At 47.2% G+C, this 114,198-nt stretch overlaps 2 protein-coding genes across 2 annotated transcripts; both read right to left on the bottom strand.

Moving 5' to 3' along the window:
- Positions 1 to 33,352: 33,352 nt before the first annotated feature.
- Positions 33,353 to 98,476, bottom strand: KIN (Kin17 DNA and RNA binding protein). Its single transcript, XM_073589032.1, has 13 exons — positions 98,255 to 98,476; positions 91,711 to 91,805; positions 90,055 to 90,098; positions 74,657 to 74,779; positions 53,770 to 53,951; positions 47,415 to 47,463; positions 44,564 to 44,621; positions 44,348 to 44,471; positions 43,936 to 43,986; positions 41,898 to 41,966; positions 41,648 to 41,747; positions 41,274 to 41,374; positions 33,353 to 33,628 (listed from the first exon to the last, which is right to left on the bottom strand). The coding sequence occupies exons 1-13, from the start codon at positions 98,366 to 98,368 to the stop codon at positions 33,566 to 33,568; spliced, it is 1,173 nt and encodes a 390-aa protein (XP_073445133.1). The 5' UTR covers positions 98,369 to 98,476; the 3' UTR covers positions 33,353 to 33,565.
- An 8,474-nt stretch (positions 98,477 to 106,950) lies between these two features.
- On the bottom strand, positions 106,951 to 107,517 carry LOC141100517 (ADP-ribosylation factor-like). The gene has a single exon (XM_073589084.1). The coding sequence runs from the start codon at positions 107,515 to 107,517 to the stop codon at positions 106,951 to 106,953; it is 567 nt and encodes a 188-aa protein (XP_073445185.1).
- Between the last annotated feature and the right edge of the window lie 6,681 nt (positions 107,518 to 114,198).

Raw genomic sequence — 114,198 nt, 5'->3', positions numbered from 1 at the left:
GCACGTGATTGCACAAAAGGTTAGAAAGGGTACCGTTTCCCCGGATAACATGTATGGATAGCGTACACATTCAAAATATATGTCTATACATCAGGAGGCAGGCTCAGACGGTGTTAGGCCCAGTATGGATTGCACGTGATTGCACAAAAGTTAGAAAGGGAGAAAGGGTACCGTATCCCCGGATAACATGTATGGATAGCGTACACATTCAAAATATATGTCTCAGGAGGCAGGCTCAGACGGTGTTAGGCCCAGTATGGATTGCACGTGATTGCACAAAGGTTAGAAAGGGTACCGTATCCCCGGATAACATGTATGGATAGCGTACACATTCAAAATATATGTCTATACATCAGGAGGCAGGCTCAGATGGTGTTAGGCCCAGTATGGATTGCACGTGATTGCACAAAGGTTAGAAAGGGTACCGTTTCCCCGGATAACATGTATGGATAGCGTACACATTCAAAATATATGTCTATACATCAGGAGGCAGGCTCAGACGGTGTCAGGCACAGTATGGATTTGACGGCCCAGATTACACAGCGGAGGAGCAGGGAGAGGTAAAGATTGCAAATGCTGGGGCCCTGCCCAAGCAAGGGGGGCCCACTCGTGGGCGTCGGTACTGGCACTGGGCCCCTCATAGTACAGCGGTGTGTCTGACGGCGGGTGTGCACCACCACCGTCAGAGACACTTGATTGCACTATGAGGGACCCTGTGCCAGTGCCCACGCCCAAGAGTCGGCCTACCCACCTGTCCAGGGCAACGGCACTCGCATGGTGTCGTGCGCTAGGTGGTGACCCCGGCCATGGGGGGGGAGGCAGCACAGTTGGGGAGTTTTAGAAAGTGGCATATGTTGATGTTGGACATTCAGCTGATGCAAAAGGCGAAATAGGTGAAGTCCCAGGAAGAGGTGGACCAAAGCAAGCCATTTTTCTGTCACCCTATGTGTCATCAGGGGAAGGTGGGACAAAATCCTTGGAAACCCATGCATGGTTCATTTTAATGAAGGTTAGATCATCCACATTTTGGGTTGACAGACAGGTCCTTTTTTCTGTCAGGATTGATCCAGCTGCACTGAAGACTCTTTCCGATAGCACACTTGCAGCTGGGCAAGCGAGCTCCTGTAAGGCATATTGGGCCAGTTCAGGCCAGGTGTCCAGTTTAGCGGCCCAATAGTCAAAGGGGAATGACCTGTGTGGGAGAACATCGATATGGGAGGAAAAGTAGTTTGTAACCATAGTTGACAACTGCTGTCTCCTGTCACTTTCCATCGATGCAGTATTACCAGTTGTGTGAGCGGTATTTGAAAAATCAGTCCACAACATTGTCATGAAACCCCTGTCTCCAACGCCACTTCTGCTGTGTGCACCACGAACACCTCTGCCAAGCTGCCCCCGGCCCGTACGGCTCGTGTGAGAACCATCACCGCTGCTGTGTGCTGGGAATGCCTCAAGCAACCGATTTACCAGAGTTGCTTGTTTATTAGCCAATATTAGGTCAAGGTTTTCCTGTGGCATGATGTTTTGTAATTTGCCTTTATAGCGTGGATCCAGGATGCTGGCCAACCAGTAGTCATCATCGTTCATCATTTTGGCAATGCGGGGGTCCCTTTTTAGGATCTGCAAGGCATAATCTGACATGTGGGCCAATGTTCCCGGTGTCAATGATGCACTGCGAGTGCTGGGTGGAGGAGCACTTTCTGGCAAATCCACATCCCTCCAGTCACGCACAAACCCTGTACCAGACCTTGCCACGCCAACATTTTCACTTGCCCCACGAGATGCATCCTCCTCCCCTAAGTAATCATCCCCATCATCATCGTCCTCCTCCTCTTCTTCCTCCACCTCGTCCAGGAGAGGTCCCTGAGCAGACAATGGCTGAATGTCATCAAGGATTCCCTCCTCCTCTTCCTCCTCATCAACATTGGCTGCAGACGCCTGCTCCTTAAGGTGCATCAAAGTTTGCATGAGCAGACGCATAAGTGGGATGCTCATGCTTAGGATGGCGTCGTCTGCGCTTACCAGCCGTGTGCATTCCTCGAAACACTGAAGGACTTTACAGAGGTCTTTCAGCTTCGACCACTGCACACCTGTCAACTCCATGTCTGCTCTCAAAGTGCCTGGCCGTGTATCCTCCCACAAATGCATTATGGCCTGCCTCTGCTCGCACAGCCGCTCCACCATGTGCAGGGTGGAGTTCCACCTTGTTGCAATGCTGATAATGAGGCGGTGGTTGGGAAGGTGGAGCAATCGCTGCAGCTTCTGCATACGAACGGAGTGTACAGGCGACCGGCGGATGTGCGCGCACAGTCTTCGCACCTTCTGGAGCAGGGCTGTTAACTCCGGATAATTTTTGAGGAAGCACTGCACCACCAGGTTCAAGGTGTGAGCCAAGCAAGGTATATGGCTGAGTTTTGAAAGGGCTATGGCTGCCACAAAATTACGGCCGTTATCACTAACTACCTTGCCTGCCTCAAGATGTACACTGCCCAGCCATGACTCAGTTTGTCGCTTCAAGTACTCGGCCAGCACCTCGGCGGTGTGTCTGTCGCCCAAACACATCATCTGCAACACAGCCTGCTGACGCTTTCCACTAGCTGCTCGATAGGGGGACACCTCGTGTGCAACAGTGGCAGCTGCAGATGGAGTGCTCGTACGACTGCGCTCTGTGGATGAGCTTTCGCTTCTGGAGGAGGAGGAGGAGGAGGAGGGTCGAACGCCTACAGCCAACTGTTTCCTATACCGTGGGCTAGGCAGCACTGTCCCACCACCGCTGTCCCCTGTGGACCCTGCATCCACCACATTAACCCAGTGCGCAGTGATGGACACGTAACGGCCCTGGCCATGCCGACTGGACCATGCATCAGTTGTGAGGTGCACCTTTCCGCTCACTGACTGCTTGAGTGCATGGACAATGCGGTCTTTCACATGATGGTGGAGGGCTGGGATGGCTTTGCGAGAGAAGAAGTGGCGACTGGGTAGGTCATAGCGTGGTACTGCATAGGCCATGAGTTCGCGGAAAGCTGTGCTTTCCACCAACCGAAAGGGCATCATCTCAAACGAGATTAGTTTGGCAATGCGGGCGTTCAAACCCAGTGTACGCGGATGAGAGACTGAGTACTTTCTTGACCTACTCATAGTGTCTGGGAGGGTGAGCTGGACTTGATAGCTGCATATGGTGGAAGTAGCGGTGGACAGGGCGGACTGAGAGAGGGTTGATGATGGTGATGGAGTTGGTGTTCTTTCTGATGGCCTAGAATCAGTCTTTCGTTGATATAACAGTGGGATTCCCTGACTGCTGTGGACTTGCAACGACACCTCAATATTTGCTGCTGTGCTAACCGGTGGGCTTACATTGGGGGAAACAATGTAGCGTTGCTGACTACCTTCGTTGTGATCAGTTGCACATGTGGCACTTGAGGTTTGGTGTTGTGTCCACGCTTGCAAGTGCATGCTGGTTAAATGTCTAAGCATGCAACTGGTATTCAAATTTTTCAGATTTTTCCCTCTGCTAAAGGTCTTTGCGCACTTCTTACAGAGAACCTTGGCCTGATCATGAGGATTTTGTTCAAAAAAGTGCCACACTGCACTCTTCCTACTTTGGCAGACATTTTGCGGCCTAGCACGCTGTGATCTTTTGACCCTCTGGACAAGCTGTCCAGCAACTCTTTTGATGTTTGGAACCTGTCTTTGGAGTGCTCCGGGCCTGCCAGATAACAGCTGTTGCGATGTCGATGTCTGCTGTGGATGCTCCTCATCTGAGCTATTGGAAGCAGCACCCTCTTCCCCCAATGGATGCCAATCTGGGTCAACAACTGGGTCATCCATCACCTCCTCTTCTATGTCATGTGCACCTTCCTCTGTGTCACCGTGTATGGTGGTATAGTGTGCGGGAAGGGGCACCTGAGTCTCATCAGGGTCAGAATCTGGCTCTGTACACTGCGAGGACAATGTAGTGCTCTGAGTGAATGTACCAGCAGAATCATCCATCAGCGGCTGTGCATCAGTGCACTCCATGTCAGATTCATCATGGCCTGGGTAATTCACCATTTCACTTGATAATCCAGGCATGGTATGTGAAAACAGCTCCATGGAGTAATCAGTAGTATGGCCTGCGTCATCCTTCAATCTTGGTTGGGGTGAAGGACACAAGGAAAGGTGTGGTTCATGAACATGAGCCTCCAATGACGACTCAGTGCTTTTACTTTTTACAACTGAAGAAGAGGAGGCGATAGAGCTGGAGGCTGAGTCAGCAATGTAAGACAAAACTTTTTCCTGGCTTTAAAAGCGGTTTGCCAACTCCTAGAAAACTAAGCGTTCGAGGCCTTATGTAGCCAGACGATGACGCAGGCTCAACACCTCCTGCATTCGGTCCTATTTTGCTCTTGCCACTACCATCAGATCCACCACCAACACCATCATTACCAGCTGCCAACCCCCGCCCAATTCCATGGCCTCTTCCACCAGCCTTCCTCATTTTTGGTAGAAATGTAGACAAAATCCAACAAACTATATAGTAATGTAAAACAAGGTACAAGGTGTCTATAGGACAGGGGAGATTTTGAATTTCTGCAGACACTTGTGGACACTGGACACTTTTGGATTGTGTGAGGCCCACTGATATCTGAGCGCTATGTCACAGGCTCGATGGCACAGCTGTGACCAAAGTGACTAGAGGATAAGGGAGATTTTGAATCTCTGCACACACTTTTGGACACTGGACACTTTTGGATTGTGTGAGGCCCACTGATATCTGAGCGCTATGTGACAGGCTCGATGGCACAGCTGTGACCAAAGTGACTAGAGGATAAGGGAGATTTTGAATCTCTGCACACACTTTTGGACACTGGACACTTTTGGATTGTGTGAGGCCCAATGAATATCTGAGCGCTATGTGACAGGCTCGATGGCACAGCTGTGACCAAAGTGACTAGAGGATAAGGGAGATTTTGAATCTCTGCACACACTTTTGGACACTGGACACTTTTGGATTGTGTGAGGCCCTAATAATATCTGAGCGCTATGTGACAGGCTCGATGGCACAGCTGTGACAAAAGTGACTAGAGGATAAGGGAGATTGGATTGCTTTTAAAAAAGCAGTTTGCGGAGCAGTGGGTAAACAGCAATGCCAGCCTGTCAGGAAGCCTTAAAAGGCAGCCCAACAACCAACACCACTGATACACCACAATATAGCCTCCCCTTGCACTGCACACACAGTGACTGGTGTGTTGTGCAGGCCAAATTGCTAGCAGCAGAAGCAGTTTTTTTTTCTCCTCAGCAGGACAAAAAAAAAAAATTGGGATTGCTTTTAAAAAAGCAGTTTGCGGAGCAGTGGGTAAACAGCAATGCAGGAATGTTAGGAAGCCTTAGAAGGCAGCCCAACAACCAACACCACTGATACACCACTATATAGCCTCCCCTTGCACTGCACACACAGTGACTGGTGTGTTGTGCAGGCCAAATCGCTAGCAGCAGAAGCAGTTTTTTTGTCTTCTTCCCTGCCTAACGCTCTCCCTACAGAATCAGCAGCAACCTCTCCCTATACTGAGATTGGCAGAAGTAAGATGGCGGTCGGCGTGCACGCCCTTTTATACCCCCTGTGACGCCCACCAAAGCAAGCCAATCACTTGCATGCCCTTCTGAAAGATGGTGGTGACCCCTGCCTATGTCATCACGTTGCCCACAGTGTCCGTGGATCCTGATTGGCTGAAAAAGAGCGCAAAACAAACTTTTGAAACGCGACTTTGGCGCGTAAGTCGCCGACCTCGTGGCCGACCTCATCCTAGGGTCGGGTTTCGTTTCATGAAACCCGACTTTGCCAAAAGTCGACGACTTTTGAAATTTTTCGACCCGTTTCGCTCAACTCTACTCGTCACCATTGTCTTGTGAAGCCTTAAAGGGAATGTATCACCTATATTATTTAATAATTAAAACCAGATACTGACAAACTTTCTCAGTCTTCTCTATGTTCTGTACACTATGGGGATGCCTATCTTTCCTGAGCTGCTGTAGAATATTTAGAGATGTTACAGATGCCACATGAGCCGCAGAAAACAAGATCTTCATTGATTTCCATAGCAGAGATGCTTTTTCATGTTCTGGGATCTGTGTAGATGCTATTGTGAAAGGAGGTGGAGGAGGTGAGCTGTGACCACCAAATGTTAGTGGATCCTGTGATATCTAAAGGTAATACCTTTCATTTTAATCTTGCCTATGAAGATAATAAAATGACTACAAAAAAATCTCTACATACTTCCTAAAAGTATTGGTCTAATATTAGGATAAGTGGGCAGTGTGTAAACTACAATACTTTAGTGATTGATATAAATGTTTTTATATAGTGACATTGGGGGGAAAAGCACCAAAAATCATTACAAAATATGTTCCATGTAAAAGTTTGCTATAACCATAGGTCATGTCTGAATGCGCATTGCCTTAAATGGGTTATCCGGGACATTGGCATTTTCTCTTATGGGGCTAGGAACCTACCAGCAGGCGAGACCGTAATTGTTCTGAGCAGGTGTCGGCAGAAAATGCAGTTAACTTTCAACTACATGCTTGTAAGTTCTGAGCCCCACAAGAAAAAGAATACAAAAGACCCTTTAAAAAGGAACCCATCATTCAATTCATGCTGCCCATATTACAGTTTGAAGTCAGGTACCTTCTTCTTTGAAACGATTCAGCATTTCAGATAAAACAATTTGAAGATCTGGTCAGAAGACAAGGAGTAAAATGCAATCCTCAGAGATCCTCCCTTCCTTACACTAGATAATTAACAGGTCTCTCCACTGTGTGCACCTAGGGAAAGTCTTGTCAATCACATGGGTTGGGGAGCAGCCACGTGCCACATCAGACTCATCTCATCTCTTCAAACCTAAATCTTCTCTAAAATGCTGCAGCATTTTCAGAGAAGATACCAGGATGCAATTGAGCCAGGCTCGGATTCATGCCGCCTGTGGCTTGGGCAGCATGAATCGAGTGACAGCTTTCATTTAAGAGGAATCCATGCTATCATTTGTGGAAGCCTGTATTCTACCTATGTAGTAGGAAAGATATCCTAGTATTTAATTACTTTCAATCTTGATTGGCTGCAGCAGTCACATGATACCTGTGTTTGATGCTGATACCAGCAGACCGGCCAGGGCATCCAGTATTGAGTATGGAGGAGAGATAAGCTTTAGTGATGAGCAAGATCCACAATGCTCGAGTCTCGAATCGAACCGGTTGGACACTTGGACCCTCTCAACTCGAGTATTGAGTATAATGGAAGTCAATGGGAAACTCTAGCATTAAATCAATCTCTCTCCCATGCACTCCCAACGGGGGAATACCTAGCTGAAGTGCGACTTCTTACAGGGACACGAGTGCGATTCTCGGCACTGCCCGATGTGCAATTGAGTATTGATCAGAGCCGAACATGCTCTCCCGTGACAAATGAGCAGCTTTTTTTTTTTTTTTCACCAACTTGGGCCCATTTAAAATGGACTGTCCATAAGTGAACACCCTCTGTGACACAACACAACAAGTTTAATCTGGTTCAGTGTATTCAGGTGATAAGATATTTATGGCATATATGGAGGTCCAGTAACTGAAGAAGTTAGGATAGATTTTGGCTACTGCAGAATTGTTACAGATTTTGCAAAGCATATAATCTAATCCATTTCTCTAAATTCTGTTACTTACATCATGATTTACTGTGCACTTTCACAGGGTTCGATTGCAAACGCAGAACCCCAAACTTCTTTTTTTTTTTTTCTTTTCTGCCCCCTTGATGTACCACGCTTTCTAAATTAAAGTTTAACCCCTTAACCCCTGAGGGTGGTTTGCACATTAATGACCAGACCAATTTTTACAATTCTGACCACTGTCATTTAATGGAGGTTATAACTCTGGAACGCTTCAATGGATCTCGGGGATTCTGAGTGTTTTTTCGCAACATATTGTACTTCATGATAGTGGTAAAATTTCTTCTATATGACTTGCATTTGTGAAAAAAAACCGAAATTTGGCAAAAATTGGAAAATTTCGCAATTTTCAAACTTTGAATTTTCATGCCCTTAAATCACAGAGCTATGGCACACAAAATAGTTAATAAATAACATTTCCCACATGTCTACTTTACATCAGCACAATTTTGGAACCAACAATTTTTTTTGTTAGGAAGTTACAAGGGTTAAAAGTTGACCAGTGATTTCTCATTTTTCCAACCAAATTTACACCACCATTTTTTTTTAGGGACCACATCACATTTGAAGTCACTTTGAGGGGTCTATATGAAAGAAGATACCCAAAAGTGACACCATTCTAAAAACTGCACCCCTCAAGGTGCTGAAAGCCACATTCAAGAAGTTTATTAACCCTTCAGGTGCTTCACAGGAATTTAAAAAAAATTAACATTTAACTTTTTTTCACAAAAAATTGACTTCAGATGCATTTTTTCTTTAATTTTTACAAAGGTAACGGGAAAAAATGGACCCCAAAATGTGTTGAGTAATTTCTCCTGAGCATGCCAATATCCCATATGAGGGAAAAATCCACTGTTTTGGGTACACGGCAGAGCTCAGAAGGGTAAGAATGCCATTTGACTTGAATGCAAAATTTGCTGGAACAAATGGCAGGCGCCTTGTCACGAAGAGCCCCTGATGTGCCTAAACAGTGAAAATCCCAGACAATTGACACCATTTTGGAAACTAGAAACCTCAGGGAACTTATCTAGATGTGTGGTGAGCATATTGAACCCTCAAATGCTTCACAGATGTTTATAACACTGAGCCGTAAAAATAAAAAAACAATTCCCCACAAATGTTTTCAGCACAAAATATTGCATTTTCATAAGGGCAACAGGAAAAATTGCACCATACAATTTGTTGTGCAATTTTTCCTGAGTACACTGATGCCCCATATGTGGGAGAATACTACTTTTGAGGCACAGTGCAAAGCTCAGAAGGGAAGAGGCGCCATATTGGAGTTCAGATTTTGCTGGAATGGTTTGAGGGGCCATGTCACATTGGCACAGCCCCTGAGGTGCCAGAACAACAGAAACCCCCATATGTGAACTCATTTTGCAAACTTCACTCCCCAATGAATTCATGTAGCGGTGCAGTGATCATATTGACACCACATGTGCTTCACAGAATTTTATACCACTGAGTGGTGAAGAAAGAATAAATTACATTTTACCATTAAAATGTTGTTTTAGCCCCAAGTTTTTAATTTTTCTAAGGGCTAATAGGAATTTTTTTTTTTTACAACAAACAGATCTATTTTTTCCTGAGTGCGCCAATACCCTACATGTATAATTGGCAAATATTTTTCAGGCATAGTGCAAAGCTCAGAAGGCAAGGAGCGCCGGATTTTACTATTATGGTTTTCGGGTGCCATGACCCACTGGGAGAGCCCAGGAAGGGCCAGAAGAGCAGAACTCCTATAAGTGACCCCATTTTACAAACCATACCTCTCAATGAATTCATCTAGGGGTGCAGTTATCATATTGACACCATGGGTGTGTCACAGAATTTTATACCATTGGGCAGTGAAGACAAAATAACTACATTTTTACCAACAAAATTTTGTTTTAGCCCCAGATTTTACATATTCACACAAGAAGTGGGTAAAAATGACACCAAAATTTGTCCAATTTCTACTGAACGTGGCAATACCCCATATGTGGCTGTACAGTACTACTTAGTCATACGGAGCGACTCGGGAGGAAGAAAGCACTCTTTGCCTCCTGGAGAGCAGATTTTCCTAGAACAGTTTGCAGACTCCATACGCAGAAATCCTAATTGCTAGAAGAGCAGAATCCCCCCTGAAGTGACCCTATTTAGGAAACTATAATGAATGTTGCCAAGTGAAAATTGCATAGGGCCGTTGTAGTGACCAGTACGCTGCAGTCACCAGTACGTTATGCCCAACACATGCTTCTGGAGGCATGCACCCGTTAAGTTAGGCAGGCTCTCATCACTTCAGAATGCCAAACGTGGATGCATTATGTGATTTAGGTACACAGTGGGGCTCAGAAGGGAGGGGGCATTTGGATTTGGGAGCGGAGAATTTGCTGAATTTCTTTTGGTGGGTGAGGAGCCGTTTCGCTTTTCCAGAGCCTTTGTATTACCAGTAACGTGGAAGCCCCCTATATTTCCGTTAACAGATGATGGACCTGATCCAGGGCTTGCTTTTTTTGGTGGATTGATTTGAAGCTTTTATTGGGAACATTTTACGTAACGTTTGGGATCATATTTATCCGGCGCTCTACGTTGACCACTTACTTTGGGGTTTCCATCTAAATCTCCGAGTAACGTGATTCAGATGAAACCCTCCAGGGATCCATTCACTATAATGAGGCAGCAGAGTTACTCTGGACTCCGTCTGGCCTCTGTTCAGCGGTGTCCTCCTTTTCAGAAGTGCACAAAACTGTGGCTGACAGCACTTTTATGCAATCCTAAAAAAGATGGATACCACAGGATCACAGGTCGGACGGCGTCTACAGTGCCTCCAACTGCCTCATTATAGGGAATCTTCCTCCAGAGGTTCTGCCTGCATCACGCATTTCAGAGATTTACACGGAAAACCCGGTGTAAGCAGTCAGCGCAGGATAAAAGTGTGCAAGCCTTTGGGAGGCAGAATGAAAAAAATCAACAGCATGTGAAGAATTTGTTTTATCTTTTGCGCCGCTCCTCATGCGGTATAAGTAATTAGGTGACTTTATTCTTCGGGTCGGTGCGATTACAGCGATACCAGATTTATATCAGGTTTTCATGTTTGGCAGCTGCCACACACTAAAATAAGTTTTTTTTATTGCAAAAATAGTTTTTGCATCACCATATTTTGAGAGCTATAATTCTTCCATATTTTGGCCCACAGAGGCATGAGAGGGCTGTTTTTTACAGGACGAATTTACATTTTTTAATGGTATCAGTTTTATTCTTCGGGTCAGTACGATTACAGCGATACCTCATTTATTTTTTTTATGTTTTGGCATTTTTATAGCTCTCTTTATTAAGCGATGCAAAAATAATTATTTTTATCTATAAAACATGGATTTTTGTGATAACTCACCGTAAAATCCTCTTCTCCGAGACGCTCGTTGGGGGACACAGGTACTGTGGGGGTATGCTACTGCCGCCTGGAGGCTGACACTAAGTGAAAAAAGAGGTTAGCTCCTCCTCTGCCGTATACACCCTCGCCTCGATTGCAGGCGGAAACCAGTTTGGTGCAAAAGCAGTAGGAGATCAAACAAAAATCAGACAACATCAACCTTAATGCAGGTAACAAACTGTCTCGAAAAAAACCACCCTAATATCATACAGAGCATATTAATTAAACAAACAGAAGCCAACTTGGCTATCAGGGTGGGTGCTGTGTCCCCCATTGAGCGTCTCGGAGAAAAGGATTTTACGGTGAGTTATCACAAAAATCCATGTTTCTCCTTCACCTCATTGGGGGACACAGGTACTGTGGGACATCTTAAAGCAGTCCCTGGGTGGGAAGTTGACTCACCAATCCAAGCTACATGCACCTCCTGTCTAAAGGGGCGCCACCGCTGCTTGGAGAATCCTTCTACCCAGGCTCGCATCCGCTGAAGCCTGAGTATGGATATTGTAATGTTTAGTAAACGTGTGCAGGCTGGACCAGGTTGCTGTCTTGCAAACCTGTTCCGTCGAAGCCTCATGCCGAAGCGCCCAAGAGGCGCCCACTGCCCGAGTAGAGTGTGCTTTGATCCCTGCTGGAATCGGCGCACCTCTGATGCGGTAGGACTCCTGAATAACCAAACGAATCCATCTGGTTATGGTCGATTTTGAGGCAGTGAATCCCTTCCTGCGACCTTTAGGGAGCACGAACAGCGCGTCTGACTGACGAAAGGGTGCCGTCCGCAACATGTACCTCCTGAGTGCTCTAACCAGGTCTAACGTATGCAGGGCCTTTTCCACAAGGTGTACCGGTGCTGGACAAAAAGAGGGCAAGACAATATCCTCATTAATGTGAAACAAGGAAATGACTTTTGGCAAAAAGGGAGGCGCTGGTCTAAGAACCACCTTGTCTTTGTGAAAGGTCAGAAACGGGGCTCGACAAGATGGCGCTGCCAGCTCAGAGACCCGCCTGATTGATGTTATAGCTACCAGGAACACCATCTTCCAGGAAAGGTATGACAAAGAGACATCCTGTAGCGGCTGAAATGGAGCTTCCTGCAGAACACTTAGGACCAGGTTAAGGTCCCAGGCATCCTTAGGTACCTTATAGGGAGGTACCAATTGGGAGACTCTCTGGATGAAAGTCTTTACCTGCAAGTTGGTAGCAATCCTGTGCTGAAAAAGGACGGATAAAGCCGATATCTGTCTCCTGAGAGAACTGGGGGCCAAGCCTGAGTCTAGGCCAGACTGGAGAAAAGCCAAGATATTAGGGATGGAGAATCTCAGTGGAGAACAACTGTGACCTCGACACCATGCAAAGAAAAACCTTCCAGGTGTGGTGGTAAATTCGTGCTGAGGCAGGCTTCCGGGCGCTAACCATCGTAGCAACCACTTTGCGCCCAAACCCCGCCTGCGTCAGAATCCAAGATTCAACGGCCAAGCCGTCAAACACAGGGCCCCTGAGTTCGGGTGGCAGATCGGCCCCTAAGAAAGTAGATCTGGGTGCTCTGGCAGTCGCCATGGCACGGCGACGACCAGCTGCACTAGATCTGCGTACCACGCCCGACGAGGCCAGTCTGGGGCCAGCACAATTACTGCCACCCCTTCTGCCTTGAACATCTTGATGACCCTCGGAAGTAGTGGCAGCGGGGGAAATAGGTATGGGAGGCAAAACTGATTCCATGGCAGAACCAGCGCATCCACGGCGATCGCCTGCGGGTCCCAGGACCAAGCGACAAATACGGACACCTTGGCAGTCACCCTGGAGGCCATCAGATCCACATCCGGTGTTCCCCACCATTGGCAAATCTGTTGAAAGACCTCTGGGTGTAGTGACCATTCCCCGGACGCAGGCCCCTGCCGGCTGAGTCAGTCTGCCGCCCAGTTCTCTACCCCCAGGATGTGGACCGCCGATATCACCGTGCGGTTCCTCTCGGCCCAGCAAGCACGTGCCCTACCTCGCACATGGTTGCCCTGTTGCGGGTGCCCCCATGGTGATTTATATAAGCCACCGCCGTGGCGTTGTCCGACTGAATCTGGACGGGCGGCCTGCTAAAAGGTGATGAAACCATTGCAGTCAGCCGGATCGTCCGTATCTCCAACAAGTTGATCGGGAGGCGTGCCTCCTGCGGTGACCACCATCCCTAGGTCATGTGATGGTGGAAAAAATGCTCCCCAGCCGAGGAGGCTGGCGTCGGTTGTGACCACCAGCCATTGGTCTGGGGGAAAAGGTTTCCCCTGAAGAAGGGAGGAGCTGATTGTCCACCACTCGAGTGACTGCCTGACATGAGAGGACTACCGGCATCGGTGATCGAGCGTGAACGGGTTCTTGTCCCAGGATGACAAGAGGGCATGCTGCAGGGGGCACAGATGGAACTGGGCGAACGGGATCGCTTCCATTTTTCCTAGAATCCTCATGCAGAAACGGATGGTGTGAGGGACAGGTTGGCGCAGAATCCACACTCCCTAACGGAGGGCTAGGGCCTTGTCTCGAGGGAGAATTACCAACCCTCAGAAAGTGTCGAAGATCATCCCTAAAAAGGAAATCCTCTGAGCTGGCACAAGGGATGACTTCTTTACATTGACCAACCACCCTAAGTGGGCAAGAGTATCTAGCTGACACTTTCCTCGCATGCCCGCCTTGAAGGACCCTTGATCAAGAGGTTGTCTAAGTAGGAAAATATGACTATGCCCCGGGAGTGCAGGATGGCCATGAGGACTGCCATGACCGTTGTGAACACTCTGGGGGCAGTGGCTAGACCGATGGGCAGCACTGTAAACTGAAAATGTAGACCGTTGATGGCGAAGCGTAGAAACCTTTGATGCGGAGGAGATATATATATATATATATATATATATTGATATGTAGATAGGCATCCTGGATATCGATAGAGGCCAAGTACTCTCCCTGCCCCATTGCCGATATGACTGAACGGAGAGACTCCATCCGGAAATGTCTGATCCTGATAAATTTGTTCAGGAGCTTTAGGTCCAAAACGGGCCTGACAGTCCCGTCCTTTCTCTGTAAACAGGTTGGAATAGAAGCCCTGAGTCTTCTCGTTTTCCGGTACTGGAATGACTCCGTTGTGGATGAGCGAATCGATGGCTCCTAGTAGAGCTTTTGCCCGGGTATCCACTTTGGGAAGACGGGAAAGAAAAAATCATCTTGGGGGTACCTGACAAATTCTATCTTGTACCCTGTGGAGTCAAGCTCTCTCACCCATGTGTCGTGTGTGACATTGAGCCAGACGTGGTGAATCCAGAGTAGGCGGTCGCCTACCTTGTTGGTGTCGCCTGGCAGATGCCCCGAGTCATTTGGCTGCAGATCTTTGGGACCTGGATCCTCTCGACCTGGACTGGTTAGCCCACATCTTGCCCAATGGGTTGGCTCTACATGAGACCTGTCGGTCCCTATTCTGGTTGGGGCGCCCTGAAGCGGCGGAATTAGTCGCTGTCGTCCACTCGGGGTTGCGAAAGGCCCAAAAATGTGCCTGAAACTGGTGACAAAACAGCAGTTTGACCTTTTGTTGAGGAAGAAAACCGCTCTTGCCTCCTGTGGAGACAGAGATGAGCTAATCTAACTTCTCTCCGAACAGGCGGCCACACTAGTATGGTATCGTAGCACTGTCAAGGACTTTTTTGAGGCTGAATCGGCCCGCCATGTCCTTAACTATAGAGCTCTCCTAATGGAGATTGCATTTGCGGCCGTAAGTGCCACGCAGTTGGCCGCATCTAAAGATGCATTGATTAAGTAGTTCCCCACCATAGCTATCTGATTTGCGATTTCTGATACTTCAGCTGGTAGGTCTATGTCTTGCAAGGCTCTATTCAATGATTCTGACCAAGAAATCATGGCTTTGGCTACCCACGTTGCTGCGAAGGAGGGAGAGAGTGCTGATCCCGATGCCTCAAACACTGAGTGAGCCAAGTTCTCTATGAGACGATCAGTGGGATCCTTAATAGAAGAACCAATAGGTACGGATAGTAGAGTTTTTGTTGCCAAGCGCAACACAGGTGGATCCACCGTTGGGGATTCCGTCCACTTTTTACGGAGATCGGGAGCAAAAGGATACCTCGCCTCGAGTGCCTTCTGGCCCGAGAAACGCCTGTCCGGCCGTTCTCTGTGTCGTTGCACTATGTCCTCAAATTCAGGGTGAGTGCAAAATTCTCTATGGGGACGCTTGACTCACTTAAATGACACCTTACGGCCCAAAGCCAGGGTGGAATCATCCTCAATCCCCAGAGTCTGGTTGACGGCTTCTATGAGACTGTCAACTGTTTCATGACCACCCGGCGTATCCAGGTCAAGGGGTTCGTCCGAGTCGTAGTCCGAGCCTTGCTTGCTATCGACTGCTGGTGATGGGGAGCGAGAAGCAGAGCTCATGGATGCCGAGGCACCGGATGGAACGGGAGACGCCGTGTGGGTTAGTTTCCCCCCGGGTCTGCCTGGAGTGAGAGTGGCCCCTGCAGGCCGAAGGCTCCTGTGAGGTAGAGGACCCCTCTAAGACAAGCGAGCCACTGTCCCTGACCCTATCTGGGGCGCGAAGGGACTCGATTGCTCTCGTAAGTGACGCCATGGATTGCGACAGCGATATCGCGCATTCCGGGGGACTTGGTACACTGGGCTCGGTCACAGGTGACGGCTCCTGGGCGCGTTCGGACTCGCAGGCTTCGCATACTCGCTTGGTCTGCGCCTGCGGAAAAGCGGACTGACAGGAGATGCATGCAGCTATAAAAACATATGAGTCTTAGGTTTTCCTTGACATGCTGTACCTATCAGGCATCCGTGCTGAAAAAACTGCCGGGGGAGGGCGCTCTTCATTTCTCCTAGTGTGGCCTCTCTGTGGGGCTAGGGGGCAGCACTTACCCTAGTCCTGTGTCCCCTGTGTCCTAGCGTGCGGGGCGTTACTTCATTCTGCGCGCCACAACTGCGGCAGGCCCCCGGAAGAAAAAAGGGATCCTGGAGGCAGTACTTCCGTGTGCGGCCTAGCTTCGGCCTGAAGCTGGGGCCTAAATTTCTTCAGCATCCGCCCAGGCCACGGGGGGCGGGGCCACCGTGATGCGACGCCGGGGGCGGGGACTTCCGACCGCGGACTAGCGACGGCCTCTATTTTTACCATCCACCCGGGGAGGCGGGTGGAACCGCCGGACCCCAGAACCAAGGCCGGAGACCGGATCCGCCGCTGCCAGACATGCCCATCTCTGCTGCCACCCAGGAGAAGCTAAAGGCTCCAGCCCTGCGCCACTGCAAGAGCCCTCCCCGGCCATCCAGCTCAGGTAGAGGGGAGGGGGACAATCTGAAAAAGGACGGTGCAGGCACCCTAACTCCATCTAACCCCTTGCAGAGGTGAGAGGGACCGTCCACCGTCTTGCCGCACCACAGTCTTCGCATTGGTGGGGCAGTGGGGGCTGCACGGACTACACAAGTGCCTCTGTGCAGCCTAGGGTTTCAATACCCTAGGGTGGACAGGGCTAAGTCCGGCATCATGTCACACGGTTCGGGAGAGGATATGTGGAGGGACACTCGCACGTGCTCGCCCTTTGTCGGTTTGGAGAGATCGGACCCTTCCAATAGGGTCCGTCGCCCGTATCTCACCTTCGTGGTCTGTCAATATGCCACGCTGCGGGAGAGGTTACGTGGAGGGACACTCGCACGTGCTCGCCCGTTGTTGGTTTGGGGAGATCGGACCCTTTCAATAGGATCCATCACCCCTATCTCATCTTCATGCAAAAACGTCCGGAAAAAATCCCCGTTGCGGGAGAGGATACGTGGAGGGATACTCGCACGTGGTCGCCCGTTGTTGGTTTGGGGAGATCGGACCCTTTCAATACAGTCCGTCGCCCCCATCTTCATGGGGAAAAAAAATAAAAAAATCAGTCTGGAAACAGACAGACGTGTGCCTCCAACAGACACTAAGCAAAAACTTGTTTCTGCCCGCAATCGGGGCGAGGGTGTATATGGCGGAGGAGGAGCTAACCTCTTTTTTTACTTAGTGTCAGCCTCCAGGTGGCAGTAGCATACACCCACAGTACCTGAGTCCCCCAATGAGGCGAAGGAGAAATAGTTTTTACTGTATAACTTATTTTTCCGCTGATGTAGCTGTATGATGGGTTATTATTATTATTTATATAGCACCATTAATTCCATGGTGCTGTACATGAGAAGGGGGTTACATACAAAATTATAGATATAGTTAACAGCAAACAAATTTATAATGACAGACTGGTGCAGAGGAGAGAGGACCCTGTCCTTGCGGACTTACATTCTACGGGATAGTGGCGAAGATACAGAAGGTCAGGGGTGCAGTAGCTCTGATGGTGATAAGGCGGCAGCTGGGGCGGTGGTGAGGCGGCAGAATGGTTATTGCAGGCTGTAAGAGCTTTCCTGAAAAGATGGGTTTTCAGGTTCCGTTTGAAGGATTCGAGGGTGGTAGATAACTGGAACTCCATGCCTCAAAACGTCCAGAGGATGGGGGAAATTCGGGAGAAATCTTGGAGGCGGTTGTGTGAGGAACGAATAGATATGGAGGAGAGTAGGAGGTCTTGGGAGGATCGAAGATTAAGTGAGGGAAGATATTGGGAGATTAGTTCAGAGATATAGGGAGGGGACAGGTTGTGGACGGCTTAGTAGGTCAGTGTTAGCAGTTTGAACTGGATTCGTTGGGGAATTGGGAGCCAGTGGAGGAATTTGCAGGCAGGCCACAGAGGAGAGTGTTGCAGTAGTCAAGGCAGGAGATGATGAGGGCATGTACAAGAGTTTTAGTAGATTGAGGGCTGAGGAAGGGACGAATTCTGGAAATATTTTTGAGTTGGAGGCGACAGGAGGTGGCAAGAGTTTGTTTGGACGTGTGGTTTGAAGGACAGGGCAGAGTTGAGAGTTACTCCAAGGCAGCGGATTTCAGGTGCAGGAGAGAGCGTGATGCCGTTTACTATAATGGATAGAATGGGTAGGGAAGATACACGAGATGGAGGAAAGATAATGAGTTCAGTTTTGTCTACATTGAGTTTTAGAAAGCGAGAGGTGAAAAAGGAGGATATGGCTGATAGACACTCTGGGTGTCACGCCGCCGTCAGACACAGGGACTGCTGTTCCTGCCTCGGCCACTGGGAGGCGCCGGACTGTCACGTCGCCGTCAGATACAGGGACTGCTGTTCCTGCCTCGGCCACTGGGAGGCGCCGGACTGTCATGTCGCCGTCAAACAGGGACTGCTTTTCCGGTCTCAACCACTGGGAGGTGCCGGGCGGTCACGTCACCGTCAGACTCTGGGACGGCTGTTCCTGCCTCGGCCACTAGGAGGCGCTGTGGTTTCCCCGTGGGTGGTGGTGACAGAGAAGGGGCTCCTGCGCAGGCATCTGGTGGGCGCAGGCTCCGCTCCTCTGTCAGTCATGAAAGGGTTGGTGCATCCCCATCTGGCCTGGTCCTGGGGACGGTCCAAATTACATCATCAGACTGTGAACCTGTGAGGGATAGCCTGATCCTTCAAATACCTTGGGGCCTGACTTGCAGGCCGCCAGATATAGTCTTGGTTTCCCCAGTGTGCTAGTTTGTTATTTGCTATCTTTGATTCTGACCTTTGCCTGGATTTCTGACTCTGCTCCTGCCTGACGATTTTGTACCTCTGCCGCCCTCCTGGTTTACGACTCTGACCTTGGCCTGGTTTTTGATGCTGTGACTGTCTGCCGTTTTTGTACCTCTGCTGCCCGCCTGGTTTAGACTTGGATTCCTGACTACGCTTTTGGTCTCGTTTTTTAACCCCTTTCTGGCGACCGTCCTGCTCTGGTCCTCTGCTCTTATTCAGACAGCTACCTCCTGGGCTCTGCTGTAAATCCAGATCCCTGTATAGGGGTAAAGGGTATCGGGGTGCTGTCTTACTGCAGCCCAGACTCGCAGACGGACGTCACATTATATCTGGCCCAAAAAAATCGTTTTTTATATATATCACATACACTCACTGGCCACTTTATTAGGTACACCTGTCCAACTGTGTGTTAAGACTTAATTTCTAATCAGCCAATCACATGGCGGCAACTCAGTGCATTTAGGCATGTAGACATGGTCAAGACAATCTCCTGCAGTTCAAACCGAGCATCAGTATGGGGAAGAAAGGTGATTTGAGTGCCTTTGAACGTGGCATGATTGTTGGTGCCAGAAGGGCTGGTCTGAGTATTTCAGAAACTGCTGATCTACTGGGATTTTCACGCACAACCATCTCTAGGGTTTACAGAGAATGGTCCGAAAAAGAAAAAAAATCCAGTGAGCGGCAGTTCTGTGGCCGGAAATGCCTTGTTGATGCCAGAGGTCTGAGGAGAATGGGCAGACTGGTTCGAGCTGATAGAAAGGCAACAGTGACTCAAATTGCCACCCGTTACAACCAAGGTAGGCAGAAGAGCATCTCTGAACGCACAGTGCGTCGAACTTTGAGGCAGATGGGCTACAGCAGCAGAAGACCACACCGGGTACCACTCCTCTCAGCTAAGAACAGGAAACTGAGGCTACAATTTGCACAAGCTCATCGAAATTGGACAGTAGAAGATTGGAAAAACGTTGCCTGGTCTGATGAGTCTCGATTTCTGCTGCGACATTCGGATGGTAGGGTCAGAATTTGGCGTAAACAACATGAAAGCATGGATCCATCCTGCCTTGTATCAACGGTTCAGGCTGGTGGTGGTGGTGTCATGGTGTGGGGAATTTTTTCTTGGCACTCTTTGGGCCCCTTGGTACCAATTGAGCATCGTTGCAACGCCACAGCCTACCTGAGTATTGTTGCTGACCATGTCCATCCCTTTATGACCACAATGTACCCAACATCTGATGGCTACTTTCAGCAGGATAATGCGCCATGTCATAAAGCTCGAATCATCTCAGATTGGTTTCTTGAACATGACAATGAGTTCACTGTACTCAAATGGCCTCCTCAGTCACCAGATCTCAATCCAATAGAGCATCTTTGGGATGTAGTGGAACGGGAGATTCGCATCAGGGATGTGCAGCCGACAAATCTGCGCCAACTGTGTGATGCCATCATGTCAATATGGTCCAAAATCTCTGAGGAATGCTTCCAGCACCTTGTTGAATCTCTGCCACGAAGAATTGAGGCAGTTCTGAAGGCAAAAGGGGGTCCAACCCGTTACTAGCATGGTGTACCTAATAAAGTGGCCAGTGAGTGTATATATAAAAGCATTATCCCTGAACTTTTTTTTTCCCCTCTCCTGCCTGAGCTGATTATTTGGCTAAAAGCACCTGTTACCTGCTTCACTGCACAGCCTGGAGGAACACTCCCATTTTCCTACACAAGCATGCTGCAGTCTGGAAACTTCAAGGAAAACGCTGGACGTCAGAAGTCTTCTCCCGGGACGTCAGCCCCTGGGCAGCTTGGTCATGCCTGCCCAGGGGCCCAGGTACTGCCCGCAGATGCGGCTAAAGTTTTTTTACCCATCTCTCTGTCATACCTTAAAATGTCTCTGTTTGGAGGCTTATGTGGATAGTGGTTCTGAGGGAAACTTCATGGATTTCTTGGTGGCAATGAAGCTTGGTGTACCACTGCTAAGGCTTAATGCCCCTATTAAAACCACTGCGATTAATGGCACATCTATTGTCCAGGGTGAAATGGAGTTTGTTACTGCAGAAATTGCAATGTCAGTGGGAACATTACATACTGAACATGTGTCATTTTTTGTGATTGATAATTTATCAGCTGCAGTTATTTTGGGTATGACATGGTTGCATACACATAATCCGGTCATAGACTGGCACCTTGGTGATAGTGTACGCTGGAGCCCACAGTGTCAGGACAACTGTATATCGCTATCGGTGAACCAAGTTAGAATCAAACCTCCCTTTGTACCGTATGCATTTAGAGATTAAGAGAATGTTTTTTCCATAGTGGAATCAGAGAAATTACCCCCTCACAGAGAGTACGATTGCCCCATAGACTTGATACCAGATTCTCGCCTCCCAAAGGGGAGAATATTTAATCTCTCTGGTCCAGAGCATCAGGCCATGAAAGACTACATAGCAGACAGTTTACATAAGGGGTTTATTAGACCATCCACCTCACCTGTTGGAGCTAGGATCTTTTTTGTGGAAAAGAAAGATGGTGGTCTCAGACCTTGCATTGACTACAGTGAGTTAAACGCAATCACTGTAAAAAAAAACAGTATCCGCTTCCACTCATCCCTGATCTTTTTAATCAGCTGTTGGGAGCCCGTTGGTTTACTAAGCTTGACCTCCGTGGAGCATATAATCTTGTCCGTATAAGAAAGGGAGATGAGTGGAAAACCGCGTTTAACACACCCCTTGGCCACTTTGAGTACCTCGTAATGCCATTCGGGCTCAGTAACGCACCTGCCATGTTTCAAAATTTTGTTAACGATATCTTCAGAGATATCTGTGGAGTATATGTAGTCATTTATTTGGATGACATCCTGACCTACTCTGCTGCTTTTATGACGCACGTCCAACATGTCTGTTCTGTTCTCCAGAGGCTTAGAGAACATTCTCTATTCACCAGATTAGAGAAATGCGTTTTTATGGCTGAGGAGGTACAGTTTCTAGGATACATTGTCTCAGCTAAAGGGTTTTGCATGGATCCTGCCAAGTCTCTTAAAGCGCTGCAGTGATTCTTAGGTTTCTCGCGAACTATTATCGCAAATTTATCAAAGGTTTTTCGGAGATCGCTAAACCACTCACGGATTTGACCCGAAAAGGGGCCGATGTGGTTAATTGGAAGCCTGACGCATTTCAGGCATTTTCTGTTTTAAAAGAATGTTTTGCGTCTAACCCAGTATTGATTCAGCCTGATCTAGACCACCCCTTTGTTGTAGAGGTTGATGCCTCTGAGGTTGGAGTAGGAGCAGTGCTATCACAAGGCACGGCATCCCTCACTCAACTTCGTCCATGTGCCTTCTTTTCCCGAAAATTCTCTTCCACTGAGAGGAATTAGGATATAGGGAATTGGGAACTTTTGGCAATAAAATGGGCCTTCGAGGAATGGCGCCACTTCCTCGAAGGTGCGAAGCATAAGATCACCGTGATCACGGATCACAAGAACCTGACCTACTTGGAATCAGCAAAAAGACTGAATCCTAGACAGGTAAGGTGGGCCCTGTTCTTCTCGAGATTTGATTTTGTGATCACTTTTCGATCAGGTACTAAAAATGTAAGGACTGATGCCCTCTCTCGAAGTTTTTGCCCCTCACAGGCCGAGGACTCTGAACCAGCTCCAATATTGGCCAACGGGATTGTTGTTTCGGCTGTGTCCTTGGATCTTCTGGAGGAGATCCGTAGATCCCCAGAACAAGCCCCTGACACTACGCCTCCCCAAAAATTGTTAGTTCCAGCCACATTCCGCCTGCAAGTTCTGAAAGAATCGCATTATTCCGTCCTTGCAGGGCATCCAGGAATAAATAATACCATCAGACTGGTGACCAGGAATTTTTGGTGGCCAACTGTAATAAAGGATTGTAAGGACTATGTACTGGCTTGTGAAATCTGTGCTCGCGCTAAGTCTCCCCATAATCGCCCTGCCGGCTGGCTCCAGTCCTTGCCTACCCCTGAGGGTCCATGGACCCACATCTCCATGGACTTTATTACTGACCTCCCGCCCTCAGAAGGAAAGACATGTATCTGGGTGGTGGTGGATAGGTTCAGTAAGCAGTGTCATTTCATTCCTCTGTCTGGACTACCTAATTCCGAAACCCTAAGTAAACTGTTCATCATTCATGTTGTACAACTGCATGGCGCTCCTGTGAATATTGTGTCCGACAGGGGTACCCAGTTCGTTTAGAAATTTTGGAGGGCATTCTGCTAATGCATTGGCATTGAATTGTCCTTCTCCTCTGCCTACCACCTTGAAACCAATGGTCAAACCGAGCGCGCCAACCAAGCTCTGGAACAATATCTCCGTTGTTATGTGTCTGAGCATCAGTCCAATTGGGTGGAACATCTGCCATTACCAGAGTTCGCCCTGAATAATCAGTACCAGGAGTCCATCAAGACTACCCCTTTCTTCTGCAATCTTGGGCTGCACCCACGCTTTGGCTCATTCTCTGCTAACATATCAGAGCTCCCTGGGGTAGAAAGATCTATACATCAGTTAAAGACGATTTGGGCAGAAGTGAACACAAACTTGAAAGGGGCTCAGGTTAGACAAGCTTCGGCTGCTAACAGACGGCGATCCAAAGGGACGCACCTGGGAGTTGGAGACAAAGTCTGGCTTTCTACCAGGAATATTAGACTTAAAGTGCCATCTGCCAAACTGGGTCCCAGGTTCATTGGTCCGTACGAAATTATTGAGGTGGTTAACCCAGTAGCTTTTCGTCTAAAACTCCTTCAGTCATTCAAACTGCCAAATGTTTTCCACAAGTCTCTCTTCAAATTGTACCGCTCTCCAATTCGTCCTGTCCGGTCCCCTCCTCCTCCAGTTTTGGTCGGGGGTGCCTTGGAATACGAAGTCCAGGGTATCCTTGACTCTCGCTTAGTGAGAGGGTCTGTGCAGTATCTGGTGCAATGGAAGGGCTACGGTCCGGAGGAGAGGTCCTGGGTCCATGCTGGCGACATTCATGCCAAGGGGTTGATCAGGAAATTTCACCTCCTTCACCCTAACAAACCAGGTATTGGAGGCCCCTCTTAGAAGGGGGGGTACTGTCACATCGCCATCAGACACAGGGACTGCTATTCCTGCCTTGGCCACTGGGAGGCGCCGGACTGTCACATCGCCGTAAGATACAGGGACTGCTGTTCCTGCCTCGGCCACTGGGAGGCGCCGGGCGGTCACGTCACCGTCACACTCGGGGACAGCTGTTCCTGCCTCGGCCACTAGGAGGCGCCGTGGTTTCCCCGTGGGTGGTGGTGACAGAGAAGGGGCTCCTGCGCAGGCATCTGGTGGGCGCAGGCTCCGCTCCTCTGTCAGTCATGAAAGGGTTGGTGCATCCCCATCTGGCCTGGTCCTGGGGACGGTCCAAATTACATCATCAGACTGTGAACCTGTGAGGGATAGCCTGATCCTTCAAATACCTTGGGGCCTGTCTTGCAGGCTGCCAGATATAGTCTTGGTTTCCCCAGTGTGCTAGTTGGTCATTTGCCATCTTTGATTCTGACCTTTGCCTGGATTTCTGACTCTGCTCCTGCCTGACGATTTTGTACCTCTGCTGCCCTCCTGGTTTACGACTCTGACCTTGGCCTGGTTTTTGATGCTGCGACTGCCTAACGATTTTGTACCTCTGCCTCCTTCCCGGTTTATGACTCTGACCTTGGCCTGGATTTGACTCTGCTACTGTCTGCCGTTTTTGTACCTCTGCTGCCCGCCTGGTTTAGACTTGGATTCCTGACTACGCTTTTGGTCCCATTTTTTAACCCTTTCTGGCGACCGTCATGCTGTGGTCCGCTGCTCTTATTCAAACAGCTACCTCCTGGGCTCTGCTGTAAATCCAGATAGTAAATCAAAAATTCCAGCTCACCAGAGAAGGCATCTTGAACATCGGAGCACAAAGCCGCAGTGTCAGGGCGCTTGAACTGCAGAAATGAAGGGATTGTCCAGCTCCACGATGTAGTGAAAATAAACTATTCTTTTATTCACTTTGATCATATGATACAGACGAGGTAAAATGCCAGCATAGTACAATGGTTGCTTGCGTTATCAACGCGTTTCTGGGGACTGCGCACCCTTAGTCATGATGTCATGATGTCAGAGAGGTAGATCTGAGTGTCGTCCGCACACAGGTGGTACTGGAATCCATGGGACTTTATGAGTTGTCCTAGGCCAAGGGTATAGATGGAAAAAAGGGCCCCAGGACAGAGCCTTAGGGGACTCCAACAGAGAGAGGGCGGGATGAGGAGGTAGTGTGGGAGTAGGAAACGCTAATGGGTTGTTTTCTTGTGGGACAAAATTACATTTCTAAGCGGTACCACGTTTATTTACATCCGTTTTTTTATCACGTTTTATTCTACTTTTTGTTCAGCGCCATGATAAAGCATTGTTTTTTTTAAATTCGTTTATTGAACCATAAACAAGTGTACTGCATACATACTGGTATATAATGTTAAGCATAATATAAAATACACATATTTCACACTACATTAAAATGTACAGCAAAATGTAAATACCAGTTGCATACAAATAAAGCAAAACATAATATGCATTAAATCACAGTGGCCTTGTGTTATTATTCCAGTGATGAGCTCTACCTGACTACTAAATCATACCTACATCTACAAGAACAAAAAACTATTCCGCAGCCTACTTCCACACAATCAGCTGTTTATTATGTGACATCTACACTCTACAAAGTAAGGTGAGAGGAATTCCACCTCTCCCATATCTTGTCGAATTATCCTGGGCACCCTCTATTCTGATATAACGTGCGCTCATGGAATAATCGAGTTTACAAGGCTGATCCAGGACCCGAGAGAGGGAGACGAACTCCCCATTAACCACAATGCCAATACCTTTCGTGCCATAAACAGTGTCTCTCTTAGGAATATCCCAACATATTGACCCCATGTCTCCTCATCCCATACTCCAAATAGACAGACCAGCGGCTCAAGGGGAACAGGAATTTGTACCAGAGACGTCAATAGTGATGTCACTTCTCTCCAATATTGTGCAACAACATAACACCAAATCATATGAACAAAGTCTGCATCTATTGAATGACATCTCAAACATTCCGATGATTGGTATCGGCCCATCTTAAAGAGCCGAGCTGGAGTCAAAAATGATTGATATATAATATATAACTGTATCATCCTGTTGTTAACAGACGGAGATACCTTGATCGATGACTCTAGAATTTCTTCCCACTCCTCTCCCTGTGTATCTGGGATGAGCCTTTCCCACTTCTTCTTAACGGAGTCTATGGTGGATTCTGTCCCTATTGACAACAGATGTGTATATAGAGAAGAGATGAGACCCTGGGGGCCCAGTGATTTAAGGATCCCTATCAAGGGTAGAGATGAAATAGCATTATCTATACCTATACATCTCATATGTGATTGAAACGCTGATCTTAGCTGTAAATAACGAAAGAACTGAGACCTCGGGACACTGCGATTAATTTGTAATTGTTCAAAAGAGATCAAAGTTCCATGGTCATACAGATCGCCTATCGTAGAGACACTATATTGAGCCCAAAACTCGGCAGATGGATGTTCAAGTAACGCCGGAAGGTAACCATTATTCCATAGGGGCATCTCAGCCACAATATTCTCAAATCCAACCATCCTCTTGATCTGTTTCCATATTGATCGTGCCAGACGAAGCAGGGGCAGCAGTCGTGAGACATTTGTTTTCCTCAATTCCAAAAATCCCAACGGGCAACTAGTTTGTGCGGCATGAAGTAGATGGTTTTCAGAATTAGGTAGGTGACCGCTGGGCATCCACGTGCTTATGGCTTTGGCCTGCCCAGACAAATACAGAAAGAAATCAGGTAACGCCGTCCCCCCTCCCTTCTTGGGCCTCTGCAAAGTGGCTAGCTTAAGTTTGGGCCTAGTTTTCCCCCATATAAAAGATGTGATTTGGGAATTCAAATTAGCGAAAAGGATCTGGGCACCACTACAGCACTATGTTGAAGAAAGTAGCTAAGTTTGGGGAGTAATATTTTAATTAAATTAATACGTCCGGCCACAGACAGTGGAAGTTTACCCCAGATCGCAAATTTGACTTTAACCATCTCCTGTAGCGGATCTATATTAAGGTGCAAATCAAGTTTACTGTCTTTAGAAATATGGACACCCAGGTATTTAAAACTGGTTACAATGGGTAACAAGGAGAGAGTCTCAAGTCGTGGCATGGGAAAGAGGCATCAAAGTAGATTTCCCCCAATTTATATATAGGCCAGAAAATTTACCAAATTTATTTATAATAGTGATCACTCTTGTCAGGGTTTCCTCCGCTTTGTCCAGAAATATCACCATGTCGTCAGCATATAGGCCTATGGTGTCTGTCCGACCTGCTATTTCTATACCAGCAACATTATGGGAAGATCTTACACGAATTGCCAGTGCCTCAATAGCAAGAGCAGAAAGGGCCGGGGAAAGGGAACACCCCAGACGAGTTCCCCTATGCAGTGAAAATGGCTCAGATATGGAATTATTTACAATGACCTGGGCCTTAGGCTTCATGTACAAAATACTGACCCATTTTTGAAATCTGTCACTGAATCCATACCTCTGCAAACATGCACGAAGAAAAGGCCATTCAAGAGTCAAAGGCCTTGGCCGCATCCAGCGATGCCAATGCCCACTCATCCTGCACCAGGGAGCTATATTGGACCACTGACTGGACTCGTCTAATATTGATGGAGGTGCTCTTACCAGGCATAAAGCCAGTATGGTCAGAGTGTACAAGATCTAATATGACTGAAAGAGATAAAAAATAGAAGTCGCGGACGGCACCGCTATTACCATATATCAGCTGATGGTATGCGTCTGGCAGCAAGCTGTCATCCAATGCTCCTGGGTGCTTGACCTCGCAGTGATCAAATAATTGAATCCATATGAAGAAAAAGGTCGCACTCGACAGGATGAAATATAGCTCCTTTATTGACACGTAGTTACATGTCAGGTCAGAGTAGAGCTTGTGAACACTCTTGCCACTCTACTCTGACCTGACATGTAACTACGTGTCAATAAAGGAGCTATATTTCATCCTGTCGAGTGTGACCTTTTTCTTCATATGGATTCTAATATGACTGAATTCAACCTCTTGGCCAAAATTTTTGTAAAAATCTTATAATCCACGCTTACCAATGATATGGGCCGATAAGATCCACAATCTAAAGGGTCTTTCCCCTCCTTTTTAAGAACTATTATATTGGCCTCATAGAAGGATTCCGGCATCCATCCCCCCTCCCAAATCCCCCGAAACACCGTCAACAGAAGAGGCGCCAGTATCTCCCGGTATTTCCTATACAGTTCAACAGGGAATCCATCCGGCCCAGGGGCCTTCCTAGAGGCCATATCCTTTATGGCATCCTCCACCTCCTCCAGAGTAAATTCAGCATCTATAAAGGCCTGTTGGGAAGGACTCAGCGTAGGAAACTCTATATCTAAGTAATTTAGACACCCCGTGCCATCCATATCAGTTTTAGAATTATACAATGAACTATAATAATCAGAAAAACATTTCAGAATTTCCTCCGTTGAAGAAACCAGAGTACTATCCAAGCTGCGAATCTGTAGAATTGTGTTAGTTGTATTATGCTGTCGCACCAAATAAGCCAAGAATTTACTAGCATGATTCCCCATTTCAAAATAAGATTGTCTAGTAAAAAATAGTTTACGTTTAGTTTTAGTATCAATATATTGAGTATGTAACCTTTGAGCAGTCAACCACTCTACCCTATTACTATTAGTTTGAAAGATTCAGAGGCAGCCTATATATGACGTCGCTCCATCTCGCCATCCTCCTGCGATGTCACCCATTTAATATAAGAGATCGTAGAGGATAAACAACCCCTCAGATAAGCTTTAAGAGTGTCCCAAAATATATTAACATTTCGGGGTTCAGGGTGGGACGAGACGAAGCGACGTAACTGATCTATCGTTCTATCAGGAGATTTTACCAACTTCAGCCAAAAGGGGTTGAATTTCCATGTTATCCTGTTGGTCGATGGGCCAAATTTAAGTTTAAGAACAACTGGGATATGGTCTGAAATCCCCCTACTGCCATGTTCAATATCATCTACCCACGTCGCCAGGCCGCTGGATCCAAAAATGTAGTCTATACGAGATAGGGAGCGTTTAGTGGAGGAATGGCAAGTATACTCCCTTGTCTCAGGATGGCGCATTCTCCATAGATCAATCCACCCGCTACCCGCCATGAATTTTGACAGCTGGGATGTAACCGGGGGGGATGTCCTGTTCCGCACTCCATCACCCAGTCTCAGTTTATCTAGATGATTATTCATCACCAAATTAAAATCTCCCATACAAATAACGTGAGCATCTGGGTAATTCAGGGCGAAACTCAATGCCTTCTGGATAATGGACATACTCGCTGGGGGAGGGTTGTAAATGCATAGAATTAATTAATTAGCGCATGTACAAACACAAATCGTCCCTCAGGGTCTTTCCGGGCCTCCCCGGTCTCCCACCGAACATCTTTATGTGTTAATAGTGAAACTCCCCTGGAATAGCTGGTGTGAAAAGCATGTATAAACCACTGTACCAATGGTTTTTGCACCCACCGAACCGTATCCCTGGTCAGGTGCGTCTCAACCAAAGCCACAATATAAGGGCGATATTGTCTAATTCGTGAGAACACCTTAATTTTCTTTCGAGGGGTTTTCATGTCCCTTACATTCCAGGTCATACAAACCAGCTCAGAACCCATTCCTGCCTCGCCGAATATGTTGCGTAATGCTACCCAAACAGAGTGCAGAAATATCACATAGAGAACAAAGTTGGCATCGGCTGCGGGATTTACCTAACTATAAAAACTAAAACCTTGAAAAAAGAAAAAACAAAACAAGAACTTAGTGATATTGGAGCACAGTCTCACGCCCCTATCGAAAAATAAAGAAGGGGATACCATCACTGAACACAGCGTCCGGTATTGTTGGTGACTGGAAACTCGCCGAAAAAGCTCCAATTAGACCTGAAAGGATCCAAATTAACAGCCGTCACATTAGGATTCTTTCGCAGGGGATCCCCCATGGGACCGCAGCCACTCAGCTGCCTCCGCCGGATCTGTGAAAAATACGGAAATACCTCCGTGAATAACCCGGAGCCGGGCCGGGTATATCATCGAGTACACAATGTTTCTGTCCCTGAGCCGTTTCTTTACCTCGATGAATTGTGCGCGCTGCTTCTGCAGTTCCATGGAAAAGTCCGGAAAGATGGAAATCACAGCATTATTGAACTTGATGGGACTTTTTAATCGTGCAAGACGCAGAATGGTGTCTCTGTCCTTACAATTGAGCAGGCGTGCCAGGAAAGGCCGAGGCGGGGCCCCCGGAGGCAGGGGTTTTCTAGGGACCCTATGGGCTCTTTCAATAGTGGACATTGAGGAGAATTCATCTCCCAGGGATGTCTTAAGCCAATCCTCCAGAAACTGCTCAGGATGCTGACCTTCCGAGCGCTCAGGCAGACCAATAATGCGGATATTATTCCTACGCATTCTATTTTCCAAGTCGTCCGCTTTTTGCTTCCAAGCATTCATGGAGCCCGCCACCTTCGTCAATTTGGCCTCCATTGGTGCAACGGTGTCCTCCACCCTGGACACCCTCGTCTCCACCTCCGTAATGCATCCCTTCATGGCCTGTATATCATGACGGAGTCTCCCCACCTCTGTGTAGACATCCTCAATTTTCTCCGTCAGGGATGTCCTGGTCAGAGAGAGAGCCTGCATCAACTGCTCAGACGCCTGTTTAAGGGTCAACTCCTCCTGCTCCGTCTCCTCCTCACCCCCGGAAGGGCGATTTTTGCGTTGAACTTGAGGAGGTATTTCTAAGGATTCGTGCACTTTCGGAGGGATCGGGTCTTACAAACTCGGTAAGTTTTTCTGCCGCTCCTGGCCCCTTAAATTGACTCATGACTGATTGCAATAGGATCCAGTGGGACAGCCAGAAATGTGTGCCTCGGACAATTCCCACCGCAAGGGCAATCACAGCATGGTTATTAATAGACAATTATAGTTCCAGCACAGGCCACAGATAGGCTACATACAATTGTGAGCACTATTCAGGAGAGTACCTCGCGGCCAGGGGAGGGAGAGGAAACCCCACAAAGACAGCAGCAGTGGGGGAGGGTGCTCAGAGCCTCCCTCAGTGATGGCACTAGTCGGTGCAGGGAGGGGTTAACGGAGGGGGAAACACGCAGGGCCCAATTTTTCAGGGCACTCACCGCGCGTCCCCTCTATCGGTCTGCCAGTATCTTCACTGCCTGCGGTGCAGCGATGTGGATCGGCGCCGCAGCACACAGCAGCAGAGCCGCGCCCAAGATGGCCGCCGCCTCGTGGAGGAGCAGGATCAGCCGCCCGCTCCGGTCTCCTCAGCCACCCGCCCGCAGAAACCACCTCACGTCCTCCTGCTGGGCACCAGGGGGGTCCCAACGTCCAGAGGGTCCAGATCGCCGCCGGTAAATTTCTTAAAAAAGGGGTCCAGATGCCAGGATTTTTCCAGGATTCTGAGGAGCTCTCACAGCAGCGTCCTCTCTGCTCGCTACATAGTCACGCCCCAAAGAATTGCTTTTTTATGATGTTCACTAAAGGGGTTAACTAGTGGGACAGTTTTATAGGTCGGGTGTACTTTCGTTTTTTGTTCCTTAAAATATTTATTTGGAGATACAATATCTTTTGATTTTTTTTTTTTTAAATTTTTATTTAAAAAAAAAATAATTTTTTAATTTTTTTCTAACTTTTCTTTACTTTGTCCCAATATGGGAGAATCATTTTTTGCATGATGATAGATTCCGCATCATGGAGTTGAAGCACCATCCCCATGCTGCAGAAACTGTCAGCTCTGCACTGACAGACAAACTTGCTCATCATGCACTGGGCATGACAGCAAGTCTGCTAGGTCTGGTGACCCCGGATGTCATCATGACGTCATCGGGTCACCATGGCAACTATTGGAACCCCACGTCACGCCGCTGGGTCTCCGATCCAAAGGCACAGGGGCTGTCATCCTTCTGCTGGCTTCCGAAATGCTGAGATCGTGTCAGAATCAGCTGACACCCGGCGGTGATCACCCGCACACCCCCATGTGCGCAGGCGATCGTGATGACGTAATATTCTGCCCCTGGTCAAATAGGCCCAGGGACGGAATATTACGTCTGATGTCAGAAAAGGGTTAAAGAAAGTTTGTCAACCCAAACTGATGTTATAAGCTAAGCACATAGCCTTGTAGGGGATATAATCCCCTATTAATATTAAAAAAATTAAAATCACACCTTTTGTATTCTAGTTGCTGACTCCGTTCAGCAGAACCTGAAGTTTGATAAAAAGTGCTAATTAGGGTGTTGGGTGCTCACTCGATGTGGCCAAGAGTCTCAGTGCACCATTCTACCCACTGGTTTTGCATGCCTCACCTCCCTCACTGGTGTTTGACAGCACTGGATTACTATAGCTTTCTTTTGAGACAGTCTATCCAAGCATGCAATGTTATTATTGAGTCACCGTAGGAGGCAGACACAAAAATAGAAGCTACGTCCAGAAAACCAGAGAAGTTGGCAACTATCAGATTGCAGACCCCTGAACCTATCAACACAACTAGCAGTAGCCGTGGGGGGTTCCTACGATGCCCTAGACCCCTCGATCACAGCCGGAGAGCTAAATAGCCTAAAGACAGAAAAGGAAATCTATACTGCCCCAGAGCAGACCCCAAAGTAAAAGGCAGCCCCCAACATATAATGACGGTGAAGCAAGATGAAAAAACACTCACACAGATAGAAAGATAGGCTGAGTATACGATGGGGCCCAAGCTAACTAAACAGAACAGGAAAGGAAGGTTGCTGTCTGCAATCTGCCAAAACCCTATCAAAGACATAAGCCAACAAGCTGATATGGAAAAAGACCCTGAAGCAGCTAGGCTTCAAAAACTAAATCAGCACTCAGGTATTTTCAGAAGACAGAGCTAAAGGAATTCAGCACACCCCAGCAGGGAATGGCAGAAATCCAGAAAAACAAAGCAAAACAAAGTCAAAGCACAAATGCAAAAAGCCGAGCAGAAAACTTAGCTTCAGAAGAGCAGGAATTCAGACTGGTCTCCAAGGATCCCACAGAGAAATCACCCGCAGGGCAGAAGGGTGTCGGCAGCCTTATATCCAGTCAGTAACTCCACTCAGCCAGTCATCATCATCAGTCTCAGGTGTTTGATAATCAGGCTTACTACCTTTCTTTACCAGAAGAGGGAGTTCCTAGGGCCTCAGTAGTGAAGGGGAAAATGTACTCACAATAATGCAAGTACTGTCAATCACCAGTGAGGGAGGTGAGGCATGCAAAACCAGTGAATGGAATGATGCACCGAGCATCTTGGCCACACCAAGGGTGAACCCAGCACCCTAATTAACATATTTCATTAAGTTTTGATTTCTTTATTACAGAGGCAGCGATTAGAATACAAACGGGTGCGATTTTTTAGAGGGTTTTATATCCCATACAAGGCTATGAGCTTAATTTATACTGTCAGTTTGGGATGGAAGACTTCCTTTAAAAAGTCCAGCCAAAGTAATAAAATCCAAAAAAGAAATGTTGGGTAAAATGAAACAAATACATATTATAGCTCTTGTAAAAATAATTTTATTTTCGGATATTCCAGCATCGAAAAAGCTTTTCCAAGTGTGAAGAATATTCCGCGAGATAAAGACACAGAACCCAGGAAGACTGAAGCTGCAGCTAGCAGACCATCCTCCTCGACACATTCTCTATACACATGTACAATCTAGGAAAACCCTGACACAGTAGAGTTTTGCATTTTTCTGGCAGCATCGCATAAATCATGCCACCTTGGAAAAATCCTCATATGGGAGGCTGTCCACCTTTCGGCCTTTGAGAGGGCCCTGTAATAGAAAATGTCACAAATCCTTGTTAAATCCTCTGTACAAAATCAACAGTCTTCATCTAACAAGATTTCATAAGAAAACAAGATAGCTGACAGCACAATCTTTACATTACTCATACATTACTAGAGACCTTGTCAACAAATTATACATTAATTGCAAAATAATATATCACAGACATTTTGGGACTCTATCTAGGGCAAATAATAAGCTTACTTATCAGAGATCCTCTACTATAGGTGGAGGCTGCTGGGCTGAAAGATTATCTGTTAGTAACCTGCCATCTAACCTCAATAGATGGCAGAAAAACAGCCATGAAGGGAGAGTCCAGACACCCCCATACAGCTGAGATGGATGGTCAGAAGAAATAAGCGATTGGGGGAGCAGAGACTCAAATTTGCCTTAATTTTTGAGTTATTCGATTTCACTGCCATTTTGCTAGATTATGGAGTGAAAAAGTAAAAAAAAAAAACAAAAAACAAAAAAAAAACAACAGGATTTTTGGTTGCTTACCGTAAAATCTGTTTCTCGGAGCCTTCATTGGGGGACACAGGAACCATGGGTGTATGCTGCTGCCACTAGGAGGCTGATACTATGCACAGAAAAAGGTTAGCTCCTCCTCTGCAGTATACACCCCACTGACCGGCACTAATTTCGTCAGTTAGTGAGAAAGCAGTAGGAGAAGTAACAAAAGAGTGAAACAGAACAGAAAACTCAACTGTAACCAACAAACAACATAACAACAGGAGTTGCAGAACATGGGTGGGTGCTGTGTCCCCCTCCCCCAATGAAGGCTCAGAGAAACAGATTTTATGGTAAGCAACCAAAAATCCTGTTTTCTCTATCGCTTCATTGGGGGACACAGGAACCATGGGACGTCCCAAAGCAGTCCCTGGGGAGGGAGAAGCAAACTACCATTAGGTCTGAGAACTCACCACCGCCACCTGCAAGATTCTTCTGCCTAGGCTGGTGTCCACCGAAGCGTAGGTGTGGACCTTGTAAAATTTGGCAAACGTGTGGATCGAAGACCAAGTTGCAGCTTTGCAAAGCTGCAGCGCGGAAGCTGTGTGGCGCACCGCCCAGGAGGCACCCAATGCCCGGGTAGAGTGAGCTCTAATTCCAGGAGGGGGGTACTCGATGCTTGACCCGGTAGGCTTCCAAAATTGCCGATCTGATCCAGTGAGCAAAAGTAGCCTTGGAGGCCGGCTGACCTTTCCGCGCACCATCTGGAATGAGGAAGAGTGAGTCTGTCTTCCGCAAGGGAGCCGTCCTAGCCAGGTAGACCTTCATCGCCCTGACCAGGTCTAGCTTGTTCAAAGGTGCGCTCAAGAGGGTGGCTTGGACCCAGACAAAAGGACAGAAGAACAATGTCCTCATTTAGGTGGAAAGTGGACACCACCTTAGGAAGGAAGGCAGGGGCCGCAGGACCACCTCATCCTGGTGGAGCACCAAGAAAGGGGGGCGACAAGAAAGGGCCGCCAATTCCGACATGCGCCGGATGGAGGTGATGGCCACAAGAAAGGCTACTTTCCAGGAGAGAAGGGATAGGGAAACTTCCCTGAGAGGTTCAAAGGGTGAACCTTGTAGAGCCTCCAGGACCAGATTGAGATCCCATGGATCCACGGGAGCGTGGTACGGAGGTGCCGCATGAGCCACCCCCTGAAGAAAAGTCTTGACCTGCGGTCGGGAGGATAACGTCTTCTGGAAAAGAATGGAAAGCGCCCAGACTTGACCCTGTAAAGAGCTGAGGGCAAGGCCCGCGTCTAGGCCTGCCTGGAGGAACGCCAGGATAGAAGGGAGTGAAAAGGACATGGGCGGAACGTCATTGGCCTTGCAGCAAGTGAAATAGGCCTTCCACGTACGATAATAAATTCTGGAAGACAATGGCTTTCTAGCCCGGATCATGGTGTGAATAACCAGATCCGAAAAACCTTACCATTTCAGAACCGCGGTTTCAACAGCCACGCCGTTAAATTGAGCGGCCGAGAATTGGGATGGCAGATTGGACCCTGAGACAGCAGATCTGCTCTGTCTGGAAGCTTCCAGGGGGCATCCGCGAGAAGGTTGACAATGTCCGCGAACCAACACCTTCTGGGCCAATCCGGAGTGATGAGAATGACTGGTACCCTTCCGCCTTGATTTTCTTTAACAGCTTGGGAAGAAGAGGAAGGGGAGGGAGGAAACAGATAGGGGAGCTTCAACTGAGACCAGGGAATGGTTATAGCATTGGCACCCACTGCGAGAGGATCTCGGGCCCTGGAGACGAATTGTGGGACCTTCCTGTTCAGACGAGACGCCAGCAGATCTACGTCCGGAGTCCCCCAACGACGGCAAAGCTGATGGAAGACGTGCGGATGTAAGGACCACTCTCCCGCCGCGAGGCCCTCGCGGCTGAGAAAATCGGCGGCCCAGTTGTCCATGCCGGGAATGTGCACCGTGGATATCGCTGGGACTGATACCTCTGCCCAGTGGAGAATCTTGGACACTTCCGCCAGTGCCGAGGGACTCTTTGTCCCCCTTGGTGGTTGACGTATGCCACCGCTGTGGCATTGTCTGTCTGAATCCGGATCGGCAGACCCCTGAGGAGCCTTTCCCAGTAAATGAGACAGATAAATCGCCCGTATCTCAAGGACGTTGATCGGCAGAGTTGTCTCTTGTGTCGACCACCGACCCTGAACAGTCCGATTGCTAAACACCGCACCCCAGCCGAGAAGGCTGGCGTCCGTTGTCACAATCTGCCAGTGAATCGGAAGGAATGACCGGCCTAGGGAAATGAGAGGTGACGTCAGCCACTAATTGAGGGACTGTTTGACCCGGGACGAGAGGCGAATTAGACGATCCAGGGAAAAGACAGACCTGTTCCACCGAGACAGGATGGCCTGTTGTAGCAGTCTCGAGTGAAATTGAGCAAAGGGAATCGCTTTGGCCGTCGCCACCATCTTTCCTAAGACTCTCATGGCTGACCGGAAAGATGGAAGCTGGGGGCTCTGCAGCGATCATACATCCCGTCGAAGAGAGATCATCTTCTCTTCGGGCAGAAAGACCCTCGATCGACGGGTGCCAAACAATAAGCCTAGAAACACAAGACGTTGTGTCGGAACAAGGCAGAAATTCCTTTTGTTGACGAGCCACCCGAATCTGGACAGGGTGTCGAGAACGATGCTTAGACTTTCGAGAGCCTGGGGAAAAGATGGAGCTTTGATTAGAATGTCGTCGAGGTAGGGAAAGAGGACAAGACCTCTGATCCTCAACAGGGCCATCAACGCCGCCAAATGGCAGGGCGACAAACTGGAAGTGGTCCTGATGAATTGTGAAACGCAGGAATTTCTGATGCCCGGGAAAGATGGGGACATGCAGATAGGCATCTTGAATGTCTATTGAGCACATGAATTCCTGCGCCTCCATGGAAGCGATTACTGAACGAAGGGACTCCATCCTGAAATGTCGCAGGCGGACCCTTTTGTTCAGTAATTTGAGATCCAGAATGGGCCGAACCGCGCCGCCTTTTTTCGGCACTACAAACAGGTTTGAGTAAAACCCTGTGAATCGTTCTGTTTCGGGAACGGGCACAATCACCCCGGAACTGAGAAAAGAGGCGATGGATGCAAAGAAACCCGGAACTAAGGCGGGGTCTTTTGGAGGTCGGGACTCGAAGAAGCGATCCCGGGGCTGAGAAAAGAACTCTATCTTGTATCCTGAGGATACAACTTCCCTAACCCAAGCGTCTTCCACCGAGGCAAGCCAGACGTTTCTGAAAAAAAGGAGTCGGCCGCCCAGTTGGGAAGGCGCCTCGGGACTTTGTTGATAGTCATGCCGATGTGGACCGTCCAGGTCTGGACCTGGAGGATCTGCCTTGGGAGGAGTGAGATCGCCAGGAGGGAGTGGGCCTAAAGGAGACCTTCTTCCTATCCTGGCGGGCTTGCGACCTTTGTTGGTTGGAAAAAGGTTCTGTCGTTGCGACGCGGCGGAAAGACCGAAAAGGCCGAAACTGACGCCTTGGAGGGGGTATACGAGGTTTGGACTGAGGGAGAAGAGAGCTTGTGCCCCCAGTGGCGTCTTTATAATCTGGTCCAGCTGGGATCCGAAGAGACGCGCTCCCTGAAAAGGCAGATTGGTAAGGGACTTTTTTGATGACAAATCCGCCTGCCAAGCCTTAAGCCAAATTGTACGCCGGATTGCAACTACGTTGCTGGACGCTTGAGCTGCGCAAGATGCGGCATCTAAGGAGGCAGAGACCAAATATTCACCTGCATGGGAGATCTGGTTGGCTAGCTCAGCCAGCCGCTCCGGCTGGGCTCCATCAAGAATGCCTTGGCGGAGATCCTCCGCCCAAGTAGCTATGGCCTTTGGTACCCAAGTGGAAGCAAAAACCGGACTTAGCACCGTCGCACCCGCTTCGAATGCTGACTTTGCTAAAGATTCTATGATCCTGTCGTTAGAATCCCTCAGAGATGCCACACCTGAGATCGGAAGGACCGTGTTGTTAGATAGCCTGGAAACAGGAGCGTCTACAGAGGGGGAAGCCGACCAGTTGTCGGTGAGCTCTTGAGAAAATGGATACAGCATGCCGAGACGCTTCCCTCTTTGAAAGCACCTGGTCGGATTTTCTCTTTCCCTGGTAAGGAGCTTGTCAAACTCAGAGTGAGAAGCGAAGACTTTGGAAGGTGCTTCTGCCCGTCTGAACGAAACCTCCTGATCTGAGGGTTTTGCAGGGGAGTCTGTGATCTCGAAAGTGTGGTTGCTCGCTGCAATGAGGTTCTGTACCGTAACCTTCATGTCCGCGATATGGTCCGAATCCAGCTCTAAAATCCCTTCGGATGGCGCATCCGAGAACGCTTCGCCTGACTCGGGGAGGAGGCACGGGAAGGAGACTGCTGGGAAGGACTATGTGGTGAGATGGGGCGAGGAGAGGATTCCGGCCAGAGATCCTGCCTGGGGTTTTTGCTGGCTGGCTCAGATGGAGCCTCTTGTGACCTGCTGGATCCTGCAGAAGTGTCCAGGGGCAACTTATCAAGAACGGCCACTAGGGACTGAGCCACCCTGGTGAGATCCGCCACTGATTGTGATAGAGAAGCCCACCCAGGAATGGGGGATTTACTCTCACGTGGAGCAATAGGGGGCTCCTGGCGGCGGGCTCAATGGGATTGCTGCAGTCGAGGCAGAGGGGAGTGGACTGACCTGAGGGAAGTTTGCGTTTGCAAGATGAACATGCAAAGTAATTGACTAAAGTGCAAGTGGAGGAAGCAGAACGACAAGCACGATCAGGCTTAGAGTTAGACATAATGAAAGAAAGTCACTGAAGCGGTGCCGGAAAGTTGGGGACAGGAGACAGAGGAGGGTGTCAGTCTGCAGTGCAGAGCTACTCACGGTCAGGTACCCTGTAGATACTTCCAGCAAGCGATGCTGCACAGCTCGTCTGGACCTGCAGGGCCACAGGCAGAGGAGACGGAGTCCGGCTGACAGGCTGAGAAAATGGAGGCAGCCTGAGAGGAGCAGGGTAGAAAAGCGCGCGCTTTCCTGATGAGACCGAGGAAGAGGGATGGGCGGAGCTAACCACAGTTAGGAGGCCGAAGTTGGAGCCGTCCGCAGACAATAGGCAGGCTAGGAGTGGGTGGTCGAGCGCCGCCTCAGGGGAGCATAACACGGAGGGAGAGAGCGGTGGATGGGCCTAAAACGGGCAGGAGAGAAGCCCGCCTAAGGATGAAGGCGGGGGGCGTGGCCGCGACGCAGAGCAAGGCCCAAATTGAAGCCAGGGCCTGGAGTAAATGCGGCGGCCGCCGGGAAACGCGGGGCGGCGCAGAGACATCGCTGCACTGCCGCGGCGACCGCTCCCGACTAGATCCCTGTCTGAAGCACGGCTGAAGATGGAATAAGATAAGTGCAGCCGGAGGGGGGGGTGGGCAGGGAGAGGAAAGAGGCTGTTACGGGGGGCAAATGCTGAGAGGAGCAGTGATTCCTCGGGAGACATGCCACTCAGGGGCCCCATACTTACCCTCTACCTGTTCCGTCTTCTGAGGAGGAAAAACCTGGGGAAAGAAGAGGTACCTTCATCATCCAGGTGGCATCCATGAATCCTGTAGAAGGATGTCCACGCCTTTTCCAAACCGACAGGCTCTGGTGGGCGAGTGGGTGGGAGACGGGGGACGAGGACCAGTCGGGATCGCCTGACACGCATCCGTGTTAAGGGCTCTTGGTCCTGCTGTGGAGAGCTATGAGGATATGGGGTGGCAGTACACGCCGTACTCATAGTCTCTTTGTGGGACTACAGATGTGACCAATCACTCTGTATCCCTCCGGAAACCTGAAAAGAAACGACGCACACTAAGGTAGATATGGGTCTAATGAAATACCCGTGTCCACCTCCTACTGACACTAAGCCAAACTGACGAAATTAGTGCCGGTCGGTGGGGTGTATACTGCGGAGGAGGAGCTAACCTTTTTCTGTGCATAGTGTCAGCCTCCTAGTGGCAGCAGCATACACCCATGGTTCCTGTGTGCTCCAATGAAGCGATAGAGAAATAAAGTTTTATTCTCAACGCTTCTTGGCCCTTTCAGACCTGTCCCGCCCATGGGTCCTCCAACCAGCTCGTTCTTCCATCTTAATCACTAGACAGGACTCCCATTCACTAGGCCTGCCCCACGCCATAACAGCGCCAAGTACATGGAAGACCCAGCCAGAAAGAAGATAGAAGAAGGAAGGTAAAAACACACACAAAAAAAAAGGCTGACTTTTTAGATTATATATATATATATATATACACACACACATACACTTTAATTAACTTCTGTTTCCTAAAAAACTGTAATGGTTTTCAACTTTATAATTTTCTTTCACAATCTATTTGTAGCCCCACTAGGAGGCTTGAAGCGGACATTTCTTGATCATGATATTCACGTTTTGGAATACATGTTGCTCCAAGCATTATGGTCTTTTAGTGATACAGATGAACAGTCTTATAGGCTTTTTTACGGCAGACCTGGGGGGTAGGAACCTTTCTAAGGCCCCTGGCAGCATTGGCAACCCATTAGCAATCAGCGATTGTGCATAATAAGCTGACAGAGGGAGTCCTCTCCCCATGTCAAACACCTTCAATGTGTATACGTTATAATGACGGCTATACGTGTTATGTGGCCTTTGGCCAAAAGATACTTTGGCCATTCTGACAGTCGCTCCCATACACAGGAACAGTTGCTCAGCCGAGCTCTCATGTATTGCCCATGAAAAAGCCTCCGAGAGACATTCCTATGGGTGGCTTATTTAAGGGAGAACGGAGCATTCTGCAGTCGACATGCCAGATCAATCAGTTGGTCGGTGCCCGCCGACATTAGCCTAATGTGAATAGGTGGCCTTAAACCACAGCATCTAAAGAGAAATGGTTGGGAATAGAGTTTCCATAATCCCGACATTCAAAGTGGATTTCCAGTGGTCAATTACATAGCTGCCTGCATGAGCATCAGGATGTTTGGTCATATCATATTGATTAAAAGCCTCCTATTTGGACAGAATAGTACGTTGAAATGTGTGGATGGGGTTGATCATAGATACATTTACAAGTTCAGTAACATCTTATTACTTTTACTCACTTATATAGCTCCATTAATTTCACAGCGCTTTACAGACATTATGCCATCCATGCACACTTACCGAGTCAATGAGTAATGTAGCAGAAAATCTTTTTTCATTTATACTTTCCAGGATGCCAAAGTTTCCTTTGTATCCCCCATTGAGGATTAGAACTTGCTTCCCTATTCCATAAAGACAAGGAACAATAATTACCATTTATCTAAGCCATGTAAGAAACCTCCACAATAACCAGGTTGCCTGGCGGATCGTAATTTAACTTTCACTTGGGCATGTGGCCATGTTCTTGTTTCACCATCTCTATACATCAATTGTACAATTTTTATTTTAATGAATTATTAATGTTTCCACATTCTGATTAAAAAGACGCCAACTAAGCCAGAGTTTGCATAGCTGGATCTCCCAGAAGTGACATCAGCAAGGTAGCGCACGCTTACCTGGAGCAGGGATGACCGTTTCTAGATGTGTCTGATCCAGCTTCAATTTGTCTCCGGAATCAATAAGCTTCACTACAGCCGTGTACCGATCAATCACCTCCTAAAGAAGAAATACATATGTGGACATGTCACGTTCTCTAGAAGCAAGCTTCAGCCATTTATTACAGTGTGATGTGCCTTATGATTACAACTGGAGACAAATTGATGAGAGGCCCAAACTAACCAACCAAACCTGGAACAACCGCCTTACCTTCACTACAGATTTTTTCTTGTAATATTTCTCCCCCAACTTCTTCGTTACAATTTTCACCACAATTTCCTAAAAGAAGTAAATTAAAAACAAATAGTGAATAAAAGAAGTACAGTAGAGTTACAGGCCATGTTAAACACCGTAAAATCCCTTTTCAGTTTTTACTCACACTGTGCGGATCCTGATCGAGTGGCCATCGCTGCTCTGGTTGTCTTTTATTGTCTGCAGTGCTGACGTCACCTTGATGACCAATATCTGAGCTCAGGGGCACATGCCGCTGAGTTCAGAGATTGGCTGCAGCGCTGCTGGCGTAATGTCAGCATTGCAAACAATAACTGATGCCAGAAGCAGAGACAGAGACTCTGTGCTGGACCAGGGGAGGGTAAGTACAACTCACTTTTAAAATTGTATTTGTTTTTTAAACAAACTGTAGTCAGGTGACAAGTGCTATCCGGAACCAGAAAACACTCTTAGTATGGAAATCATAGGGGACATTTAGAGACACTCAATGCCTCTACATAGAATTGAGCACACATACATCCACTAATTATACTGAAACTGTAAGCATTCACCAAATACATATCAGGCAAACAGATAAAATGAAGCGTACTTCTCAATGAATAATCTACCATCAGTTGGAATAACAAGTTATACAGAACACACTACAAGAGCAATATAACCCTTTTGTTATAGGAAGGTAACACTTGATATTCACAAATTAACCAAGTTAGAAAATAAAAATGTAAAAAAAAAAAAATTATACTGCTATATCTAAACATTTTCTGGAAGTAGGCAGCTTATAAATTATATAAGTGCCACTCATGACTTTAAATGCAATTCTGCCTTAAAGCGTGATGCACTGTTTAAATTGTATAAAATTGAATGTTTGTCTCAGAGCCAAGGAGAAGCTTAGCTTCATAAATCCTACTAAAATAACAGTTCATTGTATGCAATGTTTTTATATGTCATGTCTAAGTCTCATCATATCTTGAAGTAGTTACCAGAATTCAACAGATCATAAACCTAAGATGTTAATAAACAGCACTACGATGACAAAGATCCCCTTATATGTGACAGGGAGCATATCCCCTCTTATTGGTAAGTAGGGTGACAACGAAAAGAAAAGTTCATGAATATTTGCCCTCTCCCTTCTCCCCACCCGCTTACTGTCATCACTTGATGCCTTCTTCCTTCCCTTAAAGGGAATCTATCAGCAGGTTTTTTCTTATCTGAGAGCAGCATGATGTAGGCAAAGAGACCCTGAATCCAACGATGTATCACTTAGTTTACTGGGTGCACCCATTCTAGCACAATCAGAGCATTTAGATTTAGCAAAACAGCAGAGCTAAGAAAGCTAACCCTGCCCACACCAGGCTTGGTATATACACACAATACCAATAGACAGTGAGCTGCCAATCACAGGAGGGGGCGTGTCGCACTAGCAAGCACATGCCGCTGTGTCCAGCAATGATAAGCTTGTGGTGCTAAAACAATCATTGCAAACAAACATACCACGGAGCTTGATAAGAGAGAAATCCCTGAAATCTGTCTTTTACCCCTATTGCATGCTGTTTTCAGATTACATAACAAAAAACTGCTGACAGATTCCCTCTAAAAAAAAAAAAGAAGAAAAAAAAAGCAGGAAATCAGGATATAAAACTTTCTGTACTGCTTCCTGACATCAGAAGAGCTACCCTAAATCTTGTACCTACACTTTTGAGCCAGTTATCATTTGAAAGGTAAGATTCTGGGTTTTAAATAGTACCTCCAGGACCCAGGACTTGGGTTTAAATCACCGCTTCTAAATAATACACTGTAATAATACAAGGATTTGGATAAAGGATTTTACAAGTCCTTCACCGTAATCATTCTTGGTTTAAGCTGTGAAACCGGCCATACACTTTAATAGGATACCAAAATCTAAGCTCTAGTCTTTAGATTGGAATCACAGCAAGTGTTCAAAGCCGTATCCTAATCCCTTGACATTGTAAAGATCATACATATACATGAATTACAGGAGACTGAATGAGCTGCTTACCGGCTGCAACCAGTAGTCTGTTCTCTCAGTTTTCTTTTTCTTCTCTTCCATCTATATATACAAAACATACATATATATTAGTGGAAAAGACCAGGAGTCAGAGGAGAGACAGTCAACCCATTCCTACATGTCATAATAAAGGTCATGTCCTTTCTGTGCCTGGCTAGGAGTCCATGGCCCATTTGCCATGAAATATGGAGCTGGATGAGGCCAGTGATTGCCCCAGCTCAATTAATTCAGTACCAGGTAAAATGATCCAGATGCTGAACATGGCAACAGCAGGGATCGCAGCGATCATGCAGATGCTACATAGAGTGAAGTTAGCGCTAACTTCAATAAATCATTCATAATCAAAGAGCCAATGTATGTTTCTCTGCACTGTCAGAAAGGTAATACACCAAGTAAAACTTACCTCAATTATTTCATCAAGGGCAGATTTCTTTTTCTTCTCTTTGGTCTGGCTCGGTGTTGCATCTTTTCTTTTTACAGGCCCAGGCACTGTAGCGGATTTCAATGCATTGGCCGCGAGCGAACTGCTGCAGGAGAATCAGATTGGGAGGTAAGCCCCAGATGACATGCAGCTTGCAAAAATCCACTTCTAAAAAAATAGTCATTACAAAAATCTTACCTGGACTTCGAAGACGACTGTCCTGATGTACTTGCTCCTTTGCCCAAATTGAATACCACTTGAGGAGTAAAAAGAAAAAAATTAAACAATGAGCCACAGGCCCAACATACAAGAAAGAGAAAAATCTTTTAAAAAAAAAACACCCATAATTATTAGAGATAGTTCCGGCCATCCTGCAAGTTTCATCAGGAACTTCTTCAATCAGGACATTTGAAAAGAGAGGAGGAATATATACCATTACAGTAATAGATCTGAATTCTAAGGGAAAAGAAACTCCAAGCAAATGTGGCACAAATCACCATGGGATTTTTTTAATACATCCACTTCCAGTGAAAATCTATTACTAAAAGTTTAATTTATTTTCTTTAAAAAAATATTTTTAAAATACAGTACAACATGTTTTGGTTGCTATTTTGACAGTGCAGCCTTCATCAGGTAGAAAAAAAAAAACCAAACATACAAAATATTAGGAATAAATTATTAAACCGTAAGGGTATGTGCACACGCTGCGGAATGCTCTGTGGATTTGGCCGTGCGGATTTTGTAAAATCCGCAGGTAAATCTGCAGGTCAAAAGACCTGCGGTTTTACCTGTGTATTGCTCTGCGGTTTTGCCCTGCGGTTTTTCATCTCCACAATGGAGGAGATGGCAAACCGCAGTGGAATCCGCAGAAAGAATTGACATGTCAATTCTTTCTGCAGTTTTGAAACCGCAGCAAATCTGCGCGGGAAAATTCCGCAGCGTCTGCACAGCAGTTTTTTTTTTCCATAGGTAAGAATGCTGGGATAATATATATATATAATAACAAAAGTTTGAAAAATGTTTTCAAAAAGGTTTTTTTTGCTTGCTTTTTAATGGGATGAATTGATTCATGTAGAGATGATAGTAGTATTTTTGATAAAGTATTAGAGTGAATTATATTTATAATTATATTTACACTTTCAAATATTTTTATGTTTGTTCACAACAATGTAACACCATGTATTTAAAAGCCCTACACTGTTATATTATTTCATACATAAGAAAATGGAGTCTCTTTAGATGCTACCATGTAGATATTTGTCAAGGAGGAGAACCCGAGTGAGATTTCGGGTCCCACCCTGCTAATCCCTTCTAGGAACCTTCATAAATAAGAAAGCTTTGAGGTTGTAACATCACTATATATAGTGCTTTTGTATGCTACTTGTTTTTTTTTTAACCTGATGAAGGCTGCACTGTAAAAATAGCAGCCGAAACGAGTTGTACTGTATTTTAAAAATGTTTAAAAATTTTTTTTTCTTTTTTTGAGAAAATAATTTAACTTTGAGTAATAGATTTTCACTGGAAGTGGATGTATTAAAAAATCCTATGGTGATTAGCGCCACAATCGCTTTGAGTTTCTTTTCCCTTAGAATTCACCACCTATGTAGAGCCGAAGTAGGATCAACACATAGTTCTTCAAAGTGAGCTGCACACCTTATTGGATTATGGAAGACTCGGAGGAGAGGTGCGTGAGGAACTGATTCCTTGAGAATCTCAACCTGCATTTCTTACTGACTGAAGGTGAGCATAACCACAACTAAAATTTTTTTTTTTCTACTGGTAAAAAAGTATTACGCTCAGAGGAAGCTCCACACTTTTTTTTACCTCTCTCCCTAAACCAGGGTATTTCTAAAAAAAATAAGTAATACATCTGAAGCATGCCAGCCTACAGCGCACCCCCACAAATCATCCCTCCTCATATTTAAAAAGGTCAATACCTAGAAAGAGGATTTTTCTGTGAATTAGAAAGCTAACCCCCCTTGTGTAACTAGAGAAAACGAAGTCAAGTGCAAACCCAAGCCATGCTCTACTCACCAAACTAAGGGACTCGGGCACTATGTGCGTTTCCTTCAGACCTGCAATCATTACACCCGATTTCCTAATATATTTGAAAATGGCTTGTCTTTCTGAATTGTCTCTCATGCCTTGGATATTCTGTGAGGTCTTGTAGGGACTCTGTGAACCCTCTCCATTGCAAACAACGAGGAGAGAGACTTTACCGAGAATCTCCAGGCACTTTTCGAAAAACCAGTCAGGATCCCTTCCCTCCACTTTCTCCAGGACGCCGACAAGCCGGACAATGACAGAGTATGAGCCAAGTGTCATAATTGGCCCAATTCTCTCATGCATATACGGCAGTATGAGCGAGCCCTAACTGCCATCTGCAGGTTCCTCTGCTTCAGCTTTCATCTCACAAGCAGACAGTGTTGCAGTACAGCAGAGCTGTAAGGACGGCAGAAAATGTGCAAGAAGAAACAGCTCAGTTCTACTGGTCTGTGTTAGTTACTGTCTCACACTGGTAACTCCCTCTTTCATGTACAGTAATCTCTGGAGGCAGATTCTCATGCAGGTCAGTGTCCGGACCATAATCCTGAACAGTTCATTTATATGCAAGAAAAAAAAAGGACTTCCCTGGAATAAGACATCTTATTGCAGATATCAAGGCATCATTACAATCAGCTTCATATGCTCCATGTGCCCATATAGACAGCTTAGAAAGGGTGATCCTATTGACAGATTCCCTCTAAATATTTAATTACAGCATGTCTATAGAATAGGCCATTTATTACAAGTCCAAACATTTTTGATCCACTTTCCTCAAGGCAAAGCCCAACTGCATCCATTTACAAAATGAACGGAGAGCTTTCAGCACAAGAGCACGGCTCTCTCCACATACATATTGTACACATTGGAGGAAGAGTTCTTTGCTCCTGTGGTTATGTCATAAATGGGAAAACTTTTAATTGGTCTGAGATTATTCTGATCACTTAAAAAAAAAAAGAAAAAAAAAAACAAAAAAAACCCTAGGTCAAAAGTAATGGAAACATACCTTTCTCTTCCTCGTTTTCTCTATTTAATTCTGTGTAGACAGGGGTCTCCTGTAAATGCAAAGATTCAAATTTACAGCATGCCAGAAACCAAACTCTTCATTATCCGCTGCTGCTCTGGACTGTATATATTGTGACTATATATCAGATGTCGCACTAATGACATTACATCACAAGGATTCTACGGCGGAAAGGATGTCAACAACTTGTGTCAGACATAACTGAAATCATTAAGTAGCCCCAAATATCCTAATTACTACCACATATTTTCAAGATATTCCAAGACTAAATACGTTTTTTGGAATTGTTGCTGCCAATGGGGCAAATAAAATCATGGGATGCATTAAAAGAGGCATAAATGCTCATGACGAGAACATAGAGTACTATGTACAACTATGGTCTCCGGTGTATAAGAAAGATAAAGCTGAACTAGAGCGGGTGCAGAGAACAGCAATAAAATTTATTAACCCTTCACGAAATGACGCATGTTGCCTTTTATGCAGGCTCAACCGCTGAGTCTGCAACTGACTTAATCAGTCACCATGTGCCTTTAACAACCACAGGAGCGGTGCTCCGCCTGCGGCTGTTAACCTGTTAAAAATCCTGCTGTTAATCACTGACAGTGGGATTTAACACGAGTCAGCTGGAGATCATGATTTCTGCAATGCATAGCCGAGCTAAAGCCCTATAAAAAAAAAAAATACACATTTGATATTAGAAGTGTCTGATCTATCAAAATATAATATAAATAAATCGGTAACCAATGAAAAAACAAATCCTGCAGAATTACAGGTTCTTTGGCCACCACCGCAACATTGTAATAAAAGGAGATCAAAACATATCTATCCTAAAATGATATCAGCAAAAAGATCAACTTAGAGTGCAAAAAATGAGCCCTCATCCAGCTCCATATCCCAAAAAATGAAAACATTATGGGTCTCGGAAAATGGCGAGATAAGGAAAAAAAAAAATTTTCCAAGCAAACTTCTACATTTTTTCACCACTTACATATAAAAACAAAATAAATTAAAAAATACTACACATGTTTGGTATCTGGAAATTTGTACTGACCTGGAGAATTATGGCGCCTGGTCAGTTATAACATATTGTAAACATTGTAAACAGGGGTGGATTAAGGGTAGCCAGGGCCCGGGGCAGTTCAGACTCTGTGGGCCCCCCTTGTCACGTGACGGGGGTCACGAATCGTAGAGCCACACTCTACATAGAGAATAATGGGGCCTCCAGCACCGACCTCCACCTGCAGAGCCACACTCTACATAGAGAATAATGGGGCCTCCAGCACCGACCTCCACCCGCAGAGCTGCACTCCACATAGAGAATAACGGAGCCTCCAGCACTGACCTCCACCCGCAGAGCCGCACTCCACAGAGAATAATGGAGCCTCCAGCACCGACCTCCACCCGCACTCAACATAGAGAATAATGGGGCCTCCAGCACCGACCTCCACCCGCAGAGCCACACTCCACATAGAGAATAATGGAGCCTCCAGCACCGACCTCCACCCGCAGAGCCGCATTCCACATAGAGAATAATGGAGCCTCCAGCACCTACCTCCACCTGCAGAGCCACACTCCACATCGAGAATAATGGAGCCTCCCGCACCGACCTCCACCCGCAGAGCCACACTCCACATAGAGAATAATGGAGCCTCCAGCACCGACCTCCACCCGCAGAGCCGCACTCCACATAGAGAATAACGGAGCCTCCAGCACCGACCTCCACCCACAGAGCCACACTCCACATAGAGAATAATGGAGCCTCCAGCACCGACCTCCACCCGCAGAGCCGCACTCCACATAGAGAATAATGGCGCCTCCGGCACCTATCTCCACCCGCAGAGCCGCACTCCACATAGAGAATAACGGAGCCTCCAGCACTGACCTCCACCCGCAGAGCCGCACTCCACATAGAGAATAATGGAGCCTCCACCACCGACCTCCACCCGCAGAGCTGCACTCCACATAGAGAATAATGGAGCCTCCAGCACCGACCTCCACCCGCACTCCACATAGAGAATAATGGGGCCTCCAGCACCGACCTCCACCCGCAGAGCCACACTCCACATAGAGAATAATGGAGCCTCCAGCACCTACCTCCACCCGCAGAGCCACACTCCACATAGAGAATAATGGAGCCTCCAGCACCTACCTCCACCTGCAGAGCCACACTCCACATCGAGAATAATGGAGCCTCCCGCACCGACCTCCACCCGCAGAGCCACACTCCACATAGAGAATAATGGAGCCTCCAGCACCGACCTCCACCCGCAGAGCCGCACTCCACATAGAGAATAATGGAGCCTCCAGCACTGACCTCCACCTGCAGAGCCGCACTCCACATAGAGAATAATGGAGCCTCCGGCACTGACCTCCACCCGCAGAGCCGCACTCCACATAGAGAATAATGGAGCCTCCAGCACCGACCTCCACCCGCAGAGCCGCACTCCACAAAGAGAATAACGGAGCCTCCAGCACCGACCTCCACCCACAGAGCCACACTCCACATAGAGAATAATGGAGCCTCCAGCACCGACCTCCACCCGCAGAGCCGCACTCCACATAGAGAATAATGGCGCCTCCAGCACTGACCTCCACCCGCAGAGCCGCACTCCACATAGAGAATAATGGAGCCTCCACCACCGACCTCCACCCGCAGAGCTGCACTCCACATAGAGAATAATGGAGCCTCCAGCACCGACCTCCACCCGCAGAGCCGCACTCCACATAGAGAATAATGGAGCCTCCACCACCGACCTCCACCCGCAGAGCCGCACTCCACATAGAGAATAATGGAGCCTCCAGCACCGACCTCCACCCGCAGAGCCGCACTCCACATAGAGAATAATGGAGCCTCCACCACCGACCTCCACCCGCTGAGCTGCACTCCACATAGAGAATAACGGAGCCTCCAGCACTGACCTCCACCCGCAGAGCCGCACTCCACATAGAGAATAATGGAGCCTCCAGCACCGACCTCCACCCGCACTCCACATAGAGAATAATGGGGCCTCCAGCACCGACCTCCACCCGCAGAGCCACACTCCACATAGAGAATAATGGGGCCTCCAGCACCGACCTCCACCCGCAGAGCCGCACTCCACATAGAGAATAATGGAGCCTCCAGCACCGACCTCCACCCGCACTCCACATAGAGAATAATGGGGCCTCCAGCACCGACCTCCACCCGCAGAGCCGCACTCCACATAGAGAATAATGGGGCCTCCAGCACCGACCTCCACCTGCAGAGCCACACTCCACATCGAGAATAATGGAGCCTCCCGCACCGACCTCCACCCGCAGAGCCGCACTCCACATAGAGAATAATGGAGCCTCCCGCACCGACCTCCACCCGCAGAGCCGCACTCCACATAGAGAATAATGGAGCCTCCAGCACCGACCTCCACCCGCAGAGCCACACTCCACAGAGAATAATGGAGCCTCCACCACCGACCTCCACCCGCAGAGCCGCACTCCACATAGAGAATAATGGAGCCTCCAGCACCGACCTCCACCCGCAGAGCTGCACTCCACATAGAGAATAACGGAGCCTCCAGCACTGACCTCCACCCGCAGAGCCGCACTCCACATAGAGAATAATGGAGCCTCCACCACCGACCTCCACCCGCAGAGCCGCACTCCACATAGAGAATAATGGAGCCTCCGGCACCTATCCCCACCCGCAGAGCCGCACTCCACATAGAGAATAACGGAGCCTCCAGCACCGACCTCCACCCGCAGAGCCACACTCCACATAGAGAATAATGCAGCCTCCAGCACCTACCTCCACCCGCAGAGCCGCACTCCACATAGAGAATAATGGAGCCTCCAGCACCGACCTCCACCCGCAGAGCTGCACTCCACATAGAGAATAACGGAGCCTCCAGCACTGACCTCCACCCGCAGAGCCGCACTCCACATAGAGAATAACGGAGCCTCCACCACCGACCTCCACCCGCAGAGCCGCACTCCACATAGAGAATAATGGAGCCTCCGGCACCTATCTCCACCCGCAGAGCCGCACTCCACATAGAGAATAACGGAGCCTCCAGCACCGACCTCCACCCGCAGAGCCACACTCCACATAGAGAATAATGGAGCCTCCACCACCGACCTCCACCCGCAGAGCTGCACTCCACATAGAGAATAATGGAGCCTCCAGCACCAACCTCCACCCGCAGAGCCGCACTCCACATAGAGAATAATGGAGCCTCCGGCACCGACCTCCACCCGCAGAGCCGCACTCCACATAGAGAATAATGGAGCCTCCAGCACCGACCTCCACCCGCAGAGCCGCACTCCACATAGAGAATAATGCAGCCTCCAGCACCTACCTCCACCCGCAGAGCCGCACTCCACATAGAGAATAATGGAGCCTCCAGCACCAACCTCCACCCGCAGAGCCGCACTCTACATACATGGCTGCTCTCAGTGCTCGGTGCTGTGCGCACAGGACCTGTGATGAGGTCACAGGAGGGGAGGAGACAGGGGTCACATGATCGGGGGCCCTGACACCTTCCCTCCTGTGATCTCATCACAAGCCTTTGCACGCTACCAGCAGCATCAGCGTTCACGCTACTAGTAGATGCTGCTGGTAGCAGAGCACATAATGCCGCCCCCACGGTCACTCACTTTTAGGTGGGGAGAAGATGGAGTGCTATTGCAGCAGCCAGCAGGAATGTGGTGGGGGCCCCCTTAGAAGCTCTTGTGGTGGGGGCCCCGGGGCTGAAGCCCCGCCTGCCCTGCCTTTAATCCGGCCCTGCGCGGTGGTGGATTATAATGGGGCAATTTACTGGCCTGGGCTGTGGGCCCCTTAACCCCACTGGGCCCGGGGCAACTGCCCAAATTGACCTCATTATAATCCGCCACTGATTGTAAATAAAAAAACAATTGTGGAATTGAACTTTTTTTTTGCAATTTCACCGCACTTCAATTTTTTTTTTTTTTTAACATTTTCCAGTACATTATATGGTAAAATCAATGGTGTAATTCAAAAAGTACAACTCATCCAACAAAAAACAAAGCCCTCATATAGCTATACTGATGGAAAAATAAAAGTTATGGTTCTTGGAAGACAGGGAAAAAAAAACAAACGGAAAATGGCCCCGGTGTGAAGGGAATGGGTGGACTGGAGTACCAAGATAGGTTATGAAACTTATTTAGTTTGGAAAAAGAAAGGCATAGGCGCGATCTTATTACAATGTATAAATAGATGAGGAGACCGTATAGAGATCTTTCTCATGATCTTTGGACACCTAGGCCTGCGATGTGGACAATGGGGCATTCTCTGCGTCTACAGGAAAGAAGGTAGACACACATACTTTGCTCTTAGAGCAGTGAGGCCATGGAGCTCTCTGCCACATGATGTAATGGTTGATCCACTCTAAAAGTTCAAAGAGGCCTGGATGCCTTTCTTGAAAAATATAATAGTCATGTGTGGAGCTGGAAAGAATTCCCCCTCCCCCTATTAGCATCTGCCTCATGGCGTTTTGGCACTTGATCTAGATCAACATCTTAGAATTTTTACATGGACTTGTGTCATTTTTTGGAGCCTTATGAAATATGCCATCTTATTCTGTTATTAATCAGAAGTAGTAATGAGCGAACGTGCTCGGATAAGATGTTATCTGAGCATGCTCGTGTACCGAGTGTCTTCGGTGTGCTCGAAAATTATGTTCGAGTCCCTGCGGCTCCATGTCTTGCGGCTGTTAGTAATTCCCTGCTTGTGTTGCAGTTCTCAAATAGCTGCGAGACATGCAGTCATGAGGGACATGAACATATTTTTCCAGCACACTGAAGACACACAGTTAGTAGCCGAGCATGCTCAGATAAAACCTAATCGTAGCACGCTCAATCAGCACTAATCATAGGCATTTGGAATTACACAGACACCATTCCATGCAATGCTCCTCTGCCTGTGTAAGGCAGGACGGGATAAGAGTCATATAATCTTTGTCACTGCTCTCCACTCTGACAAAAATATGAGGATCCTGGACAAAGTCACAAGTCCCTAATAGCGTAACAAACTGGATAACCCCTTGACAGCCATTTCTAGGATAGTATACCCTTTATATGTGCAATGACTAAAGGATGAAGGTCTGGTCAATCTTTAGATCATTGGACCTCTGACCCCCACATCTAAACCTGGGCTGTATTGGTTAATGGAGAGAGTCCCAAGTGCTCTGCCATCTCTCCTGTCACAGCACCAATCTGCAGGGAGGATCAGGTGACTTGTGGATAAAATGTTTGTCCTGAGACCACCCCATTAAGATTCTTATCACAACCATGAGTACTATGAGCTTTCATAGACTACATGCAGAAGTTCTGGGTGGAAATATACCTCCTCTTTTTCGTTCTTGCCCCTTTTAACTTGATCTTCGATAAATTTAGCCGTCCTCTCCGCATCATCAAGATCTTGTTTCTTCTTTTTCTCTAGCTCTTGCTGTCTCTTGATGGTTTCTGGATCCCGGTCTATGTATTGAATGTACCAACCCTTTGGCGTTTCATCCACTTTACATAAACCTAGGAAGACATATGAAGCAACAAAGAAGATTAGACTGACCTAGCTATTAAGTTTAAACAAATGATGATGATCAGCTGGAAAAACGGATTATAAAAAGAGATGGCATATTGCAAGAATATGAAATTGTTTTATGATCGGTGGGTGTTCAACATGTGAACCCAATGAACTGCATCATTTCTAAGTTTTCCCTGCACAGTGCTGCTTCCAGCTACTTGCTTGAGTGAGGAACAAAATTTAGTCATAATACTACAAAAATCATACTAGGGATTATATTCAGGGTAGGTCTTACTTTCAGGGAAACACCGGGGTATATACATGTACATATATAATAATAATACATTTTATTTCTATAGCGCCGACATATTCCGCAGCACTTTACATTTCAGAGGGGACATGTACAGACAATAGACATTACAGCATAACAATAATCACATAGATCATAACAGATACCAAGAGAAATGAGGGCCCTGCTCGCAAGCTTACAATCTATGAGGAAAAAGGTAGACACGAAAGGTGGGTGGTAACAGTTGCCTTCATTGTTCGGACCAGCCATAATGTTAAGTGTGTAACAGTACAGACACAGAGGGCTAATGGATGCATAAAGCATGTGGAAACATCTACTAAATAATCGTCTAAATCTGTCTGTAACGGAAATCCCGCATCGCTGATTGGTCGCTCCCGGCGGGGTGCGACCAATCAGCGACAGGCGCAGTTCGGCTGCGAATTGGCGCGGATTTCGAACAACGCACGCCACCGCTACCGTCGGGGAATCGAAGGCGCTAGCCGCTGATCTCCCGACTGTTGCCGCGTGTCATCTCCTGCCGCACGGAGGTCAATGTGCGGATGGTACCCAGGGTTGGGAGGAGAGGAGACTCTCCTCCAAGCCCTGGGTATCATAAACCTGTAAAAAATAGAATTAAAATAAAAAAATAGTGATATACTCACCTTCCGACGGCCCCCGGACTCTTTCCCTCCTCTCACCACGTTCCCGGCATCTTCCGGTCCCAGTAATGCTTTGCACGAAAGACCGCTGTTGACATCACACTCTCGCGAGAGTGACGTCATCTCCGGTCCTTTGCTAAGCATTACTGGGACCGGAAGATGCCAGGAGCGTGGAGAAGAAATCGGGGGCCATCGGAAGGTGAGAATAACCTTTTTTTTATTCTAGAAAACCCGATGCGTTAAAATCGGGCCACCATCTAATGTATATATAATATACAAATATACACTATTTGAAAGGTCAAATTACCTGCAGGTGGCAGCTCACTACTCCAAAGCACACTACCACAAAGCAGCTTACAGACATCACAAACAAATCCAAACATTTGCCTTGGGGTCTTTGCAGCTTGCTCAAGTGCTTGCCCAGCCTATTTCAGGCACATTGGAGGATAGCACACTTCACTTCAGGTGAATCACATATGCAAACACATTTGTAAACATGCACTGCTTTTTTGCTGATTACTTCACCCCATACACACACACACAAATGATACACCATTTCAAAGGTAAACTTGCTCCCTTCAGCAAGAAAAGAATGAAACAAACCACACAGCCACGATTTTTTCACTAAAAACAGTTTAAACATTCATTTTCATAAACGTGCGGAAAGACACAATGACCTGCAGGTGGTACTTCAACCAGAAAACATTTTTTGGCCTCTACTTATCAAACCAATTTATTGTATTACCAATCTAAATATATAAATACCTGTCTGTATTCATCATCTCATGAAACACATTTACGTTTGACCAACTTGCTTTTTCTGAAATTGCCTGCGCCCCCGATGACCAATGTGCAAACGTTTTGCACGGGCCAAGCTATATATACATACATACATACACACGCATACACACACATCATCATGTAGCTCATTGAAAAACAACCCAATCTGTACCTTTGTTTATAAAATCTGCTGCTCCATAACCAAAAAAATAGTCACATGCAAATAAGGATGAAGTGCTTTTGGCATGTTCAGAGCACTTCCCAAGCCTCTGCGTTCTCTGGTCTATTCCCTACCTAGAATCAACGTCTGTTTGACAGCTGACTGACTACACTACAAAACCAAGTGAGCTCTCAGTCAAGCAGAAGAAGAAAAGAAGGTGATCCTAATTAGAGAGACAGAGGTAGTGAATGTGTTCTGAGGTAGTGGAAGTGTTCTGATCAAGCAAAAAGCACTTCAGTCTCCTTTCCATACAAATTACAATGTGGATGCTTTTTATGGAGCAGCAGATATTATAAATAAAGGTATAGACTGGTTTACCTGAACAAGGTATATGACAATACAGGCGGCTTAGATGAGTTAGGTTGGCATGACATTCGCTTTAAATGGAGTCTGACAGCTGATGCATGTCACCCGACCAAGGGACATCATGAATCAGAGAGTGTCTGCTATCGCATCCATGCATGTTTTACTCTGCAATGCTGCAGTGTTTCAGAAGAAACACAATTTTAAAAGCTGGCAGGAGACAAAAAAGGCAAGTCTCTGGCGGCGTCTAGCTGCACAATCCTAGACTGACAGTTCTCGCACTATGTATGTGACAATAGTCACATCGTCCCCAGACGGCTCTTAAAAGTACGGTATGTTGCCTCTGAAACACTGCAGCATTACAGAGTAGGATACACCTATTTAACCCCTTCCTGGCATAAGGTAGTTAACACAAAGGAGGACAGTTTGCAACTACAGACAGATTTGAGTAAATTGGAGAACTGGGCTGAAAAATGGCAAATGAGGTTTAACACAGATAAGTGTAAGGTTATGCACATGGGAAGGAGAAACAGATGCTATAATTACTTACTAAATGGGAAACTGCTGGGGAAATCAGACATGGAAAAAGACTTAGGCATCTTAGTCAATAAGAAGCTAAATTGGAGTGCCCAATGTCAGGCAGCTGCCACCAAAGCAAATAAGGTCATGGGTAGTGTTGAGCATTCCGATACCGCAAGTATCGGGTATCGGCCGATACTTGCTGTATCGGAATTCCGATACCGACTTCCGATATTTTTTTAATATCGGAATTCGGCATCGGAATCGGAAGTTGAGTTGATTGACGGCCTGACGTCATCATGATGCGCGGTGTGTGCGCATCATGATGCGCCGTCATTTCGGGCCTTCCGGGGGTCTCTGCCGGCCTGCCGGGGGGCTGTGCCGGCCTGCCGGGGGGCTGTGTGGACTGCCCGGGGTCTGTACCGGCCTGCCGGGGGGCTGTGCCGGCCTGCCGGTGGTCTGTGCACCCTGTGGGGGTCTGTACCGGCCTGCCGGGGGGCTGTGCCGGCCTGCCGGGGGGCTGTGCTGATGTCCGGGGGTCTGTGCAAGCATCGTCCGATGGGACTACAAGTCCCATCGGGCGATGCCTGCTACCATGACAGTGATTGACACATTAGCCAATGATGGGACAGTAGTAGTCCCATCATCCGGCTAATGTGTTAAATGTTAAAAAAAAAAAAAAAAAAAAAATACTACATACATACTACATGCTACATACATACTACATATATACTACATACATACTACATACATGCTACATACATACTACATGCATGCTACATACATACTACATACATACTACATACATACTGCATGCTACATACATACTACATACATACTACATGCATACTACATGCATGCTACATATATACTACATGCTACATACATACCACATACATACTACATGCATGCTACATATATACTACATGCTACATACATACCACATACATACTACATACATGCTACATATATACTACATACATACCACATACATACTACATACATGCTACATACATACTACATACATACTACATACATACTACATGCATGCTACATACATGCTACATACATACTACATGCTACATACATACTACATATATACTACATACATACTACATATATACTACATACATACTACATACATACCACATATATACTACATACATACTACATGCATGCTACATACATACTACATGCTACATACATACCACATACATACTACATACATGCTACATATATACTACATGCATGCTACATACATACTACATATATACTACATGCATGCTACATACATACTGCATGCTACATGCATGCTACATACATACTACATGCATGCTACATACATACTACATGCTACATACATACCACATACATACTACATACATGCTACATATATACTACATGCATGCTACATACATACTACATATATACTACATGCATGCTACATACATACTACATGCTACATGCATGCTACATACATACTACATACATACTACATGCTACATACATACCACATATATACTACATACATACAATACATTCATACAATACATACATAGACATACAGTACATATAACATAGAGTAACATACTTACCAATACTTGTCACATTGTTCCCCGAAGCCATTGTCTTTCCGGAATAAATATTAACATAACAAACCACAAAAATACTCACCCACGATCCGAAGCAGTCCACGAGTGTGTCCCACGACGATCTTGGGTAGAGAACTGCAGCATCAGATGATGCTGCCGTTCTCTACGGGCTGCAGGAATCCAATGACGGAAGGTAGGTATCCTTCCGCACTGTATTCCTCCGCCACTTAAAAAAAAAAAAGTCCCTAGTCTCACTTTATGCCATTGCTGTGTGGGAATTTCCCACACAGCAATGGCATAAAGTGAGACTAGGGACTTTTTTTTTTTTTAAGTGGCGGAGGAATACAGTGCGGAAGGATACCTACCTTCCGTCATTGGATTCCTGCAGCCCGTAGAGAACGGCAGCAACAGCTGATGCTGCAGTTCTCTACCCAAGATCGTCGTGGGACACACTCGTGGACTGCTTCGGATCGTGGGTGAGTATTTTTGTGGTTTGTTATGTTAATATTTATTCCGTAGACGACAATGGCTTCGGGGAACAATGTGACAAGTATTGGTAAGTATGTTACTCTATGTTATATGTACTGTATGTCTATGTATGTATTGTATGAATGTATTGTATGTATGTAGTATATATGTGGTATGTATGTAGCATGTAGTATGTATGTAGTATGTATGTAGCATGCATGTAGCATGCAGTATGTATGTAGCATGCAGTATGTATGTAGCATGCATGTAGTATATATGTAGTATGTATGTAGCATGCATGTAGTATATATGTAGCATGTATGTGGTATGTATGTAGCATGTAGTATGTATGTAGCATGCATGTAGTATATATGTAGTATGTATGTAGTATGTATGTAGCATGTAGTATGTATGTAGCATGCATGTAGTATATATGTAGTATGTATGTAGCATGTAGTATGTATGTAGCATGCATGTAGTATATATGTAGTATGTATGTAGCATGTAGTATGTATGTAGCATGCATGTAGTATATATGTAGTATGTATGTAGCATGCATGTAGTATATATGTAGTATGTATGTAGCATGCATGTAGTATATATGTAGTATGTATGTGGTATGTATGTAGCATGTAGTATGTATGTAGCAAGCATGTAGTATATATGTAGTATGTATGTAGCATGTAGTATGCAGTATGTATGTAGCATGCATGTAGTATATATGTAGTATGTATGTTGCATGTAGTATGAATGTAGCATGTATGTAGTATGTAGTATGCATGTAGTATGTATGTAGTATTTTTTTTTTTTTTTTTTTTTTTTTTTTACATTTAACACATTAGCCGGATGATGGGACTACTACTGTCCCATCATTGGCTAATGTGTCAATCACTGTCATGGTAGCAGGCATCGCCCGATGGGACTTGTAGTCCCATCGGACGATGCCTGCACAGACCCCCGGAGCCTGCACAGACCACCGGCAGGCCGGCACAGCCCCCCGGCAGGCCGGCACAGCCCCCCGGCAGGCCGGCACAGCCCCCCGGAGCCTGCACAGCCCCCCGGCAGGCCGGCACAGCCCCCCGGCAGGCCGGCACAGCCCCCCGGAGCCTGCACAGACCACCGGCAGGCCGGCACAGACCACCGGAGCCTGCACAGACCCCCTGGCAGGCCGGCACAGCCCCCCGAAAGGCCCGTACAGACCCCAGAGAGGCTGTACAAGGGCAGGAAAGGGTTTTTCTTATTCCGATACCGGAAGTCCCATAGACTTGAATGGGACTTCCGGTATCGGAATCGGCGATACCGATACTTTTTTTAAAGATCGGCCGATACCATCCGATACGATACTTTGAAGTATCGGATGGTATCGCTCAACTCTAGTCATGGGATGCATTAGAAGAGGTCTGGGGACACGAGATGAAAACATAATTCTCCCTCTGTACAAATCACTCGTCAGACCACACTTGGAGTATTGTGTGCAATTTTGGACGCCGGTGCTCAAGAAAGACATTACTGAACTTGAAAGGGTTCAAAGGCGGGCTACTAAAATGATAAATGGAGTTGGTTCACTACAATACCCAGAAAGGTTATCAAAATTAGGTCTATTTACTCTAGAAAAGAGAAGACTTAGGGGAGACTTAATAAGGAGATTTTTGTGTACTCACCGTAAAATCTCTTTCTCTTAGCCTTTAATTGGGGGACACAGAACCGTGGGTGTTATGCTGCTGTCCACTAGGAGGCGACACTATGCATAAACTGAAAAAGATTAACTTTGTCTCCTCCTCTGCAGTATACACCCCTGGACGGCGTCAGCCTTCTCCAGTTTTGTGCAAAAGCATTAGGAGGAAAATACCAGAAACATAACCATGCCTGTAAGAAGGCTACTATAAACGAGCTCAAACAACAATATGAGAACCCAACCGTAACAACGGCCCGCAAGGGCAACAGGGTGGGAGCTGTTGTCCCCAATTAAAGGCTAAGAGAAAGAGATTTTACGGTGAGTACACAAAAATCTCCTTTACTCTGTCGCCTTATTGGGGGACACAGAACCGTGGGACGTCCCAATGCAGTCCCTGGGCGGGAAGCAGTGGACGAATATTGTGCTGACAGTCCCCTAGACTGCAGGACCCGTCTACCCAGGCTCGCATCCGCTGAGGACTGGGTATGCACTCGGTAGTGTTTTGTAAATGTGTGCAGGCTAGTCCAAGTGGCTGCCTTACACACTTGATGTGCCGAGGCTTGATGCCGAATGGCCCAAGAGGCTCCTACCGCCCGCGTAGAGTGTGCCGTGATACCTTCCGGAAGAGGAGAATTGTTGAGGCGGTAAGCCTCTTGAATGGTGGACTTGATCCACCTAGCAAGGGTGGCTTTGGAAGCCGGTAGGCCCTTGCGAACGCCTTCTGGAAGAAGGAAAAGTGAATCAGACTTCCGGAAAGGAGCAGTCCTAGACACGTAAACACGCAATGCCCTGACAAGGTCAAGCGTATGCAGAGCCTTCTCCACCCTATGAACGGGAGCCGGGCAAAGGGACGGTAGTGATATTTCCTCATTGAGGTGGAAGCTGGACACAACCTTCGGAAGGAAGGATGGGACTGTACGTAGAACCACCTTGTCCTGATGAAAAAACAGGAAGGGTTGTCTGCAGGAAAGAGCTGAAAGTTCAGACACCCTGCGTAGCGAGGTGATCGCCACCAGGAAAACCACTTTCTGTGATAGAAAGTGGAGTGAGACCTCCTTAAGGGGTTCAAAAGGAGGTGACTGTAGTGCTGTCAAGACCAGGTTGAGGTCCCACGTCTCCAACGGACGTTTGTAGGGGGGAACCAATCGGGAAACCCCTTGGAGAAAAGTCTTCACTTGTGGCTTGTTAGCAATACGCCTCTGAAAGAGCACTGAAAGCACTGACACCTGGCTCTTCAGCGAGCCCAGGGATAGCCCAGCGTCCAGGCCTGACTGAAGGAAACCGAGGACCCTTGGAAGAGAATAGGGGAGTGGGATCTGCCCATGAGATTCGCACCATGTGAAGAAAACCTTCCAGGTACGATAGTAAATCCTGGCTGAAGTTGGCTTTCGAGCCCTGATCATGGTTTTAACGACTTCCGGTGAAAAACCTGCTTGGGTCAAAACCCAGGTCTCAATGGCCACGCCGTCAAATTGAGAGCTCCTGAGTTCTGGTGGAAGAACGGGCCTTGTGACAGAAGGTCGAGACGTGTGGGGAGACGCCAGGGAGCGTCTGCTGTGAGTTGCACGACGTCGGCGTACCATGTACGCCTGGGCCAGTCTGGAGCGATCAGGATGGTGGTAACTCCCTCTTGCTTGATCTTCCTCAGGACTCTGGAGATCAGGGGAAGAGGTGGAAAAATGTACAGAAGCTGGAACTGGGTCCAGTCCTGAACCAGGGCATCTGCTCCGAGCGACCGCGGATGGCGCGTCCTGGCCATGAAATTTGGAACCTTGGCATTGAGATGGGATGCCATTAGATCCACGTCTGGGGTGCCCCAACGATGACAGATCTGACAGAAAACTTCGGGATGGAGAGACCAAACCCCCCCCCCCCCCCCCGGGTCCATTCCTTGTCGGCTGAGATAGCCGGCTTCCCAGTTGTCCACACCCGGAATGTGGACTGCAGAGAGTACCGACCTCGCATTCTCCGCCCATTGAAGGATACGTGTTACATCGGTCATCGCCTGGATGTTGCGGGTGCCACCTTGATGGTTCACGTATGCCAATGCCGTGGCATTATCCGACTGTACTCTGATATGAGAGTCTGCTAGCAAGTGATGGAAGGCTTTCAACGCCAGGAAGATGGCCCGAATTTCCAGGATGTTGATGGGCATGGTCGCTTCCATTGGTGACCACCTGCCTTGCGCTCTGTGATGCAGGTGCACCGCGCCCCAACCTATAAGGCTTGCGTCGGTGGTCAAAACCTTCCATTGACCGGAAAGAAAGGATTTTCCCCTTGCAAGCGAGGTTGGCTCGAGCCACCAGTGCAGGGACCTCCTGGTTTTTGCTGATAACCGGAACTCCCTGTCGAGGGAGAACGGATTCCTGTCCCAGGACTTGAGGATGGCCAGTTGAAGGGGTCTGAGGTGAAACTGGGCAAACTGTACCGCCTCCATTGCTGCTGCCATCCTGCCAAGTACTCTCATGGCATACCGGAGAGATCTGGGGGACTTGCTGAGGAGTGTGTGAACTCCCAGACGGAGAGCCAGTGCCTTGTCTCTGGGGAGAATCACCAGACCCTTGGAGGTGTCGAATAACATCCCCAGGAAGGTCAGAGACTGACTCTGGGTAGTCGAGGACTTCTGTAAATTGACTAACCATCCCAGGCGCCTCAGAGTGTCGATCGTGATCGAGACGTTGACCTCGCAGTCCTTGAGGGTGGGGGCCTTGATGAGAAGGTCATCCAGGTATGGAACGACTACTATGCCTCTGGAGTGCAGAACGTCCATGGTAGCTGCCATGACCTTTGTAAATGTTCTGGGAGCCGTGGCGAGACCGAACGGGAGGGCCACAAACTGGTAATGGTCTTGGTCGATTGCGAATCTGAGGAACCTCTGATGGGCGGGAGCAATCGGTATATGCAGGTATGCGTCCTGTATGTCTATGGAGGCGAGATATTCTCCTTTTTCCATGGACGCAACGATTGACCGGAGGGATTCCATGCGAAAGTGACGAACTCGAACATACTTGTTGAGATGCTTGAGGTCTAGTATGGGTCGGACGCTGCCTCCTTTCTTGAGCACCACGAACAGGTTGGAGTAGAACACTCGGAAGCGCTCTTCTGCTGGGACCGGCACTATGACTCCTGCTTGCAGGAGGGAAGAAACCACTTGACGGGAGGCCTGAGCTTTGAGCGGGGATTTTGGAGGGACAGAGGGAAAAAAACTGTGTGGTGGACTGGTAGTAAACTCGATTTTGTATCCTGAAGACACTATTTCCTTGACCCACTTGTTGACTGTAATAGGCAGCCAGACCTGCTGAAAGAGTAGCAGTCGTCCGCCTACAAGTGGGGTGTCTTCCGGAGGGCATGAGTCAAGATGAGGGAAAAGTCTGAGGTTTTCCTCCTTTAGATTTCGCTTGGCTTGCCTTTGACTGCCAGTTCCTGTCCGGCCTCTGTGCCGCAGGTATGTTGTCCCTGCGGGGGGGGGAACGACTACGGTTTTGTGCTGGGCGTGAGACGGACCAGCCTGAAGAATTCCGAAAGGATCGGAAACTAGACTGATTACGTCTTTGAAACGTGCGTTTTGGTCTTAGTTGAGGGAGGGAAGTACTTTTGCCCCCGGTAGCATTGGATATCATTGTATCCAGCTTTTCACCGAAAAGACGGCCACTGAAGTACGGGAGATTTGTTTAGGGACTTTTTTAAGGCCGCATCCGCTTTCCATTCTCTTAGCCAGAGAATACGCCGGATTGTGATGGCGTTTGATGCTATTGCCGCTACCCCTCTTGCAGAGTCCAACGCTGCATGGACCATGTAATCTGCCACCACTGCAATTTGCACCGCCTGGTCCGCCAGCTGAGGATTTGAGGCTTGAAGGCCCTTTTGCAAGAGATCATCCCAGGCCATGATGGCCTTGGCTGCCCAAACTGAAGCAAATGCACCTGCCGCTTCAAAGATTGAACGAGCCATGCGTTCAACCTGTCTGTCTGCTGTGTCCTTGAGGGTTGAACTGTCCGGCAGCGAGAGAAGCGTTTGTGCTGCTAGTCTAGAGACTGGAGGGTCCACTTCAGGCGGATCTGTCCAATCCTTGGTGTCTTTCTGTGGGAAGGGTTACTTTGCTTCCAAATACTTGCGATTGGCGAATTTTTTCTCAGGCTGCGAAAAATGCTTAGAAAGGATTTTTTGAAATTCCGGGTGATTAGGGAAGACCTTTGATGGTTTCTGAACACTTTCAAAGGAAATCTTGTGTTCTGGTGCATCCGGGGTTGGATCTGAAATGTCCAGCACCCGAAGGATGGAAGAGACGATATCCTCAACTATCGCAGTATTGCTAGGGGGACAAGGGAGCAGAGCGGTCTCTGTTTCGTTATCTGAGTTGGAGTCACATATGCCCTCTGAGTCTTGCGCATCGCTAAGGAGCTCCCTAGCCGGCGAACTAGAGCGGAGGTTTTCCCTGGTCTGGGATCGTTGTGGAGATCCGCATTGTCTTTCCCTATCAGGGGAAGACCTATTGCTATGTGAGGACGCAGATGAACGCGACCTGTGGGTCCGCTTACGCCTCGAACTGTCGGAAGCGCCCTGTACGTGAGGCCGGACGTCCCTTTGCTGGGTAACGTTCGTAGCCGAGACATGACCCTGCAGAGCCTGCAGTAATGTGGAGGTCAGGTTATCTATAGACTGTGTCAGACTGCGACATCTGAGTTGCCCATTCCGGCGCAGTAGCAGTCGCAGAAGCGTTGGTAGGGACTTCTTGGGGTTCAGCTCCGTTTTTTTGGGTACAGTACCGGCAGTGCGGGTACGTGCTGCCGCTGGGGAGAGTGACCTTGCAGGCTGTGCAGACTGCATAAAAGCAGTCTTGCCTGGTTCTTTTCTTTGAGCCCGACATAGTACCTAGGCTGATTAATAGAGGCCCTACAGGGGTATCTACACAGAGGAAAGGAGGAGAGCACTATAGGTTATAGGAATTCACAGCTGAGTACCAGAACCCAGCTGTGATCTTACCCCACCGCTGCTCCCCTTAGGTCCAGCGCTGATAAGCCCCACGTCCTGTGCCCCACGGAGACTGCTGTGCTGCCTTCCTTCAGGTGCAGCAAGATGGCCACCGTATTCTGAGGTGGAGAGGGAAGGGGGCGGAGAGCTGGAAAAGGGCGCGCTGAGCTATGTAAAAGCGCGCCCTTCCTGCCTCGATCCGCCCCTTCTATGACACTGCAGTCATTTTCGTCATCCGGGGGGCGGGCCGGGGGAGGGGAAAAGGCGGCGGCTTCGGCTAGGCCGAAGCTGCGGTCTAAATTAGAGGCCTGATGCCCAGGAGGGCTCCAGAGCGGCGCGGTAGTCTGGGAGGGGGTCGGAATGGGCGACTGGCTAGCGGTGGGGGCAGCAAGGCTAGCGGTTCCTGTGGGTCCCTGGAGCGCCATGGATCCACTGCTTCTGCAGAGGCAGGGGCGCAGAAAGCCCTGTCTCTGCTGTGCCACGTCTGCCTGCACCCTCCCCCGGCCCCAGCAGGATCCCACAGCTGGTCTGGGGTCCCTGGTGCAGAATGCTGTCTGTTATGATTAAGTCAACGTAGGAGGCAAAAACAGAAATGCTAGCTAAGTCCAGAAAACCAGAGAAGTTGGCAGCTATCGGATTGCAGACCCCTGAACCTATCAACACAACTAGCAGTAGCCGTGGGGGGTTCCTACGATGCCCTAGACCCCTCGATCACAGCCGGAGAATTAAATAGAAAAAGATTTTCCAGCGTCTCCAGGAGATAAAATAACAATTGCTTTATTGAAAATATAAAATCTTCTTACCATCAAGTAAAAACAACATAAAGAGGCATATGGAGGGGAGCACTTTCCTACGCGTTTCACCCTGAAAGGGCTTAATCATGGAATTCCGCGGATAAAATTGTTATTTTATCTCCTGGAGACGCTGGAAAATCTTTTTCTATGTTGTGCACTATACACCCGGGTCAGGGTCTTTCCGTGCGTCGGAGGTGTGATTAGGAGTGAAGAGGGGTGAGCAGAAAATTTCCTTTTGAGAATTAAATAGGCCTAAAGAAAGAAAGGGGAAATCTAAACTGCCCCAGAGCAGACCCCAAAGCAATAGGCAGCCCCCAACATATAATGACGGTGAAGCAAGATGAAAACACTAACACAGACAGAAAGATAGACTGAGCAAAGACGGGGCCCAAGCTAACTAGATAGGAAAGGACAGGAAGGCTGCTGTCTGCAATCCGAGAAAAACCCTATGAAAATAAGAGCCAAAAGACTGACAGTGAAAAAGGCCCTGAAGACGCTAGGCTTCAAAAAAGCTATGTCAGTACTCAGGAATATTCTGAAGACAGAGCAACAGGCAAAAGGAGATTCAGCTCACCCCAGCAGGGAATGGCAGAATCCAGAAAAGCAAGGAAAACAAAAACAAAACACAAATGCTAACAGGCAAAGCAGAAAACTTAGCTTTAGAGGAGCAGGAATCAGACTGGTGTCCTACAAGTCCACAGAGAAATCACCCGCAGGGCAGAAGGGCGTCGGCAGCCTTATATCCAGTCCGTGACTCCACTCAGCCAGTCATCCTCATTAGGCTCAGGTGCCTGATAATCAGGCTCATTACCTTCCTTTACCAGAATAGGGAATTCACCAGACCTCAGTGACGAAGGGGAAAATGAACTCACAACAGTACCTCCCCCTTGAGGAGGGGTCACCGAACCCTCAACCACGCCACCAGGGCGAGCCCGATGAAAGGCACGCACCAATCTTTTGGCATGAATATCAGAGGCAGAGACCCAGGAATTATCCTCCTGACCATAACCCTTCCACTTAACCAAATACTGGAGTCTCCGTCTAGCCAAACGGGAATCCAGTATTTTCTCTACCTCATATTCCATGTTACCTTCAACCAATACAGGGTCTGGAGGTGCCACCCCAGGAACAACTGGTTCAACAAACCTCTTCAACAAGGACTTATGGAACACATTATGGATTTTAAATGTGACAGGAAGAGCCAAACGAAAAGAGACCGGATTAATAATCTCCAAAATCTTGTAAGGTCCAATAAATCTAGGCTTAAACTTAGGAGAAGCCACCTTCATAGCAATATTTTTTGATGATAACCACACCATATCACCAATCTTGAACTGGAGACCAATGGTCCTATGTCGATTGGAAAACCGCTGGGCCTTTTCCTGGGAGAGAGATAACTTATCCACCACTTGGTCTCAGATCTGGTGCATTCTCTCCACCACAGTGTCAACACCTGGGCAGGCAGAAGGCTCCACCTGCCCTGAAGAAAATCGAGGATGAAACCCAAAGTTAAGTTACAAAAAAAAGGTGACATCAAAGTGGCAGAACTAGCTCTATTATTTAAAGCAAATTCGGCCAAGGGCAAAAATGAAACCCAATCATCCTGATCAGCGGAAATAAAACATCTCAAATACGACTCCAAGGTCTGGTTTGCTCTCTCTGTCTGCCCATTGGTCTGAGGGTGAAAAGCAGAGGAGAAGGACAACTGAATTCCCAGCTTGGAACAGAACGTCCTCCAAAATCTAGACACAAACTGAACTCCTCTGTCAGAAACAATGTTCTCAGGAATCCCGTGTAAGCGAACCACCTGTTGCAAAAACAGGGGCACCAACTCAGAGGAAGATGGCAACTTAGGGAGTGGTACAAGATGAACCATCTTAGAGAACCTATCACAAATCACCCAAATAACAGTCATTCTTTGAGAGACCGGCATATCAGAGATGAAATCCATTGAAATATGGGTCCATGGCCTCCTGGGGACCGGCAAAGGCATCAACAACCCACTAGAGCGAGAACAAGATTTAGACCGGGAGCAAGTCCCACAGGACTGCACAAAATTCCTGACATCATGAGACAAGGTGGGCCACCAAAAAGAGCGACTCACCAGATCTCTAGTACCAAAAATACCTGGATGACCAGCCAATGCAGAGCAATGAACTTCAGACATCACTCTCTTCTTCCACTGGTCAGGAACATACAACTTTCCACTGGGACAACGCTCAGGTTTGTCCTCCTGGAATTCTTGCAGAGCAAGTCTCAAATCGGGCGAGATGGCAGAAAGAACTACCCCTTCGCTTAAGATGGTAGCAGGCTTGGTCACCACAGGAGAATCAGCAAAGAAACTCCTAGAGAGGGCGTCTGCCTTGACATTCTTAGTTCCAGGAAGAAAAGAGACCACAAAATCAAAACGTGTAAAAAACAAGGCCCACCTAGCCTGTCTAGGGTTCAAGCGTTTAGCCGACTCTAGGTAAATCAAATTCTTGTGGTCAGTGAGGACCACAACTTGATGTTTAGCTCCCTCCAACCAATGTCTCCACTCCTCAAATGCCCATTTCATGGCCAACAGTTCCCGATTCCCCACATCATTGTTACGTTCAGATGGAGAGAACTTTCGGGAAAAGAAAGCACAGGGATTCATTTTAGATGTTACAGGATCCTTTTGGGACAAAACAGCTCCTGCACCAATCTCAGAAGCATCCACCTCAACCTGGAACGGGAGTGAGACATCAGGTTGCCGCAAAACCGGGGCGGAGGTAAATCTTCGCTTCAGCTCCTGAAAGGAAGCAACAGCCTCCGGAGACCAATTCAACACATCAGCCCCCTTCTTGGTCAGATCAGTCAATGGCTTGGCAATACTAGAACATTTTGCTATAAATTTCCGATAAAAATTAGCAAAACCCAAAAACTTCTGGAGGGCCTTCAAAGAAGTGGGCTGAACCCAATCGTAAATGGCCTGTACCTTGGCCGGGTCCATTTCAATAGTTGACGGAGACAAAATAAATCCCAAAAATGAAATCCTCTGTACTCCAAAAAGGCATTTCGATCCTTTGACATACAGGGAATTCTCCCTCAAGATCCGGAACACAGTCCGAATATGTTCCACATGAGAATCCCAATCCTTGGAGAAGATCAAAATATCATCCAGATAGATAATCAAAAATTTATCGACAAAGTCTCGGAAAATATCGTTCATGAAGCACTGGAAGACAGAAGGGGCATTAGTGAGCCCAAAAGGCATCACCAGGTACTCAAAATGTCCCTCCGGAGTATTAAACGCCGTCTTCCATTCATCCCCCTGCTTAATGCGGATAAGATTATACGCCCCCCTGAGGTCAAGCTTGGTAAACCAGCAAGCACCTCTAACTCTAGAGAATAGATCCGAAATCAGGGGAAACGGATACTGAAATTTAATAGTAATTTTATTGAGGGCACGATAATCAATACAAGGCCTTAAAGAACCATCCTTTTTGGCCACAAAAAAAAAAAAACGGCACCTAAGGGTGAAGAGGATGGTCTAATATGACCCTTCTCCAACGCCTCCTTAATATAGGACCGCATAGCCTCGTGCTCGGGTACAGATAAATTGAAGAGCCGACCCTTGGGAAATTTACACCCCGGGCTTAGTTCGATTGCACAGTCATAACTCCTATGAGGAGGCAAGGACGCAGACTCATTCTCACTAAATACATCATAAAAGTCCGCCAAATAGTCAGGAACATCATGCGACTGAGGAGAGGTGGAAAAAACCGGAGCCTCACTAAAGGCACACCGACAACCCCAACTCACCACAGACACAGATTTCCAATCCAAAACTGGATTATGAATTTGCAACCAGGGAAACACCAGAACAACGGCATCATGCAGACCATGCAACACCAAAAATCTGCAATTTTCTTGATGGTCTGGGCGACCCGCATGACCACCTGGATCCAAAACTGAGGTTTATTTTTAGCCAAAGGAGTAGCATCAATCCCCCTCAAAGGGATAGGCGTCTGCAGAGGTGTCATCGGAAATCCACAACGTTTAGCAAAATCCAAGTCCATTAGGTTTAGCGCTGCTCCCGAATCCACAAAAGCCTTGGCGGAAAATGTGGACAGGGAGCAGATCAGAGTAATTGCCAGAAGAAACTTAGGTTGAACACCACCCACAGAAAACGTGTGTGCAAAGCGTTTCTCTCGTTTAGGACAAACAGAAATAATATGTGAGGCATCTCCACAGAAAAAACACAGCTTATTACGCCTTCTGAACTCCTGACGTTGCGCCTTAGACAAAACTCTATCACATTGCATAGGTTCAGACGTCTGTTCAACCGGTGGCAACACCTCTCGTGCAATCCTGCGTTCACGTAAACGCCGATCAACCTGGATGGCTAATGACATAGAATCGTCCAGACCAGAGGGAACAGGAAATCCCACCATAGAATCTTTTACGGCTTCTGACAAACCCTTCCGAAAGAGAGCAGCCAAGGCATTATCATTCCAGGTAGTAAGGACCGCCCACTTTCGGAACTTTTGACAGTACAACTCTGCAGAATCCTGACCCTGGTTCAATGCCAACAGGGTCTTTTCAGCCTGATCAATAGCATTAGGTTCGTCATACAACAACCCCAAAGCTTGAAAGTATGCGTTCACATTAGTCAGAATAGGATCATCTGGTTTCAAAGAAAACGCCCAATCCTGGGGATCGCCACGCAGCAAAGAGATGACAATTTTAACCTGCTGCGCGGAGCTCCCTGACGAGTTAGGCTTCAAGGCAAAAAATAATTTACAATTATTTTTGAAACTCAAAAATTTAGATCGATCCCCAAAAAATACATCAGGTGTAAGGATCTTTGGTTCAACAGCATGCGAACGAGCAAGGTAGGTGGAAATTCCCCGCACTTCCGCAGCGAGCTGCTCCACACGATCAGACAATTGCTTTATCTCCATTGAGAGAAAAAAAAATTCCCCCTACGGCCTCAGAGATATTGAGGAAAGAATATACACACTTTTTTTTTTTTTTTTTTCTTCTTCTTCTTTAAAAACACAATTCTTTCCTGCTATAGAGTACCCTAGGATCTGCGGTATGGCGGGTGATTCTGTTATGATTGAGTCACCGTAGGAGGCAAAAACAGAAATGCTAGCTAAGTCCAGAAAACCAGAGAAGTTGGCAGCTATCAGATTGCAGGCCCCTGAACCTATCAACATAACTAGCAGTAGCCGTGGGGGGTTCCTACGATGCCCTAGACCCCTCGATCACAGCCGGAGAATTAAATAGGCCTAAAGAAAGAAAGGGGAAATCTAAACTGCCCCAGAGCAGACCCCAAAGCAATAGGCAGCCCCCAACATATAATGACGGTGAAGCAAGATGAAAACACTAACACAGACAGAAAGATAGACTGAGCAAAGACGGGGCCCAAGCTAACTAGATAGGCAAGGACAGGAAGACTGCTGTCTGCAATCCGAGAAAAACCCTATGAAAATAAGAGCCAACAGACTGACAGTGAAAAAGGCCCTGAAGACGCTAGGCTTCAAAAAAGCTATGTCAGTACTCAGGAATATTCTGAAGACAGAGCAACAGGCAAAAGGAGATTCAGCTCATCCCAGCAGGGAATGGCAGAATCCAGAAAAGCAAGGAAAACAAAAACAAAACACAAATGCTAACAGGCAAAGCAGAAAACTTAGCTTTAGAGGAGCAGGAATCAGACTGGTGTCCTAGAAGTCCACAGAGAAATCACCCGCAGGGCAGAAGGGAGTCGGCAGCCTTATATCCAGTCCGTGACTCCACTCAGCCAGTCATCCTCATTAGGCTCAGGTGTCTGATAATCAGGCTCATTACCTTCCTTTACCAGAATAGGGCGTTCACCAGACCTCAGTGACGAAGGGGAAAATGAACTCACAACAGTCTGTACTCCGACCCTACCTGCGGCGTCTCAACCTAATGCCCCCTGCGGGGGATTAGGGAGGGTGCGTCTGTCACCGTCAGGGGGTTTTCATCCTTGCCTCAACCTCAACCCAGACCCTGAAGGGGGTTGGGGAAGGAGGGGGGGGGGGTCTCAACTTCGGACCAGTACCCGAGGGACTGGGGAAGGAGCGACATGGGGAACCGCCATCTCCACTTCAACTGGGCACCCCTAAAAAGGGGGCCAAGGAAGGAGCCATGCCGGGAGTCTCGCTGGAGACCCACTTTTCTTCATCTGTTCCGACGAAAGGAAAAAAAAAAAAAAAAGAAAAAAGGTGTGCCTCCTTGCGACACTAAGCAAAAACTGGAGAAGGCTGATGCCGTCCAGGGGTGTATACTGCATAGGAGGAGACAAAGTTAATCTTTTTCATATTATGCATAGTGTCGCCACCTAGTGGACAGCAGCATAACACCCACGGTTCTGTGTCCCCCAATAAGGCGACAGAGTAATATATGTACAAGTATATCAGAGGGCAATACAGAGATCTCTCCAATGAACTGTTTGTACCAAGGACTGTGACAAGAACAAGGGGGCATTCTCTTCGTTTGGAGGAAAGACAATTTCTGCACCAGCATAGAAGAGGGTTCTTCACGGTAAGAGCAGTGAGGCTCTGGAATTCTCTTCCTGAGGAAGTGGTGATGGCGAACTCACTGAATGAATTTAAGAAAGGAATGGATGCTTTTCTTGTGAGTAACAGTATAGAAGGTTACAAATAACAGAATATTATAGGTAGATGGTTGACCCAGCTTAGGGGAAGGAATTTTTTTCCCTATGGAGAATATTGGCTTCTACTCTGTGGGTTTTTTGTCTTCCCCAGGATCAACAATGCAGAACAGCTGCACTAAAAATAGGCTGAACTAGATGGACATAAGGTCTTCCTTCAGCCTTCAAAACTATGTTACTATATGACATACAGTCATATGGGTTGCCATGACAGCCACCGGTCTGCTGAAGACCTCCGTGCTGGTCACAATGATTCTCCTGCGAAAGCCAGAATTTAGCTGGCTTTGATAAGAGACTGTGATTTTCATTATAAATAGCAGTGCTGCTATGCATAGCAAAAGCGATAGGGGACTGTAAGCTGCACTCACCCTAAGAGTCTAATAAACACAATAAAAAATATACATTTTTTAAAAATATGAAAAATATAAAAGTTTAAATTAAACCCCTTTTGCCCCATTAAAGGTAAATTTAAAGAACCCCACACATTTGGTATCGCTGCGTTCATAAAAGTCCGATCAAAATATAAAATAAACTGATCTGACCAGTAAACAGCATAATAAAAAAATAAATCAAATACATTAGAAGTGCGTTTTTTAAATGCTGCAACATTGCAATAAAATGCAATAACAGGAGATCAAAACATCGTATCAATAAAAACATCAGTACAAGGTGCAAAATATAAGCGGTCACACAGCCCTATAGCCTTAAAATTGAAAATGTTATGGTCTTGGAAAATGGAGAGACAAGTAAGTTTTTTAATTTTGTAACCCTCCCCCACACACACAAATTTCCTATTTTTTTCACCACTTAAAACACAAAAAAAACTATACGTTTGGTATCTGCGTTATCGTACTGAACTGGAAAATTTTAGTGTCAGGCCAGTTTTACTGTATAGTAAAAGCATGTTAAATAATAATTTTAAAAAATTTGTGGAATTGCAATTTTTCTGCAATCTCAATGCACTTTGAATTTTTGTTCACGCTTTCCAGTGCATCACGTGATACAATGAATGGTGTCATTTAAAGGCACAAGTTGTCCTGCAAAAAACATACCCTCATACGGCTGTGAAAGTTATGGCTCTTGGAAGGAGGGGCGGAAATAAACAGAAATTGGTTGCGGCGTGAAGGGAACCTGGCAGCTGATTCTTACTGCCAGCACCAGGAGCAGCATGAATGAGACTGTCTACGTTATCGCCACTAGGTATATGCTGCAGGACTGAAATCAATAGGTTGCACAGTCATACAAGTGATATATTAGTCAGGCTCCATTTATTAAAAAATAAATAAATGTGAATTGAGGTATATTTTGTAAGAAGAAGCACTCCCATCTATATTTTTTTTATTAAGTGTGTGTCTATACATGTAGTATGAGTGTATACTCGCCTAGCGCCACGCTCTCTGGTGTCCAGCGCTGCTCTCCTCTTCAGTGACGTCACTCCCCTGCAGACTGTCTGGGCCATGCTGAGCTCTGTGACCCTGAAGCATCAGAACGCAGCTCCATAGGGTTACATTATAAAACAGACGCCCAGCTCACACATGGAGCACAAAGTGATCCGGAGAGCCTGAAGATCACACTATATTACATTATTATTATTATTATTGCGCCATTTATTCCATGGCGCTTTACATATTACATGCATATATAATCACATTTAGTGGAAAAAATAGAGATGAGAGAGGCTTCTTTAATATCTAGTGTAGGTTTAAACAAATGAGAGAGGGATAATGAGACTGGTTAGGATGATGGAAAGAAAAAAAGTCACAGTAAAGCACTTACCTTCTCTACCCAGCCACTTTGTAAAGTCTGTTAGTGTCTCCCACTGTGTTGCGTTCATGTGGACGTGTTCTCGATGACTGATGTACTCATTGTACACAATGTTATTATGCACCCGCTTTGTTCCTTTAAAACAAAAAAAAAAAAAGAAAGCCAACGATTATGGTCTTAACATACAGTGCAATGTAAGGGTATGTGCACACGTTGCAGATTTTTCTGCAGAGAATCCGCATCTCTTGGCAGAAAACGCATGCTTTTCCCCCAGCGGATTTGATGCAGAATATAGTGCGGTTTGGCCGTGCGGATTTGCTCAAAATTTTGTCCCTTGCGGGGAGAGAGGGAGAAAGGAAAACGCAACCACGGATCCGCAAAAACAATTGACATGCTGCGGAAAATAAACCACAGCAAATCTGCGCTGAATTTTCCGCAGCATGTGCACAGCGGATTTGGCGGATCCGCAGCAAAATCCGCAACGTGTGCACACACACTAAAAGTCCAGCTCAGTCACCAACCCAAAGGTGCAACCCAACAGAGCAATGGATTCAGCAAGCAAAGGAGAATTTCCAGCACGGATTTCTAGAAAATATTGATTTTGCTTTATTAAATAACCACAGACATAATCCGGGCCGGGCAGACACACATTAGTAAATCATCTGACGCCTATGAGAAGTGATCCTTAGTCCTTGCAAGTCAAGATTTTATCAACGTATGGTGCTGGAAATTTTCCTTAACTTGTTATATTATGCAAATTGTCTCTTCAGGGAGGAATAGGACCAGAACTCAAGCGCCACCTATGGGAAGTAGCAATCCTACAAGTCAATATCAACCTCTTAACGAGCCTTGTCACATGACTTAGGATAAAAGCCAAACCAGAATCTCAATTTGCAGACACTGTGTTTCAGGGTACTGCCCCTCGTCAGTGCAAAGTGTGACATATCTGGTTTGGCTGTGTGAGAGGCGTCTGACCGATATCCAAGAAGTATTGTTTCTCCTTGCGGAGATTGACATGCTAAGCATGCTGATTTGAGGAAACTTAAAGCCGCAATGTTCTAGAGTTCTAGTCCTCTTCCTCTCTGAAGACACAATTTGCATATTTCCCAGAGGAGCATTGCGGCTTTAAGTCTCCTAATTTCGGCATGCTTAGCATGTCAATCTCTGCAAGGAGAAACGACACTCCTTGGATAATGTATATTATAAAATGCACACACACACCAGTCTGAACAGAAGGACAATGAATAACTAGCTGTGGATAGTCTGGTTATATTGTTGCTTTGAACAACTTTTCGATAATAAATCAAATTCACTGTTTAAAAAGGTCTGTGACAATGCGGAAATAAGGGAATTAGATTGTGGCATCACACCTATGATCTCAGTAACGTTGAGATGGTGACTAACAACTAATAAGCATGGTACATATCCTCTGGCACTGCTCTAATCTAAAATAACGGCTACATTTGAGCACTATACGAAAATACACAACATGCTTACATCTAACTTTAGTCTGCACACTCAACAGTCATTCTAGGTCCTCCAGGCAGATATCTTTCTGGACATTTCATTTTTTTAATTTACTACATTCCTAACTGCCATCCAGCTCTCACCATTTATAATATAGTGTGAGTAAAAATTCAGTCGAGCGCAGCTAATGGTCTAGATTTAGCTACTTCCGGACCAATCAGACTTTAAACATCCAGGCTGTCCACATACTACTCTGTAGTGACATTCTAAAACGTAAGTGCAAAGTAAGCAGATACAGGAGATTGTGCAGCTGCTGGAGCTGGTTGCCAGACCATGATGTACTCCCCATAGAAGGTTTATCATTAGCTCTGCCATCCTTATCTTTGTATACACCGCAGTGAACACGTGCCGTACATACAGATGAGGAAGAACCGATAGCTCTTGCTCCTCTGAACCCAGGGAGCATGCTGCGAATTTACACGCACGTTGAATACACCTGAGAAAAAATACGGTGATGTGAGCTGCTGAATACCTTAACACTGGTCCGAGTATTATGTGATGTTTTCTCGCATAGCACTCGTCTGTATTCTACAGTAGTGCGACCCCGGCCTAAACCATTTACACATCGTTTTCAAAGGAAAAATTCTTCAAAATAGGGATTTTTGTGTACTCACCGTAAAATCCTTTTCTCCGAGCCAATCATTGGGGGACACAGACAGTGGGTGTTATGCTACTTGCCATTAGGAGGACACTAAGTAAACACAGAAAAAAGTTAACTCCTCCCCTGCAGTATACACCCTCTCGCTGGCTGGCAATTCCCCAGTTCGGCGAAAAAAGCAGTAGGAGCATTAAAAGAATGACAATAATCATAACTCTGTCAAAACCTAAAAATGCAACAATGAGCCAATAGGCCAAACAGGGCGGTTTCTGTGTCCCCCAATGATTGGCTCGGAGAAAAGGATTTTACGGAGAGTACACAAAAATCCCTATTTCTCCTACACCTCATTGGGGGACACAGACAGTGGGACGTCCTAAAACAGTCCCTGGGTGGGAAGCATACAACTGCTAATACCCCATGTACCACTGGCTTAACACTATGGTACTGCTGATCGCAGGATGCGTCTGCCAAGAGCTGCATCCGCAGAGGCCTGAGCATGAATTTGGTAATGTTTTGTAAAGGTATGCAGGCTGGACTAAGACGCAGCGTGACCTGTTCTGCCGACACCTGGTGCCGAATGGCCCAAGAGGCGCCCACTGAGCGGATAAAATGCGCCTGAATCCCTGCTGGGACAGGTGTGTCCCAGACACGGTAGGATTCCTGAATAGCCAAGCAAATCCATCTGGCTAGCATGGCTTTTGAAGGGGCTAGACCCTTCCTATGCCCCTGTGGAAGTACGAACAGGGCATATGACTTGTGGAAGGGAGCCGTCCGCGAGATGTACCATCTCAGAGCCCTGACCACATCGAGGGTGTGGAAGGCCCTCTCAATGCAATGGACTGGAGCCGGACAGAAGGAAGGCCAAACAATTTCTTCATTGAGATGAAAAGAAGACCCGACTTTGGGCAGGAAAGATGGGGACTTCCTGAGAGCTGCCTCGTCCTGATGAAAATTCAGGATCGGAGGACGGCAGGACAGGGCTGCCAATTCAGAAACTTGTGTAAATGACGTAATTGCTGCTACAAAGACCACCTTCCAAGAGACAATAGCTAGCGGTACGTCCTGCAGTGGTTCGTAAAGAGCCTCCTGTAAGGCTCCGAGAACCAAGTTAAAGACCCTTGATTCCAATGGCCCCTAAAATATAGAGGTGCCACCTGGGAGACTCTCTGAATGAATGTCTTCTGGCAATTTTGCATTGGAATAGCACTGACAAGGCTGAAATCTGGCCCTTGAGCGAGCTAAGCGCGAGACCTGAGGTTAATCCTGATTGTAGGAATTCCAATATGGAAAGAATATAAAACACCAGTGGGGATCGACCATGGTCCATGCACCACGAGAAGAAGGTTCTCCAGGTGCGGTGATAAGTGCGCATGGACACGGGCTTCCTAACATTAATCACGGTGGAGATCGCATCGACAGAAAAAAACAGCTTGTGCTAAAAACCAGGATTCAACGGCCAGGCCGTCAAAGACAGGGCCCCGGGGTTTTGGTGGTAAATCGGGCCCTGAGAGAGTAGATTCATGCGATCTGGAAGTCGCCAGGGAACGCCGGCGACTAGTTGTACTTGGTCTGCATACCATGGCCGGCCCGACCAATCTGGCGCGACAAGGATCACTGGTATTCCCTCTGCTCTAATTTTCTTGAAGACCCTCGGGAGCAAAGAATGCACGGGAGCCGGAACCGGTGCCACGGCAGAACTAGGTTGTCCGCTCGGATGGCGCATGGATCGTGTCATGAATCGAGGAGCCCTGTTTAGTCTTTAGGCTATATGATCCACATTCAGAGTCCCCCAGCGATGGCAGATCTGCTGAAAAAAACTTCCGGATGAAGAGACCACTCTCCTGAGGCAAGGCCTTGGCGACTGAGAGAAAAACCACCGCCCAATTGTCCACAACCGGGGTGTGGATTGCTGAGATGGGGCAATGGTTGGTCTCGGCCCAATCGAGGATGTGACTCACATCGTGCATGTCCATTCTGCTCTGAGTACCCCCCTGATGGTTGATATACGCCACAGCCGTGTCGTTGTCGGATTGGATCCTGATGAGGTAACCGACGAGGAGATGGTGGAAACTCAGTAGAGCTAATTTGATCGCTCGACTGTCCAAGATGTTGATGGGGAGACGTGACTCTCGAATTAACCAACAACCCTGTGCCGTGTGGTGACGAAGAAAAATCTGCACACCAGCCTAGGAGACTGGAGTCGATGGTCACCCCAACCATCGTACTGGGAGAAAGAACTTCCCTTAACTCAGGGAGGATTTCAGTGTTGATAGCTTAGCTTGGGGCGCTGCGTGAGGAACACTAAAGCAGCAAATAAAAAGACAACACCACCTATTTGTCTAAACAATAAAGTAATAATTATAATTATATAAATATTTGCGCTAAAAAAGTGTATCCTAAAATCCAAAGACAAAACACCCTAGGCATATTAGTGCTTTATCTTTATTCATTATTTTTTATGGGTATTGCATGTTACACTTTAGGGTGTTTTGTCTTTGGATTTTAGGATACACTTTTTTAGCGCAAATATTTATATAATTATAAGGATTTCAGTGTCCCCCACTTGTGGGCTCGTCTGACCCGCAGGGACAGAAGGAACCGGCGGTCCAGGGAGAACTGGTTCTTGTCCAAAGTTAACAGCAACGCATGTTGTAAAGGGTGGAAATGGAACTGTGCGAATGGGACCGCGCCCATCACTGCCACCATGTTTCCGAGAACTATCATGCTGAAAACGTATGGAGTGAGAAACCAGTCGGGTAAGAGTCCGCGCTGCCTGTTGTAAGGTTCGCGCCTTTTCTGGAGTGAGAATGGCCAACCCGCGGGAAGAGTCCAAGATCAATTCCAAAAAAGGAAATCTGCTGGACCGGTGTTGGGGAAAACTTTTCGAAGTTTATCTTCCGACCCAGGCAAGAAAGTGTATTTACAGTTAGGTCCATATATATTTGGACAGAGACAACATTTTTCTAATTTTGGTTCTAGACATTACCACAATGAATTTTAAACAAAACAATTCAGATGCAGTTGAAGTTCAGACTTTCAGCTTTCATTTGAGGGTATCCACACTAAAATTGGATGAAGGGTTTAGGAGTTTCAGCTCCTTAACATGTGCCACCCTGTTTTTAAAGGGACCAAAAGTAATTGGACAGATTAAATAATAGTAAATAAAATGTTCATTTCTAATACTTGGTTGAAAACCCTTTGTTGACAATGACTGCCTGAAGTCTTGAACTCATGGACATCACCAGACGCTGCGTTTCCTCCTTTTTGATGCTCTGCCAGGCCTTCACTGCAGTGGTTTTCAGTTGCTGTTTGTGGGCCTGTCTGAAGTTTAGTCTTTAACAAGTGAAATGCATGCTCAATTGGGTTGAGATCAGGTGACTGACTTAGCCATTCAAGAATATTCCACTTCTTTGCTGTAATAAACTTCTGGGTTGCTTTGGCTTTATGTTTTGGGTCATTGTCCATCTGTAGTATGAAACGACGACCAATCAATTTGGCTGCATTTGGCTGAATCTGAGCACACAGTATGGCTCTGAATACCTCAGAATTCATTCGGCTGCTTCTGTCCTGTGTCACATCATCAATAAACACTAGTGACCAAGTGCCACTGGCAGCCATGCATGCCCAAGCCATCACACTGCCTCCGCTGTGTTTTACAGATGATGTGGTATGCTTTGGATCATACTTTCTCTTTCCATCATTCTGGTAGAGGTTGATCTTGGTTTCATCTGTCCAAAGAATGTTATTCCAGAACTGTGCTGGCTTTTTTAGATGTTTTTTAGCAAAGTCCAGTCTAGCCTTTTGATTCTTGATGCTTAAGAGTGGCTTGCAACGTGCAGTGAACCCTCTGTATTTACTTTCATGCAGTCTTCTCTTTATGGTAGATTTGGATATTGATATGCCTACCTCCTGGAGAGTGTTGTTCACTTGGTTGGCTGTTGTGAAGGGGTTTCTCTTCACCATGGAGATTATTCTGTGATCATCCACCACTGTTGTCTTCCGTGGGAGCCCAGGTCTTTTTGCATAGTTCCCTTTTTTTCACCAGTGCTTTCTTTCTTAGGATGTACCAAACTGTAGATTTTGCCACTCCTAATGTTGTAGCAATTTCTCGGATGGGTTTTTTCTGTTTTTGCAGCTTAAGGATGGCTTGTTTCACCTGCATGGAAAGCTCCTGTGACCGCATGTTTCCTTCACAGCAAAACCTTCCAAATGCAAGCACCACACCTCAAATCAACTCCAGGCCTTTTATCTGCTTAATTGAGAATGACTTAACCAAGGGATTGCCCACACCTGTCCATGAAATAGCCTTGGAGTCAATTGTCCAATTACTTTTGGTCCCTTTAAAAACAGGGTGGCACATGTTAAGGAGCGAAAGCTCCTAAACCCTTCATCCAATTTTAATGTGGATACCCTCAAATGAAAGCTGAAAGTCTGAACTTCAACTGCATGTGAATTGTTTTGTTTAAAATTCATTGTGGTAATGTCTAGAACCAAAATTAGAAAAATATGGTCTCTGTCCAAATATATATGGACCTAACTGTACGGTGATATCCATGGATTTCTCGCAGGCTGGAAGGGATGGACCCTTGATCAGCAGGTCGTCCAGATACGGCAGTACCACCACACCCCGAGCATGGAGAATGGCCATGAGAGCCACCATGGCCTTGGTATAGACCCTGGGGCGGTGGCGAAACTGAAGGCCAAGGCAACGAACTAGAAGTGTTCTTCTCGAATTGCAAAACGCAGGAACTGCTGGATGATAGGGACTCTCCCTTTTGCATGGATGCGACACCGATCGGAGGAATTCCATTCGGAATCGCCGTACTTTGACAAACTGATTTAACAGCTTGAGGTCCAGTATGGACCGCATCGTTCCTTCCTTCTTTGGAACCACAAACAAAGGTTTGAATAAAAAAACGCTGAATCATTCGTCTTGAGGGACCGGAAGGATGACTCCGTCCCTTTGCGGTGCATGAACGGCCCGAAAGAAGGCTGTGACTGAATGAGAGCAGACGGCCGCCTACTTTGTCGGTGTCTGCCGGATACCACAACAAGTCTTTGAGTAGAGGATCTATAGGATCGGCTTCCTTAGATCCAGATGCTGCCAGCCTGGGTTTCCAAGAGCGGTTAGGTCTGTCCTGGGAACCTCTGTCTCCACGCGGGAACCGACCTGATCTGGAAGAGAAGGTTGTGGAGGACCAGCTGGAGCTGTTGCGAAAAAGGTCGAAAAACGAGTCGGCTGTTGATTCCGAAAACGGCCGGGCAGCCCCTTGTTGGGGAAGAAACCTACTCTTCCCCCCCAGAAGTGTCAGAAATGAGCTGGTCTAGTTTCTTGTCCAAAACAGGCAACCAGTTTGATACGACAGAGAAGTCTCTGGAGGTGGAATCTGCCCGCCAGTCGCGTAGCCATAGGGCTCTTCTGATGGAGACTGCATTAGCGGTTGCCTTAGCAGCACAATTAGCGGCATCTAAAGAGGAGTCCACTGCAAAATCCCCTGCGTGAATTATCTGCTTGGCGACACTGGTTGTCTCCGGAGGAGGATTGCTACCTTGGAAGGCAGTAATTAAGACTTCTGCCCAAGTGGCCATTGCCTTAGCCACTCAAGTCGCCGCGAAAGATGGGAAAAAAGCCACTCCTGAAGCTCCAAAAACTGAACTGGCGAGGGTAGCCAATTTGACAATCGGAGGGGTTTCTGTCTGAAGAGCCCTCAGAAATGGATCGAAGCGTTTTAGGAGCAAGGTACAATACAGGAGGATCCACCGAGGGGGACTGTAACCAATCCTTCATGAGATCTGGAGTAAAGGGGTATTTAGCCTCGATAGGCTTTTGCCCTGTGAACCGCTTATGTGGTCGGTTCCTACGTTTCTAGACAATGTTCTTCATCTCTGAATGGCTGGCAAATACCTTGCGTACACATTTAGCCTTCTTAAAGGAGATAACATGTTCCGGAGCGGTAATATTCTCCTCGTCCTTCAGAAACTTGTTGACTGACTGTCAGAGAAACAAGCGATTCATGGACATTTGGGGAATTCTGAGGGACTGACATGTCAGACTCGAATTCAGAGACATGTTCTCTGCGAACATTAGAAGAGGGAGAGCAAGAGACAGAACTCGCCGATGCTGAATCAAGAGCGTGACTAGGGGACGAGTCATGGGTCCGCTTTCTAGAGTCCTGAGGATCCCTTGAACGAGCACGGACCCTGCTGGCGGACGGTTCCCGGCCAACGCCGAAGTCCTCCTCGGGCAGTAAAGACACGTTCTGACTTAAAGAGGCTTCCCGGAGGAGTCTATAGCCTTGGTCAGTGACTCCACAGACCGTGACAAGGACGCAGCCCACTCAGGGGGACTAAACGCAGGGAGCACCTTGCAGCGGCGGCAGATGGCGTTTTACAACAAGCCGGGTCGCAATCCGTGCATAGCGGATTAGTCTGGGTACTGGGCAAGGCAGTCTTGCAATAGGTACCAGCGGTTAAGAACGCAGTGCGCTTCTTATTAGTCCCCTTTTTTGCTTCCTTAGACTGAGACATAGTGCCCGTGAAAGGGTTACAAGCAGAGCCTGTGCTGCAGCTGCAGTGAATGTGCAGCAAAGGGGTTAAGCGTTTCTCTAAGAGCAGATGCAGCTTACCCGCGGTCCTGACGTTGTGTCCCTGGGAGGAATATCGGTGGCCCTGTAGCGTCACCAAGTGTTGTCCATCAGTGCGCACACCCCCACAGCCGTCACAGAGCCCGAGGAGCGGAGAAGGGGTTAAGGACATGGCTCCCGAGATTAGCAGGGCGCCTCTTGTACAGAGCGAGAGGCGCCAAAGACGTGGGCGGCGCTATGTAAATTGCGGCCTAGTAGGCCGAAAAGCCGGGGACTAAATTTTTGAGCCTACCTGCGGCGAGCGCCGGGTGAAGGGGGCGGGGCCCGCGACGGGGCACCGGTGTACCGCCGCTGAGACTCTGTCAGCGCTTCTCCCAGGCACCAGGACCCGACCCCATACCTCCAATCCGGTGCTCGCTCCGTCTGCGCTGTCTAGGAGCCTGTAGGTTTTATCCCATCTCAGATCCTGAGGTAAAAAAAGCTCCCGGGCGATGTAGCAGAGCCGGAGAGGTTGTTACAGGGGTATTGCTGAATCGTTCCACCCTATGGGCAGGGGGCAGCTATGGGGCTGATTCAGGACATCCGAAAGCGCTGGTAAATCTTCTCCGTGCGTTCCGTGCGCTCGCATCCGTGAGGGGTACCGGGACCGTAAAGGAACATCGCCAGAAGAATTAGCCACAGTCGTCGCAGGAAAGTGTACGGGGAGGTATACTCTGCATGCTTGCCTGTTGTTGGTTTGGGGGGAGAGCGGGCCGTAGAAAGGAACCATCGCCCTCTTCACTTCGTTAATGAAAAATAAAAATTTACAGAAAATTCAAAAATAAAATAAAAATGGTGGGGGTCTGAAGCCAGACCCAAGTGCCTCCTACAGACACTAAGCAAGAACTGGTGAATTCCCAGCCAGCGAGAGGGTGTATACTGCAGGGGAGGAGTTAACTTTTTTCTGTGTTTACTTAGTGTCCTCCTAGTGGCAAGTAGCATAACACCCACTGTCTGTGTCCCCCAATGAGGCGTAGGAGAAATATATATACACCTCATTCTACTTAATGTGCTTCTGATTAGGTGATCACCTGAACCAAATCTTATTTAACGAAGGAAAGTATTAAAAAAAACCCTGCTGTGGTGTTCACAATCCTCTAGCAATAGGACAAGCTGGATGGCAAAACAAGTGCTAGTAATGGGGCAGCTGTGGCAGCATGGTGGCTCAGTGGATAGCATTGCAGCGCTGGGGTCCTGGGTTCGAATCCCACCAAGGACAACATCTGCAAGGAGTTTGTATGTTCTCCCCGTGTTTGCGTGGGTTTCCTCCCACATTCCAAAGACACACTAATAGGGAATTTAGATTGTGAGCCCCATCAGGGACAGTGATGATAATGTGTGCAAACTGTAAAGCGCTGCGGAATATGTTAGCGCTATATAAAAATAAAGATTATTATTAGCAATATCCCAAAAGTAATAGGAATGAAAATATAACTTTTAACCATGCCAAAGGAGTTGAAAAGAAAAGTCTTGAGTGAGGAAAAGAAGGGCTGAATTCTGGCTTTACTAGCAGGATGGCAGTCCATTACATCAAGGTCAAGCAGCAAACATTGGGGACAACAAAGCGACAGACCAGCAGAGGGCGAAAAAATGACTCTCCACTGACCGGGATGACCGTCATCTTATTCGAATGTCACTCAGCAACCGCAGGATGACATCAAGTGACCTACAAAAGGAATGGCAAATGGCAGCTGGGGTGAAGTGCGTGGCAAGTTCGTAACAGGCTCCTAGAGGCAGGGCTCAATGAGAAGCAATTGATTGGATTGGACCATATAGGACTGGAATAAGGTAATCTCTGATGAGTCTAATTTTCAGCTTTGACCAACACCTAGTCATCTAATGGTTAGACAGAGACCTGGAGAGGTGTACAAGCCACAGTGTCTTGCATCCACTGTGAAATTTGGTGGTGGATTGTTGCTGATCTGGGGATCCTTCAGCAAGACTGGAATTGGGCAGGTTAATCTTTGCGAAGGACGTATGAATCAAGCCGCATACAAGGTTATCCTGGAAAAACAGTTTATTCCTTCTGCTCAGGCAATGTTTCCCAACACTGAGGACTTGATTTTCCAGCAGGACAATGCGCCTTGCCACACAACTAGGTCAATCAATGTGTGGATAAAGGACCACCACATCAAATCCCTGTCATGGCCAGCCCAATCTCCAGACCTGAACCCCATTGAAAACCTCTAGAATGTATTCAAGAGGAAGAAGGATAGTCACAAGCCATCAAAGAACTGCTTACATTTTTGTACCAGGAGTGGCATAAGGTCACCCAAAAGCAGTGGGTAAGACTAGTGGAAAGCATGCCAAGACCCATGAAAGCTGTGATTAAAAATCATGGTTATTCCACAAAATATTGATTTCTGAGCTCTTCCTGAGTTAAAACATTAGTATTGTTGTTTCTAAATGATTACGAACTTGTTTTCATAGCATTATTTGAGATCTGCAAGCACTGCATTTTTCTTTGGTTATTTTGACCATTTCTCATTTGCTGAAAATAAATACAAAATTTAGTGCTTGGAAATTCGAAGACATGTCAGTAGTTTATAGAATAAAGAGCAATTTACATTTTACTGAAAAATATACCTATAAAGAGAAAAATCAGACAAACTGAAAATTTTGCAGTGGTCTCTTAAAGGGAATATGTCACCTATTTTTAGCTCCATCAGCTGTAATGCTGTAGATAAGCCCCTGATGAAACTTGAAGAAGAAAAACGAGTTAGATTATACTCACCCGGAGGTCCGGTCCAATGGGTGTCGCGGTCCGGTGCCTCCCATCTTCTAGCGTAGTTGTCCTCCTTTTTACTTAAGCCGCAGCTCCGGCGCAGGCGCACTTTCTCCGCCCTGTTGAGGGCAGAATAAAGTACTGCAGTGCGCAGGCGCCGGAGCTCTCTGACCTTTCCCGGCGCCTGCGCACTGCAGTACCTTACTCTGCCCTCAACAGGGCAGATATAGTATGCCTGCGCAGGAGCCGAGGCAGAAGTAAGAAGGAGGATGGCTTCGCTAGAAGATGGGAGGTGCCGGACCAGACCGTGACACCCATCGCAGGCGACCGCACCCCCCGGTGAGTATAATCTAACTAATTTTTCTTATCTTTCAGGTTAGATCGGGGGCTTAGCCACAGCATTACAGAATGCTGTGGATAAGCCCAGCGTCGGACTGGAGCACCTTGGGCCCACCAGAGAAAATCATTCTTGGGGCTCACTATGTAGCTACATAGAAATAAATACAAGACCACCAATTGTGCAGTAAAACACGCTAATATCCCGGTATAATATAAGGTAGTACATGTCTTAATTATGTAGCAGGAGTTGGGGTAGCCTCCCTCATAGAATATAAAGCAGCCCCCTCATAGAATATAACGCAGCCATCTCATACAGTTGTGGCCAAAAGTATCGACACCCTTGCAATTCTGTCAGATAATACTCAGTTTCTTCCTGAAAATGTTTGCAAACACAAATTTTTTGGTATTATTATCTTCATTTAATTTGTCTTAAATGAAAAAACACAAAAGAGAATGAAGCAAAAAGCAAAACATTGATCATTTCACACAAAACTCCAAAAATGGGCCAGACAAAAGTATTAGCACCCTCAGCCTAATACTTGGTTACCGGAAGCGGTTGGTCGCAGTTATTTTGGCTAAAGGTTGTGCAACCATCAATGCTCTGCTGGAATTTTAGACCATTCTTCTTTGGCAAACTGCTCCAGGTCCCTGATATTTGAAGGGTGCCTTCTTCAAACTGCTATTTTTAGATCTCTCCACAGGTGTTCTATGGGATTCAGGTCTGGACTCATTGCTGGCCACCTTAGAAGTCTCCAGTGCTTTCTCTCAAACCATTTTCTAGTGCTTTTTGAAGTGTGCTTTGGGTCATTGTCCTGCTGGAAGACCTCTGAGGGAGACCCAGCTTTCTCACACTGGGCCCTACATTATGCAAAATTTGTTGGCAGTCTTCAGACTTCATAATGCCATGCACACGGTCAAGCAGTCCAGTGCCAGAGGCAGCAAAGCAACCCCAAAACATCAGGGAACCTGCGCCATGTTTGACTGTAGGGACCGTGTTCTTTTCTTTAAATACCTCTTTTTTTCTCCTGTAAACTCTATGTTGATGCCATTGCCCAAAAAGCTCTACTTTTGTCTCATCTGACCAGAGAACATTCTTCCAAAACGTTTTAGGCTTTTTCAGGTAAGTTTTGGCAAACTCCAGCATGGCTTTTTTATGTCTCGGGGTAAGAAGTGGGGTCTTCCTGGGTCTCCTACCATACAGTCCCTTTTCATTCAGACACCGACGAATAGTACGGGTTGACACTGTTGCACCCTCGGACTGCAGGGCAGCTTGAACTTGTTTGGATGTTAGTTGAGGTTCTTTATCCAACATCCGCACAATCTTGCCTTGAAATCTCTTGTCAATTTTTCTTTTCCGTCCACATCTAGGGAGGTTAGCCACAGTGCCATGGGCTTTAAACTTCTTGATGACACTGCGCACGGTAGACACAGGAACATTCAGGTCTTTGGAGATGGACTTGTAGCCTTGAGATTGCTCATGCTTCCTCACAATTTGGTTTCTCAAGTTCTCAGACAGTTCTTTGGTCTTCTTTCTTTTCTCCATGCTCAATGTGGTGCACACAAGGACACAGGACAGAGGTTGAGTCAAATTTAATCCATGTCAACTGGCTGCAAGTGTGATTTAGTTATTGCCAACACCTGTTAGGTGCCACAGGTAAGTTACAGGTGCTGTTAATTACACAAATTAGAGAAGCATCACATGATTTTTCGAACAGTGCCAATACTTTTGTCCACCGTCTTTTTTATGTTTGGTGTGTAATTATATCCAATTTGGCTTTAGGACAATTCTTTTTGTGTTTTTTCATTTAAGACAAATGAAATGAAGATAATAATACCAAAGAATTTGTGTTTGCAATCATTTTCAGGAAGAAACTGAGTATTATCTGACAGAATTGCAGGGGTGTCAATACTTTTGGCCACAACTGTAGAATATAATGTAGCCCCCTCATAGGGAATAATGCTGCCCCCCCTCATAGGGTATAATGCTTCCCCCCCATAGGGTATAACACTAATATATATTATATATATATATATATATATATATATATATATATATATACACACACACACACACGACAAACAGACAGACAGATATAGATAGATATAGAGATAGATGGCTGGATAGATAGATATAGAGATCGATGGATGGATAGATATAGAGATAGATATAGAAATAGATAGATATAGAGAGATATAGATATAGAGAGAGATAAAGAGATAGCGAGATAAATCGATAGATATAGGGATAGATCGATAGATATAGAGAGATATATAGAGATAGATAGACATAGAAAGATATAGAAATAGAGATAGATACAGAGATAGATAGATATAGATCTAGAGATAGATAGAGATAGAAAAAAAACAAATCACAATACTCACCTCTCCTCCTCGCTCCCACGCTGATGCCTGCTTCAGACTCAGGAGCTGTCCCGTCTGCCAGACATACAGCGGGTGCGCGATGAAGTGACGTCATCGCGCATCGGCTGTGAGTCCAGGAGCAGAGGGGACTGATGGGAGAGAGACGCTCTCTCTTCCATTGCAATTGAGGGCAGCGCCGGCTGCCTAGGCTGGGGGGCGGGGCCCCGGGGGAGTGGAATGATATGCACTGCTTCTCATGCCCATGTGGGCGTGGGATGCAGTGAATATTCATTTCTCTTTAGTAGCGGGGACAGGGGCTCCTGCCACCCGCTGCTGCTCCGCTGGCACGGGCCCCCATAGCAGCTGTGTGGTGTGCCGCTATTAGCGGCAGATCACTGGCTGGGGGCCCCTGGAGCAGTGGGGGCCCTAGGCAACTGCTGGCCCTGTATGCCAGCAGGTGCCAGGGCCCACCAGATGCCAGGGCCCACCGGAGAATCCTCTGGTTCTCCGGTGGGCCAGTCCGACGCTGGATAAGCCCCTGATGGCGGTGCCGGAAGCTGATAGGGATAAAAATAGCGCAAAAAATAGGTGACAGATTCCCTTTAATTTTTGCCAGAGCTGTATATTTTTTTACTAGGTAAACCTGTGTTAATTAGTGTATTGTAACATAAGTGTGTTAATATACTTACGGTACCTATCGCTGCCTTTTCTAGTATCCAGCACAGCTCAGATCGTATTCTTACACGTGACTGATATTCCGCCTTGCAGGCTTATACTGGGGAACGTGACTTCTGGCACTCACAAAACCCCTGTGTGATCTGTCAAGTCGGAAGGAAAGTCACGAGTGAGAAAAGGATCACAGCGGCGCTGGAAACTGGGGAAGCCAGCGATCAGTAAGTATATTAAAACGCTTGCACATTTACACAGGTTCAGCTAATAAAAAAAAAAAAAATATTGAGAGCGCTACTTTAACGTTAAAAAGCACAAGAGAAAAAGGCTGAACGCTGTATACCAGTCAAGAAAAAGCCAATATATTCCCCTGTTTCAGGAAACTTATTTTAGGATCCACTGAGCTAATTTCACACATAAACCACGAGTGAGGTGGGGTGCAGACAAGATGTACTGGCGGGTGAGGTCCCATCAGAAAAAGATAGCGGAACCTTGTGATAGGCAAAAGCATCGGAGAACCTCCTGCCATACTCCAAACAACTTGTAAGTACAGATAAATGTTTCTCACCAAAGCGTCTTCTTAAAAGTTCCAAAAATTCAGTGCGGAATTCACTTTAAAAAAAAAAAAAAAAAGAAAATAGTCAAATACTGACTTTTAGGTAGATACTTACAGGTACAAGAATAAAGTGATGGGACTATTACATTAGAAACTGGAAATTCACACATTTCTATAGATCCTAGACTTGAAAATATAAGTGTTATCTATAATACTGAGGGCAGGAAAAGAACAAATGATGAGTCCTACAATCACCTGTCTAACCATAAAGGCACAGACACAAAGCTATGGACACACGGGCACTCATCAGACAATATAGAATATTAGATGGTGGCCCCGTTTCTAACGCATCGGGTATTCTAGAATATGTATGTAGTTTTGCGGGCGGACTGCACCTGTCGCAGTCCGGCCGCGAATCCTGTGTCGCCGATTGGTCATGCTCTGCCGGGCATGACCAATCAGCGACAGGCGCAGTCCGATCGCGAATTGGCGCGGAATTCGAACGACGCACGCCACCCCTAACGGGAGATCTGCATCGCTATCCACTGATCTCCCGCCGCACGAAGGTCAGCAGCGACGCAGCCGGGATATGACCGGCGGAAATGTTGCAGGGACGAATCATGTGACCTGCCCATGTCACGTGGTTCCTACATCATCGTCAATACCTAGCAGGAGCTGCTCCTCCAGTGCAGACGCGGCCAAAGCTCCCTGCTCCGCCGAGTGTGGGGGAAGGAGAGCGGCCTCGTCTAATTCAGTCTGTCTGTCTCGCTGTTTGTAACGGAAATCCCACGTTGCTGATTGGTCGCACCCGGCCGGGTGCGACCAATCAGCGATGCGGGATTTCCGTTACAGACAGACAGACAGAATTAGACGATTATATAGTAGACTTGCTACAGGCCCGACTCTAAAGCATCGGGTACTCTAGAATATGGCCAGCGGCAGATTAAAATAAAAAATGTGATATACTTACCATCCGATGGCCCCCGGAATCTGTCCCTCCTTTCCACGCTGCCGGCATCTTCCGTTCTCAGTACTGCTTTGCGCCAAAGACCGCTGCTGACATCCTCTTGCGAGAGCGCAACGTCATCAGCGGTATTTCGCGCAAAGCAGTACTGGGAACGGAAGATGCCGGCAGCGTGGAGAGGAGGGACAGATTCCGGGGGGCCGTTTGAAGGTGACTAGATCACTATTTTTTATTTTAATTCTATTTTTTACACGTTTATGGTACCGAGGGTCCGAAGGAGTCTCTTCTCCTCCGGACCCTGGGTACCGGCTAGCGCCGGGCATCTCCGGCTGCGTCGCCGCTGACGGCCGTATGCCCAGAGATGACCCGAGGCAACCGTCGGGAGATCAGCGGCTAGCACCGCTGATCTCCCGACGGCGCGGTGCCGTGCGTCCTGCTAATTGCGGACTGCGCCTGTTGCTGATTGGTCGCGGCCGCCATGCTGCGACCAATCAGTGCAGTGGGCTTTCGGTTACAGACAGACAAGGCGTTATATATATATATATATATATAGGTAGCGTCAATGTCAAAGACCCCTTTTAGCTTTGTTGGTATATGGACAGTGCTACAGCCAGACCGTATACGTCTTTATAATAAGAAAACATGGCAGCTGATTTAGGAAGACGAGCCCTTTAAATCCACCAATCTGTGTTGTAACTACTCACTCCGAAAAGTAATCCATGAACTGCCGGGGGTTCTCGGATGCAAGCAGCAGCTGCCTCTGGTGGGACTCGGACATGCAGTGACACTTGAAGCCATTCTTGGGAGAAATAAAACAGAAAATGATCATATTTAACAAAGGTGGCAGCTTCAGGTATGGAAAGCATACGGCGACAACAAAAATGTTACAATACAAAACATTTCTAATTACATCCTAAAGCAAACAGTCCATGAAGTCATGAGAATAAAGGGGTCCAGCAACAGAGACCCCATGATTCCCAAGCATCAGAGACTACCAATGAAAAGATGGCTGCAAGGCCCCATTCCTATCTCCTGACTCCCCAACAGGTTTCTTTAAATATGGCATTGTACAGAGAACATTGTGCATATAGGGGTTTAATGGGGATTATCAATTTTAGAAAAAGTCCTTCCCCCCTCCTTTTTTTATTTTTTTTTTTTTACAACCCCCTCCCAAGAACAGTCCTTTACACGTCCTTCCCGGGTCCAGCGTGAAGATTCCATAGCTGCTCTGTGTCAGGAATGGTCTGCAGCGCTGATGCCCTGTCATCAGCACTGCAACCAATCAGTGAGAGCAGTGGCTCTGTCTAAGGTGACAGTATGAGCTGCTCACATCACGTTATTGGCTGAAGCGCTGTCGACAAAGGGCACACGTATTATAGTACCCACAGCCAGCCCACAGGGGGCACACGTATTATAGTACCCACAGCCAGCCCACGGGAGGCACACGTATTATAGTACCGACAGCCAGCCCACAGGGGGCACACGTATTATAGTACCCGCAGCCAGCCCACAGGGGGCACACGTATTATAGTACCCACAGCCAGCCCACGGGAGGCACACGTATTATAGTACCGACAGCCAGCCCACAGGGGGCACACGTATTATAGTACCCGCAGCCAGCCCACAGGGGGAACACGTATTATAGTACCCTCAGCCAGGCCACAGGGGGCACACGTATTATAGCACCCACAGCCAGCCCACAGGGGGCACACGTATTATAGTACCCACAGCCAGCCCACAGGGGGCACACGTATTATAGTACCCACAGCCAGCCCACAGGGGGCACACATATTATAGTACCCACAGCCAGCCCACAGGGGGCACACATTATAGTACCCACAGCCAGCCCACGGGAGGCACACGTATTATAGTACCCACTACCCACAGCCAGCCCACAGGGGGCACACGTATTATAGTACCCACAGCCAGCCCACAGGGGGCACACGTATTATAGCACCCACAGTCAGCCCACAGGGGGCACACGTATTATAGCACCCACAGCCAGCCCACAGGGGGCACACGTATTATAGTACCCACAGCCAGCCCACAGGGGGCACACGTATTATAGTACCCACAGCCAGCCCACAGGGGGCACACGTTTTATAGTACCCACAGCCAGCCCACAGGGGGCACACGTATTATAGTACCCACAGCCAGCCCACAGGGGGCACATGTATTATAGTACCCACAGCCAGCCCACAGGGGGCACACGTATTATAGTACCCACAGCCAGCCCACAGGGGGCACACGTATTATAGTACCCACAGCCAGCCCACAGGGGGCACACGTATTATAGCACCCACAGCCAGCCCACAGGAGGCACACGTATTATAGTACCCTCAGCCAGCCCACAGGGGGCACACGTATTATAGTACCCACAGCCAGCCCACAGGGGGCACACGTATTATAGCACCCACAGCCAGCCCACAGGGGGCACACGTATTATAGCACCCACAGCCAGCCCACAGGAGGCACACTTATTATAGTACCCTCAGCCAGCCCACAGGAGGCACACGTATTATAGTACCCACAGCCAGCCCACAGGAGGCACACGTATTATAGTACCCTCAGCCAGCCCACAGGGGGCACACGTATTATAGTACCCACAGTCAGCCCACAGGGGGCACACGTATTATAGTACCCACAGTCAGCCCACAGGGGGCACACGTATTATAGTACCAACAGCCAGCCCACAGGGGGCACACGTATTATAGTACCCACAGTCAGCCCGCGGGAGGCACACGTATTATAGTACCCACAGTCAGCCCACAGGGGGCACACGTATTATAGTACCCACAGTCAGCCCACAGGGGGCACGCGTATTATAGTACCCTCAGCCAGCCCACAGGGGGCACACGTATTATAGTGCCCACAGGGGGCACACGTATTATAGTACCCTCAGCCAGCCCACAGGGGGCACACGTATTATAGTACCCACAGTCAGCCCACAGGGGGGACACGTATTATAGTACCCACAGCCAGCCCACAGGAGGCACACGTATTATAGTACCCTCAGCCAGCCCACAGGGGGAACACGTATTATAGTACCCTCAGCCAGCCCACAGGGGGCACACGTATTATAGTACCCACAGCCAGCCCACGGGGGTCACACGTATTATAGTACCCACAGCCAGCCGACAGGGGTCACACGTATTATAGTACCCACAGCCAGCCCACAGGGGTCACACGTATTATAGTACCCACAGACAGTCCACAGGGGTCACACGTATTATAGTACCCACAGCCAGCCCACAGGGGTCACACGTATTATAGTGCCCACAGGGGGCACACGTATTATAGTACCCTCAGCCAGCCAGCCCACAGGGGGCACACGTATTATAGTACCCACAGCCAGCCCACGGGAGGCACACGTATTATAGTACCCATAGTCAGCCCACGGGGGGCACACGTATTATAGTACCCTCAGCCAGCTCACAGGGGGCACACGTATTATAGTACCCTCAGCCAGCTCACAGGGGGCACACGTATTATAGTACCCACAGCCAGCCCACAGGAGGCACACGTATTATAGTACCCACAGCCAGCCCACAGGGGGCACACGTATTATAGTACCCACAGCCAGCCCACAGGGGGCACACGTATTATAGTACCCACAGCCAGCCCACAGGGGGCACACGTATTATAGTACCCACAGCCAGCCCACAGGGGGCACACGTATTATAGTACCCACAGCCAGCCCACAGGGGGCACACGTATTATAGTACCCACAGCCAGGCCACAGGGGTCACACGTATTATAGTACCCACAGCCAGCCCACGGGAGGCACACGTATTATAGTACCCACAGCCAGCCCACGGGAGGCACACGTAACCCACAGCCAGGCCACAGGGGGCACACGTATTATAGTACCCACAGCCAGCCCACGGGGGGCACACGTATTATAGTACCCACAGCCAGCCCACGGGGGGCACACGTATTATAGTACCCACAGCCAGCCCACGGGGGGCACACGTATTATAGTACCCACAGCCAGCCCACGGGGGGCACACGTATTATAGTACCCACAGCCAGCCCACGGGGGGCACACGTATTATAGTACCCACAGCCAGCCCACGGGGGGCACACAGTACCCACAGCCAGCCCACGGGGGTCACACGTATTATAGTACCCACAGCCAGCCCACGGGGGGCACACGTATTATAGTACCCACCGCCAGCCCACGGGAGGCACACGTATTATAGTACCCACAGCCAGCCCACAGGGGGCACACGTATTATAGTACCCACAGCCAGCCCACAGGGGGCACACGTATTATAGTACCCTCAGCCAGCCCACAGGGGGCACACGTATTATAGTACCCACAGCCAGCCCACAGGGGGCACACGTATTATAGTACCCACAGCCAGCCCACAGGGGGCACACATATTATAGTACCCACAGGCAGCCCACAGGGGGCACACGTATTATAGTACCCACAGGCAGCCCACGGGGGGCACACGTATTATAGTACCCACAGGCAGCCCACGGGGGGCACACGTATTATAGTACCCACAGGCAGCCCACGGGGGGCACACGTATTATAGTACCCACAGCCAGCCCAAGGGGGGCACACGTATTATAGTACCCACAGCCAGCCCACGGGAGGCACACGTATTATAGTACCCACAGCCAGCCCACAGGGGGCACACGTATTATAGTACCCACAGTCAGCCCACGGGGGGCACACGTATTATAGTACCCACAGCCAGCCCACAGGGGGCACACGTATTATAGTACCCACAGCCAGCCCACAGGGGGCACACGTATTATAGTACCCACAGCCAGCCCACAGGGGGCACACGTATTATAGTACCCACAGCCAGCCCACACGTATTATAGTACCCACAGCCAGCCCACAGGGGTCACACGTATTATAGTACCCTCAGCCAGCCCACAGGGGGGACACGTATTATAGTACCCACAGCCAGCCCACAGGGGGCACACGTATTATAGTACCCACAGCCAGCCCACAGGAGGCACACGTATTATAGTACCCTCAGCCAGCCCACAGGGGGCACACGTATTATAGTACCCACAGTCAACCCACAGGGGGCACACGTATTATAGTACCCACAGTCAGCCCACAGGGGGCACACGTATTATAGTACCCACAGCCAGGCCACAGGGGGCACACGTATTATAGTACCCTCAGCCAGCCCACAGGGGGCACACGTATTATAGTACCCACAGCCAGCCCACAGGGGGCACACGTATTATAGTACCCACAGCCAGGCCACGGGGGGAACACGTATTATAGTACCCACAGTCAGCCCACAGGAGGCACACGTATTATAGAACCCACAGCCAGCCCACGGGGGGCACACGTATTATAGAACCCACAGCCAGCCCACGGGGGGCACACGTATTATAGTACCCACAGCCAGCCCACAGGGGGCACACGTATTATAGTACCCACAGCCAGCCCACGGGGGGCACACGTATTATAGTACCCACAGCCAGCCCACAGGGGGCACACGTATTATAGTACCCACAGCCAGCCCACAGGGGGGCACACGTATTATAGTACCCACAGCCAGCCCACAGGGGGGCACACGTATTATAGTACCCACAGCCAGCCCACAGGGGGCACACGTATTATAGTACCAACAGCCAGGCCACAGGGGGCACACGTATTATAGTACCCACAGCCAGCCCACGGGGGGCACACGTATTATAGAACCCACAGCCAGCCCACGGGGGGCACACGTATTATAGTACCCACAGCCAGCCCACAGGGGGCACACGTATTATAGTACCCACAGCCAGCCCACAGGGGGGCACACGTATTATAGAACCCACAGCCAGCCCACGGGGGGCACACGTATTATAGTACCCACAGCCAGCCCACAGGGGGCACACGTATTATAGTACCCACAGCCAGCCCACACGGGGGCACACGTATTATAGTACCCACAGCCAGCCCACAGGGGGGCACACGTATTATAGTACCCACAGCCAGCCCACAGGGGGGCACACGTATTATAGTACCCACAGCCAGCCCACAGGGGGCATACGTATTATAGTACCCACAGCCAGGCCACAGGGGGCACACGTATTATAGCACCCACAGCCAGCCCACAGGGGGCACACGTATTATAGTACCCACAGCCAGGCCACAGGGGGCACACGTATTATAGAACCCACAGCCAGGCCACAGGGGGCACACGTATTATAGAACCCACAGCCAGGCCACAGGGGGCACACGTATTATAGAACCCACAGCCAGGCCACAGGGGGCACACGTATTATAGAACCCACAGCCAGGCCACAGGGGGCACACGTATTATAGTACCCACAGCCAGCCCACAGGGGGCACACGTATTATAGTACCCACACTCAGCCCACAGGGGACACACGTATTATAGTACCCACAGCCAGCCCACGGGAGGCACACGTATTATAGTACCCACACTCAGCCCACAGGGGGCACACGTATTATAGTACCCACAGCCAGCCCACAGGGGGCACACGTATTATAGTACGCACAGCCAGCCCACAGGGGGCACACGTAGTATAGTACCCACAGCCAGGCCACAGGGGGCACACGTATTATAGTACCCACAGCCAGCCCACAGGGGGCACACGTATTATAGTACCCACAGCCAGCCCACAGGGGGGCACACGTATTATAGTACCCACAGCCAGGCCACAGAGGGCACACGTATTATATTACCCACAGCCAGCCCACAGGGGGGCACACGTATTATAGTACCCACAGCCAGGCCACAGGGGGCACACGTATTATAGTACCCACAGCCAGCCCACAGGGGGCACACGTATTATAGTACCCACACTCAGCCCACAGGGGACACACGTATTATAGTACCCACAGCCAGCCCACAGGGGGCACACGTATTATAGTACCCACAGCCAGCCCACGGGAGGCACACGTATTATAGTACCCACACTCAGCCCACAGGGGGCACACGTATTATAGTACCCACAGCCAGCCCACAGGGGGCACACGTATTATAGTACCCACAGCCAGGCCACAGGGGGCACACGTATTATAGTACGCACAGCCAGCCCACAGGGGGCACACGTATTATAGTACCCACAGCCAGGCCACAGGGGGCACACGTATTATAGTACCCACAGCCAGCCCACAGGGGGCACACGTATTATAGTACCCACAGCCAGCCCACAGGGGGCACACGTATTATAGTACCCACAGCCAGCCCACAGGGGGCACACGTATTATAGTACCCACAGCCAGCCCACAGGGGGCACACGTCTGATGGCTCTCACCTCGTCCCGGCACTGCTTCTGGCACATCTGGCAGTACCATCGTAACTTCTGCAGCCCCTTTGATTTAATTCGGTTGGCGATCGCCTTCGGTGTCAGGAAGTCCGCCTTGCCCATAGTGCTGCCCTGACCCTGGCTCCTGCTGATACTACTTTCGTACAATGTGATTCACTGGCATAAACACGCGAAACTGATCGTCACTTCCGGGGCTGGGTGTAATGCGACATCGCCGCCATCTTTGTAGTTGGCAGTTGTGGCCTGTCAGCTCGTTTCTCTCTGTAGTCAGAACCACTTTCTCAGTGGCTGTACATGGTGCTTTGTATACAGAAATGTCGGGTCTGATCCTTTCTGACACGGCAGACAGTGCGGCGGGTGAGGCATCTCTCCTGCCCTGGGTGACATTCTGGGTATCACCCCCATGTATTACATGTCTTCCCTCACAACCCCAAAGCTCAGGCCGTGGTGACGGTCTCTCCTCTGTCCGTGTATCCCGGCACTTTTTCCCGGCACAATGCTGATGTTTTCCAGGCGGATTCTGCCCAGAAGCGGCACAAAACGTCCTATAAAACGGAGATAATCAGATAAAGGCCACGTGCCCACTGAGTATTTGGTGAGTGTTTTACCTCAGGAAGGATGTGTAAGCCAAAACCAGGAGAGGAACAGTCAGAGGAAAAGTATCATGGAAACAGGTCACCACTTCTGCATTACCCATATGGCTTACACATACTGAGGTAAAAAACTCACCAAATACTCAATGTGTGCATGTGGCCAAAGCGTGTTCTGTCACAGATAAAGCATGTTATGTCACGAAGCGTGTTCTGTCACAGATAAAGCGTGTTATGTCACAGATAAAGCATGTTATGTCACAGATAAAGCGTGTTCTCTCACAGATAAAGCATGTTATGTCACAGATAAAGCGTGTTATGTCACTGATAAAGCGTGTTCTCTCACAGATAAAGCATGTTATGTCACTGATAAAGCGTGTTCTCTCACAGATAAAGCATGTTATGTCACTGATAAAGCGTGTTCTCTCACAGATAAAGCATGTTATGTCACAGCTAATGTGTGTTATGTCACAGATAAAGCATGTTATGTCACTGATAAAGCGTGTTATGTCACAGATAATGTGTGTTATGTCACAGATAATGTGTGTTATGTCACAGATAATGTGTGTTATGTCACAGATAAAGCATGTTATGTCACAGATAAAGCATGTTATGTCACAGATAAAGCGTGTTCTCTCACAGATAAAGCATGTTATGTCACTGATAAAGCGTGTTCTCTCACAGATAAAGCATGTTATGTCACAGCTAATGTGTGTTATGTCACTGATAAAGCGTGTTATGTCACAGATAATGTGTGTTATGTCACAGATAATGTGTGTTATGTCAGATAAAGCGTGTTATGTCACTGATAAAGCGTGTTCTCTCACAGATAAAGCATGTTATGTCACTGATAAAGCGTGTTCTCTCACAGATAAAGCATGTTATGTCACTGATAAAGTGTGTTCTCTCACAGATAAAGCATGTTATGTCACTGATAAAGCGTGTTCTCTCACAGATAAAGCATGTTATGTCACTGATAAAGCGTGTTCTCTCACAGATAAAGCATGTTATGTCACAGCTAATGTGTGTTATGTCACAGATAAAGCATGTTATGTCACTGATAAAGCGTGTTATGTCACTGATAAAGCGTGTTATGTCACAGATAATGTGTGTTATGTCACAGATAATGTGTGTTATGTCACAGATAAAGCATGTTATGTCACTGATAAAGCATGTTATGTCACTGATAAAGCGTGTTATGTCACAGATAATGTGTGTTATGTCACAGATAATGTGTGTTATGTCACAGATAAAGCATGTTATGTCACTGATAAAGCGTGTTCTCTCACAGATAAAGCATGTTATGTCACAGATAATGTGTGTTATGTCACAGATAAAGCATGTTATGTCATAGATAAAGCATGTTATGTCACTGATAAAGCGTGTTCTCTCACAGATAAAGCATGTTATGTCACAGATAAAGCGTGTTATGTCACAGATAAAGCGTGTTCTCTCACAGATAAAGCATGTTATGTCACAGATAAAGCGTGTTATGTCACGAAGCGTGTTCTGTCACAGATAAAGCGTGTTATGTCACAGATAAAGCATGTTATGTCACAGATAAAGCGTGTTCTCTCACAGATAAAGCGTGTTCTCTCACAGATAAAGCATGTTATGTCACTGATAAAGCGTGTTCTCTCACAGATAAAGCATGTTATGTCACTGATAAAGCGTGTTCTCTCACAGATAAAGCATGTTATGTCACAGCTAATGTGTGTTATGTCACAGATAAAGCATGTTATGTCACTGATAAAGCGTGTTATGTCACAGATAATGTGTGTTATGTCACAGATAATGTGTGTTATGTCACAGATAAAGCATGTTATGTCACTGATAAAGCGTGTTCTCTCACAGATAAAGCATGTTATGTCACAGATAATGTGTGTTATGTCACAGATAAAGCATGTTATGTCACAGATAAAGCATGTTATGTCACAGATAATGCGTGTTATGTCACAGATAAAGCATGTTATGTCACAGATAAAGCATGTTATGTCACAGATAAAGCGTGTTATGTCACAGATAAAGCATGTTATGTCACAGATAAAGCGTGTTCTCTCACAGATAAAGCATGTTATGTCACTGATAAAGCGTGTTCTCTCACAGATAAAGCGTGTTCTGTCACAGATAAAGCATGTTATGTCACAGATAAAGCATGTTATGTCACAGATAAAGCATGTTATGTCACAGATAAAGCGTGTTATGTCACAGATAAAGCATGTTATGTCACAGATAAAGCATGTTATGTCACAGATAAAGCATGTTATGTCACAGATAAAGCATGTTATGTCACAGATAAAGCATGTTATGTCACAGATAAAGCGTGTTATGTCACAGTTAAAGCATGTTATGTCACTGATAAAGCGTGTTCTCTCACAGATAAAGCATGTTATGTCACTGATAAAGCGTGTTCTCTCACAGATAAAGCATGTTATGTCACAGATAAAGCATGTTATGTCACAGATAAAGCGTGTTATGTCACAGATAAAGCATGTTATGTCACAGATAAAGCATGTTATGTCACAGATAAAGCGTGTTCTCTCACAGATAAAGCGTGTTCTCTCACAGATAAAGCATGTTATGTCACAGATAAAGCGTGTTATGTCACTGATAAAGCGTGTTCTCTCACAGATAAAGCATGTTATGTCACAGCTAATGTGTGTTATGTCACAGATAAAGCATGTTATGTCACTGATAAAGCGTGTTATGTCACAGATAATGTGTGTTATGTCACAGATAATGTGTGTTATGTCACAGATAAAGCATGTTATGTCACTGATAAAGCGTGTTCTCTCACAGATAAAGCATGTTATGTCACAGATAATGTGTGTTATGTCACAGATAAAGCATGTTATGTCACAGATAAAGCATGTTATGTCACAGATAATGCGTGTTATGTCACAGATAAAGCATGTTATGTCACAGATAAAGCATGTTATGTCACTGATAAAGCGTGTTCTCTCACAGATAAAGCATGTTATGTCACAGATAATGTGTGTTATGTCACAGATAAAGCATGTTATGTCACAGATAAAGCGTGTTATGTCACAGATAAAGCGTGTTATGTCACAGATAAAGCATGTTATGTCACAGATAAAGCGTGTTATGTCACAGATAAAGCATGTTATGTCACAGATAAAGCGTGTTCTCTCACAGATAAAGCATGTTATGTCACTGATAAAGCGTGTTCTCTCACAGATAAAGCGTGTTCTGTCACAGATAAAGCATGTTATGTCACAGATAAAGCATGTTATGTCACAGATAAAGCATGTTATGTCACAGATAAAGCGTGTTATGTCACAGATAAAGCATGTTATGTCACAGATAAAGCATGTTATGTCACAGATAAAGCATGTTATGTCACAGATAAAGCATGTTATGTCACAGATAAAGCGTGTTATGTCACAGATAAAGCATGTTATGTCACTGATAAAGCGTGTTCTCTAACAGATAAAGCATGTTATGTCACTGATAAAGCGTGTTCTCTCACAGATAAAGCATGTTATGTCACAGATAAAGCATGTTATGTCACAGATAAAGCGTGTTATGTCACAGATAAAGCATGTTATGTCACAGATAAAGCATGTTATGTCACAGATAAAGCGTGTTCTCTCACAGATAAAGCGTGTTCTCTCACAGATAAAGCGTGTTATGTCACTGATAAAGTGTGTTCTCTCACAGATAAAGCATGTTATGTCACTGATAAAGCGTGTTCTCTCACAGATAAAGCATGTTATGTCACAGATAATGTGTGTTATGTCACAGATAAAGCATGTTATGTCACAGATAAAGCATGTTATGTCACAGCTAATGCGTGTTATGTCACAGATAAAGCGTGTTATGTCACAGATAAAGCATGTTATGTCACAGATAAAGCGTGTTCTCTCACAGATAAAGCGTGTTCTCTCACAGATAAAGCATGTTATGTCACAGATAAAGCGTGTTCTCTCACAGATAAAGCGTGTTCTCTCACAGATAAAGCGTGTTCTCTCACAAATAAGGCGTGTTATGTCACAGATAAAGCATGTTATGTCACAGATAAAGCATGTTATGTCACAGATAAAGCATGTTCTCTCACAGATAAAGCATGTTATATCACAGATAATGTGTGTTATGTCACAGATAAAGCGTGTTATGTCACAGATAAAGTGTGTTCTCTCACAGATAAAGCATGTTCTCTCACAGATAATGTGTGTTATGTCACAGCTAATGCGTGTTATGTCACAGATAAAGTGTGTTCTCTCACAGATAAAGCGTGTTCTCTCACAGATAAAGCATGTTATGTCACAGATAAAGCGTGTTCTGTCACAGATAAAGCGTGTTATGTCACAGATAAAGCATGTTATGTCACAGATAAAGCGTGTTATGTCACAGATAAAGCATGTTATGTCACAGATAAAGCGTGTTCTCTCACAGATAAAGCATGTTATGTCACTGATAAAGCGTGTTCTCTCACAGATAAAGCGTGTTCTGTCACAGATAAAGCATGTTATGTCACAGATAAAGCATGTTATGTCACAGATAAAGCATGTTATGTCACAGATAAAGCGTGTTATGTCACAGATAAAGCATGTTATGTCACAGATAAAGCATGTTATGTCACAGATAAAGCATGTTATGTCACAGATAAAGCATGTTATGTCACAGATAAAGCGTGTTATGTCACAGATAAAGCATGTTATGTCACTGATAAAGCGTGTTCTCTAACAGATAAAGCATGTTATGTCACTGATAAAGCGTGTTCTCTCACAGATAAAGCATGTTATGTCACAGATAAAGCATGTTATGTCACAGATAAAGCGTGTTATGTCACAGATAAAGCATGTTATGTCACAGATAAAGCATGTTATGTCACAGATAAAGCGTGTTCTCTCACAGATAAAGCGTGTTCTCTCACAGATAAAGCGTGTTATGTCACTGATAAAGTGTGTTCTCTCACAGATAAAGCATGTTATGTCACTGATAAAGCGTGTTCTCTCACAGATAAAGCATGTTATGTCACAGATAATGTGTGTTATGTCACAGATAAAGCATGTTATGTCACAGATAAAGCATGTTATGTCACAGCTAATGCGTGTTATGTCACAGATAAAGCGTGTTATGTCACAGATAAAGCATGTTATGTCACAGATAAAGCGTGTTCTCTCACAGATAAAGCGTGTTCTCTCACAGATAAAGCATGTTATGTCACAGATAAAGCGTGTTCTCTCACAGATAAAGCGTGTTCTCTCACAGATAAAGCGTGTTCTCTCACAAATAAGGCGTGTTATGTCACAGATAAAGCATGTTATGTCACAGATAAAGCATGTTATGTCACAGATAAAGCATGTTCTCTCACAGATAAAGCATGTTATATCACAGATAATGTGTGTTATGTCACAGATAAAGCGTGTTATGTCACAGATAAAGTGTGTTCTCTCACAGATAAAGCATGTTCTCTCACAGATAATGTGTGTTATGTCACAGCTAATGCGTGTTATGTCACAGATAAAGTGTGTTCTCTCACAGATAAAGCGTGTTCTCTCACAGATAAAGCATGTTATGTCACAGATAAAGCGTGTTCTGTCACAGATAAAGCGTGTTCTGTCACAGATAAAGCGTGTTCTCTCACAGATAAAGCGTGTTATGTCACAGATAAAGCGTGTTATGTCACAGATAAAGCGTGTTCTCTCACAAATAAAGCATGTTATGTCACAGATAAAGCGTGTTCTCTCACAGATAAAGCATGTTATGTCACAGATAATGTGTGTTATGTCACAGATAAAGCGTGTTCTCTCACAGATAAAGCATGTTATGTCACAGATAAAGTGTGTTCTCTCACAGATAAAGCATGTTATGTCACAGATAATGTGTGTTATGTCACAGATAAAGCATGTTATGTCACAGATAAAGCATGTTATGTCACAGATAAAGTGTGTTATGTCACAGATAAAGCATGTTATGTCACAGATAAAGCATGTTATGTCACAGATAAAGTGTGTTCTCTTACAGATAAAGCATGTTATGTCACAGATAATGCGTGTTATGTCACATAAAGCATGTTATGTCACAGATAAAGTGTGTTCTCTCACAGATAAAGCATGTTATGTCACAGATAATGTGTGTTATGTCACAGATAAAGCATGTTATGTCACAGATAAAGCATGTTATGTCACAGATAAAGTGTGTTCTCTTACAGATAAAGCATGTTATGTCACAGATAATGCGTGTTATGTCACAGATAAAGCATGTTATGTCACAGATAAAGCATGTTCTCTCACAGATAAAGTGTGTTCTGTCACAGATAAAGTGTGTTCTGTCACAGATAAAGCGTGTTGTGTCACTTCGTTCGGAATCCGTAAAGTGGTTAGCAGAAATGACCTGCTCATTCTTCGGGGGCTTCCACTTGCCGGATGTCCACTCTGTGTACTAGAGAGTAAAATGCGCTGACCACCAGAGAACCGGTGGCAAAACTGAGTCAGAAAAACAACCGCAGACTTTTTTGGGGAAGCAGGTGCGCCGGTGTCTAAAAGATGTCATGTACATTCATACCCTATGTGAACCCTTTGCAACTTGTTTCTTCTTTTTCTCCAGAACCCCATCTCTGCCTGGAAACCCCTGCTTTATTTTATTTTTACCCCTTCCTGTGATGATGCCTTGTTTGATATCCCCATTGCACGCTGGGATAAATGATTCGTTATCATAGCAGAGGCTGCGGTCACTGTCACAGACCCTGCCCCACCCTGAATCAAAGCCTCGTCAGTGCCTGGGCTAGTCCCTGCTCTACTGCGCATGCATCGGTTGACATATGCTCAGTAGGATTTTGTCACTGTGGAATATTATTTTTCATGCACAGTGACAGTGCGCTCCCTCAACAGCTCATCTCTTCACATTACAATCAGAGACCACCGCCACCAAACTGACACTACTTTTGGAGACTGGGCTGATCTGTGTTCTCACTGCTGCTGGGTTATCTACTTACAATGCACACTGACACTGTTCTCTCTTGCCAGCTGGTCACTTTTCATTAAAGGCAGAGAGGGAGCGCACTGTCACTGTGCATTAAAAAGAATACTGCACAGTGACAAAATTAACAACCATTGCATGTTCAGTAGAGTAGGGACTAGCTCATCCACAAAAGTGGACATCACTGATAACGCTTCACTTCAGGGTGGGGGCAGAGACGGCAGCAGTAACCACATCCCAGTATGCACTGGGAATTCCCAAACAAAGCGTTATTGAACAGGAAGTTAGTGACAAAAAAAAGCAAATAGAGGAAAGGGACGGCAGGGATTTTTACCTAAAGTATATTAATCAATTAGATTATTACATTATATAGACACTTAGGATTAAATCTGTGTGTTTCGGACCACCCCTTTAGACATTGGTCTCAGTTCAGTATGTTGGATGGAGCCAGTGAGTGGTAGACCCCTCAAAGGAGAATCAGCAAATCACATGTCAATGTTTTCAATGATATAGTTAGTAAAATAAGTTTTTTGTAATCACACAATTTCGTAACACAGAATTTACAAAATCTTATGTTGCAATGACTGCAAGACGATTCACCCTGAAGTGCATATAGCGCCGTGAGATAGTAATGTGATAGGTGCCTGTAAATGTGGCACAGGGTTCGCCTAATGGGGTGGCAGAGTGATTTCGGGAAGACTTGTGTATAGCAAACCTGTCATATTATGACAAAAGTGCGACATTACCCAGAATGGCGGACGCTTACCTCTGTCGCCGCTTACGGCTCACTAACTGTGGATTCGTTGCCTGCTTTCTTGGATTTCTTTGTCATCGGAGGTTTTTAGTGATGTGTCATCTCACCAACATGTCAAGAAATATGTCAACAGGTATAATACATATATTTTTTTTAGAAAACATAAACATCAATATATATTTTATATAGTCTATATATATTTTACTACTGTAATAATAAAAATGCTTTGCCGCATAGTTTCTGCATATTAGTTTCATTGTTCATTGCATTTTGTATTTCTTTAGTTCATATCCTCCAGGAGTTTCTTCTCACAGATCCAGCTCGAAAATATGACAGGTTTTCATTTTTAATTTTTTCCTTTTTGCAATATTATTACCTTATTAGCCATACACTTTTTAGGCCACAGTACGTCCTCGATCATTTATCATTACAGAGAGGGCATTCATGGCTTCACGAAGTCCATCGCCAGATGTGGCGCAGCATCCAGATATCTTCCAGGAGTCTCCTTCCCACTGATCCAGCTGCAGATCCAGAGCTAGATCAGATGGATTCTTTACATCTTCTAAATCTTGTTTGTTAGCCAGTACAACAAACGGTACGCCTTCCAGATCCACCTTGCCTAAAACCATGCATAATAGTCGCTTGGCATCATCATGTCTTTCGGGGTCTTTGCTGTCCACTACAAATAGAATCCCCTGTGTATTAGCAAAATAATGCTTATAGAAAGGCCAAGTATTAGGGTTCATGCTGACATCCCACAGTGTGTACAAGACACCATCAAGGGGATCCAATGTCTCCACGTTAAATCCAACAGTCGGTAGGGGGGTCACTTTTTCATTTAACTTTAGTCGATAAAGAACGGTGGTCTTACCAGACTCTGCGGGACCAAGAAGTAAAACGCGGGCTTTCACAGGATAAAATCCAGAAAGGCATGTTTTAATTCTATTAAGTAGATTCCCCATGGTTAGAATGTATAAAACCCAATGCTTCCCAGGTCAGGGTGTCATATGGAAATGTGACGAGCACAGCACTGTCTGTCCCGACCAGCAACCTGCCCTTTGGATCAGTGCAATGCTGTTCCCCTGGTTTATAGCTTTGCACGTGTCACCTATTGGCTGCTGCAGCACCAAGACTTGTCTAGAAGCTCATATTTTTCCTGTAAGCCATACCATGGTTCATGGAAACCAATTGCGAGGGCGCTACGGTATCCTTTACTAAGAAACATGAGTGAACCGATGAAAAAGAAGCGTATGGCAGCTATGCTATCACCAACTACCCATCTATTACCTCTAGAAGGGCACCGAAGCTCCGGGATATGCTGGGTACACTGTCTATATGAAGGCCCAAAAAGGTGAATCCAAAGGACCCACATGTGGCTTTTCCCCATGTAGGGATTGTATTGCCTGCCCAAACATGCTACGTGTTGCCAACTTCTTGTCTAGTGTTGGCACACATCTATTCCACATTACCTAACATATCGCGTTACCATTGGGGAAATTTATTAAGCAATATGTCCGTGCAGAATAAATTATTGTGCATAGGCCTCACCACAAGGCAGCTAAAAATACACATACGCTGTGATGAGCGGCACCCTGAACGCGCACTGAAGATGTGTGTAGTACCAAGATTCACTGACAGCGTCAGCACTGCGCAAGTGCGGCTCCACAATACACACTGCGCAAGCGCGGCTCCATGATACATACGAGGGGCGATCCAAAAGTAATGATAATCGGTTATTTCTATTGGACACAGAAATTAAAATAAAATGTTTTCTTCTCTGTTAGGTACCCACTAGTCCAGGAAAAAAAATCACTTAAATAGGCCACGATTCCCGGGAGCTTCATTCATTAGAATATGAACTGCCAAGGAGTGAACATCAAAATGGAAAAAAACGAGCTCAGAGTTGTCATCAAATACCTCTGCTTGAAAAAAATGTCTACCAAAGACATACACAGCGACTTGGTGGAAACATTGGGGGACTCATCTTCTCCATATTCCACAGTTGCACGCTGGGCCAAGGAATTTAAGCTGGGAAGAACATCGACGGAAGATGAACATCGCGAAGGACGCCCATCCACGTCCCTCAATGAAGAAAACGTGAAAAAAGTTGAAAAAGTTGTGTTGGCAGATCAAAGAGTGACTATCAGGCATGTAGCTGAGGTCACAGGGATCTCATATGGCAGTATTCAAAGAATCCTTGCAAAAGAATTGCATATGAGAAAGGTCTCCCCGCGTTGGGTGCCAAAAATGTTAACCAACGAGCAAAAGAAGAAACGAGTTGACATTTCAATAGCAAATCTCGAAAAGTTCCAAGCAGACAAGGAGAATTTTTTGTCACGTTTTTTGACCATGGATGAGACCTGGATCCACCACTTTGATCCCGAAACTAAACAACAATCGATGACATGGAAACGAGCCGACGAACCTACGCCGAAGAAATTCAAAGTGTCAAGCTCAGCAGGGAAGGTTATGGCGTCCGTTTTTTGGGACGCTGAAGGAATTATTATGGTGGACTATTTGGAGAAGGGAGCCACTATTACGGGCTCCTACTACGCAGAACAAATAAGAAGACTGCGGGAGGCTATCAAGGAGAAAAGGCGCGGCAAACTGCGGGCTGGAGTGCTGTTTCACCAAGATAACGCACCGGCTCACAAAGCTGCAGTTGCCATGGCTACCATTCAAGAAGCGGGCTTTGAACTGGTGGAACACCCCCCCTATTTGCCAGATCTAGCCCCCAGTGACATCTTTCTCTTTCCTCGGCTCAAGGAACACCTCCGGGGCAAGAAATTTGACGACAATAGCGACGTGATAACCGCTGTTGGGGAGTTTTTTGAGGGTCAAGATCAAGAATTTTTTTCGAAGGGAATTCTAAGTTTAGAAAAGAGATGGACTAAATGTATAGACTTGTTAGTGTCATGATCTGAATTTGATCTGACAGTTTTAAAAGCACAGAGTGAACTTTTTTTCCTTTTGGCAAGTTGCCAAAGTGACTTGACTGTCCCCAGTGGTGGTTAGTGGTATCGCACTTTAGGTTTAATGCGCACATAATTATGAATCAGGTGTGGGGCTCTATAAATGAGTCTCAGGGTGTGTAATCAGTGCTGGTGATATTGATTAATTCATTCATTCATTGTTCTGAGTTGGTGAGAGCCTGGTGGAAGGATGGAGCTGAGGAGGAGTCCTGCGCAGCTTAGCCAGGGGGGACGTGTGTCAGCTATGGTGTCTGGACGAAGGGCTGGCATGGCCTGGTGGGGTCGCAGTGATGGTGTCGGCAGGAAGTGTCTGCATGGACTGGTGGAGTGGCGACTATGGAGAGTGGCACTCACCATGTGGGACTTGGCTGCTGAGCTGGACTCAAGCATGCTTGCCTTCGTGGCAGAAGCTGAACTCATCGTTGGGACTCTGTTTCTAAGCAGCAGCAACTGGTGGTGGACTCTGCTCCAAGGCTGCACTATGGTGAAGGACCCTGTTATGATGAAGGATCCTGTTATGGTGATGGATCCGGGTGGAGGAGAAGACGCACGCAGGTGGAGGGCTCTGTTGCAGGAGCATAAGCACAGAGCATAAAGCTAAGTGGTGTCCCCCTGTATTGTCTCTTTCCCTCATGTGTGTTGTTAGTGCAGTGGTGGGATTAGTTTCCGCTCCGACCAATTCCCTAGTGAGGGTCTAGGGTCAGGGCGAACAAGGGCTTTGAGGTACGCGTGCGGCGCCCGGTGCGGAACCGGCATAGGGAACGTTAGGAGTGCAGGGACACTGGCTCAGGGGAGCTCAGGAGGTCTCCACTTCCCTATTCCCTATCGCAGGGCCCACCATTGTTAATGTTTCCCAGGTCCCCCTTATTATTTAAATTTGCCGTACTGGAGGCGGGGTTTCCAGAATTTATATTAACGTGTAATACCTAAATTCGCCAGGTGGAGGCGGTGTATCCATCTGCACGTTTTATTATTTAAATTCGCCCCACTGGAGGCGCTGTATCCAGGGTCACGTGTGTTATGGGTCCGCCTTGCGGTATCATCTGCATCCAGACACTCGTGACCATGACATTATCACCAGCCCTACAGTTTTTTGTTTTTTTCTGGTGAGCTTTTGGCCATGTGGAGACCTGTGAGCAATTGCTGCTGGGCTTCACTGAGGTGACTGGGAGCGGCATGGTGTGTTTAAGCCACTGCAGCAGCAGTTATCTGGGTCTGGGGCCTCTGCTGAGAAAAAAAAAAAATGGCGGCTGTGAACTGGCTAAAAGCCCCTAGAGTCGCTGCTGGGGAGCGGGACTTGCTCATGCATGCGGGCGTACCCAGGCAGGTGGGAGGAATGGTGCCCCACGGAGCTGCTTGGTATTCCCCGAGGAGAAGGGGTACGTCCCAGTGATGAGCAGACTGGTGTGGAGTCCGCGGGGTTTACGCCAAATCTTAAAATACCACCGAAGAAGCCGCCCCTCCTGGTCGTGTGGAGGCGACCAGTGAGTGTATATTTCCTCCATATCCGGTCCCTCTCCTCCTGGTGTGAGCAGCAGGTGTGCTGCGGGGGAGTAGGGACAAATCTCAACCCTCGCCATTAACCAACCCTGGGAGGCGCAGACCTCATGGTGAAGAGGGTTGGAGGGTGGTGTCCCTTGGTGAATGGCGGGGGTGTGAGTGTGGTGACACAGGAGGACGCCCTTGTTGTCAAGTCCAGAATGAGTTCACTAATTATGACAAACGAATGTGTGCAATGAACGTTCAGGTCCGGACCTGTGTGTGAACGAGCGTGTATGGGTGGCCACCAAAAAACATCTTGTGGAAGTGTGTTGTGGAGTCTGATCAGCTCATAGCAAACTTACCCATACATAAACTCGTTCCCCAGGTCGGCGCTGTGGAGACGAGTGGTGCCTCCAAAATGAACATATATTGCCAATACCAGCGGTGCGTTTGTCATAAACCTGAAGTGTCAGGTAGTGGTGGGGTGAACTCAGGATCTGGGCGTCCCCGCTGTAGGTGTTTCCCTAATGAGGGGTGGTCTTGAGGGTCCAGAGGCCCCTCATTAAGGAGGGGGTACTGTCATGATCTGAATTTGATCTGACAGTTTTAAAAGCACAGAGTGAACTTTTTTTCCTTTTGGCAAGTTGCCAAAGTGACTTGACTGTCCCCGGTGGTGGTTAGTGGTATCGCACTTTAGGTTTAATGCGCACATAATTATGAATCAGGTGTGGGGCTCTATAAATGAGTCTCAGGGTGTGTAATCAGTGCTGGTGATATTGATTGATTCATTCATTGTTCTGAGTTGGAGAGCGCCTGGTGTAAGGATGGAGCTGAGGAGGAGTCCTGCGCAGCTTAGCCAGGGGGGACGTGTGTCAGCTATGGTGTCTGGACGAAGGGCTGGCATGGCGTGGTGGGGTCGCAGTGATGGTGTCGGCAGGAAGTGTCTGCATGGACTGGTGGAGTGGCGACTATGGAGAGTGGCACTCACCATGTGGGACTTGGCTGCTGAGCTGGACTCAAGCATGCTTGCCTTCGTGGCAGAAGCTGAACTCATCGTTGGGACTCTGTTTCTAAGCAGCAGCAACTGGTGGTGGACTCTGCTCCAAGGCTGCACTATGGTGAAGGACCCTGTTATGGTGAAGGATCCTGTTATGGTGATGGATCCGGGTGGAGGAGAAGGCGCACGCAGGCGGAGGGCTCTGTTGCAGGAGCATAAGCACAGAGCATAAAGCTAAGTGGTGTCCCCCTGTATTGTCTCTTTCCCTCATGTGTGTTGTTAGTGCAGTGGTGGGATTAGTTTCCGCACCGACCAATTCCCTAGTGAGGGTCTAGGGTCAGGGCGAGCAAGGGCTTTGAGGTACGCGTGCGGCGCCCGGTGCGGAACCGGCATAGGGAATGTTAGGAGTGCAGGGACACTGGCTCAGGGGAGCTCAGGAGGTCTCCACTTCCCTATTCCCTATCGCAGGGCCCACCATTGTTAATGTTTCCCAGGTCCCCCTTATTATTTAAATTTGCCGTACTGGAGGCGGGGTTTCCAGAATTTATATTAACGTTTAATACCTAAATTCGCCAGGTGGAGGCGGTGTATCCATCTGCACGTTTTATTATTTAAATTCGCCCCACTGGAGGCGCTGTATCCAGGGTCACGTGTGTTATGGGTCCGCCTTGCGGTATCATCTGCATCCAGACACTCGTGACCATGACATTATCACCAGCCCTACAGTTTTTTGTTTTTTTCTGGTGAGCTTTTGGCCATGTGGAGACCTGTGAGCAATTGCTGCTGGGCTTCACTGAGGTGACTGGGAGCGGCATGGTGTGTTTAAGCCGCTGCAGCAGCAGTTATCTGGGTCTGGGGCCTCTGCTGAGAAAAAAAAAAAAATGGCGGCTGTGAACTGGCTAAAAGCCCCTAGAGTCGCTGCTGGGGAGCGGGACTTGCTCATGCACGCGGGCGTACCCAGGCAGGTGGGAGGAATGGTGCCCCACGGAGCTGCTTGGTATTCCCCGAGGAGAAGGGGTACGTCCCGGTGATGAGCAGACTGGTGTGGAGTCCGCGGGGTTTACGCCAAATCTTAAAATACCACCGAAGAAGCCGCCCCTCCTGGTCGTGTGGAGGCGACCAGTGAGTGTATATTTCCTCCATATCCGGTCCCTCTCCTCCTGGTGTGAGCAGCAGGTGTGCTGCGGGGGAGTAGGGACAAATCTCAACCCTCGCCATTAACCAACCCTGGGAGGCGCAGACCTCATGGTGAAGAGGGTTGGAGGGTGGTGTCCCTTGGTGAATGGCAGGGGTGTGAGTGTGGTGACACAGGAGGACGCCCTTGTTGTCAAGTCCAGAATGAGTTCACTAATTATGACAAACGAATGTGTGCAATGAACGTTCAGGTCCGGACCTGTGTGTGAACGAGCGTGTATGGGTGGCCACCAAAAAACATCTTGTGGAAGTGTGTTGTGGAGTCTGATCAGCTCATAGCAAACTTACCCATACATAAACTCGTTCCCCAGGTCGGCGCTGTGGAGACGAGTGGTGCCTCCAAAATGAACATATATTGCCAATACCAGCGGTGCGTTTGTCATAAACCTGAAGTGTCAGGTAGTGGTGGGGTGAACTCAGGATCTGGGCGTCCCCGCTGTAGGTGTTTCCCTAATGAGGGGTGGTCTTGAGGGTCCAGAGGCCCCTCATTAAGGAGGGGGTACTGTCATGATCTGAATTTGATCTGACAGTTTTAAAAGCACAGAGTGAACTTTTTTTTCCTTTTGGCAAGTTGCCAAAGTGACTTGACTGTCCCCGGTGGTGGTTAGTGGTATCGCACTTTAGGTTTAATGCGCACATAATTATGAATCAGGTGTGGGGCTCTATAAATGAGTCTCAGGGTGTGTAATCAGTGCTGGTGATATTGATTGATTCATTCATTGTTCTGAGTTGGAGAGCGCCTGGTGTAAGGATAGAGCTGAGGAGGAGTCCTGCGCAGCTTAGCCAGGGGGGACATGTGTCAGCTATGGTGTCTGGACGAAGGGCTGGCATGGCGTGGTGGGGTCGCAGTGATGGTGTCGGCAGGAAGTGTCTGCATGGACTGGTGGAGTGGCGACTATGGAGAGTGGCACTCACCATGTGGGACTTGGCTGCTGAGCTGGACTCAAGCATGCTTGCCTTCGTGGCAGAAGCTGAACTCATCGTTGGGACTCTGTTTC

This window comes from Dendrobates tinctorius, unplaced genomic scaffold, assembly GCF_039654945.1.
Source record: "Dendrobates tinctorius isolate UK_male_01 unplaced genomic scaffold, ASM3965494v1 ptg000105l, whole genome shotgun sequence".
NCBI classification, from domain to species: Eukaryota; Metazoa; Chordata; class Amphibia; order Anura; family Dendrobatidae; genus Dendrobates; species Dendrobates tinctorius.
Note: the sequence above shows the minus strand (reverse complement) of the source record. Positions and strands in the feature narration are given on the sequence as shown.

What these genes read in the sequence shown, in the direction of transcription:
- KIN (XM_073589032.1), bottom strand. Translation starts at nt 98,368, where the DNA reads ATGGGCAAGGCGGACTTCCTGACACCGAAGGCGATCGCCAACCGAATT. An exon ending in AGAAAAAATCTGTAGTGAAG is followed by an intron (nt 41,748 to 41,897) that starts GTAAGGCGGTTG and finishes TTTCTTCTTTAG; the next exon opens with GAGGTGATTGATCGGTACAC. An exon ending in CTACATTACTCATTGACTCG is followed by an intron (nt 33,629 to 41,273) that starts GTAAGTGTGCAT and finishes TTTCTATTACAG; the next exon opens with GGCCCTCTCAAAGGCCGAAA.
- LOC141100517 (XM_073589084.1), bottom strand. Translation starts at nt 107,517, where the DNA reads ATGGGGAATCTACTTAATAGAATTAAAACATGCCTTTCTGGATTTTAT.